The sequence below is a fragment of the Humulus lupulus genome, chromosome 3 (assembly GCF_963169125.1).
Source record: "Humulus lupulus chromosome 3, drHumLupu1.1, whole genome shotgun sequence".
Classification (NCBI taxonomy): Eukaryota; Viridiplantae; Streptophyta; class Magnoliopsida; order Rosales; family Cannabaceae; genus Humulus; species Humulus lupulus.
The window spans coordinates 233,198,010-233,342,188 of record NC_084795.1 but is presented as its reverse complement, the minus strand read 5'-3'; the positions used below and the strand labels follow the sequence as shown (position 1 = coordinate 233,342,188).

General features: G+C 39.5%; 1 non-coding gene across 1 annotated transcript; it reads right to left on the bottom strand.

The window, feature by feature from the left end:
- Positions 1–5,670: 5,670 nt before the first annotated feature.
- Positions 5,671–5,778, bottom strand: LOC133828238 (small nucleolar RNA R71). The gene has a single exon (XR_009890868.1). It is a non-coding gene; the product is annotated as a small nucleolar RNA R71 (small nucleolar RNA).
- Positions 5,779–144,179: the final 138,401 nt, after the last annotated feature.

The following is a 144,179-nucleotide window of genomic DNA, read 5'->3' as shown; positions in this document are numbered from 1 at the left end:
AATGTTTTATGTTTGTATGATTATTATTAATTGTTAAAGAAAGGTTATGTATAAAAGGATTGGCAAGGGTTTTAATTTGTCATCTACTAAAAATGATGATGGATATTATAAAAAAAAACATGAAACGATTTGATTATTTTGGGCTATGAGGATTTCGGCCTAGGGGTGGTCATTCAAGCATGTTAGTTCACCTTTATGTGTTCATGTCATTGTAATCTTAGAAACATGATAGATTTGTAAGATTTTTAAATGGGTCTATGATAATTTTGTTTTTCTTTTGGATTATTTGAATGATAGAAACATGCCAGGGTTCGTGTTAAATTTTGTTGATTTAACATGTATGAATAATGTATGAATTTTGTGAGACATGATGAAAATGATGAATTTCTTGACTTGTTAGGCTTGCTGAAGTTTGTGTTTAAATGGTGTAGGATATGATGAAAATCATGTTTTTGCATGCTTAAATGATTTTGCAAGTGTTATGACGTTTTTAAATAATTAAAGGGAATTTTAATATACATTAAAATGATACTTTTACTCAAATAATTACCTACAATTTTTTTTATATATTTTATAAGGAAAATATGAGTTTTTAATTCTATGATGGTGATTTTTGAGGGTTTAAATTGTTGCTGGAAGTTTTGGTAAAAATATGAAAAGTCTTTTAAATGAAAGAAAGTTTGCGTGTTGGTTGAAATAATATAACACCTAAACTATGTAAATATTAAAAATGCTATTTTTAAATGTAACCACGAGTGTTCATTTTAATGGATATGATTTTCTTTAATCTTAATTAAGAAAAATATTGAGATTAATTTACTTATGATTTTTAAATAAATTAAATGGTGGCTGAAAGTTTAGTTTAATAAATTAAAATTAATTATTTGATTGTCACATATGAATTTATTCTACTTAAAATTTAGTTTTAAAATAATACAAGCAAAATGTATTTTTTCCCACACCTAAAAATTATATTTTTATCACATCAATTTTTTTAATTTAAATAAGATTGTTATTTTATATGGAAACATGATAATTATAAGTATTTTAAATAAATTTAAGCCTTTATTATTTCAATGTAATTTAAAAATAATAAAAGGATTTATTATATTTTTAAATGGCTAAATAAATTTATTTTTATGAAATAAAAATATTGTTTTAAGACGTTTAATCAACTTAGTGATTTTAATGAGATAAATAATGGTAAGAAAGTATGTCGCTAAATCCTTATTTTGAAAATGATAGAAATAAGCGCGTATGAATTATCGTTTTTAACGTCACTTTTTAGCAACGTTCCCACGTATGCATGTCGCATGGAAATGCACTTTTACGTTAAAAAATATGTCTAATATTAAACCATATGATTTTTACTTAAAAACCATGCATGTAGATTATGTATAATTTGCATTATTCTTTTGGTGATTTTATGTGTAAATATGCATGGCTGGAAATATGTGTAGTTTTTACCATGTGTGCATGGCCCATGCACACATGGGGTATATGAGTTGGGCACAAGAAAGTCTTATGTGATGCTAAATAATGCTATTTGATTATGGTTATAGGCTTATTGTGAAGTTTGCCAATTCTTTCTTTGCTTGGACTTGAGGTAAGGAAGTTAGATAGAATTCTATTTGTTATGCTATGAACGACAAGATTGGCTTGTATGAATATAAATGATATATATGATGATGTGCCATGTATGAAATGCTATTTTGATATGATATGATGATTGTAATAAATTCATGAAGTTTTCCTTGGCTTTGATATGTCTGGATTGCATGTATTTCTGTATATTGTATGATATGTAATGGTTGTTAGCATGTTGAACGTGACACAACAAAGGGGTTACTAAGGATATGAAGACGTAACCCGAGTTACTAAGGATATGAAGACGTAACTCATATGGCGGACGTGCTGAGGTTATTCAAGGACCAGAGATCCTGTTTACCTCAAGATGTGACATGGACAAGTTAGCGGGCCATGTTCACAAAGATATGATGATAATGCTTATGATGATAATGTTTATGATGATGATGTTTATGATGATAGTGTTTATGATAATGATGTTTATGATGATGACATATGATTATAAAGTTAAGTATGATGTATAACGAAGTATGAGCGTGAATATGTTTGTTGTGTTTACTTGTGTGTTGTTTGTACTTCCTTATTGGGCTTTTAGCTCACCCCTTTACTTTCCCTTCCAGATAGCAAATAGGTTTTCTCTTTGGCATGCATCGTGATGTGGGGAGTTTCGACATTAGAGTGTGCATGGCGTGGGGATATCCTATGGGCGAACAAACGATCAGCTTAACACCAATTTCTAAAGAACAATGTTATGTTTTGTTTTCTTTTCAGAACTTATCAGTGGGACTTGAACTTTATTTATTTTTAAAATGTTGCATGAAAACTGTTATTTTTTATTTTAAACTATTGGGCCCTACTTGCATGTTTCAGCAAGGCCCTACTGGGATTTTCATATACTAAGTGGCTTTCTTCTATAAGTTATTGAGCATGTAAAAGTTTACAAAGTATTAGATTAGGGCATTTTACAAATGGTATTAGAGACGGTCGTCCATGTTTCTAAGGACCCTCCCCACACACGCTAAAGACGAGAAAATCTCACCTCACCGTGTCGTAAGTATTTGTTTTATGTGATATTACTTGTTTCTGTTTTATTTAATTTTATAGTTTCGTCTGTAGTATAGTAAGATGCCTTCCGTTTTGGAAACTACTAAGAAACAAATACTTAAGGAAAGTTGCGCAATACCCAAGGTCCAGCTTGAGGAGGATCCCTACGATTGGAAGATTGCGATGTTAAAAACAACAACGGTGGTTTGTGATCTTATTCAAGGGATCATGAACAAAAGAAGAGCTTTTCTATGGCCCAGAGAGCAATATTGGGTGTTGAGGGAAACACTGTCAATGTACTCTGAGGCCCTTCTCCAGTTGGACAGAGCATGTCACAACATCGTTCAAGATGACCTGGACTTTAGTACCATGGATTACGAATCTACAATCTTATAGACAATTATGATTTTAGTCGTGAGGAGCTGGTGTTGGTAAAGACGAATGACAGAGAGAAAGAGGAGCATTTGGAGACAGTACACGATTCAGAAGGAGCCTTAGCAAGTCAGGAGGTAACTCATGCCATACCATGAGTGGTCGCTAGGATGAGGGTGATGGCGAGTGCTCCCGGCTACTTTCATATCCCAAAGGACGTCTTTGATTATAGCTCATGAGATGAGTCCATAGTTGAGGACTAGAGTCCATCGCGTAGATTGTTCCATGAAACGTTTATGAATAAGATGGGATTTTTTTGGTTGAACCCTAAGGATTTATGTTTTTGGTTATTAAACACATTTTGAGTTGTTTGAATTCTTGGAATTTAGAACACTTTGAATGCTATGGTTTGATATTTTTCCTCTTGCAAACTCTAAATGATGTGGTTTTGAATGTATGATTTTCATGAATATCTATCAAACCATTATGCAAATTTTCCTTCCTTATGATTTTCTTTTGATGCCTTAGAATCTCATAATGTCAACTAGAGGAAGAGGAGGCAAGGGAAGAGGAGGAGGCTGAGGAAAGGGTGTCTCCTCAAGGTTTATGATAACTTCATTTTAGGGTCATTTTAGAAGGTGTTTTTATGGTAATCTTGAGTTTTTGTGTGTGTTTTGTGCAAGATTATGCTTTTGTTTGTCTTTGTTGTAGGTTGGCATGATGAATCATGAGAAAAATGCAAAAAGAAGCTAAAATGGTGGAAAACGAGGCTTTTGGCAGTTATTGGACTAAAAATGATACCAAGGATACTTAAAGGACGTGTTTTGATGAAGAGATGAGCTGAACGATCAAATCTGAGAATTTTTTTAATTAAAGTCGTGACTTGGACTTATGAGCCGCGACTCAAGGTGAAGTCAGAGGCGCATATGCTTGCTGGAAAGAATTAATGTCGCAACTTGGGCTTACAAATCGCGACTCAAGAGGGAAACAAAGGCTTAGCTAAGGGGAAATCCAGACACAGGCCGCGACTTGAGATTCGTGGGTCGCGACGCCTGAAGCTATTAAACGAGAAGAAAAAGGCCTAAAACAGACACGGGCCACGACCTAGAAAAGGCCAAGTCGCGGCTTGCACAAGAAAAACACTCATATTCTTTTAATTTTTACTATAAATTTTTGTTTAGGGTTTAATTAAGTTAGGAGGTCAGTTTTTAATTACGTTTTTAGAGACTAATTGTGGTTTTTAGGCTAAATATTCTACAATTTCATATTTTTACTTCTTCTTCAAGTTTATGAATCTTATGTTTTTGAATAATTATTTTGTTGATTTAGTCATGTCTGATATGAACTAAATAATTTTAATCTAGGGTTTAATGTAGCCACTTGGATTTCAATCTAATTGAATTATGATGTTCTTTTGATTTTTCTTCTCTATTCTAATCTATATAATGTGTGTTTAATGCTAGTCAATACTTGATCACTATATGCTTGATTTAATGATTTTGATTCAAAATTCGAAAGATGAGAATTGAATATGCTATCATCATATAGACATAGGTTGCATATTGGGCGAAAGTACCTGTATGACTTATGTAGTAATTAGGTTTCTGTGCTTAATGCCTTCTATATGTTTAAGTTTTTCACAAAGATGTAGAAAACTTGCATATAGGCTGAGATCTTATATCTTGAAAAATAATAAGAATCGATTTATGTTAACTTGCTATTAGAATAGAAAGAAAGAAATCTAGAATTGATTAATACAATTAGTAGAATGAAAAGTTGATGAAATTAACACCCTAGGCCTTTTTCATAGTGATTTAAATATTTTATTTAGTTGTTTTTGTTTAAAGTTATTTTTAAATTTAAAAATAAAAATTTTATTTGCCAAATAGAAATTTAAAGAACAATTAGTGGTACATGGAAGATAGTCTTCGAGGGAACGATACTTTACTTGAATCGATTGTGTGCACTTGCGTATATACATATTGTCATGATCAAGTTTTTGGCGCCGTTACCGGGACTTAAATTCCAATATCATAGTTCATTGTTATTTGTTCTAATTTGGTATTTTTAATTTTCTTTATTTTTTAATATTTATTTGGATCAAGGCTATATTGTGCTTCAGGAATTGTTGGTATAAGCGAGGAAGTAGAAACAAGGAAATCATACCAATAGATCTTGAAATTGAGAAAATGTGTAGAAAGAATTGCAAGATAAAGAAAAGGCTGGACTTTACAATGGTTGAGAGCACAAATAATGTTGTCAACAATAATGCAAATATGGGTAATGCAGCTGAAGTTGATCAACCATTAAGGAATTATGTATTCCCTACTATTACGGGGATACATTCAAGCATTCGTCCTCCAACTGTTGAGGCTAATAATTTTGAGATCAAACCCTCAATTATTCAGATGGTGCAAAACTGTGTACAATTTGGAGGGGTTACCGTATAAGGATCCAAATTTACATATCACAAACTTTTTGGAGTTATGTGCGACATTTAAAATGAATGGGGTGAGTAATGATGCTGTACGATTGAGACTATTCCTATTTTCACTAAGGGACAAAGCTAAGAGTTGGTTGAATTCGTTACAAGCCAATTCTATACTTACTTAGGAAGATTTGGCTAAGAAGTTTCTTGGTAAATATTTTCCTCCTGCTAAGTCAGCCATAATTAAAGGAGAGATTAACAACTTCTATCAAATGGATGGGGAGTCTTTGTATGAGGCATGGGGATGATTTAAAGGAATTGCAAAGGAGATGCCCACATCATGGAATAGAGAAGTGGCTGTTAGTTCATACTTTTTACAATGGTTTGGGAGGAAATACAAGAACGATAATAGATGCAGCATCAGGAGGGGCGTTAATGAGAAAAAGTGTGAATGAAGCGTACGAGCTGTTGGAAGAGATGGCTATGAATAATTATAATTAGCCTACTAAGCGAGATAATAAGAAAGTAGCTGGAGTTTTAGAAGTTGATCCAATAGCGCTATTGACCGCTCAAGTAGCATCTCTAACCAAGCAATTGCAGCAAACTAATCTCACCACACAAGCAATGCAAGTACAACATGTCATGAGTTGTGAAATTTGTGGAGGACCTCATTCTTATGAACAATGCTCGAGCACAGCTAGTTGCTCAACAGATGTAAACAATATTCCCTTGGAACAGGCTCAGGTTATAGGTAATTTTTCAAGACCTACACCCAATACTTACTCAAATTCATATACACCTGCCAGGAAAAATCATCCTAATCTGTCTTGGAAAATAATCAAGGGTTACAACCACAATATCTACAATACCCACCTCAACAACCACCTCATCAACGAACTTATGGATTACATGCTAGACCATATTATGATCCAAACCCATGCCCATCTCATCCACCACCTCCACAAATGAACCCACCAACAATTCAGCCATACCAATTAAATCAATTCATGACAGAGACAAGGTCTTCCATCAGAAGTTTGGAGACACAAATAGGTCAACTGGCTCAAATGTTCTCTAGTAGACAACAAGAAAATTTGCCTAGTTCCACAGAGGTAAATCCTAAAGAACAATGTCAAGCGGTCACTTTGAAGAGTGGGACTAAGTATGATGGACCTATAGTGGAAGAGAAAGGGAAGAATACAGAGAAACAACAAGTTACTAGTCCGATTCAAGAAGAGGTTACTGAAGACCTTCCAAAACCAGAAAAAACAAAATATTCTGAGTCTATACCAAAAATTCTATATCCTCAATGGTTTCGAAAGGCTAATCTTGACAAACAATTCTCCAAAATCCTTGAAGTATTTTAGAAACTTCATATTAACATCCCATTTGTAGAGGCTCTAGAACAAATGCCTAGTTATGTGAAGTTTATGAAGGAGATATTTTCTAATAAGAGAAAGATGGAGGATTATGAAACCGTTGCATTAACGAAAGAGTGTAGTCAATTATTCAAAAGAAGCTTCCTCAAAAGTTAAGAGATCCGGGTAATTTTACTATACCTTACACTATTGGAAACTTTCATTGTCAGAGAGCTTTATGTGATTTAGGTGCAAGTATAAATTTAATGCCGATGTTTGTATTTAAAAGACTTGGTTTGGGGGAAGCTAGACCAACTACTGTTACTCTTCAATTAGCTGATCGTTCTTTAACTCATCTCAGAGGTATTATAGAAGATGTTCTAGTAAAGGTAGATAAGTTCATTTTCCTACCAGACATTATTGTATTAGATATGGAGGAGGATGGGGATGTGCCTATTATATTAGGACAACCATTTTTTAGCCACTGGGGAAGCGCTAATAGATGTTCAGAAAGGAGAATTAAGGCTTAGGGTACAAGGAGATGAAGTCATTTTTAATGTTTTCAAAGCTTTGAAATATCCTACAGCTAGTGACAGTTGCTTTTGTGTTAATGTATTGGAAGAACCAATTAAAGGGTTGAGTCTATTAAAGATCCACTAGAGTTGAGTCTGATAGAAAGTCCTGAAGAGTGTGTTGGTACTGAAGCCAGTGAGTATGTTAAGTGGTTGAATTCATCAAGGCAAATATATAAAAAGAAATATGAGGAATTAGGGCAAGTGCATGAGAGACCTCTTCCATCCATTGAGAAGCCACCAGTTCTTGACTTAACCCGATCATCTTAAGTATGCTTATTTAGGTAAGAATGATACTCTCCCAGTTATTATTTCATCTTCGCTATCTGAGATTGAAGAAGAGAAAATTCTGAGGGTATTAAGGGCTCACAAATTAGCAATTGGATGGAATTTAGCGGATATTAAAGGTATTAGTTCTTCGACAGTACTGCATTGTATATTAATGGAGGAGGATATTAAAGGTATTAGTTCTTCCACTAGTATTGATGCTTAAAGAAGGCTAAATCCTTCAATGAAAGAAGTGGTAAGGAAAGAAATTTTTAAATGGTTAGACGTTGGAGTAATTTACCCAATATCTAACAGTGCTTGGGTTAGTCCTGTCCAAGTAGTTCCAAAGAAAGGTGGTATGACGGTGGTTAAAAATAATAATAACGAACTTATTCCAATTCGTATGGTGATGGGGTGTAGAATTTGTATTGATTACCATAAACTAAATAAAGCCACCAGGAAAGACCATTTTCCTTTACCTTTCGTTGATTAAATGTTAGATAGATTGGCCGACCATCCTTATTACTGTTTCTTGGATAGATATTCTGGATATCATCAAATTCCTATAACACTAGAGGATCAAGAAAAAACTACCTTCACATGCCCTTATGGAACATTTGCCTTTAGGAAGATGCCATTCGGGTTATGTAATGCTCCCGCCACCTTTCAAAGATGTATGATGTCAATTTTTTCAGACATGGTGGAAAAATGTATTGAAAGTTTTATGGATGACTTTTTCAGTTTTTGGACCCTCTTTTGATGGATGTTTACTTAATTTCGAAAGGGTTTTGAAAAGATGTGAGGGGTCCAATTTAATTTTAAACTGGGAGAAATGTCACTTCATGGTGAAAGAAGGAATAGTCTTGGGCCACAAAATTTCACGCCATGGAATTGAAGTAGATAGGGTCAAGATATAAACAATAGAAAATTTACCTCCCCTAGTGTCTGTTAAAGGGATTCGAAGCTTCTTGGGCCATGCTGGATTTTATAGGAGGTTTATAAAAGATTTTTCAAAATTTTCAAAGCCCTTATCTACCTTACTTATGAATGGTGTGGTATTCGATTTTGATTCTGAGTGTTTGAAGGCATTTAATACATTGAAGGAAAAACTAGTCTCCGCTCCAATTGTTCTATCACCGAATTGGGAAATTCCTTTTGAATTAATGTGTGATGCTAGTGATTATGCAGTAGGAACGGTTCTTGGACAGCGAGTTGACAAGGTATTTCAAACAATTTATTATGCTAGTCAAACCTTGAATGATGCTCAATTAAATTATGCAACTACTGAGAAGGAATTACTTGTAATAGTCTTAGCATTTGACAAGTTTAGGCCATATTTAATTGGTAATAAGGTGATAGTTTACACAAATCATTAAGCTATTAAGTATCTTATGACTAAAAAGGATGCTAAACCTCGTCTGATTCGATGGGTTTTATTATTGCAAGAGTTTGATATGGAAATTCGTGATAAGAAGGGGACCGAGAATCTAGTTGCTGATCATTTATCTAGATTGGAAAAAGAAGACGAGCATAGTGCGAAAGAAGAGTCAACTGATGAAATTTTTTCGTATGAACAATTATTTTCAATTGGTTGTGAATAGAAAATACCATGGTTTGCAGATTATGTTAACTATTTGGTAGCTAAGGTTGTGCCTCCTAACATGTCAAGGTAGCAACTAAAAAAGTTCTATTCGAAAGTTAAGCATTATTATTGGGATGAGCCCATTCTTTTTCGTCATTGTGCTGACCAAGTAATTAGAAGATGTGTCCCAGAAGAAGAAATGACTTCCATACTTACTCATTGCCATACTTTACATTGTGGTGGTCACTTTGGGGGAACAAGGACAGCAACAAAAGTGTTGCAATGTGGGTTTTATTGGCCTACATTATTTAGAGATGCTAATGCCTTTGTTACGAGTTGTGATTGTTGCCAAAGGACTAGTAATATATCCAGAAGAGATCAAATGCCAATGACTGGAATTCTGGAGGTTGAGCTATTTTGTAACAACCCCAAATTCGCTAATGAGGCTTAAGGGCCTTGATTAGTGTGCTGGGAGGGCATTATTGGGTTAAATATGATTTGCATGACTTTATTGACTTAAATACATGATTATATAGTTAATGATGCTTGTGTGATTATATTGGCTTTAATGTGATAAGTGTATATGGTAATTGTTAGAACCACATTATTATGTGGGTAGATCCGCAGAGCACGACTCAAGGCGATCCTAGAGCTAGTTAGCGGGGGAAAAAGTCACAACGGGGCTTAGCGGCTGACTTTGGATAAGTCAGGGGTATTTTAGGTATCGCGTAGCTATTTAGACTATCGGGTTATGAAAATAAATATATGGAGATATATTTGAGGTTAGGAAATATAGGCGGGAATATTAGGGGATTTTACCGTTTTGCCCTCGGGGATGTTTCCGGCACCCCGAGTCTCGGGATTGATTTAATGAGATAAGATTAGACTGAGGCTTTAGAAAGCAGTGGATAGAAAATTAAACCGACATCTATTATCAGCCCTTTTTCTCTATTCTCTCTCAAGGAAACACAAAGAGGAAACCATTGAGAATTTGGTGAATCAAGCTGGGAATTTCTGAGAATTGAGGTGGGAATTTGGAGGCTTAGCTCAAGTATTAATCAAGAACTAAATCAGGGCTAAGGAAAGCATTTAATTTCCTTTTCTGTGGTTAGAAATTCTGGGTTTTGAGTTAAATATGGTTTTGATGTTTAAAGACAGAATTAAGGAGGGAAGCTTGGGAATTAACTTGGTTTTGGCTTGGTGAAGTGGTCCAGCAGAAGAGGTAAGTCTCAATTCATGATTTAGAAGTTTTAATTTGGGTTTGAATGGCTAGTTTGAGTGTTTATAGCTCTTGAGTTTCATAAATTGAAAAGAGAATTCTAGTGTATGTTAGGTTGGGTTTTCTGTGGAATTATGTTGTTTAAGTCATGCTAAAAGTGTTGGGATTGTTGGGTGTTGAAGTAGGAAGCTTAAGGGTGGTTTTGGCTAAGGTTTCAAACCTAGAAATGGTGGGAATTCTAGGTTTGAAGGGAAGGGCCGCAGCTCTGTTCTAGAGCGCTGCGGCCCTAGGATGGAAATGAGCCAAGGGGGCTCGGCCAAGGGTGAGCGCCGCGGTGCCCAAGGCAAGGGCCGCGACGCGTGTCCTCTTTTAGGGGTGGTCCTTGGCTCTATTTTGAGGCTAGGGCCACGGCTAAGCTTCAAGGGCCACAGCCCGTAGTTGTACACTTGAACGTTTAGGGATTTTAGGCATGGGAATGTGGTCTAGAATGCTCGGGATCGTTTTCGCCACCATGCTTGGCGGGATTTGATTTCCCGGAAGTTAGTTTTGAACCTGAAAACCTATATTTGGATATTAATTCAACCTTATACTTTGGTTGTGGCTAGGTGATAAAAGCTTAGGCTCGGGAACAGATCGTGCCTGAGGAGTGTTGCTCGTAACTAATTACTGCAAAGATTAAAGGTAAGAAAACTGCACCTGGTTGAATATATGTGATGGGACTAAGGGTTCCCTATCGTGAATGCTTGAAAAGATGGTATTATGCCATGCAAGCCATTTAGTGAACCAACGGCCTAAGGGTGCCAAGGGTTACACTAGCGCACGGGGCGCGACTCGGCCACTGGTAGCCGAGGACAACTTAATATGCACTGAGCTCAGTTTAAGCGGGCCGGAGTCAGTGGGGTAAACAGAGGGTGCGGCCTAAATTATCGACCCTGATTATTATGTGATGTAAACATTATAAGTGTTTGATTGCATCCATAACTCTGAATATATGCTGAATGATATTATGTGGATTATTTGATAAAAGTTCATGCTTGGTGAATATAACTGTTTGATATCATTGATTGTGTTGCATTTCATGTTTTCTTGCTGGGCCTTGGCTCACGGGTGCTACGTGGTGCAGGTAAAGGCAAGGGCAAGTTGGATCAGCCTTGATTAGAGAGCTCAACGAGTGGAATGTACATAGCCAGCTGCTCAGCCACCACAGTTGAGGTTTAGGCAGGGACGCAGAACCCAGATTGTCTATTTTGCCTTAGTATGGCTAACCTTTGCTTATGTTCCTTTTTGGAGTCTATAGATCAACTTTTAACTCTGTTCCTTTTGGGATCACGTGTATATAACAGTTTAACTATATAAAATGAAACTTTTGAGACCAAAATCTTTTTAACCCTAGCACATGCATGTTTAGTGACACGTTTTAAAACTAATGACTTGATTAGCAAGTCTCGCACCTTTATAAGTACACAGTGTAGCGGTCTTGGCTATCCAGGGCGTTACATATTTGATGTGTGGGGCATAGATTATATGGGACCCTTCCCATCATCTTATAATAATAAGTACATTTTATTGGCAGTAGATTTTGTTTCTAAATGGGTAGAAGCTATAGCAACTCCTACTTGTGATGGTAAGGAGGTACTTAAATTTCTACATATGAATATTTTTACTTGGTTTGGTACTTCAAGAGCTATTATTAGTGACAGAGGTAGTTATTTCTGTAATAAATCATTCACATCTTTATGTGCTCGTTATGGAGTTCATCACAGAAAAGCTCTGTTTTATCATCCATTAGCTAATGGTCAAGTTGAGGTGTCAAACCGAGAAATTAAAAGTATTTGAGAGAAAACTATCAACACATCAAGGAAATATTGGTCGAAAAAGCTTGATGATTCACTATGGGCATATCGCACAACTTTTAAAACTCTGATTGGTATCTCTCCATATCAGTTGGTGTTCGGAAGGCATGTCATTTACCAGTTGAACTTGAGCATCGAGCTTATTGGGCGGTGAAAAAGTTGAATGTTGACTTATTTATGGCTGGGCAGAATAGGCATCTAGAATTGAATGAGCTTGATGAATTTAGAAATGAATCTTATGAAAATGAAAATATGTATAAAGAAAAGTCTAACGTTTTTCATGATAAACGAATAATAAGAAAGGATTTCTAACCGAGAGATAAAGTTCTATTATTTAATTCTAGATTGAAACTGTTTCCAGGAAAACTAAAGTCTAGATGGTCGGGAACGTTTATAGTTGTCGTATCATTACCTTATGGGGCAATACAAATTCATAGCGAGAGAACAAGACATTTTAAAGTAAATGGTTAGAGGTTAAAGCATTATTTGGACGGACCAGGGGAAAAGTGTAAATCAATAATGGTTTTGGAACCCCTCTAAATGGGGTGTTCAACGTCCGGCTAAATGACATTAACGACAGTGCTATAGGAGACATTCATATATTTTATTTTAGTTTTTGTTTTGAGTTTTAATTAGTGGACAATTTTATTTAATTTTATTTTTGGATTTTGTAAAGTTTAGTTATTTTAATTTTATTTATTTTTAGTATAAAGGTTGTAAAAATTGTGAAAAAAATGAGTTTTTCAATTAGTCATTGGGCCATGTCGCGACTTGAATTGGCAAGTCGTGACATTACACAAGTCAGAGAGCAATTCGAAAAATGAAGAAGAGGCGGGTCGCGACTTGGGCTAATGAGTCGCGACCCTAGGCTCAAACAGAGAGGACAACATTTCTGGAATTTGGGGCGGGCCGCGACTTGCCAAGCTGAGTCGCGGCGCTTGGACAATTAAATTTCTGAAGGAATTTGAGGCGGGCCGCGACTTGCCCAAGCTGGGTCGCAGCGCGCCTGTGTCAGACAGAATAAAGAAGGCTTCAACTCATTTTTTTAGAAACCTTGTCTCATTTTTTTTTTTCAAATTCTCTCATCTTAAATCATATTTCCTCAACAAAAACCTCTACATTTTTTCCCTCTTTTCTTCTATTTCAAATTCTCTTAATCTATTTTCTAAATTCCTACTTCATATTTCTTATTACTTTCTTCCATTATTTTTTTTCTAACCCTAATTGGTGTTCTATTGGTGCTTAGTAAGGGATTGAAGGAGGATTAAAGGGTGGTAGATTTTTCAACTTCAAGGCTTGTAAGTTTTATTTTTGAAGTTTTTCTTGAGTTGCATTTATATTAAGAGATTACCTTGGATGTTTGAACTGTTTGTTGGTATATTGGGTGAAATTTTTTGGGAGATTCAGTAAGGAAATTTCAAAATTTTAGGGGAAGTGCTGCAGAAATTTTTGTGTACCATTTTTGAAAAAAATTGTGAAGGTATGGGGCCAAGGAAACAACCCACTAGGGCAGCATCTTAAAAGAATACTAGTCGGCCTTCCTCATCCCATTCCCAACCACCCCAACCCCAGCCAAATTCGCCAGCACCTCAGCTCATTTTAGAATATGATCTCGCGTGTTTCATTAATAAGGATGCCCATGATCTTTATCAAAGGCTATCCCAAAGGCCAGTTATTCAAGAGCGTGGGATGGATGTAACGCTCTACTTCCTTAGAGCCGTTACTAAGTGAGTTTTAAACGTGAATTTAACTCGCTAAACGAGGTTTTAGGTTAAAAGTGTGGCTAAACTGTAATAAAAGTCATATAATTTGAAAATGTAGTCATTCATTGGAATTATAAAGCATTATACATTTGGGATCCCAAAATACTATTTAGAAACATTTACAACTCAAAAATACATTTAAAGTCGACGAAACGACAGAATTTGGTTTAGTACATAACATCTCCCAAAAATACCCCTGGCCGTGGCAGCCAGGCAGGCCAAACATGTACATGTCGCTTCACTATCTCCGTACTCATGGTTGGTCGTCTCATGGGTGCTCTATGGTGCAGGAAAGGGTAAGGGAAAGGGAAAGGTCGACCAACCATAATGCCATGGCCCGACCCCTTCGAACCCAGAAAACCCAAAACCATCCCAACAACATAGTTCAATCAGCACAACAATTCTATTATGTTCCCAACAACAATACCCAACAGAAACTAATCCCAAAACTCACCCAAATAATCAAGAATAATTCACAATTTAGCTCACATGCATAAACTTATATTTTAAACCAAAACTCAGCAAAATTCAATTGATCATCAAGTTTTACAGCTTACCTTTGAACCTAATTAAATCACTGAATTAATCTCATGAGTTCCAAGCTACTAGCCTCCCAAACTCAAGCCTTGAGTTCTGAATTCCTAGCTTAATTCCCTCAGAATTTTCTTCAGCCTTCAAGCACCCAAAGAGAAAGAGAAATCGAGTGATAGGGAGAGGGTCTTATGCTTTGTTCTAGTGATTTCCTAAGGCTTCTCTAAGCTGAGTATTACCCTTGCCAAATGACCAAACTGCCCCTTAAACTTATCCTTAACCCTTATGTAACCCAAGGGCATTTTGGTCATTTACCAAATCCCATGAAGTCCCCGAGTATTCCTATAAATCCTCGTTTAATCCCAACATGTCTCAATCATTACTAAATTACTACCTGCTACTCTATAAATTCCAAACACACATTATATACCCAAAATACCCCTAGGCTCCTCCCGAGCCGGGTATTTGACCTTGTTGTGACTTTCTAGCTAAACTGCTCCCTAGGACTATCTCGGAACGTGCATCACAAATATATCACCACTCACACGTGGTAAAGATCACAATCTTCACAAATATTGCATTTCTGCCCTTAACGGGCTAAAATTACAAACATGCCCCAAATAACCAAATGGGGCCCACATGCATATTTAATTCACCTAAACATGCATTTTTAATCACATATTCATCAAATTCACACATTAATATAATAAATCACCTATTTCCCTCTAGGCATGCTAATCAAGGCCCTAAGCCTTATTAGCAAATTTGGGACGCTATAACTATCCCCTCCTTACAGAAATTTTGTCCTCGAAATTACCTGAATAACTCGGGATACCGCTCCCACATATCAGACTCAATTTCCCACGTCGCCTCTTCAACTTTGCTGTTCCTCCACAACACTTTCACCAAGGCAATGGTCTTGCTTCGCAAGAATTTATCCTTCTGGTCGAGAATCTGAACCGACTTCTCCTCATATGACAAATCCTGGTCAAGCTCCATGTTCTCATAGCTCAGTATATGCGTAGAATCTGATACGTACTTCCGGAGCATGGACACATGAAATACATTATGAACCCCTGATGGAGTTGGAGGCATCGCCAATCTGTAAGCTACCTCTCTAACCCATTCCAGAATCTCAAAGGGGCCGACAAACCTAGGGCTCAGCTTGCCCCGAACACCAAACTATTTCACTCCTCTCAAGGGAGAAACCCTGAGAAACACATGATCACTGACTTGAAACTCTATGCTTCTGCGTTTCAAGTCCGAGTAACTCTTCTGGCGACTCTGGGAGGTGAGCATTCGAGCTCTAATCTTTTCAATCGCCTCATTGGTCCTCTAGACCATCTCAGGACCCAAGTATCTCCTCTCACTCGTCTCATCCCAATGGATAGGTGATCTGCACTTCCTCCCATATAACATCTCATACGGAGCCACTCCGACAGTTTCCTGGTAACTGTTGTTGTACAAAAACTTAATCAAAGGGAGATACTTACTCCAAGATCCCCCAAAATCCAGCATACAGTCTCGTAGCATATCTTATAGTATCTGAATCATCCTCTCAGATTGTCCATCCGTCTGAGGATGGTAAGGGGTACTAAACCGCAACTGCGTGCCCATAGCCTTCTACAGGCTCTCCCAAAACTTGGAGGTGAAGGTGGGGTCCTTATCGGATACTATCGACCTCGGAGCTCCATGAAGTCGAAAAATTTCCTTCACATACAACTCAGCATACTGGTCCATAGTATAAGTCATCCTAACAGGAAAAAAGTGGGTGTACTTGGTATATCTATCCACAATCACCCACACTGAATCATGTTGTTCCACAGTCTTCGGCAAACCAACCGCAAAGTCCATGGTGATATCCTCCCACTTCCACTCTGGAATCCCTAGAGGCTGCAATAACCCTGTTGGCCTCTGATGTTCAGCCTTTACCTGCTGAAAAATTAAGCACTTAGCTACATAGTCCACCACATCCCTCTTCATTCCCGACCACCAATACAAGGTTCTCAAATCTTGGTACATCTTTGTTGTACCTGGATGTAAAGAATATGGAGTGGTATGGGATTCATCCAAGATCTCTCGCCGGATATCAGAATCCATCAGAACATCGATCTGACCCTTGTACTTCAATAGTCCCATCTCCAAGATAGAGAAGTCCTTAGCCGCTCCGACTAAAACACTCTCTTTGTGCCCTCTTAACTGGGGATCCTCCCCCTGCACTTCCTTGATCCTCTCAAGGAGTGTAGACTGAAGAGTGATGTTGGCTAACTGACCAACCACCAACTCTATACCCACTCTAGTCATCTCCTCGGCTAACTTATCAGATATCTGCCTCGAACTAAACAATTGTCCTGGGCCCTTCTGACTCAATGCATCAGCCACTACATTAGCCTTCCCAGGATGGTATAGGATATCACAATCATAATCCTTTACCAATTCCAGCCACCATCTCTGGCGCATATTTAGATCACTCTGAGTAAAGAAGTACTTCAAAATTTTATGGTCAGTGTATATTTCGCACTTCTCACCATATAGATAATGTCTCCAAACCTTAAGTGCAAATACCACCACTGCCAACTCCAGGTCATGCGTGGGATATCTCTGCTTATATCCTTTTTGTTGGCTTGATGCACAGCCTATCACCTTTCCGGCCTGCATCAACACACACCCTAAACCCTGTCTGGAAGCATCACAATAAACCACAAACTTCTCATTGTCTGATGGCAAACTCAATACTGGAGCGGTGACCAGTCACCGCTTCAATTCCTTGAAATTGTTCTCACACCTGCCTGTCCACACATACTTAGTCTTCTTTCTCGTCAATTCAGTCAACGGTGTGGCTATCCTAGAGAACCCCTCAACAAACCGCCAATAATACCCTGCCAATCCCAGAAAGCTCCTAACTTCTGACACACTTCTTGGCCTAGGCCAATCTCTCACTGCCTCAATCTTACTTGGGTCAACCAGAATCCCCTCCTTACTGACAATATGGCCCAGAAACGTGACTTGCGGTAGGCAAAACTTGCACCTGCTGAACTTAGCATATAACCTATGCTCTCTCAACCGCTGCAATACCAGGCGTAAATGTTGCTCATGCTATGTATCTAACTAAGAGTACACCAATGTGTGGTCAATAAACACAATCACAAACATATCCAAATAGTCCTTGAAAACCCTATTCATCAAATCCATGAAAGCTGCTGGGGCGTTGGTTAATCCAAAGGGCATAACCAGAAATTCATAGTGTCCATATCTTGTGCGGAAAGCGGTCTTTGGTATGTCCTCCTCTTTAATCATTAACTGGTGATAACTTGACCAGAGGTCAATCTTAGAGAACACTGTCTTCCCCTGTAACTGGTCAAACAAGTCGTTGATCCTAGGTAGTGGGTACTTGTTCTTAATGGTCAACTTGTTCAGCTCCCTGTAGTCAATACATATCCTTAATGATCCATCCTTCTTCTTAACGAACAACACTGGAGCACCCCACGGCGAGAAACTCGGTTTGATGAACCCCAAATCCAGTAACTCCTGCAACTGAATCTTCAATTCCTTCAACTCTGCCGGAGCCATTCTATAAGGTGTTTTAGATACTGGCTTCGCCCCTAGCGCCAACTCTATAACAAACTCGATCTCCCGCTGTGGTGGCAACCCTGGTAAGTCTACTAGAAATAAATATAGAAACTCATGTACCAACCTGGTCTCACTCGCTCCAACCGACACAACCCTAGAGGTACCCACAATGTTTGCTAGGAATCCTATGCAACCTTCCTGCATCAGGTCTCTAGCCTTCAGTGCCAAAATCATAGGTACTCACGGTCCACTAACTGTCCCCACAAATATAAATGGTACCTCCCCTTCTGGTTCAAAAGTCACCATCCTGTGCTTGCACTCAATCGTTGCCCCATACTTCGATAACCAATCCATCCCTAGAATCATATCGAAGTCATCCATCGCTAACTCAATCAGATCAGCAGACAACTCTCTACCATCTATCTCTACTGGCAATGCTCTAATTCATCTCCTAGAGACTACTAGTTCCCCAGTTAGCAATAAAGTCTGAAATCCCCTAGCATACAAATCACTAGGTCTACATAGCTGATCTATCACTCTTGCAAATATAAATGAATGAGCAGCCCTCGAATGAATCAATGTAGTAAAGAAGAACCAGCACTAGAAATCTGACCTATCATGACCGAGGGGCTAGCCTCAGCCTCAGTCTGGGTCAAGGTGAATACTTTGGCAGGAGCGAGACTGTTGCTCTACTTCGGCTCCTCTTGCCTGGTTTGTGGGCAGTCTTTCTTAAAATGGTTAACACTCCCACAAATAAAGCAGGCCCTGATCCTACACTCTCCCTGATGCCGTCATCTACACCGAGAACACACTGGGAAACTCCTTCAGTTGTCACCCTTGCCCTGACGGCCACCAAAAGTACCCCGTGCCCTCCTATCCGAGCTAGGAGAGACGAAAGAATCTGGGGCCTTTTTCTTCTGTTCACTGGGGCCATTACCTTGACTGGATCCGGTAAAAGGAGGCATCGTCCTCCTAGCATCGCGCCTAGAATCACTCTCTCTCCATATCTGATCCTCAGCCCCCTCAGTTGTAAGGGCCTTGTCCACTACCTGAGCATACGTAGTAGTCTCTGGATCCAAGGTAATCTTGACATCACGGGCGATCATAACATTCAATCCCCGCATAAACTGATCCCTTCGTGCTGCATTAGTTGGCACCAAATCCGGTGCGAACTTCGCAAATCAGACAAATCTCAAGGCATACTCAGTAACTGTCATCCGCATCTGAGACAGATTGGTAAACTCGTCAACCTTTGTAGCTTGGACTGCAACACTGTAATATTTCTCACTAAAAATGTTTCTGAACTCTTTCAGGTTATAACTACAACATTTCTTCTCTGAGTCACTACATCCCACTAGATGCAGGCATCCTATCTGAACATGTAGCTAGCACAAGCTACCCTCTCGTTCCCTTCCACCCTCATGAAATCCAGGATGGAGGAAATCATATTCATCCACTGCTCTGCCCGCAGTGGGTCTGGTCCACCCTCGAAGGTGGGAGTATGCTGCTTCCTGAACCTCTCATACAAAGGTTCCCACCTATTCTCCATAACAGGTTGAACTGGCACTAGCGCCATAGCCTACTAAACCTGCAACCCAATGCCCTGAGGAGGGGCCTCTTGCCTCAGCTGTCGAAGTTCTTCTTCTATTTGGTGCAGTCTGGCTTCCATTTCGGCAAACAACTGTTGCCAATTCTGTGGGGCAGGTGGAGGGTCCTGACCCTGGTTGTCATCCTCGACCCTATTGACGCGGAGTCTAGTTGATTGTCGAGGTATCTCAACAATATGCCTGCAATCAACGATGCCGCTCATCAGGCATGATAACAACATTCAAAACCACCTCCCAATTCATGTCAACCAACCATAAACAGCAGTCCACATAACACAAATAACATACAACCCTCAAGGGAGCCATGCCCTAGCATCATGCATATGTTAACTCATTCATCATGCTCTATATAAAATAATCAAGAAAACATGGCACTCAAGCATATAATTCAATAATTACCAACCAACCCTGAGTCGAGCTTGTCATTGACAGCGAGTGTACATGTTTAGTCAATCTCCAGGAACCATATACCTTGGCTCGCTCTGATACCAAGTTGTAACGCTCTACTTCCTTAGAGCCATTACTAAGTGAGTTTTAAATGTGCAATTAACTCACTAATCGAGGTCTTAGGTTAAAAGTGTGGCTAAACTGTAATAAAAGTCATATAATTTGAAAATGTAGTCATTCATTGGAATTATAAAGCGTTATACATTTGGGATCCCAAAATACTGTTTAGAAACATTTACAACTTAAAAATACATTTAAAGTAGACTAAACGACAAAATTTGGTTTGGTACATAACATCTTTCGAAAATACCCCTGGCCGTGGCAGCCAGGTAGGCCGAACATGTACACGTCGCTTCACGCTCTCCATACTCATGGTTGGTCGACCTTTCCCTTACCCTTACCTGCACCATAGAGCACCCATGAGCCGAAGCCCAGCAAGAAAACTCCACACAAGCAATGAACATATGCATAACTATCAATCAGCATATAACAAGGCAGCCAACAAGCTAAACACATAGTGGTAATGCCGTCCCAGGCGCTTTACCAGGCCCTAGGTTCGCGGTCTACACTGTGAGGATGACTCAAGCATTCGAGAAGTGTCTCACCCTAGCGACCTGCACTCCGTGTGCTCGACGCCGCTCCTGGCCCTTTGCCATACTCGGCCTTGCAATCCACATGCTTAACACCATTCCCGGCCCCTGCCGTACTCGGCTTCTTACCATTCTCAGCCTTCGCCGTTCTCGGCCTTCACCGTTCTCGACCTTCGCCATTCATTCACAAATATGCAACACATAGCATATATTCAGCAAATATTTAAACAAATACAAACATAAACAAGAGGGCTACACCCTGCAACATAATCACATAGGGTCGTGCCCTGCAATACAACTATAGGGCCACGCCCTACTCTACGGGTACAACCGTTTTCTTACCTATGTCCCAAGCTTCCCAAGCACCGATATCCTAAGCACAGTCCCCTAGTCCGAGCCTCGCTGAAAACCTAGTCACAATGTATCGACAACATCCATCCATCAAGCTCTAATCCATTAAATAACTTTGGCTTATAATTCTAGTCCCCGGGACCTGGAGTTCTATCAATCCCGGTTATAAAATCCATCCTGAGCCTTAAAAATTGGGTTCCTAAGCCAAAAACCTTATCGGGGACCAAAATCACCCTAAGAGTCGCGACCCCATGGCCTTGTGCCGTGACCCGCCTTAGTTAGAGGCCCAACCTCCCCATTCTGCAACATGCGCCGCGACCCAACCAAAGGGGCACCGCGACTCGCCCTTCATCCTGGCCTCCCATCTGTTCTAGAGGGCTGCGACTCACTAAGAACAATGCCGCGACCCGATCCCTTCGAACCCAGAAAATCCCCCATTTTCAGTAGCCAAATCCTATCCCATTTAACCCAAACCCATCCCAACAACATAGTTCAATCAGCACAACAATACTATTATGTTCCCAACAACAATACCCAACAAAAACTAATCCCAAATAATCAAGAGTAATTCACAATTTAGCTCACATGCATAAACTTGTATTTTTAACCAAAACTCAGCAAAATTCAATGGATCGTCAGGTTTTACAACTTACCTTTGAACCTAATTAAATCTCTGAATTAATCTCCTGAGTTCCAAGCTACTAGCCTCCCAAACTCAAGCCTTGAGTTCTGAATTCTTAGCTTAATTCCCTCAGAATTTTCTTCAGCCTTCAAGCACCCAAAGAGAGAGAGAGAGAAACTGAGTGATATGGAGAGGGTCTTCTGCTTTGTTCCAGTGATTTCCTAAGGCTTCTCTAAGCTGAGTATTACCCCTGCCAAATGACCAAACTGCCCCTTAAACTTATCCTTAACCCTTAAGTAACCGAAGGGCATTTTGGTCATTTACCAAATCCTGTTAAGTCCCTGAATATTCCTATAAATCCCCGTTTAATCCCAACATGTCTCAATCATTACTAAATTACCACCCGTTACTATAAATTCCAAACACACGTTATATACCCAATTTACCCCTAGGCTCTTCCCGAGCCGGGTATTTGACCCCACTGTGACTTTCTAGCTAAACTGCTCCTTAGGACTGTCTCGGATCGTGCATCACAAATATATCACCACTTACACATGGTAAAGATCACAATATTCATAAATATTGCATTTATGCCCTCAACGGGCTACAATTACAAACATGCCCCTAATAACCAAATGGGGCCCACATGCATATTTAATTCACCTAAACATGCATTTCTAATCACATACTCATCAAATTCACACATTAATATAATAAATCACGTATTACCCTCCAAGCACGCTAATCAAGGCCCTAAGCCTTATTAGCAAATTTAGGACGCTACAATGGACATTAAAGAAGAATTATACTCTAATGACACTTATCATATTATTGGGAATGAAATTTTGCGCCGAGGTTGCGAATTGTTTGTGGACTAAAAGATGCCAAAAGCCAATTGCTGCTTGGTTTATGAATTTTATGCTAATTTTCCTGGGGCTGTAAATAGAAAGGTATTTGTTAGGGGCGTTTCAGTTGAATATGCCATTGATAATATTGATGCTTTATTTAATGTACCTAAGTTAACTCAGGAAGAGGATGAGTATTATCAATTGGCATATCATAGTGAGGTAAATTGGACTAAGGTGGCTGAGACCTTAGGAATTCATGGTGCTTCATTTGTTTTCTAGAATGGGGAGCCAAAACATTTAAGAAGATACCAAATGAATGTCGTAGCTAAAGCTTGGACTCTTTTTGTGAGTGCAAGGCTTATGCCAAACACCCACTTGTCTGAAGTGGGTACTTATAGGTGTCTTTTGGTATATGCCATTATTGCAGGGCTTTCCATTGCCATTGGGCGAGTTATTTTCGAAAGCATAAGGGATTTATGTGCATGACTACTACTACTGGGTTGGGGCATGATTCCATGATTACTGATCTGTGTGAGATTTGGGAGGTGTCAAAATATCCTAGTGATATTTTTAGGAAGGCTATGGGGGTTATTTCTCAGGCTACAGTAAATGAATTTAATGCCCCATCCTTAGAGACACTAGTACCGATACCTTGAAATGTAAGAGTTTGTAGGGAAAGACAAGTAGTTGAGGAGCCCATACCAGCCACTGATCAAATAGAGGGAGTGAGAGTAGCTGAGGAGGAGAGAAGAGAAGAATACCCTCAATATTTGGCACTGGAGGCTCCACCAGATCCACACTTGGCCAGACTCGATTACATCATTCGGCAGAACCAGCATACGCACAATTATTTGGGCGAGCTTCATGATTTCCATAGAGCTCAAATTGATAGGCAGAACGAGCTGGTTTACCAATGGTCGAACCAAGAGGCGGACCGCCAAAACTTCCCTTATCCACCGCCTTGGCATCCATTTCCAGACCCACCACCATTCTAAAGTGATTCACACCAGGTAAGTTTTCTTTTCTTTACTTATTTTTAAACATTAGGGACAATGTTTAGTTTAAGTTTGGGGGAGGGAGCTTATTTTTCTGTTAGTGATGTTTTGTGTGATTTGTTTATTTTAGTGTTTAAAGTTTTGTTTTAGTGTGTTCAGTTTGGTACCAACATGAATGAAAATTGACAACAATTGCCGATGAGAATAAAATGAATGTTATGAGTATAATTCAAAGAAAATGAAATTTGAAACAAAATATGTGTGCTTGATTAAACACTTCATTAGTTCATTTTAGTTTAGATAACATTTGTTGAATATTTTGTCGCAATGTTAAATTTATGTTTTTGATATTGATTATGCTTGTTGAAATTGGTTAGTGGAATGATTAATGGAAAGTGAAAATTATTTTCAACAATTCTAGAACTTGCTTACTTATTATTTGACGCGAAATAATATATCATGTATGCTTAGGAACATGATTTAGGCTATCATTTGGATCGTTTGAGCTTTACTTGCCAACCTTAAATTACTTAATCCTTTGGTTACCCTTTTTTAGCCTAATTTTGTATCCTTTTTGTTCTAAAACCATCATTTAAGCCTAATACTTGCCCATTGGTTATATCCGTCCCTAATATACTATGAACATATGATTGAGAAATAATTATGGGGATTGATGTGTAATGGGGTTTAATTGTGATTTGTGTGGGTTTAGAAAGTGAAAAATCTAGAGAGAATATATATTGAAAAAAAAAAGAAAAAAAATGATGAAAGATATTTCAATACACTCCCAATATGAGTACATAAGAAAAATCAAGTTTGGGGGAGTGTAGTTATTATTGAAAAAAAAACAAACAAAAAATAAATATATATATCTCTAATGAAAAAAAAGTAAGAGAGGGGATTATGGTATTGTATTCTTATGGAAATAAAGTTGGTGAGTTTTGGTCATGTGCTTATAGTAAAGTGAGCTTAAAAATTCATTTTTCATCTACCTGTACCTAAGCTATCGTTACAAGCCTATAAAATTCCTATTGATTCTTATACATATCATGATTTATATTAGTGGAGAATAGCAAGTAAGTGAGCTTATGGAATTATTTAGTTTGGATGGATCGATTGGAACGAAATTTGATGAGCATAATTGATTTCAAATTCATTTATTTAATGATCATGAGTTGATAATCCAAAATGTTAGTAGACTAAGGTGTGTTGATGAAGTGTTTTGATCAAAATTATAGATTGAACAAACTGTTGAGTAGTTTTATGAGAATTATATGATTAACATTCTTGATTATGAGGCATAATTGTTGCTGTTGGTATATTTCATGTTGTTAGAATTTAGGATTGTTTTGAGTCCTTTGTTCGAGGGTGAACAATAGTAAGTTTGGGGGGAGTTTGATAACTTCATTTTAGGGTCATTTTAGAAGGTGTTTTTGTGGTAATCTTGAGTTTTTATGTGTGTTTTGTGCAAGTTTATGCTTTTGTTTGTCTTTGTTGTAGGTTGGTGCAATGAATCACGAGAAAAATGCAAAAAGAAGCTAAAATGGTGGGAAAACAAGGCTTTTAGCGGTTATTGGACTAAAAATGATACCAAGGATGCTTAAAGGACGAGTTTTGATGAGGAGATGAGCTGAATGATCAAATATGAGATTTTTTACAATTAAAGTCATGACTTGGACTTATGAGTCGCGACTCAAGGTGAAGTCAAAAGCGCATATGCTTCCTAGAAAGAATTAATGTAGCGACTTAGGCTTACAAGTCGTGACTCGAGAGGGAAACAAAGGCTTAGCTAAGGGGAAGTTTAGACACGGGCTGCGACTTGAGATTCTTGAGTCACGGCGCCTTAAGCCATTAAATGAGAAGAAAAGGGCCTAAAACAGACATGGGTCGCGACCCAGAAAAGGCCAAGTCGTGGCCCGCACAAGAAAAAATTGCACATTCTTTTAATTTTTACTATAAATTTGTGTTTAGGGTTTAATTAAGTCACGAGGTCAGTTTTTAATTACATTTTTAGAGACTAATTGTGGTTTTTAGGCTAAATATTCTACATTTTCATATTTTTATTTCCTCTTCAAGTTTATGAATCTTATGTTTTTGAATAATTATTTTGTTGATTTAGTCATGTCTGATATGAACTAAACAATTTTTATCTAGGGTTTAATGTAGTCACTTGGATATCTATCTAATTGAATTATGATGTTCCTTTGATTTTTCTTCTCTATTCTAATCTATATAATGTGTGTTTAATGCTAGTCAATACTTGATCACTATTTGCTTGATTTAATGATTTTGATTCAAAATTCGAAAGATGAGAATTGAATATGCTATCATTATATAGACATAGGTTGCATATTGGACGAAAGTACCTATATGACTTGTGTAGTAATTAGTTTTCCGTGCTTAATGCCTTCTATATGTTTAAGTTTATCACAGAGATGTAGAAAACCTGCATATAGGCTGAGATCTTATATCTTGAAAAAGAATAGGAATCGATTTATGTTAACTTGCTATTAGAATAGAAAGAAAGAAATCTAGAGTTGATTAATACAATTAGTAGAATGAAAAGTTGATGAAATTAACACCCTAGGTCTTTTTCATAGTTATTTAATTCTTTTATTTAGTTGTTTTTGTTTAAAGTTATTTTTAAATTTAAAAATAAAATTCTTAGTTGCCAAATAGAAATTTAAAGAACAATTAATGGTACTTGGAAGATAGTCTTTGAGGGAACGATACTTTACTTATCATATATTACTTGAATCGATTGCGTGCACTTGTGTGTATACATATTTTCACGATCAGTCTAAAGCCACGACAACCCTTGACATAGGAATGCCATCAGTCCAACCTGCAGCTCCAGTAGCACCCTCTGTGGATCTGGCCGGAGAGGTAGCAAGGTTGAGAGAACAACTAAGACTGAGAGATGAGGAAATGGAACATGCCAGAAAAGTGCCCCAAAAGCCCCAAGTGCCTCAATGCCAGTGGCGCAGCCTCAACTGCCAACACCACCACCTGCACCACTGCCTGTAACTTATGGGTTTGAGCCAGTGTATGAACGTTTCAAGAAACAAGCCCCACCAACCTTTGAAGGGAAAGCTGATCCCATGGTGGCAAAGGATTGGTTAAGGTCAGTCGAGGCCATCTTCGATTATATGGAGTTAAATGATCACCAGAGAATCTCATGTGCAGTCTATTTACTCAAGATGGATGCATGAACATGGTGGGATGTAATTAAACAGACCCGTGATTTGAATACCATGACTTAGGCAGAATTCGTCCAGGCTTTTTGAAAGAAGTATTACAATGCGGCCGTGCTAGCAAACAAGGTAGATGAGTTTGTAACTTTGGTACAAGGAAACCTATATGTCACTAATTATGCACAGAAGTTCGATAGGTTGGCAAAATTTGCTCCTGAAGTTGTGCCAACTGAAACTTTGCGAGTCCAAAGGTTCGTGAAGGGACTCAAGCCGATGATCACTAGGGTTGTTATGATGACCAGTGCTGAAGTGGTCAGTTATGCAGAAGTACTTGATAGGGCACTTGAAGCAGAATATTTGGAAGATCAGATATGGAAGGATAATGCTGCCAGAAGAGAGAACTACCGAAACAAGGGCTTCAATGAGGGTAACAAAAGGAAAGCTAATGAAGGGCAGAAAAGTGACACTGATAAGAGACCAAGACCCCCAGCCACGAATAACAATAGTCATAGCACTCAGAACCACCATAATAACCGCAACAATCGCTACAATGACCAGAACCACGGGAATCACCAAGGCAACCGAGTAGAGCACCCCATTTGTCCTAAATGCTCGAAAAGACACCCGGGAGAATGCTAGGCCGACATAAATAAATGTTTTAAGTGTGATCAGGTAGGGAATCTGAGGAAGAATTGCCCACAATGGAAGGCGGGATAGAAAAGTAATAGCAATCTGGTGCCAGCACGGGTTTTTGCCTTAACTCACAATGAAGTAGCCAACAGCAACACCGTAGTCACAGGTCAGCTCCCTATATCTGGTATGATGTGTAGAGTCCTCATTGATTCTAGAGCGACTCACTCTTATGTTTCCATGAATGTGATTGATAAGTTGAGTATGCCTTATAATCTATTTGAGCATAGCTTTAGTACAATGTTACCGTCGGGAGACATGATGATGTCAACTAGGTGGTTACCGTCAATGCCTATAACGATAGAGGGCAAGGTGTAACGCCCTGGGTAACCAAGACCGTAACATTGTGTGTTTAAAATAGTGCAAGACTTGCTAATCAAGCCATTTAAACAAAATGTGAACCTAACATCATCAATGGATTAGGAATAAAAGATTTTGGTCATAAACAGAATGACAATTTAGTACATGGAATCTCAAAACAGGTTTTAGATGACATATTTACAAAAAATCCAGAAGTTATAAACAACTCAGGCCACTCTAATGGAAAAATACACATTTTAGGTTTCCGTCCCTGTACAAACCCTCGACTGTGGCGGCCGAGCAGCTGACTATGTACACCTCGCCCCCAGAGCTCTCCAACTCATGGTTGAATCTACATACCCTTGCCTTTACCTGCACCACGTAGCACTCGTGAGTCGAGGCCCAGCAAGAAAACATAGTAAAATAGCATGATCAACATCAATAACTAAATATTCATCAATTCATAACATTCACCTATTTAGTGATAACAATCAACAAATTAGCAATTTGTCATCCAGATAATTATCATTTCATATTTACCAAATTAACAACAATAATCACATTCATTACACAATATTCAAGGTCGGTGCCCTTAGGCCGCACCCTCTGTTTAACCCACTGTCTTTGGCTCACTTAGGCCACCCCTAGTGTTATACCCACTGACTGCGGCCAACTTAATCGAACTCAGTGATTAATAAGCTGTCCTCAACTACCAGTGGCTAAGCCGCGCCCTGTGCGCAAATATTGATACCGGCACTCTTAGGCCGTTTATCATATGTCCCCATGGCATAATACCATCTCATGACATCATATACAAATATAGGGAGCTCTTAGTCCCATCATATTCACACGGTTCATCACAATTACCTAACAATGTATACAGATATAGGGAACACTTAGTCCCGACCTAACCACATAACCGAGTGCGGTTTTCGTACCTCTTGTTCGAGCGAGAAATACGTTACGAACGACCCTTGAGAACGATCGATCCTTTGATCCCTTATCGGTCACCTATTCATAACCAAATATGGAATCAAATTAATGAAACAAGAATTAAAGGATCTTAACCTAAACCTCACTCCCGGGACCCCGTATTGTACCCATACGATGAGTAGATTCGATCCCGAGCCTTAGGAATTGAAACCTCGAGCCAAAAACCCTTAAAAATGCCCAAAACCAAAATCTAAAGGAGCAGGGTAGCACTACCCTCCTAGCGACCCAGCGCTCAAGTCAGCATAATCCACCCCTGAGTAGCGCTGTAGCGCCCACCTGTGGGCGCTAGAGCGCTACACACAGCCAGTTTTGCCCAGAAATTTCCCCCCTTCGACTCCTCCATTTCCAACCTGATTCAAAAGCTTCCAAACACCATTTAAACCCCCAATTGAACCCAAATACCATATATACCAGTCCTAGGCATCATAACCTAACAAAGCTTTGCCAAAAACCCCATTGTATTCTCAACTTTCAAACCCAAAATCTCAACTGAACATAATAAGAAAACAGAGAAGAAAACCAGAGTTCTAATGGTTAGAATCTTACCTCAAGCTCAGTATGAACTCCTCTTAAATGGTGGAGCAATACCCTAGATCCTCAAAACTTGATTCCCTAGCTTGGTTCCTCAAAAGAAGCTTCAAATCCAAAGAAAAAATGGAGAGGAGATGATGTACGGGAGAAGATGTGAAGTGCTCTGTTTTGCTTCCTATTTTCTACAGCCTTCCTTGATTCATATACATCCTTAAGGTAAAAAGACCTAACTGCCCTTAAGTCTAATTAAAATCCTTAACATCCACCAAGGGAAAAATCATCCTTTCGCACCTATCCCTTTAACCATAATTAACACCCTCCAATTCCCGTTATTCTCAAAATTCTTGAATAACAATAATTCATATCCCGTTATCCCTTAACTCCCGGCACTTAATCCCGTTATGACCAAACCGCTAACTTATACTCAAAGATCGTCTCATGCCGAATAGCTCGAACAAATCCACATTATAATGTGGCCTCAATAATAGTTTTCCAATATGCAAACAAATATACAATTACACCCTCAACGGGCCAAATTACTAGAATGCCCTCATAACAAAATATATACCCCTATGCATGCATTTATCATCATATAATAATATGATCCACATAATCATGCATATAATCATATAATGGCACAATAAATCAATTATGGCCCTCCCGACCTCCTAATCAAGGTCCCAAACCTTATTAGGAAATTTGGGTTGTTACACAAAGAGTGCCCAGCAGACCTTATAGAACTGAGTATACCAGATTATGATGTCATACTTGGCATGGATTGGTTATCTAAACATGGGGCGATGCTAGACTGCCGGAAGAAGACTGTGGAGTTCAGACCAGAAGAAGGAGAGATCTTTTCCTTTACAAGAGAAGTAGCGAGTTTTTGAACACCCATAATATCGACATTGGAAGCACAAAATATGATGCAACATGACTGTTCGACATTTCTGGCTAGTGTGGTGGATAAATCCAAGGAGTTATAGTTAAAACTAGAAAATGTGCATATTGTTTGTGAGTTCCCGGAGGTGTTTCCCGAGGAATTACCAGGATTACCCCCGGACAGAGAAATCAAATTTATGATCGAACTTGCACCAGAAACAACACCGATCTCTAAAGCACTCGATCGAATGGCACTTGCGGAGTTGAAGGAACTTAAGAACCAGCTACAAGAGTTGTTGGATAAAGGGTTCATAAGACCTAGTCATTTTCCATGGGGAGCACCAGTCCTGTTTGTGAAAAAGAAGGACGGGAGCATGAGAATGTGCATCGATTACCGAGAACTCAATAAGGTCACCATTAAGAACAAATATCCTTTCCCTAGGATAGATGGCCTTTTTGATCAACTGTAAGGGGCAGCAGTTTTCTCCAAGATTGATCTGCGATCTGGGTACCATCAGTTGAAAGTAAAGGAGGGAGACATTCCAAAATCTACTTTCAGAATTCGCTACAGGCACTATGAATTCCTAGTAATGTATTTTGGACTCACGAATGCCCCAACAACATTTATGGACATGATGAATAGGGTATTTAAGGACTATTTGGACAAGTTTGTGGTAGTGTTCATAGATGATATCCTTATTTACTCGAAGACCAAGGAGGAGTATGAGGAGCATTTGAGGTTGACCCTAAAAGACTACAAGAACATCAGCTATACGCTAAGTTCTCTAAGTGTGAGTTTTGGCTGGAGCAGGTAACTTTCATAGGGCATATAGTGTCCAAGAATGGGATAGCAGTAGATCCATCAAAGATCGAGGCCATTAGAAACTGGCCCCAGCTGAAGAATGCCTCAAAATTTCGAAGCTTCTTAGGATTGGGGGGTTACTATAGGAAGTTTGTCGAGGGTTTCTCAAAGATCGCCACACCCTTAACCAACTTAACCTGCAAACATCAGAAGTTTGCATGGATTGAGAAATGTGAATAAAGCTTTCAAACCATGAAGGATAAGTTGATTTCTGCGCCTATTCTGTGTTCCCACAGAGGGCGGGAAATTTGTGATGTATTGTGATGCATCAAAGAACAGCTTAGGGTGTGTGTGAATGCAAGATGGGAAGGTAGTAGCTTATTCTTCCAGACAACTCAAAGACTATGAACAATGATATCCCACTCATGATCTTGAGTTGGCAGCAGTGGTGTTCACATTAAAGACATGGAGACATCACCTATATGGGGACAAGTGTGAAATCTACACTGACCAAAAAAGTCTGAAATACTTCATCACACAAAAGGAACTGAATATGAGGCAACGAAGGTGGTTGGAATTAGTGAAGGACTGCGACTGTGAAATTCCATACCACCCAGACAAGGCCAATGTGGTTGCAGATGCATTGAGTAGGTGGGGACATGGGAGTGTCTCAACACTACATAAAATAGAGATGCCTCTTCAGAAGGAGATTATAAGTGCCGACATCGAACTTGTGACAGGAAGCCTAGCAAATCTCACGTTACAATCCTTCCTACTGGAACAAATTCAAGAAGGACAGAAAGGGGATGAAGCCCTAATGAAGCAAGAGGCTTTGGTACAGGAAAGTGGTAGCAGTGACTTCACAATGTCCAACGGTGGATTGCTGAGATACAATGTTAGGATTTATGTGCCTGATAATGTTGAGATAAAGGAAAGTATTATGAAAGAGGCGCATACAACCCCCTATTCCTTACACCCAAGGTCCACAAAGATGTACCAATACCTTAAAGCGCTATATTGGTGGCATGGAATGAAAAAGGATATTGCTGAGTTTGTTGCCAGATGTTTGACCCACCAGCAAGTCAAAGCAGAACACCAAAGGCCAGCATGGTTACTTCAACCGCTCTACGTTCCTGAATGAAAATGGGAGGATATAGCAATGGATTTTATGGTAGGGTTACCCAGAACCACCAAGCAGCATGATTATGTGTGGGTAATAGTGGATAGGCTCACTAAGTCCACCCATTTCATGCTAGGTAAGACCACATACTCGGCGGACCAATATGCATAATTGTATGTAAGTCAGATAGTGAGACTTCATGGGGTGCCAAAGTCGATAATTTCTTATCGAGGGTCAGTATTCACATCGAACTTTTGGAAAGGACTACAAAGAGCTATGGAATCAAGGCTAAAGTTTAGCACCGCGTTTCATCCTAAGACCGATGGGCAGTCGGAAAGAACTATACAAATTCTAGAGGACATGTTGAGATGCTGTGCTTTGGACTTTTCAGAGTCTTGGAACCGATACTTACCCCTAATGGAGTTATCTTATAATAACAGTTACCAATCTATTATTAGGATGGCTCCCTATGAGATGTTTTATGGGCGCAAGTGTAGATCTCCTTTACACTGGGATGAAGTTGGGGAGAAACAGATTCTAGGCCCTGAGGCAGTTAGAGACGCCAGTGAGGCGATCGAGAAGATTCGCTAAAGGATGCTTACAATGCAGAGTAGGCAAAATAGTTACGCGGACCTTAAGAGAAGGGACATCGAGTTTTCTGTGGGCGAGTTTTTTTTCTTGAAAGTCTCGCCGATGAAGGGTGTTATGCGTTTTGGAAAAAAGGGAAGTTAAGCCCTAGATATATAGGTTCATTTGAGATTTTGGACAGAGTAGAGCAAGTTGCTTACCGTTTAGCACTGCCCCCAGCACTAGCCGAAACACATAACGTCTTTCACATCTCGATGTTGCGTAAGTATGTGTCAGATCCCTCTCATGTTGTGAGTTACGATCCGTTACAGCTGAAGCAGGACCTGAGTTATAATGAACAACCAGAGCGCGTTATTGAAAAGGGAATCAAGGAACTGAGATCCAAAAGGATTCCACTAGTTAAGGTCCTGTGGAAGAATAGTACGGAACGAGAAGCAACATGGGACTTGGAGGAAGACATGAGAGAAAAATACCTTGAATTATTTGGTAAGAAAGAATTTCGAGACGAAATTCCTTTTAAGGATGGTATATTGTAGCGCACCAATTTTTTTTATTTATTTAAATTTTGTGCTTTATTTTTATTTAATTGTTAAGTGTTTTGAATTATTTTATTTATTTGTTTAAATTAATTGTTAGAACTGTTTGGTAGAATTTTTGTGAATTTAATTGTTAATTGTTTATTTATTTATTTATTTTAATATGTGAATAATTGAGTTTTGGTTGAATGCACCAAGGTGCATGGTAGGTAGTGATGCACCCCAGTTATTGAGTGTGTGCATGTGTATGGTTGCATGGTGCTCTTGTGTAGAATTTTCTACACACTTTATAGTTTCCTTTTATTAGATTTATTTAATTATTTAATTGAAAAAAAATAAAACAAGAAGAGGAAATGGCTTGGGCGTGTGAAGCATAGTGGGAAAGCGAGTGATTCTATTCCTATTTTATTTGGCAATTAAAATGAAGACAATAGCTATAAAGGGAATGGAGATTGTCATCTTTATTTTTCTACCAATTAAGATAAAATCAAATAAAATTAAAAGAAAAGAAAAATAGCAAGAAGAGGAAACTTACCCATTATGTTCATTAGGTTATTTCTGGCTAAGTTAGAATAAAAAGGGAAGAGAGAAAAGATGAGGCCATTTGGAGCTTGTGAGCCGTCAGCCTAGTGAGAGAAGGAGAGAGAGAGTGGGCGAGCTAGAGAGAAAGAAAAGAAGGAGGAGAAAAAGAAGAAGAAAAAGGTTCAATCCTAGGGTATGTTTCTTTGTACTTGTGGTTTTCTAGACTCTCTTCTTATGATTCTTGGTTTTGACAAGTTTTTCCTTTTGTTGTTGTTGTTGTTGTTGTTGGTTTCACATTTTCTTCATGTGGGATTTGAAACCCTAGGCTTGATCAAGGGGTGGTTATAGTTTGGTGTTGGTCAATTTGTGTTCTTGATTCTACAATCAAGGGAGGTAATAGATCTTTAGCCCTAATGTTTTTATGCTTTCTTGGGTTACATGGATTGATGGATATATATATTTTTATTTTGATGCATGAGGGAATTGACCTAGGCGTGGGCTTGGGTATTCATGGTGTTTTGGCTTGGGGTCAATATAGGTTGATGATGGGGGTTGTTGTCTTGATTAGTAGATGGTTTTGATAACGTTATTGTAACCTTGTTGATCTTGTAGGATTATTTGGTGGCTGAATGTTTTATGTTTTATGTTTGTATGATTATTATTAATTGTTAAAGAAAGGTTGTGTATAAAAGGGTTGGCAAGGGTTTTAATTTGAGATCTACTAAATATGACGATGGATATTTTTTTTTTTAAAAAAAACATGCAATGATTTGATTATTTTGGGCTATGAGGATTTCGACCTAGGGGTGGTCATTCAAGCATGTTAGTTCACCTTTATGTGCTCATATCATTGTAATCTTAGAAACATGATAGGTTTGTAAGATTTTTAAATGGGTCTATGATAATTTTGTTTTTCTTTTGAATTATTTGAATGATAGAAACATGCCAGGGTTTGTGTTAAATTTTGTTGATTTAACATGTATGAATAATGTATGAATTTTGTGAGACATGAAGAAAATGATGAATTTCTTGACTTGTTAGGCTTGCTGATTTTTGTGTTTAAATGGTGTAGGATATGATGAAAATCATGTTTTTGCATGCTTAAATGATTTTGCAAGTGCTATGATGTTTTTAAGAAATTAAAGGGAATTTTAATATTCATTAAAACGATATTTTTACTCAAATAAATACCTACAATTTTTTAAATTTTATAAGGAAAATATGAGTTTTTAATTCTATGATGGTGATTTTTGAGGGTTTAAATTGTTGCTGGAAGTTTTGGTAAAAATATGAAAAGTCTTTTAAATGAAAGAAAGTTTGCGTGTTGGTTGAAATAATATAACACCTAAACTATGTAAATATTAAAAATGCTATTTTTAAATGTAACCACGAGTGTTCATTTTAATGGATATGATTTTCTTTAATCTTAATTAAGAAAAATATTGAGATTAATTTACTTGTGATTTTTAAATAAATTAAATGGTGGCTGAAAGTTTAGTTTAATAAATTAAAATTAATTATTTGATTGTCACATATGAATTTATTCTACTTAAAATTTAGTTTTAAAATAATACAAGCAAAATGTATTTTTTCCCACACCTAAAAATTATATTTTTATCACATCAATTTTTTTAATTTAAATAAGATTGTTATTTTATATGGAAACATGATAATTATAAGTATTTTAAATAAATTTAAGCCTTTATTATTTCAATGTAATTTAAAAATAATAAATATATTTATTATATTTTTAAATGGTTAAATAAATTTATTTTTATGAAATAAAAATAATGTTTTAAGTGGAATAATCAACTTAATGATCTTAATGAGATAAATAGTGGTAAGAAAGTATGTTGCTAAATCCTTATTTGAAAACGATAGAAATAAGCGCGTATGAATTATTGTTTTTAATGTCAGTTTTTAAAAACGTTCTCACGTATGCATGTCGCATGCAAATTCACTTTTACGTAAAAAAATATGTCTAATATTCAATCATATGATTTTTACTTAAAAACCATGCATATAAAATAGGTATAATTTGCATTATTCTCTTGGTGATTTTATGTGTAAATATGCATGGTTGGAAATATGTGTAGTTTTCACCATGTCTGCATGACCTAGGCACACATGGGGTATATGAGTTGGGCACAAGAAAGTATTATGTAATGCTAAAGAATTCTATTTGATTATGGTTATAGGCTCATTGTGAAGTTTGTCAATTCTTGCTTTGCTTGGACCTGAGGTAATGAAGTTAGATATAATTTTATTTGTTATGCTATGAACGGTAAGATTGACTTATATGAATATATATGATATATATGATGATGTGCCATGTATGAAATGCTATTTTGATATGATATGATGATTGTAAGAAATTCATGAAGTTTTCCTTGGCTTTGATGTGTCTGGATTTCATGTATTTTTGTATGTTGTATGATATGTAATGGTTGTTAGCGTGTTGAACACGACACAACAAAGGGGTTACTAATGATATGAAGACGTAGCCCAAGTTACTAAGCATATGAAGACGTAACTCATAGGGCGGATGCACTGAGGTTATTCAAGGACCAGATATCTTGTATACCTCAAGATGTGACATGGACAAGTTAGCGGGCCATGTTCACAAAGATATGATGTTGATGCTTATGATGATGATGTTTATGATGATAATGTTTATGATATGATGTTTATGATGATGACATATGATGTTAAAGTTAAGTATGATTTATAACGATGTATGAATGTGAATATATTTGTTATGTTTACTTGTGTGTTGTTTGTACTTCCTGACTGGGCTTTTAGCTCACCCCCTTATTTTCCCTTCCAGGTAGAAAATAGGTTTTCTCTTTGGCACGCGTGGTGATGTGGGGAGTTCCGACGTCAGAGTGTGTATGGCATGGGGGTATCCTATGGGCGAACAAGTGATCAACTTAACGCCAATTTCTAAAGAACAATGTTATGTTTTTCTTTTCTTTTCAGAATTTATCAGTGGAACTTGAACTTTATTTATTTTTAAAACTTTGAATGAAAACTATTATTTTTTATTTTAAACTATTGGGGCCAACTTGCATGTTCTAGAAAGGTCCCACTGGGATTTTCATTTAATAAGTGGCTTTCTTCTATAAGTTATTGAGCATGTAAAAGTTTACAAAGTATTAGATTAGGGCATTTTACAGCTAGCGCCCTCACCAACCTCAAGACAATTGGATTCCATTTCTAAGGTGAGTATTTATGTTTGTTTTATTATTATTGTTCTTGAGGAGGTTTTGGGTTAAGGGTTAATTTTAAAATTTTTGAGTTCCAAGGTATTTGTTTAGGTGTTTTGATGTTAGAAATGGGTTTGCAACTATTTGGAAGGTTGGATTGTAGCTGTGAATTGTGTTTGATGGGTGATTTTCTAATTTTGAAAAAAAAAGAATTGGGTTTTGAAGCTCAAGTGGTGATTTTGGGAATTCATGGGTTTGGGTGTGTTTTAGAGGTTTTGGATTGCTGCTTATTTCTTTCCTGTGTTGCTGGGAGCATTTCTGTGGTCGGTTTGGGTTAAAACCGTGTTTTGGGTCGGTTATGGGAGATCTGCGATTTCTGAATATCTCAAGTTTTCTGGGTTTGCAGGTTAGTGTCGTGACACTGTTCTTAGAGCGCTGCGACTCACATGAACTCAGAGGTGCTAGGGTTCCTCTGAACTGCCTTGGCGCCTGGTAGGCTGTATCGCAACGCGTGTTATGTGTCTTTGTAGTTCGGGGCTCTCTGCCTAGAGGCGCACCCCAACCTCAATTGGGGAAATTGGCCGAATGAGGTTTTGAATTGCAGGGACTCAAACCTAAGGGCTTAGGAAGGATTCTACTACTCAGTTTAGTAGAATTCAAGGTCCCGGAGGTTAGGAATTAATCTTGAAGCTCTTAATTAGTTTAGTTCTTGAAGGATATCCTTTAATATGTTTTGACTAGCTAAGGGTACCGCAAGGCTCGAGAGGTAATGATCGTGCTCGTTGTCGCTTTACCCTATCACTTAGGACTTGAGGTAAGAAAACTGACACTTGCACCGAGTGTGGGCATGCACCCCAATTATAGGGTACGGGAATGACCTTGTCATGAATCTGTTTATAGTTAAATGTCTGCTTTGTATGAATCTATTTTGTTATATATGTTTGTACTGATCGCTTGGTCGGGAGGCCGTTATCGGCATTACATGCGTAATGTATGCTGTAGTGGCATGGCCATAATGCAGATGCGATATCCGCCATAGTTGCGGGGCCATTGTGAAGATGCAATATCCATCTACTCAGCAAGAATAGTATATATTTTTTGGAAAATCTATGTGAACCAGTTGTTGTTATAGAGTATGCAATACATGTTAATGTTTATTTGGATATTTGTATGATTTGTTTTGGTTTTCTTACTAAGCCTTGGTTCATGAGTGCTTCGTGGTGCATGTAAGGGCAATGGAAATTTGGACCAGCCATGAGTTGGAGAGCTGTGGGGGAGGCGTATACATACTCAGCTTGCTCGGCCACCACAGTCGAGATATTTTGAGGAACATGAGTCATTAGATGAAATTTTTCGCTTAGGTCAGCTAAGTCTGTAATTTTGATAAACTTGTATTTTATTTAGAAACTTTTTGGGATCCCTTGTAACTATTCAACCATTTTTAATGAAAAGCTCAACTTAGTGACCAAAAATTTTAATACCTAAACTGTCGTTTAACCCTAATTACACTCTTAAGTCCAAATGATTCACTTAACGAGTTAAGCACTATTTTTAACACATTGTGTAACAGTCTTGACTATTCAAGGCGTTACAAGTACGGACTAAGGTTGCTTTCCGAGGACATTGTGCCCCGAGGAGTAATGACCTAGTTCTATGATCTCGAGATGCGAATGAAAGCCCAAGTCATTGGAACTTGGGGCTAGACCTCGAGTGCTAAAACTTGAGTATCACGAAAAAGCCTAGTCTAAGGGATAGGTACTCGATTACCTTAACCTAGGATGATGAGTTCACAAATTCGACATGATTAGGACATGAGTTGTGCACTCGGAGGGAAAATTAAAACGCCCGAGCTGACTCACTGGTGACCACGTACCCAAGGGCTGGTAGCTTAGTGCGAATGACCTCCTAGGAGCCTGAGTCATTGGGACACGGGGATACAGGATGACATTAAAGTTACTTTCAAGGACATCGAGCATGGAAGACAACAGTAAATGTCCTAAGCGCCGAGCACTAAGGCAAAATCCTATAGTGCAATAGACCTCCTAAAATCCCGAGTCGTTGAAACTCAAAGGTGTAGGATAGCCAAGTACCCTCACTTGACACCGCATCAAAGTTACTCTTAGGACCACGAGCCTAAGAAGAAACAATAAATGCACAAGCGTCTAGACACTGGCAGGAAGATCCTCAAGCTCTAAGTATTGCAGGTTGGCCATGTTCTGAGTTGTTGGAACTCGAGGACGTAGGGCTGCGTCAAGTGTATCACTTTACCTTGCGTTAAAGTTCTCTCAAGGACCGCGAACCTATAGAGCAACACTAAATACCTAAAAATTGTCTAAGTACTAAGAGAAGTTGATAAAGACTCGAGTCTCCAAGACTCAAGCACAAGACCTAAGTCAACAACTTGGGACTCTCATGAGTTACGTTACGTTGAGTTGATTAAAAAAGTCCAAGTTGCCTATTTACTAAGTGTCAATTCGATGATAATAGTGCAATCATGGCAATAAATTAGTGAAAGTAGCATAAGTTTAAATGGGAAAATATTTACAACAGTGCTCGGGGGCTTGAGCATTAATTGTCTATACCCCAACAAACTATGGCATGCATGCCTACTTATCTATATATATATAGAAAAAAATTACTAGGGCCCTTGGCCTGCAGGAACCTCTACCACCAGCTCGATCACGAGATCGACCTCGGGGATGCGACTTGCCATCACAGCTTCCCTCTCCTTGGCCGCCTTGGACTCCTCCACCTAGAGGCATGCCTCAAGCATTGTCCTCATGTTGGGTTCCTCAGTGAATGAAAGATCCATATCTCTATTGCTCTGCCACACAACAAAGAGTGTATCATCCACTATCACATTGAGGTCCTTTTCTAGTTCTTCTGCTCAGATACGGAGGTCTTCGACCTCCTTGGTGGCGACTTCAGATCGAGTGGCTGCCCGTGCAGTGTCCTCTCTAGCCTTGGTCAACTCCTTGGTGCAGGACAAAGACTCCTGCTAGTTCAATCAGAGCTCTTTATGGGCCTTAGCCAGCTCCTCCTCCACTGCCCAGGTGCGACCCACGACGTTCTCTGACAATTTAGAGGAAGTGTCCTCCACAATGGACAAATTTTATCGCTCGGTGGCCAATAGAGGCTCTATCTCGCGGAGACAGGCCCTTGAGTCCTCCACCTCCTTCTGTAGTCGCGAGTGCTCCTCCAGTAGGACCGCAATTTCCTGGAACCACGCCAGCTCTTCTCGAGACTCCTTTAGCTCAAAGGACTACATTAGTACGATGTCCTAGAGCCATCGTAGTCTGTGCCAAGATAGAGTATGCGATCAGTAAAAAGAAGCTGATGAAATAAATAATTGACTGAGATAAACACTTGAAGACTTACCCTTACGGAGGAGTGGCGGCTGGCAGCTATCAGCAAAACCTCGTTGTCGCTACCACAACAAGCGAAGCTGTGGGAAGGCATCTCACATAGGGACCCCGCTATCCCTTGGAGGATCTCTGTGGTGAGCAGAGTAGTCTTCCCTCCTACTCTCCCCATGAGGAGAGGCTCTTGCTCCTCATGACTGAGAGGAACAACATGATCCTGCAGTCGATCCTTGCGCAGGAACTCAGCGAGGAGTCTGAAGTCCTCGCTGCCCTCATAAATACGGGCGTTGTAGTACTCAACAACCAGTTTATGCTTCTCGAAGTCTTCCCCGTCATAGTGCTCCGAGAAGACTATCAATCGAGGTGCTCTGACCGGAGGGGAGTCGGGAACCTTGGAAGGGATTTCCTTACCCTTCCTAGAGGATCCCCCATCTTGAGGGGGATGGGGGGGAGAACCTCGAGGTCAATGACCTCATCAAGAGCCACTGTCCTTGGGGTGAGGACCAGTGGAGCAGCGGCAGGAGCTACTGGGGCCACTGGGGATGGAGGCGCAGCAACCAGGGGCATGGACGCCATGGTAGATGCCGCCGGGAGGTCTATCTGAGAAGGTCCCGACACCCTATAACGCTTCAACCTGACCAATTTGGATAGTCCCATGCTTTCTGCACAAAGAAGACAAACTTGTTAAGTCATCGGAAGGAAAGGAAAGTCGTAAAAACAAGCAAAAAATGCATGCAAGACTAAAAATAAATCTCTTCGGGAGCCCTGGGTGAAGGATGAAATGGGAAAATTCATTGATGAATCGACCCATCTCCTGCGTCAGATTAGTCTCCTACTACCAAAACCAAATGGCGTGCATATACGACACCCTGTCCATAGGCACAAGACCTTGGCGATGTGTCCTCCTCCTCAGATTGTAACAGAATAGGTCGATGAGGTCATGGTAGTCTTGGTAATCCTCCTCGAACCAACGTCGTCCCGAGATTTTCCCAAACTAGAGAAGTGATGGCAAAAATAAAAATGGTCGGGACTAGTTCCTTTCCCTACGTGCTTGGCACATTGAAGAACGATTGGGGATTTAACTTGAGGCATGGAGGATGACTCAATGCCCGCCTCGAGCTCTTCATCTTCTGTAACGCCCTACTAATGAGGGAATGTTACAGTGTGTGTTTTAAATAGTATTTATCTCGCTAAACGAGTCATTTGGACTTAGAAAGTGTAATTAAACTAACTCAAAAGTTAGGTATTAAAATTTTGGCTAAAAGTGTTATACTTTTCATTCAAAGAATTTAACATAAGCATGGGATCCCAGAAAATAGTTTATAATGGACAAAAGACCAACAATTTACAAAATAGCCATCCTAGGCGACAAAACAGGGTTAACCCCTAGTTCCTCCCAAGTAATCCCTGTCGTGACGGTCAAGCAGGCTACATATGTACACGTCTCCCCTTAAGCTCTCCAACTCATGGCTGGTCTAACTTATCCTTTCCCTCACCTACACTACATAGCACTCGTGGGAAAAGGCTCAACAAAAAAACATAGACATGCTCATAAGCAGTTAATAACATATTACAGAGACATAATTAGCATGCCTAGCAGTAATAATCCTACTTGTGCATGCATTCAATCCAGATAAGTGACTATAGAATCACATCAGGGCTTGTTGCCCTAGAGAAGTGATTGTAGAGTTACCCTAGGCCCTGTTGCCCTAGATAAGTGGCTGTAGAATCACCCCAGGGCCCATTGCCCTATTCTCAATAACCAGCCTTAGGGCTGGCTAAGCGTACCTGGCGCTTTATTTTCCAAGCGACCGTAGGGTTGGTCAAGCGTATACCACGCTCTTGGATATGCCTGTTCTTTATATAAGTGGCTATAGAGTCACCTTAGGGCCCATTGCCCTAGATAAGTGACTGTAGAGTAACCTGGGGCCCATTTCTCTATTCTCTGTATAACTAGCCTTAAGGCAGGCCACACGTACTTGGTGCTATATTTTCCAAGCGACCATAGGCGGTCAAGCCTATACCACGTTCCTGGATAGGCCTACCAATACCGGTATGCGCTCAACGTGCTATTGCCACCCTTGACTCATAAGTCAAGCCTTTAAATACATTATATATTAAGGGTATGCACAACACAGTAAACATGTATAATAAAATAGTCCAAGCATGGTCATAATCAAGTTCAATAACTGGGCCAAGCCCTAATCACATACTGGGTGCATTTTTCTTTCCTTAGGCCCTTAACGAGACATGTATCATAACCCAGAGCATGACCATTTCCTTCTGAGCCAATCAGTGAACCCTAGTCACAACCATAATAACAAATAACCATCAATAGTGAGCAAATAAAGCCTTCCGAACCAAGTACTAGCCTCCAGGACCTCGAATTCTACTAAACTAGGTAGTAGAATCCTTCTCGAGCCCTTAAGTTTGAGTCCCCACAACTCGAAACCTCACTTGGCTATTCTTCCTAATTAGCGTTGTGGCGCACCCCAAGGCAGAGAACCCTGGTCCTGTTTTCACTGGATATGCGATGCGCCGCAGCCCACCAAGCGTTGTTGAGCTAAGGCAGTTCAGAAGAACCCCAACTCCTCTGAGTTCTTACGAGCCGTGGTCGAAGAACAACACCGTGGCACAACCTTGTGAACCCAAAATTCCAGCGTTTTCCAGATTTCTAAGCTCTCCAAAATCGACCAAAAACAGAATTTTAATACAATTCGACCACATAAATGGTCTCAGCAGCTCACAAACATCAAAACCCAGCCCTTAAACTTAACAAATCATCAACTAGACTCAAAATTCAAAGAAAACTCTAAAAACTCAAAAACAAAAACTCAGAATTTAAAACCTTAAATTACCTCTGATAAACTATTTCTCAGTTGAAAGTTATGCTTAAAAACTTCTAAACTTCTCCAGAATCACTATGATTCTTACCCTGCTTGAATCCGAGATCTAGAACTCAAGATGTCTTCAAAAATCGATGAGGAGTTTTGAGAGAAAGAGAGAGAGAGAGAGTGTGTGTGTGTGTGTTTGAGTTTTCTGAGTTAATGAACTCAGTCTAACTTATATACTCAAATGGTCTCAAATGACCGAAATATCCCCACTCAACTCGCTCTTCTCTCAACACCCCATAAGTGCAAAAATGTCAATTTGACTCTTTAATCCCGCTCTATATTCAAAATTCTCTAGATGATTCCGCTAAACTCGAAATCTCATTATTTTTCCCAAAATATGACTCATACTACATTAAGTCCCGTTGACTGACCAGATCACCCAAAATACCCCTTGGCTCACCCTGAGCTGGGTATTAATCCCAGTTGTGACTAAACTGCTATCTTCCTAAAAATGGTCGTCTCTTGTCGAATATCTCAAATATACCCACATAGTAGTGTGGGCTTAAGCACATAGCACATACAATCACAAATATAACCTCACCATGCTACAACTACAACAATGTCTTTTTACCAGAAACGGGCCTATAAGCACATTTAATGCACTTAACCATGCAAAATCAGTCATATAATAATACAACCCATGCAATTCAAATAATCACATAATTAATCAATTAAAATCACATAATAGTCCAATATTTCCTTTCTAGCCCACTAATCAAGGCACTAAGCCTTATTAGGAATTTTGGGACGTTACAACTATCATTTCCTTACATAAATTTCGTCCTCGAAATTTATCTGAATAGTCCGGAATACCAATCCTGTATATCTACCTCTAGCTTTCAGGTCGCTTACTCGACCTTACTATTTTTCCCATAGAATAAATATTTCTGTAGTCCCAAACCCTCTCAAGGATTTTTAAATGTTTCACAAACCCAAGGCTCAACTTGCTTTATTCCAAATCGCTTCACTTTCCTCAAAGGTGAAACTTGAAAGAAGACATAGTTCTCAACTTGGAACCTTATATCCCTACGCCTAAGACCAGCGTAGCTCTTTTATTTACTTTGAGCAGCGAGCATTCGAGCTCTAATCCTCTCATTGACCCTACTGGTCTGTTATACCATTTCGGGACCCATATATTTTCCCTCACCCACTTTATCCTGATAGAGGGGTGAGTCTAAATTTCTTACCATACAACATTCCATATAGAACCACTCCAACCATCCACTGATATAAACCCTTATTCTAGGACCCTTCAATGTCCAATACACATGCCCAAAGCATGTTTGAAAATACGTTAATCGTTCCATAAGATCATCCATCTGTCTGAGGATGCTAAGTAGCATTAAACTTTAACCAGATACCCATAACCTTCTATAAATCCTTCTCAAAACTGAGAAGTAAAGATGGAGTCTCTAATATGACATAATAGACTTTGGAGCCCCACAAAGTCATACAATCTCTTTCACTTACAATTCTACATATTAATCCACTGTAAAGTTTGGACTCATTGATAGAAGAAGAGCTGACTTAATACATTAATCCACAATCATTAAGGTGGAACCATACTGACCCACTGTCCTGGGCAGTCCAACAATGTAGTGCATTATAATGTACTCCCGTTTCCACCCAGGAACACCCAAAGGCTGTAATATCCCCGCTAGATTTATTACTCATTTTTCCCATGTTGACATGCTAGGTACTTAGCCACATAGTCAACCATATCCCTCTTCATTCCAAGCCACCAATACAAAGCCTTTAAATCCTAATACATCCTAATTGTGCCTGGAAATAGTGAATAAAGTGTAATATACAATTCATCCAGAATTTCTCATCTATAAACACATCCATCAGAACCTAGATCCGACCCTTCTACCTTAATCAATTTGTCTCTGTAACTGTATATTCCCTAGCCACTCCAGCTAGAACATCTTCTCTATGTCTCATCAACTGAAGATCACTTGTCCAACCTTCCCTTACTCTCTCCATAAGAATAGACTACAAGGTATTGCTGGTACTGGCCCCTGTCGACTCGATTCCCATTCTAATCATATTCTCTGTTAACTTTCTCGATATCGGTTCAAAATCGAATAACCGTTCCGGATCCCTCCGGCTTAAAACATCTGCCACTACATTGGCTTTCCTTGGATTACAGAGTATTCACAGTCATAACCCTTTACCAACTCTAATAAGAAGTTCTGTCTCACATTTAAACCCTTATGAGTAACAAGATACTTCAAATTCTTATAAGTAGCGTATCTCATACTTCTTTCCTTACCAGTAGTATCAGCACACCTTTAGTGCAAATACAACTGCCACTAATTTCATACCATGTGTAGGGTATTGTCATTTCTATCCTGTCAACTATTGTGACGTATAGGAAATCACCGTTTTATCTTGCATAAGGATACAGTCTAATCCTTGACTCAGTGCATCATAATACACCCCAAATGACTTTTGTTTTGATGGAAAACTCAACATTAGAGTATCAATCAATCATTGCTTCAACCCTTGGAAGTTATTCTCATATCTGTCTGACCATACATACCTAAAATTCTTACGTGTCAATTCTATTAATGGTGTAGCAATCCTTGAGAATTCTTCTATAAAACACTGGTAATACCCCATCACTCCAAGGAAACTTCTAATCCCAAAAACATTTCTAGGCTTAGCCCATTTCTAAATTCCTCAACTCTGGTTGGATCTACCTCAACCCTATTCTTGCTAACAATGTGACTAAAGAATGTCACCTGAAGTAACCGGAACTTGTGCTTCATAGAATTTACATACCATATGTGTTCCCTCTATCTCTGTACTGACTACTGAAGATGTTTCCCATACTCTGCCTCTGACTGAGAGTTAATCAGAATACCATAGGTGGAGATCATCGCAAATCTATCTGGATAAGTCTGGAAACACTTTGTTCATTAAATCCATAAAAGCCTGTACACAAAGTTGTCATTGATATGTCTTCTTTTTCTTCTTTGATCCCCAACTAGTACTAACCAGATTGAAGATCAATCTTCGGAACTCTTGTTTTTCCTTTCAACTAATCAGATAAATCATCATTCCCTGATAGCAATTACTCGTGCTTGATGACCAACTTGCTCAATTATCTATATTCAGAATACATCCTCAATGTCTCAACTTCTTTCTTCATCAACCTAAACCGGTATGTGCCATGGTGAGAAGCTAGATCTAGTAAACCCCAAATTGGTAGTTCTTATAACTATACTTCCAATTATGTCCAGTCTGCTAGAGCAATTCTATATGATACCTTGGATACCAGTTCTATCCTTGTGTCAGTAGATTCAATCTCCTAACATGATAACAATCTATGTTACTCCTCGGGAGCCCCATATGAAACCTCACTGGCCAATCCAGTCTATACTCAGAGTCATCTCAAAGTCTTTTATAAACCATTCTTATCAACTCCATTGCTGAATCTTTAACCGTAATAATCTGACCCATCTCATAGGAAGTTACTAGTTCCCCAATAAGCGATAGGGTTCCAAACCCTCATCACAACATAATCACATAATCTATACAATATATCTATCCCTCTGATAGATTCAAAGAAGTACATGGCACAAGAACCAATCAACATAATATAAAAATCAAAACTAGAAAACTGACCTATCACTACTGAGAGACTAGCCTCAGCCTCTAACTGCGTCAAAGCGAACACTTGAGCTGGAGTCAAGCTGTCCACCCCCTTTGGGTCTTTCTTTCTTAGCCTTGGGCAATCCCTCTTGAGGTGTCCAACCATCCCACATAAGAAACATGCCCTCGCTTGGCATTCTCCCAGATGACGCCGCCTGCATTGAGTACATTCCGGGTAGATTTTCCAATCCTTTCCCTTGCCTTGATGGCCTATCTGGTCATCATAGAATCTCTTTTCTAGTCCAGGGGTAATGAATATGTCTACAAACTTTCTTTTCTGATCATTGGGGCCTCTACCCTTGTCTGACCTAATAAACGAAGGTATCACCATTTGAGCTCCACGCCCTCCGGCACTCTCCCTCCATATCTCGTGTCTTGTGCCATCTACAACAAGGACCATCCCTACCACCTAAGCATAGGTAAAGATCTCATGTACTAGGCGACCCTGATGCTCTGAGCTATCCCAAAATTCATTCCTCAAATAAATCCCTCCTTCCAAGCCATGTCCATTGGTACCATATCAAAGGCGAATTTGGCAAACCCATCAAATTTATTAACATACTCTATCACTGTCATATTCCCCTGAACCATATTCATAAATTCATTCATCTTCGCAGTCCTAACTACGTTACTATAGTACCTCTCATTGAAAAACTTCTTGAATTCTTCCCAACCCATGGTAGCTGTATTTCGCATATGGGATACCACTTCCTACCAAGTCTGGGCATCCTCCCATAACACATACGTAGCATAGATCACTCTGTCGTTGCCTACCATCCCCATAAGGTCGAGGATGGAACTAATCATGCCTATCCATTTTTCAGCTCTGAACTGATCTAGGTCTCTCTAAAAAACTAGAGGGTAATGTTAATGAAATCTTTCAACCCTAGGCTGAGCCAAAACTGGTGCCACTCCTGGCATAACAAAGGAAAAAGTAATCTCTAGCAGAACCTGCTATCTCAACCACTCGATCTCTCCCTCTTGGCTCTGCAATCTTGCTTGCATATCTCCAAACACTTGTAGCCAATACTGAGGGGCAGGCAGAGAGCTCTGGCCTAGCTATCATTTCCGACCTCAATATAAACACCGTCCGGTCCCATTGACTGCCTTGGGTACATAATCTCTGAGTTCATTTGCAGTCAAAGACTTGACTTATCAAGCATGATGATCACATTCAGAAGCAATCCCATGGGCAAAACCAAACAAGACAACATTAACATACAACAATAGTACTAAAATACATGCCCATATAATTAAAGCATCAATTAATAAGCCCTGCTCTTAACAATATAAATATCAAGCTCTCTATTCTAGCATGAAAATAAGACATATATATGTCAACTAAGTAGTTAAACACATATCCACATCAATGATTACCAAACCCTAAGTCAGGCTTATCTTTAGCGGTGAATGTACATGCCCAACCAGGCTTAATTAGGGATCGTTACAATGTGTGTTTGAAATAGTGTTTATCTCGCTAAATGAGTCATTTAAGCTTAGAAAGTGTAATTAACTAACTCAAAAGTTAGGTATTAAAATTTTGGCTAAAAGAGTAATACGTTTCATTAAATAAGTTTAACATAAACAAGGGATCCCATAGAATAGTTTATAAACGGATAAAAGACCAATAATTTACAAAATAGTCATCCTAGGCGGCAAAACAGGGTTCAACCCGTAGTTCCTCCTAAGTAATCCCAACCATGGCGGTCGAGCAGGTTGCTTATGTACACGTCGCCCCTTAAGCTCTCCAACACATGGCTGGTCCAACTTACCCTTTCCTTTACCTGCACCACATAACACCCGTGAGCCAAGGCTTTGCAAGAAAACATAAACATGCTCATAAGCAGTTAATAACATATTACAGAGTCATAATTAGCATGTCTAGTAGTAATAACCCTACTCGTACATGCATTCAATCTAGATAAGTGACTATAGAGTCACACTAGGGCCCGTTGCCCTAGATAAGTGACTGTAGAGACACCCTGGGGCCTGTTGCCTGTTGCCTCAGATAAGTGATTGTAGAGTAACCCAGGGGCCCATAGCCCTATTCTCTGGATCATATACTGGGTGTAGTTTTCTTACCTTAGGTCCTTAACGAGACACATATCACGACCTCGAGCACAACCCTTTCCTCCTAAGCCAATCAACGAGCCATAGTCACAACCATAATAATGAATAACAAGCAAATAAAGGCTTTTAGATTGAGTCATAGCCTTCATGACCTCAAATTCTACTAAACCGGGTAGTAGAATCCTTCCCGAGCCCTTAGGTTTGAGTCCCCGCAACTCGAAACCTCACCTGACTATTCTTCCCAATTAGCATTGCAGCGCACCTCTTAAGTGCCATGGCGCGCCCAAAGGCAGAGAACCCTGGTCCTGTTTCCATTGGACACGCGCCGTGGTGTATCCCACCAGGCACCGTGGAGCTAAGGCGGTTCAGAAGAACCCCAACGCCCCTGAGTTCATATGAGCAGTGACGCTCCAAGAATAGCGCCGCGGCGCAACCCCGCGAACCCAGAATTCCAGCGTTTTCCAGATTTCTAAACTCCCCAAAATCATCAAGAAACACACAATTCGACCACATAAATGGTCTCAGCAGCTCACAAACATCAAAACCTAGCCCTTAAACTTAACAAAACTTCAACCAGACTCAAAATTCAAAGAGAACTCTAAAATAATCAAAAACCAGAAACTCAGAATTTAAAACCTTAAATTACCTCTGATAAAACTATTTCCCAGCTGAAAGTTATGCTTAAAAACTTCTAAACTTCTTCAGAATCACTATGATTCTTACCCTGCTTAAATCTGAGCTCTAGAACTCAAGATGTCTTCAAAAATCGATGAGGAGTTTAGAGAGAAAAAGAGAAAGAATGAGAGAGAAAGAGACAGAGAGAGAGAGAGAGAGAGAGAGAGAGTTTGTGTTTGCATTTTTAGAGTTAATGAACTAAGTCTAACTCATATATTTAAATGGTCCCAAATGACCAAAATACCCCCACTCAACCTGCTCCTCTCTCAACACCCCATAAGGGCATAAATGTCATTTCGAATATCTAATCCCACTCTATACTCAAAATTCTCCAGATAATTATGCTGAACCCGGAATCCCACTCTTTTCACAAAATATGATTCATACTACAATATGTCCCAGTGACTCACCAGATCACCCAGAATACCCCTTGGCTCACCCTGTGCCAGGTATTAATCCTAGTTGTGAGTAAACCGCTATCTTGCTCAAAAGGGTCGTATCTTGTTGAATATCTCAAATATACCCACATAATAGTGTGGCTCAAGCACATAACACATACAGTCACAGATATACCCTCAACTGGCTGAAACTACAACAATGCCATTTTTACCTGAAACGGGCCTATAAGCACATTTAATACACTTAAACATGCAAAATCAGTCATATAATAATACAACCCATGTAATTCAAATAATCACATAGTTAATCAATTAAAATCACATAATAGTCCAATATTGCCCTTCTGGCCCCCTAATCAAGGCACAAAGCCTTATTAGGAATTTTGGGACGTTAGATCTTCCTTCGCCTCCATGGTGGCCTTGACGGCGAGGACGCTCTCTGCATGATCCTCGGAAGGCGTTGCATATATTCGAATTGCACCTTAGCAGCCACATATTCTGTGTGGATCCTCGCCTCGTGGTGTGACTTCTTCGAGTCCCCAAACTTGGTGAGGACCACCGGGCTTATGCTCTGCCCCTCCCGTAGCAGCCCATACTGCCAGAGGTGGGCATCGGTGACGAGGAAGGTGATAGGAATTTCCTGTCAAAATGGAATAAAATAGTAGAGAAAAAATGGAATGGTGGAAGAAAATACTGAATTGTATTAATTACCATGATTTCGAGAGCTTGGTTCTCTCCAAACATGTATTAAAACCTTTACAAAAATACTTGACAACCCCCACTCTCTACAGACCAGCCTTTTTATTCTAATAGACTAGGAAAATACGGTGCACTCACCCACACTCTAATACAACTCAAATAACTAACTCTTAGTTTTTATCCCCTGCTGCAGCCCCACTGGTCTTCTTCTTGTGCTTCCTAGAATACACATAAGTGAGGGAAGGTCTATCAATACTCCCTGCCAAAAGTCTCACCTTGTCCTCAAGGTGGAAATGAGGGAATTGCTGCTGTATGACCTTAAAATCTTCCCAAGTGGCCTCAAATTCAGGAAGGTTGACCCATTTGATGAGGGCTTGCAGCTGAATCTTGTGTGCTCTAGGACAAAAATCAAGGGCAACTTCGGGTTCCAATGTCCATTCCAGTTCTGTTGTCAACCCAGGAGGAAGACTAGTAGCCTGCTGTTGTGGCCCGAGCGTTGCCCGTAGAAGAGAGACATGGAAAACAGGATGGATGACAGCCTCAGGTGGAAGCTTGAAGTGGTAGGCAGCTGCCCCAACTCATGCCAGCACTAGAAATGGGCCAAAAAAATGAGGAGACAACTTCTCATTGTGATGTTTGGCCACCAATCGTTGATGATACGGTCGAAGCTTCACATAAACCAAATCGCCAACTTTGAACTCAACATCTTGACGTTTACGATCAGCCTGAACTTTCATCCGCTGCAGAGCTCGCTGAAGGTTCTCTTTCAGCAAGGAAAGAATGTCATCACGCTCGTACATGTGCTGCTCTACTGCTGAGACCGGAGTTGTGGCTGCTTCAAAGAAAATCAGTGGAGGGGAGTCACGGTGATAAAGAGCTTGGAAAGAAGTCATGCCTGCTGAAGAATGAAATGAAGTATTGTACCAATACTCAGCCCATGAGAGCCATTTAGAACATTGACGAGGTTTAGACCCAACAAAGCAGCGGAGGTAAGTCTCTAAACCCTGGTTGACTACCTCAGTTTGCCCATCTGATTGTGGGTGGTAAGCGGTACTGTGCTTCAGCAGAGTGCCTTGCAAACGAAAGAGCTCCTTCCAAAAATTACTAAGGAAGATCTTGTCCCTATCCGAAATAATTGAGTGAGGCACACCATGTAATTTCACAATCTTACGAGTAAACACCTCAGCAACTGTAATGGTAGAATAAGGATGGCGAAGAGGGATAAAATGCCCATATTTGCTTAAACGATCCACCACCATGAGAATTGAATCAAAGCCATTCGAAGGTTGTAACCCCTCTATAAAATCCATGAAAATATCTTCCCAAACTTGGGCCGGAATAGGGAGTGGTTAGAGTAACCCTGCTGGAGATTGAGCCATATATTTATTCTATTTGCAAACTGAGCATTCAGAAACAAATTTCTGGACATCCTTCCTCATGCCAGGCCAATACAAGTTTGCAGCCACTCTCTGAAATGTCTTGAAAGTACCCGAATGTCCTCCCATATTACTGCTATGATATTCCTAAAGGAACAAAGGAATAAATGGTGAAGTAGAGAGCAAAACCAGCCGCCCTTTAAAATGAAGAACGCCATGATGCAATGAATACACCCCACCATCGCGACCTGAGTTTAAATCTTGGACCACCTTGCCAAGCATAGGATCTGAAGCAATATGAGCTTATGAATCCGGAATAGACACCACACTTGGAACATAAATGGCAGCAAGGGAAGGTTCGTGAGGAATCCGAGATAAGGCATTTGCTGCCTTGTTCTCTAATCCTGGCCTATATTGTATCTCAAAGTCATACCCCAGCAATTTTGTTAGCCACTTTTGATGTTTCGAAGCCACCAATTGTTGTTCCAGCAAGTACTTTAAACTATGCGGATCTGTACACACTAAAAACCTTCACCCCAAAAAATTTGGACACCACTTTTGAATTGCGAGAACAATGGCCATCAACTCTCTCTCATAAAATGACTTGGCGCTCGTTCGCGGAGATAGAGCCTTGCTGTAAGAGGCGATTGGGCGCTGATTTTGCATGAGAATAGCCCCTCAACCTGATTCTTAAGCATCAGCCTCCACCACAAATGGTGCTGAAAAATCAAAGAGAGCTAACACCGGCACTGAACACATGGAATCTTTGAGCTTGTCAAAAGCTTCTTGCGCTAGTGGGGACCAGCAGAAGGCATCCTTGCGTAGCTGATATGTCAAAGGTCTTGCTAACTCTCCATACCCATTAACAAACTTTCTATAATAACTAGTGAGACCGAGAAATCCCTAAAGCTCTTTGATGGATTTTGGGACTGGCCAACTAGTCATAGCTTGGAGCTTGCTTGGATCGGCCGAGACTCCTTGAGCTGAAATGATGTGACCCAAATATTCCACTTTAGATTGAGCGAACATACACTTTTTTTTATTGGCATAAAGGCTATGTTGCTGCAGCTTGGCCAGCACTTGCTCTAGGTGTTGCAAATGCTCCTCCAAGGACGCACTATACACTAGTATGTCCAAAGAACACCAGCACACATTTTCATAGAAAGTCCCGAAATACTTCGTTCATGAGACCTTGAAATGTCGCCGGAGCATTGGTGAGATTGAATGACATGACAAGGAACTCATAGTGTCCTTCATGAGTACGAAAAGCTGTTTTCTCTACGTCCCGAGCAGCTACACGAATTTGGTGGTAACCGGACTTCAACTCCAGCTTAGAAAACACTTGAGCTCCATGTAATTCATCTAAAAATTAATCAATGACAGGGATAGGGAATTTAGCAGCGATCATCTCTCTATTTAAGGCCGGGTAATCGATGCAAAATCTCCAACTCCCATTTTTCTTTTTCACCAAGAGAACCATAATAGAAAATGGACTTGTACTAGGTTGTACAATACCAAATTGAAAAATTTCATAGACCAACCACTCTATCTCATATTTATGTGCGTGAGCATATCGATAAGGACGAATCGAAATCGGACCAGCCCCTTCTCAAAGGGTAATCGAGTGCTCTCGGAAACGTGGCAGAGGTAACTCGGGAGGCATAGAAAAGACTGAGTTGTACCGATGGAGAAGGTCAACTATGGCCTGAGGTAGATGCTCGATTAGCTCTAGGGGTGCTGCTGCCAAAGCTCCAAGGTGCACCCAAAATCCATAACCCTCTTGCTCCACTGTGTGAAATATAGCCTTGAGAGTTATTGGCGACTTACACAAACTAGATCCCCTTGTAAAGTGACCCAAGCTCCTCCCATTTGAAACTTCATTACCATGGTTTTCCAATTAAATTGGATGTTCCCCAACATTTCCAACCATTTGACACCAAGAACCACATCCATATCGCCAAGTTCCAAGGGCAAAAAATCAGTAACCACCTTGAGGGGCCCCAAATCCAATGCAACCTGAGCACAAATTCCCTTCGTACGCACCTTATCACCTGTACCCAGCAAGATTCCATAACAAGAAGTGGTAGTGATTGGGATTTCAAAGGCCGAAACAACATCCATAGATATAAAATTATGAGAAGCCCAACTATCTATCAATACCGTGACTGATCGCTCTTCGATATGGCCAGCTAATTACATGGTATGAGAGGAGGAGAAACCAGCTAGTGAGTGAAGTGATAACATGGCCAGTGTTTCTTTAGTCGCCATTATTTCCTCTGGGTCCGGACTCACTGGCGGTGAATCGATAGGCGAATTTGGGTCTTCCTCATCAGTAATTAACATGACTTGTAAGGATTTTTTTTTCTCACATTGATGCCCACGATAATATTTCTTATCACACTTGAAGCAAATCCCATGGCCTCTCTTTTCATGGTACTCGACTTTAGACATCTGAAGGGAGGACGGCAAGGCTGGCATCGTTCTTGTGGTGACCGTGGTCGGAGAAGACGATGCGATTGATGAAGGTGATGTAACGGGGGAAAACAATTTATGGATAAATTGGTTAATCGTGGATCTGGAGGAGGTGAGGGGGCTAAGGTTGTTTAGTGTTTGGGCTTTTTGTGGGTTGGGCCGTAGCCTGAGTTGCAACAAAAAATTGTTGGCCCTCCTCTATTCGCTAGGCCCTTTCCATAATTTGGGCTAGGTCCGTGGGTTGCAGTATATGGATTAAGGTCTTAATTTCTTCTTTCAAACCCTTGATAAAACTCCCTTCCAAAATATGTTCGCGTACATCAGGGACCCAAGATGCCAACGCTTCCCACTTCACCATGTACTCCCTCACCGTCGCCTCTAGTTGCATTGACAGAAGTTCCTCCAATATCGAGCCCACCAGAATCACTCAGAACTGAGAAAGCAGCTGGTGTTTCATTGCTTCCCAAGAACCAATCGTTCGCCGTTTATTTTCCCACGAAAACCAAGTCAGAGCATCTCCTTCCAATCCAATAATGGCTGCCTCCAACATCTGAATCTCAGTTAAGTGACTCAGAAAAAAATATCTCTCCACTCTAAACACCCAACCATCGGGGTTGTCTCCTGAAAACAAGGGCAGCTCCATTCTCGGCGATCGATAATCTCGTCCATACGTCGGAGCAAACAGATTCGCTGTAGGTGTCGTTCTCGGCACCGATTGAGCAATGGGTGATGCTTGAGTCGACTTGGAATAAAACTCTCCACCCTCAGCCTGCTTCTCCCGATCTATACTCACAGCGGTGGTCTTCATTGATGGTTGAACCTGTGATTGAAGCAGCTGGAATATCTCAGACACCTGGCCAACCAACAAGTCAAGCTTCTTCTCCATGGATGGAATCTTTTGAACATCTTCTTTCATCAGGTTAATATCCTGGGAAGTTGCCAAAATTTTGATCGCACCTCTGTGATTTCTCGCCTGAGGTCTGCTTGAACCAGCTCAATTTTCTCCTCCGTCACGTCGACTTGAGCATCCTTCTTTGGCCCCATTGAATTCTACGGCTCTGATACCAATTTGATAGGAATTTCCTGTCAAAATGGAATAAAACAGTAGAGTAAAAATGGAATGGTAGAAGAAAATACTGAATTGTATTAATTACCAAGATTTTGAGAGCTTGGTTCTCCCCAAACATGTATTAAAACATTTACAAAAATACTTGACAACCCCCACTCTCTATAGACCAACCTTTTTATTCTAATAGACTAGGAAAATACGGTGCACTCACCCACACTCTAATACAACTCAAATAACTAACTCTTAGTTTTTATCCCCTGCTGCAGCCCCACTGGTCTTCTTCTTGTGCCTCCCTATAATACACATAAGTGAGGGAAGGTCTATTAGAAGGTAAGATCCAACTCCTCATCCCGAAGGGTGTTCATTGTCTTAAACCTTTCGTCGAAAGAATCAACGAAAAGTGTACGATAGAAGGGGCCTAAGATGAGACGTTTAAGACTATGATTCAATTACGAGTGGGCACTATTAGAAGAAATGACTCGAGGACAAAAGCACTTACCAACCCTATCAAACTCCAAGAGCAGGGTAGGATCAGTCCTCATCGAGAAACTACTTTCATAGAAGAAGTGGTCCTTGTAGTCTCGAGCATGGTTCTCGTTGCTGCTCGGATCCTTATATCTCATCCCTGATAATGTGTGATTCATCAGGGTGTAGTACCCATCCTAGTCCCCCTTCCTCAAACATTTTTGAAAGCTGTAGACATACAATATCTCAGCTGGGGAAGGTGCAACTCCTATACAGAAAGTAGGGTCTGGCCAACACTAGATATCCATTTGGGGACAGCTGGAAATGAGCTTTGCCGATGAACATGAGGAAGTTGACATAGTACTGGTGCAATGGTAGGGTTTTACCAGCCTAGAGATGAGAGGCACTTCAGGGCCCAAGCCTGCGGACGCTCTCATGCCCCCTCTCGTCCTCCTGATACAAGTGCACCCACATCTCACGGGTGTCCACCCTGTAGTTGGTAAGAATATTTTCAAAGGCCCCAAGTGTTGGAGCTTACTAGGGATCACCTCTGCCTCGAGTCCCACGATGGTGTAGGGTTTGTCTGTTGGCATCAAACCCTTGTTGGCTTCTTCCTTCGAGATGCAAACTCTATGGGGTCTTGTCGTCACCTGGGCAAAGTCCTCTTGTACTACGAGGGCTTGACTGCTACTAGCCACTCATTTCCCCTTCTCGGGGTGTTCCCAGCTTCTCGGTCTATCTGTAAGAACTGAGCGTTGAAGGCGTAGAACCCTTGTTTGTGTATGTAAAGACCCATAACTGACAAGACCAAAATAAAGAGGAAAATAACATTTAAAATTTTTTAATAGTCTCCAAAACCCCATGTAAAAAAAAACCTTTTAAAAAGTCGTGTGCGCACATTTAGACGATTACATTATTTTCATCAACTTAAATATTTGTTTTGAATAAAAAGAAATAGTGCCCCAAAAAAAAGTTTCCCAAAAGCCATTTCCAAAAAAGAACAAAACCCAAAGGTCATGCCACATATACACTTCAACAAGCAGACTCTAGTGCTCACTGCTGCACCTTGCCCTTACCTACAACATGAAAAACTAGGTAAGCAATTAAGCTTAGTAAGATTAATCTTTCAAACAAAAACATTCTACAACCCAAGGACGGGGTTCCACTAAGAGTAATCGAAGCATACGTCACTAGGGTATCAGATAACTTCTGAACCCTATCAAACAAGTTACAAAATTCAAACTAGATCATTAGCTTAGTTGTACCGAACAACCAACTAAATTCAAAATCAATCTGCACGCAAAAAATCCAAAAGCAAGCAGATATATGATATAAATGCATAACACCATAAAGAGGTGTTCGGGCACCTCTTAGATCACATCCAATAAATTTTATCAGGTGCATACTACCTATTTAAACATTTCATTAGCTAACCATACATCCTCTTACCACGGTCACCAACTCGAGTGCCAGTATTACCTAGTAATCACTAGATTTACAATAGCGCGGTCCAAGCACCCACATTGGATTTCACAATAATACAACAGTTAAACATCCCGGTAGCAAGCCAGATTAACATATCTATAATCAATTCACACACAAACTAAACTCCCCCCTGAGTACCCCAGTTATAAATCAACAGACATTCGACCGTGCTTCCCCTACCCCGGTCAACAGTCCACAGTCAATCGACCATGCTTCCCCTACCCCGGTCATTAGCTTGAATACCAGTATGATCTAGTAATCATTGGATTTCATTGGAACATTTTGTACACATAATAGTACCCCATAGCGCAATCTCAGTACACACACTAGATTTCACAATAATACAAAAGTTAAACATCCTCCTGGTAGCTAGCCAGATTCACATATCAATAATCAATTCACACACAAACTAGACTCCCCCCTGAGTACCCCAGTTACAAATAAACAAACATTCGACTGTGCTTCGCTCTACTCCAGTCATTAGTCCATAGTCAATCGACCGTGCTTCCCCCTACCCCAGTAACATATCAACACACATTTGGCCGAGTTTCCCCCTACCCCGGTCATCAGCTCGAATACCAGTATGATCTAGTAATCGTTGGATTTCATTGGAACATTATGTACACATAATGGTACCCCCTAGCCATCCCAAATTCAGTCCTTAATCAATCTAGTGTAAAACAAATATAACAGACAATACACTAGCATGTTTCAAGTTGTAGCCAACAAAGTGAAGATTAACTTACCTGAATTTCTTGGCATTTGTCTGCGGGATTTCTTTATCAAGATGTGAGCCTTCCCGCTTAGGTGACACTATAGTGAATCCATACAGTGACTTGGATTAATTATGGAAATTATTTTAGAAAGTTTGTTTAACAATTTGGGAATTGAAGATCTCACACTAAACTCTTGTTAAGTCATACCATATTTCTAACATGCATTTTATCATTTGAAAATACAACCTCTAAGTGTCGGGGAAAACTGGTTTCCAAAACCACTTTCGAAATTTGGTCCATAACTATCTTAGTCCTCAAGGTAAAATTCTTTAGTATTTGAATTCATTATTGAGTTCGCGAAGTCCTAATTCCAATGGTGATGGGGCCTGATTACAACGTTCTTACAAGTTTTTGTAAAAACTGCCATTAATTAATCTCTCTAAGAAATATCCCTTTTATTCTTTTAAAAAAATATCGCTTAATGATTATTTCTAAGAAACTAGTTACAACTTCCATTATATAAATTTTTCTTGGAGAGAATTTATTTTAATAAAAGTTGTGTTTACTTAGTTCGTTAAATTACCAAATACACCAATAAACTCTACTTAAAGCTTTTTGGGTAAAGAAATGTCAAAAATACCAATTTTTATTACCAATTAAGACTTATTTAAACTATTAAATTAGTTTTAGAAAAAATATTCTTTTAAGTTAATCATAGTCAAAATGGTTACCCTTTTTTAAAAATATGTTTGCTCATTATAAAGAAAACCAATTTTAAATATTATTTTCCAAAAGTGCGCAATTGGACCCCTTTACTTAATTCAAAGAAAATCTTAAGATAAAAAAATTAGAAAATATTTTTTTAATCATGTTTAAGAGTAAATTGAAAATCCACTTATAATGCAATTGTGAAAAAAAGTTTTATAACCAATTATTATTGCAAACCCTAATATTTTGTAAGTGTTGATAACTATTGTGAATGTGGAAAATTTTCCTTTGTGAATTTTATTTCACCAGTGAAGCTCTATGCTACGAGGTATCCTACATGCTACTTAGTGCACGTACAAGGGGATGAGGATATCACAGGGCATTGAAGGAGTTGGGCCAAGAGAGCCACCCTCACTATGCGAGGGCCCTTGACCACCCGCCAAACCAAACGCCACCCTCGCTATGCGAGAGTCCTCGGATGGCCATCAGCGTACGCCTTGACCCCTCAGGCATCGGACCTCACCTCGCCTGCACGCGGGAGAAGAAGACCAGCCTCACTATGCGAGGCACCCTCGCTATGTGAGGGTGTGGCCTTGTCGCGACGCCCATACCCCGAGCCATGCCCACACCCGAGGGAAGAAGGCCAGCCTCGCTATGCGAGGGTGTGGCCTTGTCACGGCACCCGTACCCCGAGACACGCCTACACCCGAGGGAAGAGGGCCAGCCTCGCTATGCGAGGGTGTGGCTTTGTTGCAGGGCCCATGCTGCGAGCCTCGTGTCCATGTGACCGACATAAGCCGGCCCCGACCCCTGGCGCCTTGACTTCTCAGAACACGCATAGGTTGAAGCCTCCTTGACATAGGCACAGGATCACTTGGAGGAACCTTGTTGATATGCCAAACGAACATGGAGCATTGAACGGGGATCGATGAGGATGACCGAGTATGGAACACATGTGCTGACATGGGGTGTACAGTTATGGAAAGAACAGAGGCACGACCTTATGATTTGCGTCTGAGGAGTAGTGGCAGTACGGACCTATACGAAGAGTAGTGGGACCACTTGGACACCCCCGACCATACGCCAGAGCCGACAGTACTATGTCCTAGGCCACGACTCTGACACCATCAGGGTAGACACCACTACGCCCTGAGCCACTACACTATCAGAGTACCTGTGTACGTCCCTGTGGTCTGGGACTTGTTTGTATCCAGGGCCAATAGAGCCCCCTTTATAAATAGGCTCCAACCCCTCAGGCTAAGGGGTTGGAAAACTGAATGTATGAAAGAGACTTAAGAAATATATGTTTCTGGTTTTCATTGTGGCCTGAGTTTCCTTCTATTGATTAGAGTTCTTCCTATCTAATTCAAAGCTTTCTATAGTATAGAGATTAAAGTATTCTAACCATCAATCGTTGACGAGTTCTTACCATCAACAGTTTGGCGCTGTCTGTGGAAACGTAAGCACCAAGCTACTGTTCTGCCATTACTTCCGGCAAAGAGAAATGCCAAGACGTTCGAAGCGACTCAGGGAGCCTCGAGAGGTGGAGGTCCACCTTACCGGAGTCCAGCTGAAGGCCTCCATGAAGGATCCACCTCCACCCCGAGACATAGAGCCCCCAAGGGACCCTGAGGTTTACGATAATGACAGGGAGGCCTCGTCACCGGCCATCCCGCCCGGTGAGAATCCTCCAAGGACAACTACTGTACCACCAGGGAATGCCAACGAGTTCCCTCCTCCCAAACCACCACAGGTACCGAACTCCGGCCGGCAAGACCCGGGCCCCTCGACGCGTAGACATGATAAGCAACCCCGGGTCCATTCCGTGAGCTCGAGTTCTAAGTCTCGTCTCTATGAAGAGGAGATTCGTGAGCTGCACCGTAAAAACCAAAGACTGGAGACTACCTTGGAGAACATGCAGGAGGTGTTGAATGGCCTGTTGCAAAGTAAGTCAAACGTGACCCTGCCCAAGAGGAAAGAGAAGGGTCGGGAAACCACTGTCCCAGTAGACGACGGGAGGACCAGACACTCCACCAGTAACACCCCTAGGAGAGAAAGGCCAAAGTTGGAGGATGAGCCAGTGATATCTAAGGCGCAAAGAGACGCTCCAGAGATTCGGGGAGAAGTGAGAACTATTTTCGGAGGTCCGGGGTTTGGAGGGGACTCCCGCAGAGGACGAGATCGGTATGCTAGAGAAGCCAGGCGAAGTCCACCACCCTGTGTCATGAGTTTGGAACAACGACCCCCGAAAAGCTTCAAGGGAGAAAACGATTCAATCACCTTCACTGAGGAGGACGCACGGGGGGTACACTTTCCCCACAATGATCCGTTGGTGTTGACAGTTCAATTGGAAAATATGTGTGTGCATCGAGTCTTAGTGGACAACGGGAGCTCGGTGGACATCCTATATCGCCCTGCTTTGGAAAAGATGGGACTGGGCATTCGTCATCTGAAGCCCTGCCAGTCGTCCCTATACGGATTCACAGGGGAGTCAGTACAACCCCTTGGAATGATCGAGTTGACACTTACCATGGGGGAGCGACCCCGGCAAACCACAGTCATGTCTAACTTTGTTGTAGTAGATTGTGCATCAGCTTTCAACGCGGTATTGGGGAGACCCTCCCTAAGAGAATTGAAAGCCATAACTTCAATATATCACTTGGTTGTCAAGTTCCCGACTCCAGGAGGGGTCGCTAGTATGAAGGGAGAACAGAAAGAGGCAAGGGAATGCTACAACACCTCACTCCGTGCGCCTGTGAAACTGCGTGAGCCAATGGCCATGGTGGTACACGAGGCGCTACGTATACCCACGGGGGGTCCGCAGGAACTGGACCCTCGGGTCGTGGATGAGTCAAGAGCAGAACCAGTAGAAGAAGTAGAGGAGGTTACGGTGACGGAGGAACCCCTAAGGAAATTAAAGATAGGGAGGAGCCTGCAAGGCGATGTGAAGGAGGAGCTGATGAAATTTTTGAAAGATAATCTAGACGTGTTCGCATGGAGTCATGAGGATATGGTGGGTATAGACCCCAGTGTGATGTGCCACCACCTGAACATCTCCCCAAAAGCAAGGCCCGTCAGGCAAAAGAGGCGGGCGCCAGACCCAACAAGATACGCAGCATTAAAGGAGGAGGTTGACAAGCTGAAGGCCAACGGGTTCATCCGTGAGTCTTTCTACCCCGTGTGGGTATCGAACCCAGTACTCGTGCCGAAGCCGAATGGGAAATGGAGAACTTGCGTCGATTTCACGAACTTGAATAAAGCTTGCCCTAAGGACAGCTTCTCACTTCCCAGGATAGATCAACTAGTAGATGCGACGGCAGGACATGAGTTACTGAGTTTCATGGACGCCTACTCAGGATACAACCAAATCCCAATGAATCCGGCAGATGAAGAGCACACGTCATTCATTACAGACAAAGGGCTCTACTATTACAAGGTGATGCCCTTCGGGCTCAAAAACGCAGGAGCCACCTATCAGAGGTTGGTGAATAAAATGTTCGCCAACCAGATAGGAAGGAATATGGAGGTGTATGTGGATGACATGCTAGTGAAGACCAAAGAAGCAGCAGAGCTCAACAAAGACCTTGGTGAGATGTTTGACACGCTCAGGAAATACCGGATGAAGTTGAATCCAGTCAAGTGCACCTTCGGGGTATCCTCAGGAAAATTCTTGGGCTTCATGGTCAATTCCAGAGGCATCGAAGCCAATCCTGACAAGATAAAGGCACTAATAGAGATGAGCCCGCCAAAGAATAAGAAGGAGGTGCAGTGCCTAACGGGAAGGGTGGCGGCCCTTAATAGGTTTATCTCGAGGTCCACCGACAAGTGCCTCCCATTCTTTGACATCCTCAAAGGGAGCAAAAAGTTCGCTTGGGATGAAAGATGTGAGGAAGCATTTGTCAAGCTGAAAGAGCACCTGGGGAAGCCACCCCTGTTGGCAAAGCCAGAGAAGGGTGAGAAGCTGTACCTGTACTTAGCGGTGTCTGAGCATGCCATCAGCGCAGCTTTGGCTAAGGGAGAGAAGAAGCAGCAGCAACCCGTATACTACATCAGCAAGCGTTTGGTGAACGCGGAGAACCGATATCCAGAGATCGAAAAATTGGCCTATGCACTAGTGGTGGCTTCGAGGAAGTTGAGGCCTTACTTCCATGCACATACAATTGAGGTCCTAACAGATAATCCATTGAGGCAGGTCTTACATAAGCCTGAGACTTCGGGGAGACTAATGAAATGGTCGATCGAGCTAAGTCAATTTGATATTGTATACACTCCACGGGCTTCCATCAATGGACAGGTGCTGGCAGATTTTATAGTAGAACTCACCCATCAGCCGAATAAAGGAAGGAATGAAGAAGGGGAGCAGCCTGTTATGGAGGAAGAGCTAGGAGGTTTGGAGGAGTGGAGTTTGCATGTTGACGGGGCGTCAAATGAAGGAGGATCAGGAGCGGGCATCATGATGACTGGGCCCGAGGGACACAGAATGTATTGCGCAATCCGATTTGGGTTTGAGGCCTCCAATAATGAGGCAGAGTACGAGGCGCTCCTAGCTGGCCTGCGTTTGGCCCAGGAACTAAGAGTGACGCACCTTCATATCTTCAGTGACTCTCAATTGGTAGTATGCCAAGTAAAGGGGGAGTACCAGGCAAGGGGACCCAAGATGGCAGCCTACTTGGAGAAGGTGAAGGGCTATCTAGGACGGTTGGTGGCATATAATATAGAGCAAATCCCCAGAGAAAAGAATACCCATGCCGATGCACTCGTAAAGCTAGCGTCTACCAAGGATGGTGATATCCTGGAGTCAATACCCGTGGAATACTTACCCAAGCCCAACATCAAAGGCGCGGACGTGCACATGATTGGTGTCCCAAGGGAATCATGGACCGAGCCAATCAAGAGGTACCTGGAAGAAGGAACCTTGCCTACAGATAAAAACGAGTCCCGGAGGTTGGTGTACAAGGCCGCAAGATACACCCTGGTAGATGGGGTCCTTTACAAAAGAGGATTCTCAATGCCACTCCTGCGGTGTGTGGAAGAGGAGGAGGCGTTGAAAGTGTTACATGAGATACATGAGGGAGAGTGCGGCAACCACGAGAGCAGACCCTCCACGGCTAGGAAGGCCATGAGACAAGGATACTACTGGCCCTCCATGGAGAAAGATGCGCATGACTTTGCCTCGAAATGCGACAAATGCCAGAGGCACGCCAACTACTCTCAGAAACCCCCAAGCGAACTGACCAGCATGACCAGCCCCTGGCCCTTCGCTATCTGGGGGATAGACTTAATTGGCGCTCTTCCTACAGGCAGGGGTGGAGCGAAGTATGCAGTGGTGGCAGTGGACTATTTCACTAAGTGGATAGAAGCAGAACCCCTTGTGAAGATAACCGCCAAGCACATCACCTCTTTCGTCAACAAGTTCATTGTTTATAGATATGGAATACCCTACAAGATTATTTCCGACAATGGTACCCAGTTCGAAGGAGGAGCTTTCGATGAATATTGTAGGGAAAGGGGCATAAGGAGGAGTTTCTCCGCGGTTGTGTACCCCCAGGCCAATGGGAAAATGGAGGCCATAAACAGGGTCCTTAAGAAGAACCTGAAGACAAAGCTAGAAAAGATGAAGGGAGCCTAGGTGGATGAGCTACCAAATGTGCTGTGGGCTTACAGAACCACCCCACGCACGACTACTGGGGAGTCCCCATTCTCCTTGGCCTATGGGTGCGAGGCCGTGCTCCCAATCGAGATGCAAGTCGAGTCCCACAGGGTACAGGCATATGGAAATGAAGCCAACCGCGTAGCCCTGACCGAAAGCTTAGACATGCTCGAAGAGAAGAGAGAAAAAGCACAAATGAGGGTGGCAGTATACCAGCAGCGCCCCGCAAGGAACTACAATTCGAGGGTGCGAGAGAGAACTTTCAGAATTGGCGACCTGGTGCTAAGGAAGGTACTCTCTAACACGCGAGACCCAGGCGCAGGAGTGCTGGGGGCGAATTGGGAAGGGCCCTACCAGGTGGCTCAGTGCATACCCCCGAACACTTACAAGCTGGCGCGCATGGACGACACCATCATACCCCGAGCATGGAACGCTGAGCACCTGAGGAAGTACTACCAATAAGACTTCCACTCCCAGCACAGGCAGTAGCTGTGTTTAGTTTGTCGCAGGATAGGCTATCTCAGTAGACGAGAATCAAAGAGGTTACCTACATAACCCCCAAGTAGATCCGAACTGCCTGCTGAATTAAATCTCACCAAGCACTTGGGGGGCAGGACAGGAGGCATGAGCAAAAAAAAAAAATCTCTCTTATATTCAAAAGGAGTAGCTACCCTTATGAATATCAAGGGAGCAGTTTAAAAGGATGACCTCCAACGAAAGGCCGACACCCCAAGAGGTGAGGCTGTAATGAGGGAATCACCCGATAAGTCTAGATCGGCCATTAAGCCGGCTAGCCCAAAAAGGGTCTTACAAGGGACCCTTAGAAAAAAAATAGTACTATGTATAAGGACGAGAAGGACGCTTCTCGCAAAAAAGTAATAAGCGCGCGCAATGAATATAAAAGGACCCCAATAGCCCAACGGGTTAATGTGTCCTTACAAGTATAATCAAGGTGCACCGGAAAGATTATCGTCATCAGATCAAAAAAAAAGAAAAAAAAGAAAGGGCACCTCAAGAATGCTTTGGAGGAGGATAGAACCCTTGAACTCGCGAAAATAAGTTGGAGAGCATGCCACTTGGCTAGGCAAGTCTTGGTGTGGACAAGTGGCTTCGAACCTTGGGATCCGCGATTGAGGATGATTAGCCCTTATGAAACCTTAGGAACTTTCATGGATCCCCCAAGTGTTAGGTGGCTGTCGTGTTCCTTTGGACACTAAACACAAAACCAAACCTCACCTCGTACTTCTTCGAGCGACGTTGAAAATTTTCCAAGGCTAAGCCCCCCAAGGGTGGTCGTACCTGTCAAGCAAGAGAAATAGAGAGAGTCTACAAGCACACTTAAAAGCATACTTATAGACTCGGGGGAAGTGTGAATGTGGAAAATTTTCCTTTGTGAATTTTATTTCACCAGTGAAGCTCTATGCTACGAGGTATCCTACATGCTACTTAGTGCACGTACAAGGGGACGAGGATATCACAGGGCATTGAAGGAGTTTGGCCAAGAGAGCCACCCTCACTATGCGAGGGCCCTTGACCACCCGCCAAACCAAACGCCACCCTCGCTATGCGAGAGTCCTCGGATGGCCATCAGCGTACACCTTGACCCCTCAGGCATCGGACCTCACCTCGCCTGCACGCGGGAGAAGAAGACCAGCCTCGCTATGCGAGGCACCCTCGCTATGCGAGGGTGTGGCCTTGTCGCAGCGCCCATACCCCGAGCCATGCCCACACCCGAGGGAAAAAGGCCAGCCTCGCTATGCGAGGGTGTGGCCTTGTTGCGGCACCCGTACCCCGAGACACGCCTACACCCGAGGGAAGAGGGCCAGCCTCGCTACGCGAGGAACCCTCGCTACGCGAGGAACCCTCGCTATGCGAGGGTGTGGATTTGTTGTAGGGCCCATGCTGCGAGCCTCGTGTCCATGTGACCGGCATAAGCCGGCCCCGACCCCTAGCGCCTTGACTTCTCAGAAAACGCATAGGTTGAAGCCTCCTTGACATAGGCACGGGATCACTTGGAGGAACCTTGTTGATATGCCAAATGAACATGGAGCATTGAACGGGGATCGATGAGGACGACCGAGTACGAAACATATGCGCTGACATGGGGTGTACGGTTATGGAAAGAATAGAGGCACAACCCTATGATCTGCGTCTGAGGAGAAGTGGCGGTACGGACCTGTACGAAGAGTAGTGGTACCACTTGGACACCCCCGACCATACGCCAGAGCCGACAGTACTATGTCCTAGGCCACGACTCTGACACCATCAGGGTAGACACCACTACGCCCTGAGCCACTACACTATCAGAGTACCTGTGTATGTCCCTGTGGTCTGGGACTTGTTTGTATCCAGGGACAATAGAGCCCCCCCCTATAAATAGGCTCCAACCCCTCAGGCTAAGGGGTTGGAAAACTGAATGTATGAAAGAGACTTAAGAAATATATGTTTCTGGTTTTCATTGTGGCATGAGTTTCCTTCTGTTGATTAGAGTTCTTCCTATCTAATTCAAAGCTTTCTATAGTATAGAGATTAAAGTTTTCTAACCATCAATCGTTGACGAGTTCTTACCATCAACAACTATCCATTCTACGAGGAATTCCCAACTTTGAACGCTGACATTCCCTAACTGATTACTGTTTTGCTATGAGACTATACGAGTCTAAAATTTGATATAACAAAAATGTTTACAAAAAATTTCAGCAAAAAACAGAGCTCTCCTTCAAGGTGAAACTCATTCTCAAAACTCTAGTTTAAGCTGTCCACATTTTACAGAAATTGCAGTTTTAATCTTCCAACTTAGAAAAATAAAAACTCCCAACCTATAGCTAGTTTTTACAAATTGTTTCATAGGGTTAATATTTAATATAATAAAAGTGTCCCATTAAAATTTCAGCCATATATAATTAGTTTACCCGTTCAAATCATTGCTGAAAGTCTCAGTGTTAAAACTGCAAGTCAACATTTCAAATTGCACATGAAATCCCAAAATGCTCATAACAAAAGTTATACAAAATGTTTTTCAGTGGTTAAAGATGCTAAAATCATGTAATCTTCCTACATAATGCATTAATGAAAACCTCATTTATAAACCAGGTCATTAAGGCACTATAAAACTAGTTGGAAGCTACTGTAATGTTTTTGGCAGCAAGCTATCTTAAACAAAGCCAATGGAAACTTTGGATTTCCACTACCAAACAACCACAACTTACAATAATGCAAACCAAACAGCCATAAAAGAAATAATAATAATAAACCCACTTGTTTTAACACCAAACATGACCCAAAAACTCTAATTGTAGGATCCTTTAAAAATATTTAAAATAAAGAGTCAAGATTTTACCTTTGTATTGAAGTTTTGAGTTTGGCTTCTATGGTTTGGCTCTAAGCTTCCCAAATGATTTCCAACTTCCAACCTCTCCCCAATGCCTCTTCAAGATAAGATTTGATTCAATAAAAAGAAGAAAAAGAGAAGAAACAACAAGATGTCGAAACCCTAACGAAAGCTTACCTTGTTAGTGTTCAATGCTCCAAGTATGCCCTAGAAGCTCTTGGATATTGCATGCAACAATCCTAGGTTCTATATCAAAGATCAAAGAGTGTTTTTAAGAGTGGATACTCAGAAATGAAGAGGAAAAAGAGAGCCCTAGGTTCGGCATAAGGGAGAAGAAAAGAAACTTTCCTGAACATTATCTCTTTTGTGACTTGTTTCTTCAAGATGAGTCTAGGAGCTTCAATGGAGGATCCTCCTTTCCTTAGAGAGAGAGGAAGCACGAAATTTTTAGAGGAAATGGAGAGAAAAGGGTCTGACTTTTGTTGTTGTTGTTGTGATTGGAGTGGAAGAGAGAGAGAGAGAGAAGAAGAAGAAGGGAAATGAGTAGAAGAGAGGTTTTTGAGTTTCTCAAGTTTAACATGGGGTTTAAGAAAATGTGTGTAGTGATTACACAATTAAATAAACAAAAAAATAACTACAAAAGAATCTTCAATTCCCTTGTGGTTGCCCCTTATAGAAAGACCAAAATGCCCTCTCTTTTTTTTTTTGAAATTTCCATCATATTTTTAATTTTTCCTACTATTACATAGTTTTTGGAAAAATTAATCCTAATAAAAATTGGTGACCGTATTTTAAAAATATTGTCATACAAATAGGAATTTTTTATATGCCCATTATTTAATTCAAAATTATTTTTTTTGTCCTAATCACATACTTAGGCGAAATTGAACATTTTACTCAAAATGCCACAGAAATTGGAAATTTCCATAAAATTTCATTTCCATTTTCATTTTCCAATATATAATAGTGTTTGCTCAATTTTCTTATTTTGCCATTATTGTTTTCTCATGGAATATTTATCTGAGATTTTGACCTGTTAAGGGTTTTTTTTACCTGGTATGAGACCGAAGGTCTTGGTTTAATCGAACAACATCTGATCACATAATGGCTAATACTTAACAACATAACATTCATACAAAACATACAATAGCCCTTACAAGTATTCACATACTTTGAAATATAAGATTTCTTGATAATTAAACTTCCCGCAATCAAAATTCTACCTGGTGCTCGAAACGCGAGGTGTTACAATACTTACAATTTGTACAAGTTTTGTCCCCGAAACTCAAAATAGGTGAGGATACAAATCCCTCATTTTGTCTTCAGGTTCCAGGTTGCTTCTCCAACCCATGCTTACACCACTACACCTTGTCTAATTGTATCACCTTATTGCGTAATACCATGTTTCTCCTTGTGGCATAATTTTGGATCCACGCTCAATTCTTCATAACTGAGTACGTGGTTGGTTTCTTTGATATACTTTCTCAGGATAGATACATGAAAAATGTCATGTACTAAGGATAAGGCCGGTGGAAGAGCAAGGAGGTAAGCTACTTCCCTGATCCTTTATGGAACCTCAAAAGGTCCAATGTACCTCGGACTAAGCTTTCCCATTCTATCGAATCTCATGGCTCCTCTCAGTGGAGCTATATTTGACCACACCTTGTCCCCAATTTCAAATGTAAGAGGTATCCTTTGTTGATCTGCATAGTTGCGTTAACGGCCTACTGAAGTTTTCAATCTTTGGCATATCTGCCTAATATCCTTAGTAACTTTATCTACCTCTTTTGTTCCCATGAATTTTTGCTCACCAGTCTCATGCCAGTGAATTAGGGATAGACACTTTCTCCCATAGAGTGCTTTGTATGGGGCCATCTTGATAGAATCATGGTAACTTTCATTGTAAGCAAACTCAATTAGTGGAAGTTTTGTATTCCATGAGCCTTGAAAATCTAACACACATGCTCTTAGCATATCCTCTAAAGTTTGAATTGTTCGCTCACTTTGGCCATCCATCTACGAGTGAAAGGTGGTACCCAATTTTAATTTGGTTCCCAATCTTATTTGCATTATGTTCGAGAATGCTGAAGTAAAATGTCCGTCCCGATCAGACACTATAGAAGTGGGAACTCCATGAAGCCACCTAATCTCTGCAATATAAAACTCTGCTAGTTTATCTGTGCCATCAGTTTTCTTGATTGGCAAGAAATGCGCAGATTTAGTTAGCCTATCCACAATAACCCAGATCGTGTCTTGCCCCTTCGGAGTGTTGGGTAAGCCTATGACAAAGTCCATGGTAATCATTTCCCATTTCCACTCCAGAATTTATGGTTGCAACACTCCAACATGTTGTTGATGTTTGGCCTTGATTTGGTAACAGGTTAAGCAATGTACCACGTTTTCCACCACTTCTCGTTTCATTCCCGGCCACCAAAAATACTTTTTAAGTCCTGTTACATCTTGGTATTTCCTAAGTGCATAGCATACGGAGTATTATGTGCCTCATATAAAATTTGTCTCCTTATCTCCTCATCCTAGGCACACAATTCTTGCCCGTATAACCCAATACTTCATCCTTGGAGATGTGAAATCTCGGGTGCATACCCTTCTTGGTTTCATGCACTGGTCGTTGTATCCATGGATCTGCAAGTTGCCATCCTTGAATCACTTCCATGATTGTTGGTTGTATAGAGAGATTCTCTAATCGCCCTAACACTATATCTAAGTCTAGCTTGGAGATATCAAATTGAAGCTCTTGAGGTATTTCCTTCACCATCATCACATATGCCATAGGTTGTCGGCTTAGCACATCGGCTACTTTGTTCGCCTTCCCATGGTGGTATAAAAGGTCATAGTCATAGTCATTGAACAATTCTAACCACCTTTGTTCTCTCATATTCAGTTCCTTTTGAGTGAAGAGATATTTAAGGCTTTTATGGTCAGTCAAGATGTCGCAGTGAACTCCATATACATAGTGGCGCCAGATCTTTAACGCGAATACCACTACTGCCAACTCCAAGTTATGTGTTCGGTAGTTCTTTTCATAATTTTTCAACTATCGAGAAGCGCAAGCGATCACCTTCCCATGTTGCATTAACAATTCCCCTAAGCCCTGACCTAAGGCATCACTATAAATGGAAAAACCTTCGGTGCCATTCAGAATAGTGAGTACAGGAGCCGTTGTCAGTCTGGTCTTTAGTTCTTGGAATCTTTGCTCACACTTGTTTGTCCACTCAAACTTGATGTTCTTACGGGTGAATGTAGTAATGGGGATGGCTATCTTGGAGAAACCCTCAACAATTTTCCTATAAGAACCCGCCAACCCTAAGAAACTACAGACTTCTTGTGCATTTTTTGGGGCCTTCCATTACTTTACCACCTCAATCTTGGTTGGGTCAACCACAATCTCGTTTCTTGACACCACGTGTCCTAGAAAACTCACTTGATTTAGCCAGAATTTGCACTTTGAGAATTTGGCATATAGCTTCTCATCTCATAATCATTGTAAGATTAGCTCTAAGTTGCTTGCATGCTCTTCTTCATTCTGTGAGTAGACGAGTATGTCGTCAATGAACATGATCACAAATTTTTCCAAATACTCACCCAATAACCTATGCATAAGATCCATGAATGCTCCAGGCACATTGGTGAGTCTGAATGACAATAACACAAACTCATAGTGACCATAGCGGGTTCGGAATGCTGTGTTTGGAGTATTCGACTCCATGACTTTGAGTTGATGATAGCCACACCGTAAATCGATCTTGGAGAACATTGAGGCTCTTGTAATTGATCGAACATGTCATCAATTCTGGATAATGGGTAACAACTTTTGATTGTCACTTTATTATGTTCCCGATAGTCTATGCACATTCTCATGGAACCACCTCTCTTTGTCACAAATAAGACAGGGGATCCCCATGGAGAATGGCTTGGTCTTATAAATTTCTTGTCCAAGTAATCTCGTAGTTGCGTTTGTCGTTCTTTAAGCTTTGCAGGTGCCATTCTATATGGTGCTTTAAATATTGGCGCGGTGCCCGAAATCACTTCAATCTCAAACTTCACTTCTCGGTCTGGGGGTATTACTGGAAGATCTTCAGAAAATACTTCGAGAAATTTTCACACCACTGCTACGTCTGCAGGTCATGACTTAGTCTATTTTTTCGTGTCTACCACACTTGCAAGATATCCGATGCATCATTCGTCTAACAACTTTCTTGACTTTAGGGTGGATATCACTGCAAATTTGTTTTCCCGTGACATGCCCTGAAACACAAACGGTTCTTCTTTGGGTGGATTGAAGTTTACCTTCCTTCATTTTCAGTTCACTACCGCTCCGTACTCTGTCAGCCAGTCCATACCAAATATAACATCGTACTCATGTAAATAAAGTACTAATAACTCCACTGCCAATTTGTGACCTCCTATACAGACTGGTACAACTCTAACCCACGACCATACCAACATATCCTCCCCCGAGGGTAAGGATACCCAACAGATATTTAACATTGGTTTAGGTTTCCTATCTATCTTTCCAGCAAAAGAGGCATAAATAAAAGAATGGGATGCACCAGTATCAATTAATGCATATGTTGAGGTATTAGCAATAGGAATTTGACCTGACACCATTTTCGAAGTTCCAGCTCCCTTGTCGCCCTGAGTAAGTGCATAGACACGCGGTGGTGCTCCAATCAATTTTTGCTGGCTGTCTCTACCCTTCTCACCATAGCTTGGGTAGTTTCGGGAGTAATGTCTGGTCTTGCCACAGTTGTAATAGACAGCACTATTACACTCGCCTGTATGGTGCTTGTTGCATTTGTTACAGTGTGGCCAAGACTCGAAGTCCCTCCTTGGTTGCTTGCTAAAATTTGGCCCTTGATTTGGTGAATCCATCATTCTCTTATTGTTTCCTCTGCTTGGGGACCTTAAGTTGTTATGGTGGTTGGCCCTTCCCATACTCTGATTGAGCTTGGGAGTGAACCTCCCAGTAGAATCGTGTTGGTTATTAGGGAACCTGCCTCGATTGTTAGAGCCATAGGGTCATCCCTCAATCCTTTGGGTTTCTTTCTTCTCTTTTGCTAACCAGGATTCCTGACGAATTTCCCTTTCCACTACTTCGTCATATGTATCAGGACTTGTCTTCTCGATATCCACAAATTGAGCTATCTCCCTCTTCAGTCCTTTCATGAACTTGCGTACTCGATTGGCTTCAATATTTACCAAATCTAGAGCAAATCTTGATAGTTGGTCAAACTTATGTACATACTCTTGCACACTCAAGGTACCTTGTACTAGATTCAAGAATTCAACTACCTTCCGGTCCATTACGGTCCTATTGTGGAACTTGGCATTGAACATGGTTAAGAATTCAGTCCATTCCATTTGTGCGACATTGCATCCCTTCTTAGAAATGTCCCATCATACACATGCATCTTTCCTCAACATGTACGCTGCACATATCACCCTTTCTTGTTCCATGGATTCAATGAAGTCAAATATTCTATCTAATACACTAAGCCACTCTTCCGCCATTAATGGATTAGATGTCCCCTCAAACACTGGTGGGTTCTGTCTTTCGAACCTTTCAGAGATCGGCTAGGGTGGGTTGATCCTTGGTACTTCTACTGGTGGTTCAACTCCCATTGGGGGATCAACTTACTCCACCTCTTCTGGAAACCCCCCGTTGTTTACCTGGGGGTACCTGATTGTATGGCCCTCCCGACAATCTCTGTAGCAGGGTTTGCAACATTTGGGCATGGACGACGTTCTATTTGCACATAGCGTGTCTCAAGTCATCCATCTGAGTCACTAGATCTAGCTCTATATGTGCCCCTGGCCTCGGCCTCTGCCCCGATTTCAGCCTCTTCCTCATCCTCGACCTCTTCCCCTACCCTGGTCATCGGCCACCACCCCAACTAGGTCTTGCGGGTTAGTAGCTCGGCCTCTCCTGGTTCAAGTGTTGGGAGCCATCTCAACATCCTATATATAGTCTTGTGAGTACAAAAGAAAATAGTGATACTGTCCTACTAATTGTGCCTAGTGTCGTGACCTATTCTATGTCCATATCGTCTTCTTGATCCTCTTCATCAGACTCGGTCTCATTATCAGAATCATAATGAATAAAGTGAGCCTTTAGAGGGTCATGACCACCTATAGTGTCTTCCACTGCTTGAAGCCACTTGTCCGCTCTGTACTGGCGTAACCATGCTAACCGAAAAAAAAGGTGGCCCAACCTTTACCTCCAGTGCCTCTTGAAGTGCGAGCCAGGTAGTGAAAGTCCGTGTCTGTCGCGTGTGCCTATGCCAAGTAGTCACCGCACCTGGGAATCTATTCACCGTAAACCTCACCCACATACACCTTGAAGCATCAACCCGTAGTAGATGATAGTTGATGTGACTAGTCAATCCGCACATTTCCCGTGGCTTATAGTCTGAGTCAAAAGGGTATGGGCCGTGAATTGTGAGAGGCTTCCTACTCATGAAATGTCAATAAAAATGCAGGGTCTGTAATTGAGTATACGACGTGGGTGGAACAGGTAAGCCAGGACAAATTCCCTCAATATGAATAAGCATACTAACCTACAATTTATAGAAACAAAGGTGAATGGAAGAGTACAACAGAAAGGATCTAAAGGAACAATACTTACAGTGAGTGTCGGTCTATCTTGAAGAATGTACATATGGATTTGTCTATAGAATCAACTCAACTCAAGCTCTGATACGACTTGTAAAGACCCACAACTTACAAGACCAAAATAAAGCGAAAAATAACATTTTAAAATTTTCAATAGTCTCCAAAAATCCACGTAAAAAAAACTTTTAAGAAGTCATGTGCACACACTTAGACAATTACATTATTTTCGTCAACTTAAACATTTATTATGAATAAAAAGAAATAGTGCCCAAAAAAAAGTTTCCAAAAAGAACCAAATCCCAAAGGTCAGGGCACATGTAGACTCCAGTGCTCACTGTTGCACCTTGCCCTTACCTACAACATGAACAGCTAGGTAAGAAATTAAGCTTATTAAGAGTAATCTTTCAAACAAAAATATACTACGACCCAAGGACGGGGTTCTAGTAAGAGTAACTGAAGCATAAGTCACTAGGGCATCAGATAACTTCCGAACCCTATCAAACAATATATAAAATTCATACCGGATCATTAGCTTAGTTGTAACAAACAACCAACTAAATTCAAAATCAATCTGCAAGCAGAAATTCCTAGAACAAGAAAATATAAGATATAAATTCATAACACCATAATGAGGTGTTCGAGCACCTCTTAGATCACAACCACTAAAATTCACCAGGTGCTTAATACTTGTTTAAACATTTCATTGGCCGATCCCACTTACCCTTACCACGGTCACCATCTCGAGTACAAGTATTACCTAGTAATCACTGGATTTACAATAGCGTGGTCCCAGTACACACACTGGATTTCACAATAATACAACAATTAAACATCCCGGTGGCTAGCCAGATTCACATATCTATAATCAATTCACACACAAACCAGACTCCCCCCTGAGTACCCCGATTATAAATCAATAGCCATTCGACCGTGCTTCCCCTACCCTGGTCATCAGTCCATTGTCAATTGACCATGCTTCCCTCTACCTCGGTCACAAATCAACAAACATTTGATCGTGTTTCCCCCCACCTCGGTCATCAGCTCGAATACCAGTATGATCTAGTAATCACTGGATTTCAATGGAACATTATGTACACTTAATAGTACCCCTAGCTATCTCTAATAAATCCATTAATCAATCCATTGTAAAAAAGCTATAAGAGACAATACTCTAGAATGTTTCATGTTGTAGCGAACAAAGTCAAGATTAACTTACCTGGATATCTTAGCATTTGTCTGCATGACTTCTTTATCAAGAGGTGAGCCTTCCTGCTTTGGTGGCACTGTAGTGAATCCATACAGTGACTTAGATTAATTATGGCAATTATCTTAGAAAGTTTGTTTAACAAACTGGGCATTAAAGATCTCACACTCAACTCTTTTTAAGTCATACCACATTTCTAACATGCATTTAAACATTTAAAAATACATCCTCTAAGTGTCAGGGAAAACTGGTTTCCAAATCCACTTCCAAAATCTGGTTCATAACTATCTTAGTCCTCAAGGTAAAATTCTTTAGTATTCTAAGTCATTAATGGTGACGGGGTCTAATTACAACGTTCTTACATGATTTTGTAAAAACTTCAATTAATTAATCTTTATAAGAAATATTCCTTTTATTCTCTTAAGAAAAATACTGCTTAATGATTATTTCTAAGAAACTAGTTACAAATTCCATTATATAAATTTTTCTTGCAGATAATTTATTTTTATAAAAGTTGTGTTTACTTAGTTAGTTAGATTACCGAATACACCAATAAACTTTACTTAAAGTTTTTTGTGTAAAGAAATGTCAAAATTACCAATTAAGACTTATTTAAATTATTAAATTATTTTTAGAAAAAATACTTTTAAGGTAAGCCTAATGAAAATAGTAACCCTTTTCGAAAAATAAGTTTGCTCATTATAAAGAAAACCGATTTTAAATGTTATTTTCAAAAAGTGGGCAAGTGGACCCCTTTACTTAATTAACAAAAAATCTTAAGAAAAACAATTTAGAAACACAATTTTTTTGAATCATGTCTAAGAGTAAATTGAAAATCCACTTATTATGAAATTGTGGAAAAAAGTTCTATAACCAATTATTGTGGCAAATCCTAATATTTTGTAAGTGTTGATAACTGTCAATTCTATGAGGAATTCCCAACTTTGAAATGTCGTCATTCCTAAACCGATTACTGTTTTGCTATGAGACTAAACAGGTCTAAACTTTGATACAACAAAAATGTTTACAAAAAATTTCAGCAAAAAACGGAGCTCTCCTTCAAGGTGAAATTCATTCTCAAAACTCCAGTTTCAGCTGTCAACATTTTACAGATTTTGCAGTTTTAATCTTCCAACTTAGAAAAATTATAACTCCAAAATATAGTGAATTTTTAGAAACTCTTTCATATGGTTTAAATATAATATAATAAAAGTATCCAGTCAAAATTTTAGCCACAAATAATTAGTTTAACCTATTCAATCGTTGCTCAAAGTCTCAGTGTTAAAACTACAAGTCAACATTTCAGATTGCACATGAAATCCCAAAATGCTCATAACTTCAGTTATACAGAACGTTTTTCAGTGGTTCAAGATGCTAAAATCATGTAATCTTCCTACATAATGCATTAGTGAAAACTCCATTTATAAACCATGTCATTTAGGGACTGTAAAACTAGTTGAAAGCTACTGTAATGTTTTTGGCAACAAGCTATCTTCAACATAGCCAATGGAAACTTTGGATTTCCACTACCAAACAACCACAACTTGCATGCATGCAAACCAAACAGCCATAAAAACAATAGTAATCATCAACCCACCTGTTTTAACACCAAACATGACCCAAAACTCAGATGGTATGATCCTTTAAAATGATTTAAGGTAAAGAGTCAAGATTTTACCTTTGTATTAAAGTTTTGAGTTTGCCTTCTATGGTTTGGCTCTAAGCTTCCCAAATGCTTTCCAACTTCCATCCTCTCCCCAATGCCTCTTCAAGATAAAATTTAATTCAATAAAAAGAATAAAAAGAGAAGAAACACCAAGATTTCAAAACCCTAACGAAAGCTTACCTTGTTAGTGTCCAATGCTCCAAGCATGCCCTAGATGCTCTTGGATCTTTCATGCAACACTCATAGGTTCTATATCAAAGATTAAAGAATGTTTTTAAGAGTTTATACTCATAAACGAAGAGAAAAAAGAGTGCCCTAGGTTTGGCATAAGGGAGAAGAAAAGAAACTTTCGTGAACATTACCTCTTTTGTGACTTTTCTTCAAGATGAGTCCATGAGCTTCAATGGAGGCTCCTCCTTTCCTTAGAGAGAGAGGGAGGACGAAATTTTAGGAGGAGATGGAGAGTGAAGGGTCTGAATTTTCTTTTTGTTGTGATTGGAGAAGAAGAAGAAGAAGAAGAAGGGAAATGAGTAGAGGAGTGGCTTTTAAGTTTCTCAAGTTTAACTTGAGGTTTAAGAAAATGTGTGTAGTGATTACACAATTAAATAAATAAATAAAAACTACAAAAGAATCTTCAATTCCCTTGTGGCCGCCTCCTATAGAAAGACCGAAATGCCCTCCCATGTTTTTTTTTTAAAATTTCCATCATATTTTTAATTTTCCTACTATTACATAGTTTTTGGAAAAAATTAATCCTAATAAAAATTGGTGAACATATTTTAAAAATATTTTCACACACATAGATATTTTTTTTATGCCCATTATTTAATTCAAAATTATTTATTTTGTCCAAATCACATACTTAGGCAAAATTGTGCATTTTACTCAAAATGCCACAGAAATTGGAAATTTTCATAAACTTTCATTTCCATTTTAATTTTCCAACATTATAATAGTGTTTGCTCAATTTTCTTAATTTTCCATAATTTTTTTCTCACTGAATATTTTATCTGAGATTTTTACCCGTTAAGGTTTTTTTTTTTTTTGACTCGGTCTGAGATTGAAGGTCTTGGTTTAATAAAAAAACCAATCTTATCATGTAATGGCTAATTCTTGACAACATAACATTCATGCAAAACATAAAATAGCCCTTACAAGTATTCACATACTTCGAAATATAAGATTTCTCGAGAATTAAAATTCTCGCAACCAAAATTCTACCTGGTGCCCAAAACGCGGGGCGTTACAGTGTAGTTGGTGGAGCTCCTCGGACATCTGAAACAACAAACCAAGCAGTTAGTGCCTTGGTCTGAAGAAAGATTGGTCAAAACGAGAACCCCTAAGACTACTGCTCGGGGAGAAGAGAGGAAAGAATGTCTAAGGACTTGGAGTGTCCTCGTGGCCTAAGTGTTGACACCGGAGAACACCACCGGAGATTATGAATATCGCCGAAATCTGAGAATTTTCCAGATTCTGGTCGAATGCCGAGAAAGGTAAAGTTGCATAAGGTGTGTATTAGGCCAATTTGACCACTTCTAACACCAAATATACATAAAAAGACCTATAACAGATCAAAATAGCCCCTCAAGTGCCATAAAAAGCACATTCCTAAGCTTGCACCTAAACTCTCAAACGAAACTTGACGCAAATGCGAAGCCGAACACAAAACCAGTAAATACTTACTCGAGATATGGTGTCGATAGGTGTTGTAACAAGTCCAAACTCTGAAGGATTGCTTGTCGTTCACCCAGAAATAAGATGATTCTCGCCAACTGTCCAGAATTGCAAAGAAAACTCAACAATGGTTGAAGGTTTGGGAAGCTTGAGAAAAAAGAGAGAGATTTTGAGTTTGGGGATTTTGAATCTTGAATGGTTAAGGTAAATACTGAGAGGTGGGTCTCGAGTTTTTACACTCATAGAACTTGGTGTGGAAGCAACCCCACCCCAACTATCGGATTACCTATGACGTAGGTACTCGAGAACAATCCAACGATCAGGATCCAAAAGGCATGGATCATGATCATTAGCATTGGAAAAGGACGCCTCAGGCACGGCACAAAGAAACGCCTAGGGTACGGAGTGGGTGTTTTGGGTCGTGGAGTACGGATTGATGGGCCCAACAATAAGGAGTCAACATGTAATGTCCCAAATTACCTAATAAGGCTTGGGGCCTTGATTAGGAGGCCAGTATGTCAATTTATGGAATTGTATGCTTATATGAGTTATATTTGTGTATAATTATGTGATTATGTGAGTTATATAATAATATGCCTAGATATGCATGTTTATGTATATTAAATATGCATGTGGGCCCGTTTCTTATTAGAAGGGCAATTTTCGTAATTTGGTCCGTTATGGGCATAATTGTATACATGTGCATATATGTGATATATGCGAGAGACCACATTATTATGTGGGTTTATTTGGGTTACTCGACATGAGACGATCCAAGGGAGCAAGTTAGCAGGAAAGTCACAACGGGACCCAATACCCAACTCGGGCCGAGTCAAGAGGTATTTTGGGTAACTAGTACATTACCAGGTTATTGAGTAATGGGAACAGATATTTGAGGATATACTTGGAGTCAGTGAGAATAGGAGGGAATATTGGGGATTTTGACAATTTTTCCCTCGGGGACGTTTTTGGTACCCCGAGCCTTGGGATAGCTTTTACTTGAACCTTAAGAAAACCACACAAAACAAAACACTCATTTTTCTCTCTCACTCCCAACCTACTCTCTCTCTCTCTCTCTCTCTCAACTTTGGTGTGAAATTCTTGAGGAATCTAAGGAATTGAAGGCTCGGGTTAGGATTTGGGATTTGTTGTGGCTAGGAGTGTTAGGGTTTTATGCCCTAATTAAAACCCAATTTCTTTGTAATCTCATTTATTATCAATAAAAGAATAGAAATCATTTTTTGACTTGGTCAATCACTTTGCCCACATGTTTTATTTTCATGACTATTTGTTTAATATAAACTTCTATTAAATCTCGAGCATATAGCTAATCGTATTTATAGTGACGTAATCACAGAGGAATATAAATATGATTATATGTTCAAAATAAGTTAGTCCTAAGATTAAATAGTGCACAGGATTTACACTGACTTGTCAATCTACGATATGATCTACTTACACATTGTAGTGTTATGTTCTTTCCAGAAAATTAGCAAAGTAGATAAGATCGGATGTATTTGTTACATCGAACTGGACCAATATTGACAGTTGTTAGGATAAGTAAACATACCGTTATTATCTATTCTAGTCATATTATATAGTTGACCATAGGTTAATTCAATCTCAATTCTAAGAGGTTAGTATTCTAACTGATTGTATTATTTGAGTTCTTTGACTTGTTCGTTACCAGCTTACCCTACGGACTAGCCCATACTTACATCTTGGGAACTCGGTAGTATGATTGCGCAGGAGTGTTAATCATAGATATGAGCATCTATAGCTTCTGATGAATAAGTGAAATGATGGTTTCCTTTTAGTTTGGTTCAAGGTGTTCAATGATAGAGATCTCATTTCAGTAATTAATATTAGTTTACTAATATCATTTACATGGAACTAAGTGTTTTAAGGATAAAATACAATGAGGGGTAAAACGATATTTTAGTCCCATCTCATTGTAGACTGTCTATAGAGGATTGAGTGACAATTATGGTTGTAACAATGGATAATTAATAACGTGTCTATATTTGTTATAGAGCGTTCTATGAATTCAAGAGTGCAATTCTGAGTCTTTAGTGGAGTAACGAGGAATTAATAAGTTAGTAAATTTATTTGTTAGATTTATGATAACTTATTGGAGCTTGATTTCATAGGCCCATGGTCCCCACTATACCTTGGATAAAATCATCTAGATAGAATCAATTAATTGATTTAATTATCAATTAGAATTATCAAAGTTGACCAGGCCAATTTTGGATAGTTTCACAGAGTTATGTAATTTTGAGAAGAAAATAGAAATTAAGGCAGGTTTATTAATTAAGATAAATTTCTATCTAAATTAATAAATAAGTTTGAATCAAGGTTCAAATTATGAATAATTAATTTGATAAATGATTTAAATAATTATTTAATTAATTAAATAAATAGAAAATAATACATGCCTTGATTTTAAGTCCAATGGGCTTATAATCAAATGAGAAATTTCGCGGGCCTAAAGTCCATGATAATTTCAACCTATGGTTGTTAATTGGCTATTATTTTATTAATTTTTTAATTAAATAAATAACCTAATTGAGTCTATAAAAAGAATGTTAAGAGAGAGTTGAAAACACAAGTCAAGTCACAAGATGACAGACACTGGTTTTTTGATAGGTTTTAGATTCTCTCTAAACATAAGTCATTTTCTAAGTTGTATTGTTCTTTTCTCTTTTCTCTGTATCTATCTCATGTGTTGAGAATTACCCACTCTAGTTTAGGTGATTCTAAGGATACTTTGGAAGGTTGTGAAGAAAATTGAAGATCGGTTTAGTTTTTTGGTAATACTCTGCGATAGAAATGATACAAGGATTAGAGAAACTGAAGGAATGACTCATTCATTCCGTTGCTTATAATGTAAGTATTATTATAATTATTTCTCTTTGAATTCAATTTTAGAAATATGTTCTAGGTTGTCTCATATTAATTTGTTTAATATTAGATCTACGTGAAAATAAATAAAGATCCTCTATAAGTTTTCCCAACAATTAGCCTCAGAGCCTTTAGTAATCTTTATTTTAATGCATGAACATGTTAAAAATTGAATTATTTGATGTGTTTGAATAATTGGATGGATTTTCATGTTTTTATGAAGCATATTGATTTTATGTGATTATTAGCAATTTTTAGGTTATTTTGTTGTGTTTTCTATGCCATTAACTTTTATATATTTCTATTTTGTGTAAAATATGTTAAAAATTGTTTTGGTTTGAAAAATTGCAACAAAATAAAAAAAATCAGAAAATTTTGGCCTGGCTGCCCATGCGCACACACCCACGCGTACACCGTGCGCACACACGCGCGTGCACATCTGCGCGCACCACTCTCCTGCGCGTGCGCACCACGCACATCACCCCTCTCTTCGTGCGCGCGTACCCCCAACTGTGCGCGCACACCACGACAGCCAACCCAGCCACCCGCGCACACACCAAGGCTTTAAATTAAATAAATAAAAATGTGAAATTGATTATTTATAATCAAAGCCAAAAATATATGATTTATTTTTACATTTAAAAATATTTTTTAAAATAAGATATTTTTGTTGGTTGAAATTTAAATAATTAGATATTTTAACAAAGATGCAAATTCAAATTTAAAAATAGACTAACAACTTAATTTTAAATATTTTAACATATTAAAATATTAGAATTAAGATATCAGATATTTAATATATTTTCTTTCAAATACCTATTATTCTTATTAAATCTATTTTTTTTAAATATAAATATATGTTTATTCTATAGTTTTTAATATTTAAATTATTTGAAATTTGAAATTTGTTAGTTAGATATTTTCATGGATATTTGAATTTGTTTAATTGTTTTAAGATATTTTAGGGTTGTTATAACTATTAATATATTTTTTAAAAGGTTTAAATATTAGCTTATTGTTGTAACAACACAACATATTTTTTTAAAAACAGTTAAGATTTTTTTTTTCAACCAATTAATAAAATATTATTTCTTAATAAATGGGATTTAAATAAACTTTGGGTAGTTGTTGATAAATCCTATTTAAATTAAATTGATATTTTTTTCAAATTAACCTAAAGCAAGTTGATTTTTTATAAATGAAATTTAAATTAACTATTGTTAATTGTTGATAAATTTCATTTAAATTGACTTACTTTTTGTAAAAATTTAATTAATTCAAATTTTTTGATAAATTCTAGAAAATTAATTGTGGTATTTTTGCAAATGAAATAAATTGTGGTTGTTTACCCAAAAAACAGCTATTGATGACGTGGCAAGAATTTTCGACACGTGGCCGACATGTGCCAGAGATGCTGATCGCCTATCGACCAGAGATATTTCCGTATGAGAAGTTCAAGTTTTATATTCGACCAGCCTGGTCGTATACTCCGTTTATTTATGAATAAATCTATACAGTCGTAGTGATATCCTAGAATATCTCCTCATTATGACCTGAAGATCCGTTCATTAAGGAAAGATATTATTAATTGATTCATGTAACCCTCCTTGAGTCTATAAATATACAAGAAATAGCTCAAGGAGGGATATTTTGACCTTTTTCTGAATTACACTACTATTATCCATCGTTTGTATTGTTTTCTCCTTCTAAGGTCTGTGAAACTCAGGAACCCTCTTTTATCACACCTTTGAAGCTCAATATTAATAATAGTATCAAGTAGAGGTAGGTCATTACCAATCACTGGGGCCAAACCACTATAATTCTTTGTGTTCTTTATTTCCCATTAGATTGTTTTCTCAAGCTTTGTACTATTTTTCTGTCGTTTTCTTGACTCCGTGTCGTTGACCAAAAGTTGGGTCAACATTCTGGTGCTTTCATTGAGAGCTTGACTCAAGAAGATCCAATGGATAAAACTACAAAGAAGACTGGACAGGCTGCCGCCACACCATCCCAGCCTCCTCCCCCAAATGTGGCTGAAGACGAACCTCATTTAGAGTTTGATGAGGAGGAGTTGGATTCTGAGACCCTGAAGACAACACTGGGGTGTTGCAAGACGAGTTGGCCAATCTGAGGGCCAATCAAGAGAATGCTGCCGAGATAATGGCGTCGCAGTAGAGGGAGATAGAGCGCCAGCGCTAGGAGCTGAGCGAGCGACAGACAGAGATGAACTGTCGACAGAGGGATGCCATTGAACCCCTTGAAGCAGCCATCCAGCTGGCTAGGAATCAGGCTACGCCAGCCTCCCAGCCAGATCAGCCACCAAACGGGCCACCTCAAATGTAACGCCCTGGATAGCCAAGACCGTTACACTGTGTGTTTATAAAGTGCCAGACTTGCTAATCAAGTCGTTTAATAAAAATCGTGTTGCAGAAGCTACAAAGGAACTAGGGTTAAAAGCGTTTCGGTCTCAAAAGCCACATTTTTCATTAAGAAACATTATCTGGTTACACGGGATCCCAAAAATACAAGTTTTAAGATCGTTTTTAGAAGTTGTAAGACTTAAATACATTAACCAGCCATACTAAGGCAAAATAAGCAGTTAGGTAGTCCCTGTCCTGGTCCACTCCTCGATCGTGGTGATCGAACAGCTGGCTATGTACATTTCACCTTGGAGCTCTCCACCTCAGACTTGGTCCAGCTTGCCCTTGCCTTTACCTGCACCACGTAGCACCCGTGAGCCAAGGCCTAGCAAGAAAACATAGTATCAACAGAGCATAAGCAATTATCAGACAGGTCAATATCTCACGTTGCATCACATAGCCTCAGTCAAATAACCATTCAGTATAGTCAAGTATTCCCCATACTAGGCATATCAACTCATAACATGTATAGTTTATAAACGATAACTAGGGCTAGCGCTCACAGGCTGCTCCCTCTGTTATCCCAGTGTTCATGGCTCCCAGTGGCCAAATCGCGCTCTGTGCGCTAATAGTATGTACGACACCCTTAGGCCGCTTTTACGTGTCCCATGGCGTAATACCAACATTGACACGATACAATTCTCGGGAGCACTTAGTCCCATCACAAACATATAACCGGGTGCAGTTTTCTTACCTTTAGCTTTCAAATGAATTAGTTACGGGCGATACTCCTTGAGCGCGATCCGATCCTCAAGCCTTAGCTTAACACCTAGTCACAACCATGATAAAGAATACCATTAACAATCTTAAATGAGTTCCCAAGCCAAGTTCTAGTACCCGGAACATTGAACTTCACCAAATATGGTAAAAGACTCAACCCCGAGCACCTTAGGTTAAATTCCCAAGCCTAAAATCTCAAAATCCCAAAATCCCTTAAGCGCCGCGGCATAGGCCACCCATGCCGCGGCATGGCCCCCAAACAGAACCTCCAAAGGCTCAAAAATAGGTAAGGGCCACGGCATTGCTTGGGCCATGCTGCGGCCCGCCCTTCTTCTTCAGCATGCAACATCTTCGAAGGGCCGCGGCTCACCAAGAACCATGCCGCGGCCCGACCCTTCGAACCCAGAAAAAACCACCATTTTCAAACTCTAAACCTCACCTTAAACCATCCCAAAGCCCCCAACTCAAAACCGATTAATAATAACAACATTAGAATGATTTAGACAACACAATCCAACCAAAAATCCAGCCTAAGACTCACCAAAACCCCAATTCCAACTTCTGAAATTTCAACCCATAGAACTCAAAACCAGCCATGAAAACTCTCAAATTCAACCATCAAACTGTAAATTAAACCTTAACTCAGCTGTAGAATCGATTCTCCAAGAGTCCCCTGACCTATCTTCAAAGTTTCAAGCCTCAATCCCACCTTAAATTCCAAAACCACAGATATTTAAAACTCAGCCATTTTCTTTAAATTCCTAACCTTAGAAACGAAAAATCAGAACTTACCTTAGCTCTATCTCAGACCTTGATCAGTTCCTGAGCTAACCCTCCAGATTATTCCCTTCAATTCCCCAAGACACAGCTTAAATCCAGCAATTCCCTCTCAAGTTTCAGAAGTTCTTCCTTAGCCAAGAGAAAAGAGAGAAAGAGAGAGAAGGAAAGTTAAGGTCGGTTTACACTTTTCTATCTAGCATTTTCCTAAGTCTTCCAAGTATACCCTTAGTTTATTAAACTAATCCCAAAGCTCGGGGTGCCGGAAACGTCCCCGAGGCCAAAACGATAAAATCCCCCAATAATCCCGCCTAGACACCCTAACCTCAAATATATCTCCAATTATTTATTTTCATCACCCGATAGTCTAAATCACTACCCGATACCTAAAATACCCCCTGACTTGCCCAAAGTCAATTATAATACCCCGTTGTGACTTTTCCTGCTATCTAGCCCTAGGATCGCCTCGAGTCGCCGGCTGCAGAATTATCCACATCATAATGTGGTTCTCACATATATCTCAAACATATATATCATATCATCATATAATATCACTAATTATCATAAACACACTATTAATCATACATTTACGCATTTAAATCAATAACATTCATTCTAATCCCAGTTATGCCCTCCCGGCACACCAATCAAGGCCCTTAAGCCTTAATAGCTAATTTGGGTCGTTACATCAAAGGGGCCCCAATCCTAGTCCTCTGCTCCAGCCAATAAGCCCTCAGAGGTCGGAGCAAACACCTATGCCTCACGATGATGTCCCACCTAGGGATCCTGAGACACAACCTCCGTCTCAGGCTGGTCGAGGAAATCCCCCGTGCCCGAGGCAGAATAGGGCCGGGCAACAACCCCGCAGCCCTAGATGCCTAGGGGGTGAAGAGTCGCATCCACCGAGCAGGGGCCAGCGTCCTTCTGCAAACAGGAGGAACTTAGAGACAGGCTCTGCGGTCAGGGTCCCCCCATAGCATGACAATGCACGGGGACCCACCGACCAACGCAGGCCTCCCCCTACGCTCGGGAAATGCCAGCCCAAGGAGGCAACAAAGGGAATAGTCGGTTTCATCATAGCCAGCCACGGTTCAGAGATGGCCACGGCTACAATGAAGCTGACTCAGGCAGGGGAAATGCTGGTCGGAGGGATGAAGAGAGAGGTGGAGGCAGAATCCCCCCACCTAGAGAAGACCGACCAGCAGGTCGTAACGCTGGGGGACAGCCCAGGAAAAATAACGTCTTTAGTCGGCTCGGAGCCAGGGAGCAGCGGCGAAGAGATGATGACTTGAGGGATGTACTCAACTACCACCGAGAAAGGCATGATGAGTACATTCCCCCGGCACCAGAGGCCCCGGCAATCCCAGAAGCCGTTCAGGCTCAAATTGATGCCCTGAACCAGGCTGTGCAACAGCTGGTCGGGGGGCGAACATCACACATTGAGTACGATCGGAGGAGAGGCACCCCTTTCGTACAGAGGATTGCTGTGGAAGAAACCCCCAGTAAGTTCAAGATGCTGACTCTGCCAAATTTCGACGGGTATGGAGACCCGGTATCTCATGTCAATAAGTTTGAGATACAAATGGACATTTAGAAAGTCTCTGAAGATGCTCGATGCAGGATCTTCCCAGGAGAGGTTCTTTAAGTTCCCTCCTGCAAGTATAGTCTCTTGGGAGATGTTCGTGAATGAGTTTTACGGACAGTTCTACGCAGGTCGTGTGCACCCCACCGAGGCGAACCAACTGGTCGAGATACGCCAAAAAGAAGGGGAGCCCTTGAAGGAATACGTTCAGTGCTTCATGCGAGCTGCAGCAGGAGCCAAGATTGTGGGCGATGAAGGCAAGATGATGGCCTTAACTGCTGGGGTTAGGCGCCATTCTCCCCTCTAGAGTAGCCTCAGAAAGCATGGGGTTAAAAGTACCCAGGAGTTTTTGGATCGAGCTGATCGGTACATCAAGCTCGAGGACGCAATTGCCAATGAAGGGAAATCGCCAGCAAAAGACAAGGGGCCCAAGGAAGAACCCGCCAAAGCCACCAACGGGTCTAAGCCCAATGGCAACGACAAAGGAAACGGGAATGGCAATGGTAAGAATGGTGAAAAACAGGTGAACAGCGAACCCTTGACCTCCGAGAGTAAGCGCCCCAAAGGTAATCGGTATGAACTAAAATTCACCAATTACACTGCCCTTGTTGAAAGCCGAGCCGAGGTTTACCAGCCGACCAGCTCGAGAGTGCCCTACAAACGACCCGCGCCAATAAGGAGAGATATCTCCAAGAGAGATTCAACAAAGTTCTGTCATTTTCATAACGATTACGGGCACGACACCAATGAGTGTAACCAGCTGAAGGACGAACTTGAGTTCCTGATAAGACAGGGACATTTAAGAAGATATGTGCGAGTCGCGGGAGGTTCTCAGCGAGAGGCTCAAGGTGGCAACGAGTCGGCGCCTGCACGCCAACGCTCACCACCTTTACAGCCAGTTCCCGTGGCAGGTACCCTACTCACCATCTGCGGAGGCCCACATCTTGCAAAAGATAGTGGGAAAGAGAGGGAACGATATGCTCGAGCCCTACGCTAGGACCAGGACATCGAGATGATGAGTGTCGAGGATCGTGCACCAAAAAAGGCTCAAACAGAGGAGGAATTGATTACCTCCTCTGACGACGACGCCCAGTACGTGCGATTCCCACACTCTAATCCGCTGGTCATGGACGTACATATCACGAACATGATGGTGAAAAGGGTGTTGGTCGATACAGGAAGTTCGGTCAACATCCTATATAAGTCCTCGTTGGAAAGGATGAAGTTGTTCGTGAAGGACATGGAGCTGTGCAACCAAACCATTTATGGTTTTCCGGAGAAGGGCTCGTCTCAGTAGGGTCGATTAGACTCCCAGTAATAGCAGGCACTGCACCTGCTAACAGGACATTACTCACTACTTTTATAGTAGTTTATTATCCTTCAGCGTACAATGCTATGATAGGGAGACCAATTCTGGTCGACCTGCGAGCCGTCACTTCTATATGGCACCTCACCATGAAATTCCCAATGGACCCAGGGATAGGATGTGTGTTAGGAAACCAGAGTGCAATATGGTAGTGTTACAACACCTCGATCACCAAGGCAAAGAAGAGTGTATCGAGGGATGCCACCGGGAAAGAGTTGCATATGACGGCTGAAGTTCAGGCCCGCTCAGGTGATAATCTCACCAAATAAGGCGTTGCCCAAAGTGAGGATAGAGACTTAGATCCTCGCTTTGGGGATTTTGAAGAAGAAGTGGGACCCATCGAGGACCTTGAGGAGGTCCAACTCGATGAGGAAAATCCGACCAAAGTTTTGAAAGTCAGTAAAAACTTAGAGACAACAACAAAACAAGCACTGGTGGAGTTCTTAAGGAGGAACCAGGATGTCTTCGCCTGGTTGCATAAAGACATGGTCGGGATAGATCCTGCAATCATCAGCCATGTCCTTAACATCGACTAAAGCTTTCCACCAGTGCAAAAAAAAAGAAGGCTACTCGATAAAGATAGATCAAAGGCCTTGAAAGAGGAAGTCGAGAAACTGAAGGAGAATGGGTTCATCAGGTTGGCGTTTTATCCATCGTGGGTCTCTAATCTCATACTCATGCCCAAGCCGAATGGCAAGTGGCGTACGTGCGTGGATTTTACAGACCTAAATAATGCCTGCCCCAAAGACTGTTTCCCACTCTCGAGGATCGACCAGCTGGTCGATGCCACTGCAGGGCACGAGATCCTCTCATTCATGGATGCATACTCTGGGTATAATAAAATCAGTATGAATCCCCCTAATGAGGATCACATTGGCTTTCGAATTGATACAGGTCTCTACTGTTACAAGGTGATGCCCTTCGGTTTGAAAAACGCTGGTGCGACTTACCAGAGACTCGCCAACCACATGATTAAGGAGCTGATCGGCACAAACATGGAGGTTTACGTCGAGGACATGCTAGTTAAGTCGAAGAAAGCAGAAGGGCATGTAAGAGATTCGCAAGAATGCTTCAACATCCTGAATAAATATAGGATGAAGTTAAATCCCCTTAAATGCTCCTTCAGAGTAGGATCAGGGAAGTTCTTGGGATTTATAGTTAACTCAAGAGGAATTGAAGCTAATCCCGAGAAAATAAAAGCCTTGATCGAGATGAAGTTGCCAGTGAAGATTAAAGATGTCCAAAGCCTGACCGGGAGGATTGCTGCTCTCAGTAGATTCATTTCGAAATCAACAGACAAGTGCGTCCCATTTTTCAATCTACTCAGAGGCAATAAGAAATTTGAATGGACAGATGAGTGCGAACAGGCCTTTCAAGCACTAAAAGCGCATATGGCGCAACCACCCATCCTGTCAAAGTCGATCGATAAATAGACTTTGTTCATCTACCTGGCAATCACTGACTATGATGCTAGTGCTGTTCTAGTAAGAGAAGAAGAAGGTGTGCAGAAGGTCATCTATTATGTAAGCAAAAGGCTGATCGGAGCAGAGTTGAGGTATCCCCCCATCGAAAGGTTAGCCTATTGTTTAGTTTTTGCCTCTAGAAAGCTGCGGCCTTACTTCCAAGCTCATCCAATTATGGTATTGACTGACCAGCCTCTTCGGCAAGTCCTGCAAAAGCCAGAAGCTGCAGGAAGATTACTAAAGTGGGAAGTCAAACTCGAGCAGTTCGACATATCTTACTTGTCGCGAGCAGTGATAAAAGGACAAGCCTTAGCTGACTTCATTGCCAAATTCACATAACTCGCGGGTGGTGAGTAGACTAAAGGGCCCAGTGAGCCTGAATGTCAAATCCAAGCACCCTCGTGGAAATTGTTTACAGACGGTTCATCCAACGAATCCCATGCACGAGCCGGAGTGATATTGATAACGTCGGAAGGGCATCGATTTCACTGTGCAATTAGATTTGACTTCACTGCTTCTAACAATGAGGCTGAATATGAAGCGTTACTCGCTGGACTGCGGTTAGCCAAGGATATGAACATAAAAGCACTTGAAATCTGTTGACGGTGAAATCTCATCAATGAAATTAGATCGGAAAACTCAAAGGTAAGTCAAGTGATGTTCAGATCAGAACTTAGAATGGACTTATGGAAGGATAAACACAGATCAACAATGGAGTAAAAATTGTATATTGCTTAATAGCTTCAGCTTACAATGAATTTTCCCACCCTTTACCCTGAGGGGTTAAGGTCTATTTATAGTTGGGCTCTAATGGCCCCTTATACATGGTGGTCCCTTGGGACAAAATAGTACATGAGTACACTGTCAGGGTAGCAGCACAGGTGGAGTAGTGCTGGAAGAGTGGTGGTCGGCTCCAGTACGTGTCAGAGGCCTGCAAAAGTGCTCACGTCTTGATGCCATGTTATGCCTCCACTACTTGTCGGGTACAGACCACATAAGCGTGCCGAGGGAGTCCATACTATGTACCATTCTTGTACGACCATTACTTGTCTGGCATGGACATCATGTCCGTACTCTAACTCAAGGACCTTACGAGATGGTTCCATGAGAAAGAGGTGAGAAGGGCCTCTCGACCCCACGTGTGTACTCTGGGCACAAGACGTATTTCTGTAGGTGTATGAGGCGAGGCCTTGGTGTGAGGTCCTGGTGCACGCAGACGTGAGGCCCCTGTGCGCGCGGGCGCGAGGCCCCTGTGCGTGCGGGCGTGAGGCCCTTGTGCACGCGGGCGCGAGGCCCCTGTGCACGCGAGCGCGAGGCACTATGCGTGCGGGCGCGAGGCACTGTGCACGCGGACATGAGGCCCATGTGTGCGCGGGTGCAAGGCCCCTGTGCGTGAGGGCGCGAGGCCCTGGTCTGCGCGAGGTAGGCGCGAGGCCCATGTGTGTGTGGGCGTGGGGCCCTGGTGCATGCGAGGTAGGCGCGAGGCCCATGCGTGCGCGGGCGCGAGGCCCCTGTACACACGGGTGCAAGGCCCATGTGTGCGCGAGCGCAAGGCCCCTGTGTGCGCGGGTTCAAGGCCCATGTGCACGCAGGCACCAGGCGAGGTCAGGTGCTTAGGGTCCATGAGGTGCATACTTTGGTGAGGCGTGGGACACATCCCAGGTGCGAGGTGTCTTCTTGGCATGAGGTCCATGGTGTGGGACATCTCGGGGCAAGGCTAGACGCGCCTCACTTGGCGCGAGACACATGGTGCGAGACCCTCTGGGCGAGGCTAGGCATGGTGCATGAGGTGTTAGCATGCGCGAGGTGCAGCTGGGTGTTGCCGGAGTGGTGTCCGCGAGGCCCATGCGCGAGGTGCAGCTGGGTGCTGCGCGAGATAGGGGCGTCTCGTTGGCTGGGGCCTTGACTCCGAGGGGCATGGCTAAGGGCCATGTGTGCATGACAGAGGCATCTTACGAGGTGATGCGGCTTGGAGGCCTGGAATGACCTCGTGAGGCCTAAAGCCTTGCGAATGTCTGACATTTTGATGGCCTGTAATAACCTTCTGCCTCCATCATGTACTTGGCGCCTTTGGTGCCCCTTAGCTGCTTACTTCATTAAGGGACTAGAAACTTCTTTTTTTATGGTGGATTTTTGGTATCCACAACATCTATAGTGATTCTCAGCTGGTGGTGAATCAAGTATTAGGAGAGTACCAGGCGCGAGGTTTAAAGATGGGCTCCTATCTGAACAAAGCAAAGGATCTGTTAGCCCAGTTCGACAGATACACTCTCTAGCAAGTACCTCAAGATCAGAATTCCAACGCGGACGCTTTGGCAAAGTTGGCAAGTGCAAAGGATGCTGATACTCTGAACATAGTACCAGTCAAGCGGCTATCAGTACCAAGCATCCAAGCAGCAGAAACCACTCTGGTCATCCAGATGGTGGATACATGGATGACACCATATGTAGAGTCTCTGTCAAGCGGCGTGCTACCAGCAGTTAGTGTAACGACCCAAAATCGCTAATAAGGCTTAAGGGCCTTGATTAGCATGCCTGGAGGGCATAATGGGATTTATGTGTGATTTTATGAGTTAAATGCATGGTTATGATTTAAAGCATGTTATTTGGCTATTTGTTTATCTGAGATGCATGACTACGTATATTAGTATGCATGTAGGCCCGGATCGTGTTAGAAAGGGCGTAATTGTAATTTTGGCCATGTTGGGCATAACTGTATTAGTATGTGATAATTGTATTCTGTGAGTTGTACCACGTGAGTGTGGTTTTATTATTGTGATGCACGTGCCGAGACGGTCCTAGAGAGCTAGTTAACTCAAGAGTCACAACGGGATTTCTATACCCGGCTCGGGAGGAGCCTAGGGGTACTTTGGGAGTTTTATGGTTAAGTTGAGATTTAGCGGGTAATGGTTATTGGAGATTTAGTAACCTGGGTAACCATTAGTTACTGCTGTGGGTAACAAGTTTTAAGGTAAAAAGTGATAGAATTGAAATGATGTGTAAAGACTTAAGTGCCCTTGAAGGTTTAGTTAGGAGGGATTAGTAGGAAAGGGTAATATGGTCTTTTGGCAAGGGTTATAGACATATTGCAGCTGGGATTTAGGGGTATTCAGTTTGGGCATTTATGTCACTTAAGGCTTGATAGAAATTGAAGAGAAGAAAGAGAAGGAGAAAGAAGGTTAGGGCAAGAAGAAGAAGAGAAGGAGAAGTGGGAGTCTAGGAGGAGATCAAGGACTTTGTGTGGGTTCTCCATTTGAGGTAAGGGTTTTATACACATCTAAGTTTTGATTTCTGTTTTGATTTGTAAAATCTAGAGCTTGAGTTGTGTGTTTGAGTTTTTGGTTTGAGTTGCTGAAAATAGGAATCAAGGGGTGGATTCTTGAGTGTGTTGATGTTTTGATCTTGTATCTAGTGCCTATAGGTTGTTATATTGTTCATATGAAGCTTGGAATTGAGTTTTGGGGTTTGGGTATTGGTTTGGTATGATTTGGGAAGGTTTAAGCTCGGAGAAAACGCAGGAGAAAACCCAGAATTCTGGGTCTGCGAAGGCGTGCCGCGGCACAGCTTTTTCGTGCCGCAGCGAGGAGCCCCTGTCTGATGGGTGCCGCGGCACAACTTTCTTGTGCCGCGGCACAAGGCCATTTTCAGGGCACCAAAAGTTGCATTTTTGAGCTTTTGCTCCAGGGGTTCGGGGGATGTTTCCGATGAATTGTTTTAGGGATTTGGGAGTCCTGAGAGTGTGGGATTGGTCCCGGGAAGCGGTTTTTGATTTGATTAGTATTGAGGGATGTTTCTTGTGTGTTGTGACAAGGATGTTGGTGAGGCTCGTGCTAGAGGACCGTTCTCGCGGCTTTAGTGCATCAGGAGGCTCGGAATACAAGTAAGAAAACTATAACACCCGTAGGATAGGGCGTGGGCCCATAGTGTGATTGCGGGGCACGGCCCTATATTGCATGATGAGATGATTGCCGGGCATGGCCCTATATTGCATTACATGTTAGGGTGTAGACTTACATGTATTGATAATTGTATGAATGTTGTTTGATTTATGCTATGTATGATTATAATGAAATGAACGGCAAGGGCCGAGTGCGGCGTAGGCCGGGTACGGCAGCGGAGCCGGAAGTAACACCTAGCACATGGGATGCTTATGGTGAGGGTAGGACCCAGGGGATACGTGTGATATCCCTGCGGTGAGGACCGAGACACCAGGCTTCGGTAAGGCTTCGGGGGCGGCATGGCCGTGTTTGCTTAGTCTAATGGTTGATTTGTTTGTATGTGGATTATCTGTTATGATAAACTGTATAAATTGCATATGTTATGTTCTTCATGAGTTTTCTTGCTGGGCTTCGGCTCACGTGTGCTCTGTGTTGCAGGTAAGGGCAATGTCTGAGTCAACCAACCATGAGTACGGAGAGCGTGAAGCGACGCGTACATGTTTGGCTTGCCCGGCTGCTTTGGCTGGGGGTTTATTCGAAAAATGGCTGTAATAATCTAGGATTTTTTATGATTGATCAACTGTAAACTCATTTTAAGATGTAAATAGTTTTCAAACCTTATTTTGGGATCCCAAATGTTTAATACTAGAAGTTTTCATTGAATCAACGCATTTTCAAAGATTACAGCCTTAAATTTTAATTAGTCACACTTTCGTAAGAAAACCTCGGTTAGCGAGTTCTTTGCACACTGGTTTGTCTTAAAACTCACTTAGTAACGACTCTAAGGAAGTAGGGCGTTACAGTTAGGAACAAAGCCAGGACCCTTCAGCGACAAGCTGCTAGGTATATCCTGGTCGATGGGATCCTATACCGAAGGGGATACTCACTGCCACTCCTCAGATGTATTACCAAGGAAAAATCCAAAGAATTGATGAAAGAGGTGCACGAAGGTTTTGGCGGGGACCATGCTGGGGGGCAAAGTCTGTGAAAAAAGATCCTAAGGTAGGGCTATTTCTGGCAAACCATGAATGAAGACTCAATGGAGTTCGTGCGGAGATGTGACAAGTGTCAGAGATTTTCTAAAATCCCACGAGCAGCTCCCAATGAGTTAAAGCCGATGCAGAGTCCATGGCCCTTCGCGGTTTAGGGAATAAATCTAATCGGATCTTTGCCTGCAGGAAAAGGTGGTGTAAAGTATGCAGTGGTTGCCATTGACTACTTCACCAAATGGGCCGAGGCTGAGCCACTCGCAACCATAACGACCAAGAAAGTGCTTGACTTCGTAGTCAAGAACATCATTTGTCGCTATGGATTACCAAGGAAGATAGTCTCGGACAATGGCACCCATATTGACAGTGATCTATTCGCAGACTTATGCAAACGGAATGATATTATCAAAATCTTTTCTTCAGTCGCTCATCCCCAAGCGAATGGGCAAGTCAAAGCAGTTAACAAAATGCTGAAGGATACCCTGAAGAAAAGACTTGAAGAAGCTAAGGGAGCATGGCCAGAGTAGTTGCCTGAAGTTCTTTGGTCGTACAGAACTTCCCACCAAACAGCAACAGGGCATACCCCATTTTCCTTGGTGTACGGGTATGAACCTATGTTACCTGTCGAGTTAAATCCACCCTCGCACCGCAGATTGACATACGACCAAGACTCTAACAGCCAGCTATTGATGGAATCCCTGGACTCAATTGATGAAAGGCGTGAACAAGCCCAACTCCGAGTAGCTGCGTACCAACAGAAGGTCGCCTGGTATTTCAACTCTAAAGTACGAGAAAGAAAATTCAATGTTGGAGATCTTGTACTTCGAAGATGTTTCCTTAACACCCGCGACCAAGCTGCTGGAGTACTCGAGCCAAATTGGGAAGGGCCTTACCAAATTGATGAGGTCCTTCACCTAGGCACTTATAAACTTGCACGCTTAAACGGATATCTCATTCCTCGCTATTAAAATGGAGAACACCTTTGCAAGTATTACCAATGAACAATTCTTCTTAAAGAATTGGCTTGTATAAATTTTACTTTTTACAAGTTTTGAAAAAGTGTAAGATCTTATTGATCACTCGTGCAGACATGTGTAGTCCATTTATTATGAGAAATAAAAGGGTCTGTGCTAAGCCAGTCATTTCTTGCCAACTATTGTATTTATTACAAGTATTTGCTCATTACGTGTGTTGTTTTGCTGTATTATAATACTAATCATATTGCTACGAGCAGAAATGTTCAAGCCGGTTCTAGTCAAGGCAAGTGACCAAGGACCTAAAGCTCCCCGATCACTTGGGGGGCATATAAGGTATAAGTAAGCAAAGCATATCGTTAAAAGGTATGTAAACACATGAGCAAAAATAAGTAAAAGCATGCTAAGGCACTTAGAGTATTTTTCAAAATTTTGTTATTTTGTTAAATCAAACCAAAGTGCTATGCTAAGTTCTGTCATGCGAACAGATGTTATAATAATATGCAAATATATTATAATATCAAAAGGAATCCTATTACACCGCGAGCAGTTGCTGCTCGGATGTAATTGTTTAAATAAAAGAAAAAGCTTCCCATGCAGCAACAAAAAATTATATTGTATTTACATCACGACCCGTAGGTCGTGTAGTTAAAAATATGAAATATAAGCAGAAAGAACTAAGGAGCTCAAGGATTTTGAGGTGCCGGAGGATCTAGGGGAAGGTTCTGATCGATGACGCCTGCAGCCTTGTCTGCCCCATCCATCCCAGTGGCCATCGAGATTTAAGGGGAAGAAGGAACCCTTGTACTTTCTTCCTCGGCCAGCTGGGCAGCGCAGCGAGCAAGCTCGGCGTCTCTCGCGCTCTCGGGAAGGTAGTCGAAGTTGGCACCCTGATTATGCTTCCAGAAATCATAGAAGCATCGAAGAGTGGCACTCTTGTACCTTTCCAAGTTGCCGGCATTGGCTTTCTCCAACTCCTCAATCCGGCCTCCAGGGTAGTAGTCTCCTGCCTGCTCGCAACCAGGTCCACCTCGAGCAGTTGGGCCGCGCGGAAGTTGAAGCGGTTGGACTCCTTAAATTAGTCCCTCTGCTCACGAACTTTCTCGAAAGACCTCTGTTTCTCCTCCAACTCCTTAGCCATTTTGGCCTTTTCCTCAACCACCACTGCCATCTGTTCAACATATTTTGCCTCGGCAGGTTTAAGTTCGACCTGGTGTCGTTGCTCCAAAGTTCTGGCCTGCTTGGTGATAGCACCTGAGTGGATACGACCATCAGTGAGGGTCAGCATGGCTTGCAGTCGGAGTAGAAGTTAGACCAACAATAAAATAAAGAAGACCTGTTTCCGCAGAAAAATTGAATTACACTGGTGAACTCGTTCAGGATTAGGTCAACACCCATCGCCTCTGTAGCAACCATTGCCTCTCAGCAGCGGTCGTGCTTCACAATCTTAGCGACCCTCTCCTTGACCAATTTAAAGGCGCGACCAGTTATGTCGCCCCCAGTTGAAGCAGGATCAACCTGCTAAGTTTGGTCGGTCGGGGCCGCGGGAGGTGGAGTTGATCCGGCTGGAGCAGAAGGAATTGGCTGCTCGCAGGGAGAGGATGGAGTTGCGGTGGTGGAGGGCCAATCCTCTGAAGGGCCTGCATTTCGAGCCTTCTTCGCCTGAGGCGCTTTGCTGCTCTCCCCGTGGTGTCTCTTGCTGGTCTTCTTCTTTCTCGGGGGAGCCGCAGCAGCCTCAGGAGTGTTGTAGATGTCGAACACATTGACGTATTCCATGTCTGAAAAAGAAGAAAAAAATCGAACAGTGAGATAGCATATGTAACGCCCTATTGCCTTAGAGCCATTACTAAGTGAGTTTAAAATGTGCAACTAACTCACTAATCGAGGTTTTAGGACAAAAGTGTAATTAAAACATAATCATAGTCATAAACTTGAAAATAAACCTTTCATTAGAAATTATAAGACATATAACGTTTGGGATCCCAAAATCACTGTTTACAAATATTTACAATTCAAAATCTAGTTAGAGTCGACTAAACGAAAAAATTCAGGTTTTTTTTGTACAAGCATCTTCCAAAACACCCCTGGCCGTGACAGCCAGATAGACCAGACATGTACGCGCCGCTCATCCCACTCACCATACTCAAGGTTGGTCGACTCTCCCTTTGCCTTTAACTGCACCATAGAGCACCCGTGAGCCGAAGCCCAGCAAGAAAACCCTCACAAACAGATGATAAACACATATCAAACACTTAATATAAACTCAAGCCAACACCAGGTCATACAAGTACGGCCATGCTGTCCCAGGCGCTTTACCAGGCCCTGGGTGCGCGGTCTACACCGTAAGGATATCCCAGGTATCCCTTGGGGTCTCACCCTGGCAACTCGCACTCCACGTGCTAAACGCTGCTCCTGGCCCCTTGCCGTTCTCAGCCTTCGCCGTTCCCGGCCTTCGCCATTTCCGGCCATCGCCGTTCCATCATTAATACATACACATAATATACTAAACAAGCATCATAACACACATAAATTCAATCAAAGGGCCATGCCCCGCAACACAGTTAAATAGGGCCGAACCCTGCAACACAAGCTCTATGGGAACAGTAGTTTTCTTACCTGTGTCCCGAGCTTTCTAAGCATCGATGTCCCGAGCATAGTTTCCTAGTCCGAGCCTCGCCGAAACCCTAGTCACAACACATTAACAATATCCACCCATCAAGCTCTAATCCATTAAATACTTCAAGCCACAATTCTAATCTTCGGGGCATTGAATTATTTCAATTCAGGTGATAAAATCCATCCCGAGCCTTAACTAGTGAATCCCCGAGCCTAAAACCTCTTAAAAACCCAAAATTGCCTTAAGCGTCGTGGCCCTAGGGACTCATGCCACGACCCCAGCTCAACCCGAGGCCTTGCCTCAAATTAGCCCACACGCGCCACGACCCTTCCTAAAGGGTGTCGCGGCGCGCCTACATTTCCAGGTGCCCCAAGTTCTATGGGGCCGCGGCTCAGCAAGAACAGCGTCACGACCCGACCCCTCGAGCCCAGAAAAACACACTATTTTCACCCCCAAAAACTAGTCCAATTATCCCCAGAGTTAAGCCAACATTCCAAACTAGTTATCACAAAGATTATACTATTGATTCAACAACCAAACCCAACAGAAACTCATGCCAAAACCCTTAGAATGATCGAGGTTGAATCTTCATCCCTCCAACATGCAAAAATCTAAAATTCAACCTAAAACCAGCTGCAAATTAACACAAATCAACATATTAAGAAGCTTACCTTGTACAAAATTGAATCCACATTTCAGTTTCCCTAAGCTCCAAGCTTCCAAGACTCTAGCTTGATTCCTAGCTTCAATTCCTTAGCTTTGCCTGGTTTTTCTCCAAGATGTTACTAGGCCTTTAAGAGTATAGGAAAAAACAAAGCAAATGAGAGGGAGTGGGTCAGTTTAGAGGAAGTCTAGGGGTTTCCTTTATTTTGTTTTATTTAACTTAAATCTATGTGGTTACCTCAAGGCTTGGGGTACCAAAAATGTCCCCGTGGGCAAAATGGTAAATTTTCCCCAATATTCCCTCTTAGACATTCTAACCTCAAATATATCTCCAAATATTTATTTCCGTAACCCGATAACCCCATTCACACATCTGATACCCGTAATACCACTCGACCTGCCCCGGGTCGGATTCTCAACCCCATTGTGACTTTCAGACCAACGGCTCCCTGGAACTATCTTGGATCGTGCTGCACAGATATATCTCAAACATATCACATTTATGCCCTCGACGGGCTAAAATCTCAAACATACCCCTAATATCCCAAACGGGGCCCACATGCGTATTTACTTCAACTAAACATGCATCACTATCACATATTCACATAAATTCACATATTATAACAATAGTTCACTTATTGCCCTCCAGGCACACTAGTCAAGGCCCTAAGCCTTATTAGCAAATTTAGGTCATTACAGCATAAATGACCAAGTATATTACATCAGAAAAAGAAGTCAAGAAAGATTGCAAAGTCAAATACCCGAGCTATTATTACTAGTCGCTATACTATAGACTCTACTAGTCTTATACTCACTCTCTGACATGAAGAAGTCTGGACCTAAATTTGGAGCATGTTTAAAATTGCCGTCACCGTCGAATAGGTGACAGGGAATTGGCAAGTTATCTAAAAGTGAAATATTAGTTCCATTGTCATCCGAAGACTCGTCCGAGTGTTCGACCGGCTCGGTGGCCTTCTTCTTTCCCTTCCCCAATGGGGCCGAGGGCCTCTCTACTGGAGGAGTGCCAACAGGTTCCCTGATCGTGACCCCAGTCGGTCTCCTTCGTGGAGGCGACGCTAGAGGTTGCTGCTCAGGTTCCTCCTCAGCTGTGGCACTCCCTGCAGTTGACTCCCTCGTGTCCTGATGAGGGGCCAGGAGGCCAACCAACCTAAGTTTAGCCTCAGTAACCAGATGCTTGACGCTCTTTTCTACGTCAGTCATGCTGGCTAGGAGCGCCGATCTTAACTCAATGTACGAAGTTGGGTCTGGTCGCAAACATGGGCCTGGAAGACATTAACAGTTTAAGAAAATATGGAGGGGAACACTAAGTGAAGAAGTAACAGCCAATGATATGAAAGTTTTACCTCCTTGTGCGAAGGCCAGGTTGTCTGCGATCATGTCAGTTGTGAGGAAGTACTCCTGGTAGTACCTCCCCACATTTGATATGTAAGTGGTGTCAGTCAGGAAGGTGCACCTGGTTTCCTGATGATAGAAGTGAAAAAACCCCGTGCCTTCTTGGTTGGGGTTAGATTTGAGGTCGAACAGGTAGTTGACCTCATGAGGTGTTGGCACGGGCCACTTCGTGTGGCTGTACAGGATATAGAGTATAGCGAGCATCCTATATCCGTTTGGGGTTATTTGAAAGGGGGCAACTCCAAAATAGTTGTCCACCCCCTGGAAAAATGAGTGAAGAGGCAAGGTAGCCCCTGCCTCAATGTGAAACCTCGACCAGGCGCTGAAGGCGCCTCCGGGCAGGTTCGCCCTCTGGTCTTGGTTAGGTCTGACTAGGGGTGCCCCCGTGAGACTGTACTTCCTTATATAATTGGCGATCATTCTGTTCGTCACTCTGCTCTCAGGAACTAAATGCCACTCAACATCTGGCTGAGCGGCATGTCGGGGTCGAGCGTGTCTTTGGATGTTGGGGTCAGGAGCATTTTCATCTCGATCATTGGTTGAGGGAACATCAGCCCTAGGAGCAGGCTGATGAGAAGGATCGGAGGTTCTCCTTTTCTGGGCTTTGGTTTTGGTGCGAGCCATATTTTGAGCAGAGGCAGGTGAAGTGTTTGGATTGGCACGAGAAAATGGAATTTCAAGAATCAGTGACGATGGTTGTTCTTCACTCTCGAGCAGTTGAGCCAATAAATCATCATCTATAGGTCTTTCTCCTCCCCACAGATCTTGCATGTAAACTGCAAACAGAGAAAGGAGGAGATAAGACGCACAGCCTGGGAGCTTATGTTGAAAGTTGGAATAACGTTGCTCGCATCTACGACCAGCAGCATTCTAATGGAAACACTAAGTTCTATGCGAGCAGTTTGAAAAACAGATCAAAAAGCGGAAATAAAAAGTTTTTGGAAAAAATCTTTTTCGACTCCAAAGGGGCGGGAAAAACCCAGTTTTTCAGCTAGCCTAAAAATCGAAGTTACTTCGATTTTACGCCCTAAACTTACGATCTTGACTATCAAACTGGCTCTTAACTCCTATAGAGAAAAAATACACTACCCTATCAAGCATCAATCAATATTCCCACAATCCTCATGCATTTCTACCCAAGACCACAAAAATTTTCAGAACTCAACATAGTCGTGTAGCAATATGCATGGCATGTCAAAGGGCTTAAAAGTTGAAGAAATTTACCTGGATGAAGGTTGGAGGTTCTGAAATGGAATGACTTTGGGTGTGCGAACAAAGGATCCGTAGAATAGCGACTGAAGACCTTCGAAGTTTTGAGCTCTGAGATGGAGTTCTTGAGGGTTCTTGGCAATAAAATGGCGAGTAAAAAGTTAAAAGGTAAATGTGAGGATTATTTATAAAGGCTGAGATATGTTGAAAATGGGTAATCATGAGTTACCTATTTCAAGGCATGGGGGAGTGTAATAGCCGTCAGAGGGATTACTCGAAAACCGAAAAGGTGTGATTAGACGTGATTAGGTCACAGTTTTCGAGAACGCACAAGGGGCTCTGACAGATTTCTTGGGGCATACGAAAGGTTAGTTTCCTAAGTTTACTTATTGCTGGTCGCAATAAATAAACTTGGGGGCAAATGTTTACCCAAAGAACAGCTATTGATGACGTGGCAAGAATTTTCAACGCATGGCAGAGATGCTGCTCGCCTATCGACCAGAGATATTTCCGTATGAGAAGTTCAAGTTTTATATACGACCAGCCTAGTTGTATACTCCGTTTATTTATGAATAAATCTGTACAGTCGTAGTGATATCCGAGAATATCTCCTCATTATGACCTGAAGATCCGTTCATTAAGGAAAGATATTATTAATTGATTCATGTAACCCTCCTTGAGTCTATAAATATACAAGAAATAGCTCAAGGAGGGATCTTTTGACCCTTTTCCAAATTACACTACTATTATCCATCGTTTGTATTATTTTCTCCTTCTAAGGTCTGTGAAACTCAGGAACCCTAGTTCTTTGATCACACCTTTGAAACTCAATATTAATAATAGTATCAAGTGGACGTAGGTCATTACCAATCACTGGGGCCGAACCACTATAACTCTTTGTGTTCTTTATTTCCCATTAGATTGTTTTCTCAAGCTTTGTACTATTTTTCTGTCGTTTTCTTGACTCCGCATCGTTGACCCTAGTCAAAAATGGTATTTTTGCATAAATTCATAGACTTGCTCATATAGTAACATGATTAGGCCCATCCAATTATAACATGTCTGTTTGCACTATATGTGGTATTTTTGCAATTGGGCTTAGATGCATATAGTGGCCCATTTGTTTGCTAGATATATGGATTTTGCCAAATAAAATATTCATAAAATGATAGATTTTATTTGGGCCCATTAGAAAATTTAGAGTTTAAATTCCTCTCTTGTGGGTGATTCCACTTGTGAAATCTCATTTGCTTTGCATGACTATAGTGGGTCTAATCAATTAATAACAATTAATAAAACGAAAGTTTAAATTCCTGTCTTTTGGACCTTGTATGGAAGTATGGAGGCCTTTGTAGTGGGAGCAACATACTGGACTCAACCCTCCTCGATACAAGCCCAATTGTTAAGGCCCATTTTCCTTAGTTGGACTTAATTGTATAGGTTCATTATATTAGTTAAACCTAAATATTATTAGCAACAAATTAATTCTAAATTAATTGAATTTTTTTCAATGTGACACTTTAGAATTAATAGGAAATTATAGGACTTCGATTTGAAAAATTATAATTTTTTCAATTTTTTGGTAAACCATAGTCATTCATTTTATAAAAATAAATAATAAAAATACTATTTTTAATTTTATAATGAGCTTATTTTAAGAATTATATTCGATCTCCACCGTTGGTTTAACAAAGTCAATAAATTAATGGGGCCTCAAGACGCTTTGATTCATCCCCCTACGGAATGTGTTAATTAGTTATTTTGACAATGTTAGATTTCGAAAGATAGATAATTATAGGTCAAATTCTACTAGACTCACCCCTACGGTGACTACTATGACTAAATCTATGATTATCGAAACCGTGGGTCTAGCTCATAAAATAAGAGATCTTATTTTCTTATTTTGATCGAATATTAGGTTGCTAATAATGATGTCCATTATTAAATGAGTTTAAAACACTATTTAACTAGTGGTATTTTTTACTCTCGTCAACTGGGACAAGGATATCATAAATTTGTTAAAAACCTAAAGAAATAGATATATGATTATTTTGGTTTTTTTTTCTCATATCTTACATATTTTTTTATATATGTTGTACTATTTCTTGAAATTTGTGTGAATAGGAGTTTTATTGAGCAAATGTGATTGATTTCTATTTTATTGATAATTTATAGTTTTAAGTATGGCTGTGTCTACTCCCGTCCTTTCTCAACTCTCGATGGAGAAACTCACTGGAGAAAAATTCCTTAAGTGGAAGCAGAACATCAGCAAAGTGTTGATTGGTGACAACTCCGAGTTCTTCATGACTGAGGAATCCCCATAACGAGCACTGTATCCGCACGTTCATGATGGCAACGTCAATGCTCGTGATGGCACTGTAAATGCTCGGATAGCACCATCTCCGCACATTCGTGATGGCACTGTAAATGCTTGGATGGCACCGTGTCCGCATGTTTGTGATCAACTCAACTATGGTCTGACGCAGCTCATGAACGAGCTTCAGATTTTTTAGCCTATCATGGGATGGTCCAAGTACTGTTGTTGCTACTGATCCAGCTAAGACTGAAGCTAACCTAGCTTCATCTTCGAAAGCTTGAAATAAGAGGAAAGGTGGACAAAACAACTACCCCAAGCCTGCAAAGGCTGCAAAGACGAGTGCACAACCAAATGCACAGACGCCTAAGGGGATAAATAAGAAAAACTAGAAAGGTAAAGATAAGTGCTTTCACTACAAAGAGAAGGGGCATTGGAAATAAGATTGCCCTAAGTTTCTAGCAGCGAAAAACAAAGGTAATGATTATAGTTCATTTATCATAGAAACATGTGTTTTAAAGAATGATAAATCCATTTGGATTATTGATTCTGGATCTACCAACCATGTTGCCACTCTTTACAACTTCTTGAATCATGGGAGGAAGTGAACAAAGGCGGCTTAAAGCTTAGTAGAAATTTAATTTCAGTTTCCATGTTGCAATTAGAACAATTTGTTATGATTTTCACAAATCTAATATATCGATTTCCTTCAATGGATCACAATTGTGTATTGCATGTTTGGAAAATGGGCTTTATATTTTGCGACCTAACGAACCCCTCGCTCTTAACAATGATTTATTCAAAGTAGCTAAACCTAGGACCAAAAAACGTCAAAAGACCGATAACGATAGTATGATGTATTTATGGTACTTGAGACTAGGTCACATTGGCTATGATAGGATTCAAAGACTTACAAAGGACGTGCCTTTGAGGGAACTCACCTTAGGTGAATTACTTGTCTGTTAATCATGTCTAGAAGGTAAACTGACCAAGCGTCCATTCTCTACAAAGGGTGATAAAGCCAAACAACCACTTGGACTTATGCATTCAGATGTTTGTGGACCTTTGAATGTACAAGTCAGGGGTGGTTTTGAGTATTTCGTCACTTTCATTGACGATTACTCTAGATACTCATGTCTTTACCTAATGCATAGGAAATCAGAAACATTTTCAAAGTTTCAGGAATTCCTAGCGATGGCTCAGAACCAAATAGGTAAAATGTTAAAGATCTTGCGATCTGATAGGGGTGGAATATTTGGATATGCAGTTCCAAGACATTTAATTGAGCTTGGGATTTTATCACAACTTACTACCCCAGGTACTCTACAACAAAATGGTGTAGCAGAATGCCAGAACAAAACTTTATTGGAAATAGTTTGATGCATGCTTAGTTACTCAACTCTACCAACTTCATTATGGGGACATGCAATTGAAACTGCGAACGACATTCTCAATGTTGTGCCATCTAAATCAATCCCCAAAACACATTTAGCATGCTGGAATGGACGTGAACCTAGTTTACGCTATTATAGAATCTGGGGGTGTCCCGCCCACGTCCCGAGGAAAAAGGAAGGAAAGCTAGAACCATGAATAGAAGTTTGCATGATTGTTGGCTATCCTAAAGATACTCGGGGTGGAATTTTCTATAGTCATTCAGAAAAGAAAGTGTTTACTTCTATGAATGCTACTTTTTCTGGAAAATGACTATGTCCAAAACTTCAAACCACGCAGCAAAGCAGTTTTAGAGGAGATGGTTAAAGAATTGACTCCAACCAATGTTCCATTGTCATCAATGCAAGTTGATGATGAAATTCCCACTCTTCATGTCCAATCGATGCAAGTCAATTTAAATATAGAAAGTACCACTGTTCCTGAGCAAACAGTCACGGAGCCTCGTCGTAGTGGGAGGGTTTCTAAGAACCCAGTTCGCTATGGTTTGGATAGTGAAACCAATATGGTTGTTGGTGACACTAGTGATGATGATATGTTGTCTTTCGAATAGGCAATGGCAAGCCCTAAAAAGGAACTAAGGCTCAAAGCCATGAAACAGAAAATGGAGTCCATGTACTCAAATTTCATCTGGGATCTTGTGGAAGCACCTAGTGACTTTATGGCCATTGATGCAAGTAGATCTACAAGATGAAACGAGGTGTTGATGGAAATATAGAGACTTATAAAGATCGATTAGTGGCAAAGGGTTATACCCAAAGAGAAGGCGTGGACTATGAAGAAACTTGTAGTCCGGTAGCCATGCTCAAGTCCATTCGCATCCTCCTATCCATAGTAGCCTCTCTCGACTATGAGATCTGGCAAATGGACGTCAAGACAGATTTTCTTAATGAAAAGCTTGACAAAGTCATTTATATGGATCAGCCAGAAGGATTTAAAGTAGCTGGACAAGAAGGAAAAGTTTGCAAGTTGAATAGGTCCATCTATGGACTTAAGCAAGCTTCTCGTTCCTAAAACCTTAGATTTTATGAAATAATCAAAACCTATGGCTTTGAACAAAATATTGATGAGCCTTGTGTTTACCAACTGAAGGCAAATCAAATAGTGGTATTCCTGGTTCTTTATGCAGATGATATCTTACTCATTAGAAACAATGTTAAGAAATTGGCAGATGTGAAGAATTGGCTGAGCACTCAATTCCAGATGAAGGAATTGGGTGAAGCAAGTTATGTTCTAGGTATCCAAATCATTAGGGATAGAAAGAACATACTCTTAGCTCATCTCAAGCAGCTTACATAGATAAAGTGCTTGAACGATTCTCAATGACAAATTCCAAGAAAGGACATTTACCGTCTCGCCATGGAATTCATCTTTCAAAGAAGCAGTCTCCCCAGACTCCAGAAGAGGAAGATGCAATGAGAAAAGTTCCCTACGCATCTGCAGTTGGAAGTCTGATGTGTGCCATGTTGTGTACTAGACCAGATATCTGCTATGTAGTGGGAGTAGTGAGCAGGTATCAGTCAAACCCAGGAATAGAACATTGGATAACAGTTAAGCATATCCTGAAGTAGTTAAGACGGACTAGGGATTATATGTTAGTCTACAAGGGTGATGTTCTGAACCCTGTAGGCTACACCAATTTAGATTTTCAAACTGATGTCGGTGACAGGAAGTCTACTTCTAGAATGGTGTTTACTCTTGGGGGTGGAGCTGTGATATGGAGAAGGGTAAAGTAGTGTGCAATCTCAAATTCCACCATGGAGGCTAAGTACATAGCTGTGTCAGAAGCCGCTAAGGAAATAGTCTGGCTAAAGAATTTCTATTCGAATCTTGGTGTTATTCCAGAAATGGATAAACCGCTTATGTTGTTTTGTGACAATACAGGAGCGATAACTAACTCGAAAGAACCTCGTAGTCACAAGGAGAGTAAGCATATAGAAAAGAAGTATCACATTATTCGAGAATATGTGCTCAGGGGAGATGTGAAGGTTATGAATATTGCATCTGAAGAAAATCTTGCAGATCCGTTTACAAAGACACTACCAGAAGCAACATTTGATAAGCATATCAAGGAAATGTGATTAGTAGAATTAAGGCATTAGTTTCAATTAGTGCAAGTGATAGTTTGTTAGGGTTTTATGCCCTAATTAAAACCCAATTTCTTTGAGATCTCATTTATTAAATTTTCTTCACGTGCCTAAAGCCTATGATAATTTCGACCTAGGGCTGTTAATTGGCAATTATTTTATCAAATTTTTAATTAAATAAATGACCTAATTGAGTCTATAAAATGAATGTTAAGAGAGAGTTGAAAACACAAGTCAAGTCACAAGATGACAGACATTGGTTTTCTAATAGGTTTTAGATTCTCTCTAAACATAAGTCCTTTTATAAGCCTGATTGTTCTTTTCTCTTATTCTCTCTGTATCTATCTCATGTGCTGAGAATTGCCCACTCTAGTCTAGGTGATTCTAAGGATATTTTGCAGTGCTGTGAAGAAAATTAAATATCGGTTCAGTTTCTTGGTAATACTCTGCTACATAAATGATACAAGGGTTAGAGAAATTGAAGGAATGACTCATTCATTTCGCTACGTATAATGTAAGTATTCTTATCATTATTTCTCTTTGAATTCAATTTAGAAACATGTTCTAGGTTGTCTCATATTAATTTGTTTAATATTAGATCTACATGAAAATAAATAAAGATCTTGTATAAGTTTTCCCAACAAGGAGAACATTATACACAGCTCAGGTAAAGCTTCAATCCCTTTTTTAGTTGAATTCTGTCATGTTTTCCTTGAGTTCTTGAGGTGTTCTTGAGCTTTGTGGCTCAAGTGATAGATTGTGAGTTTTGATGGGTTTTTAATCAAGTTTTAGGTTGGGTTTTATTGCTGATATTGTTCTGAGGATTTAATTATAGTGGGTTTTTCCCTGGAGAAAAAGATAGAATTCTGGGTTTGTGGGGTCGGGCTGCAACCTTGTTCTTAGGGCGCCGCGACTCATACAAAGCTTCTATTTCAGAGGCGTGCCATGGCACTATGGGGCAAATTGCGACCCGCGTCTTGCCCCCAAGGGGGGGGGGGGGCTCTCAGTTCTAAGGGGCACACCGCGGCCCTTAGGGGCAGGTCGCGGCCCGCCTAGGCAGTTTTGGCTACTATAGGGTTTTAATGACGGGAATTCAAACCTAAGGGCTCGGGATTGATTCTACTACCCGGTTTAGTAGAATTTGAGGTCCACGAGACTAGGACTCAGTCCAGAAGCCTTTATTTGCTCGTTATTGACATGATCCTATATTATGGTTGTGACTAGGTTATCGCTAGGGACTCGGAACCGGGATCATGATCGAGAGTCGTTCTTATTGTTACGCTATACTCAGACCTGAGGTAAGAAAACTACACCCAATACGTGATACATGTGATTAGGGCTCAGCCCGATTATTGATTATAACTGTGAATAGGACCCAACCCCTGGGAATGAACATGATTTAGGTTATGCTTAAATGCTATGTGCCTGGATAATTGTTTAATGAATGCTTGCTTTGTTTGCATAGGTAGGGCTCAACCCCATTAAGGAATATAGTTATTATTGTGTGTTGTGTTTGATTGGTTAAGATGCCATGATTTATACGTATGCATACTTGTATTATCTGAAGTATGCTTATCATTAGCTGGTTATCTTTTTATCTGGTTGTTTAATGTGATTATGAATAGGGCACGGGCCCCTGAGAAAGAAAGATTTTTTAAAACAACATACCACTACATTTACATGGACAATACAAGATATGCTAGGCATTGACCCCACCATCATGACATATCGTTTAAACTTCTCCTAAGATTTCCCAGCTGTCAAACAGAAGAAATGACGATTTGCCCCCGAAGTTAACTAAACAATCCATGAAGAAGTCGACCGATTACTGAAGATCGGCGCTAATGAGGAATATCTATATCTAAGTTGGATAGCCAACCCGGTGGAAGTCCTAAAGAAGAATGGCATAAAGAGAGTATGTATTGACCACAATAGTCTCAATAAAGAAGGTCCAAAAGACAGCTACCCACTGTCAAAAATCAATTAAATGATTGATGCTACGAGCGGATGAGTTTTTTAGACACGTATTTAGGTTACAATTAGATCCCCATGCATAAAGAAGACTGCTTACATACAACATTCACCACCGAAAAGGGCATGCCCTTCGAATTAAAGAATGCATGAGCCACCTATAAGAGACTCATGAATAAGATTTTCACTAATCATCTCGGTCGCATCATGGAAATTTACATTGACAGTATGGTGGTGAAGTCCAAACATCCATCAGACCACATCCAAGACTTAGTCAAATGTTTGGCTATTATGGATCATTTCCAAACGATGCTTAATCCAGCAAAATGTACATTTAGAGTCTCCTTGGGAAAATTCTTTGGATACATCATCAACAGAAGATGAATCGAAGCTTATGTAATTTCGTTGCTAATTTTTTATTTATTTACTTATATAAATTATGAAAAATAAAATATTTCAAATAAAATGTATAAATGTTAAAAATTGATTAGAAATTAAATTTAAAAAAATATATTTAAAGATCAAATATGGTAAATAGCACTCGAGGTCCCCATTTTATATTAATAGTATCACTTAGGTCCTTATCTTAAAATTTTGAGCACATAGGACCCTGTTTTGCACTAGATGCTACAATTTAGTCCTTACAACCTTTTTACCATTAAAAACCATTAAATTTAAATAGAAAACTATAACTATAGTATTTTTTATTATTTGTTTAATACATTGGTTGTTTGTTTCTGTTGACTCTTGATTTGGCCAACGACATGGAGTCAAAATAACGATAAAGAACAAAAAGGAAATCAAGAAGAGAATCAAACGGAAAGAAAGGGACATAAGCGATTTATAGTGGTTCGGCCCCAATTGGATGGTAATGACCTACGTCCACTTAGTGTTCTTATTGATATTGAATCCCAAGTATGTGATAAAAGAACTAGGGTTCTTAAGTTTCACAAGCCTTGGAAGAAATACAATTTCAGTGGATAATCACTCTCTGCTTTTCTCTCTGAATCCCAATAATTAAAAGTTCAAAAAAGTCCCTTCCTTGAACCCTCTCATTCTTATTTATAGGCTCAAGGAGGTTATATGGGCCTTAATTATAATTAAGATCAGCGTATCAAGGTAATAAAAAGAAATATAATGAATGTAATTATTAGAAGATTGCGTATCTCAAAGGAAGTAAATGGAAGTATACGACCAGGCTGGTCGCACTTAACCGCGAGGCTTGACGAATCAACAACTATCTGGTCGATGATCGAACAAGATCCCTTCACTCAGAACTGCCACGTGCCAGCCACGTGTAAGAAATTCTTGCCACATCATCAGGAGCTATTTTTGGGTAAAAAATTTCGTTGTGCATCATTTTATCACTGTAATTTGTTTTCTCAAAACTTAATAATTTGAGAAAATTCTCAAGTGTTACCATTGAAAAGGGACCCACTCGCTCCTTTTTGTTTCCAGCACGTGAAAAAGTTATAACCCCAATTTTTCTACGATAGTCTACATTGTATTTATAGGAAACTTCCCACAAGTTCTTGAGAAATTATGTTTTAACTCATAACATTTTTAAATTATAATTTACCAAATATACAACTAATCATACTTTACAACTAATAATTGCATAAGCTACAACTCCACTATTAATAGAAGACTTTAAGCTTTGGATTTTTTTTTTGTAAATGTTCATTTGGTACCCTGTGTTTTATTGAAATACAAACTTTGTACATTCTCTTTATGATAATTATCAACTGATACCCCATATTTGTAAAAATTACAGAGTTTGGTACCCTAGGTGTGTTTAAATTTTTAATATTCCCAAATTACTCATAATTTTAATAATTGAGCTAATATACTTTCTTAATTAAAACTCTAAAATAATTAAAATATAAATTTAATTAATTTTTTAAAAAAAAAATTGGAATAAAAATATTAATTAAAATCTTATTAATTATCCTTATATAAAACTAAATTTTAATTTAATAATTGAAAAAAAACCACATCTCACCCGTTCTAACCCTCATCATCCTCCCAATCTCACCTCGCTACTTGATCTCGCCCCGCCCGATCTCATACCATCTTAGCTTCACGCGATGGAGGCATCTTTGTTTTCTGCTCGACGTCCCACCCTATGCAGATTTGATCGGTGAAGAAAGCACAATGGACGGAAGTGACCCACCCTCCACAGAACTAGAGGTTCATGGAAGCTTGGTTGCCAGTGACCTAGGATGGATCTGAAACCCGCGACAATGGACGAACAATCCATGCTTCCTCCTTGACCCACCACTTCGATTCTTCAACCCCATAATCACCCAATTTGGTGCCTGCTCTAGCTCCAACCTTCTCTGTTGCCATCATTTCCAGCGAGATCTACATTTCACGACGATCCAAAGCTCCCTGTTGTTGGTTTGATTTATATTTTTGTTGATTTTATTCTCAAGTTTACGAGTTTAAATTAATAAATTTTTTGAATCTGGATCTGGTTTGGTTTCATGCTTCTAATCTTTGATATGAATTTGAATGTTAGATTTGTGATTTTGGGTCATTGTTTAGAAAATCATTCAAGCCTAATCTCGAATCTGAGTTTGAATGTTAGATATGTGCTTTTCACTTAAACTTCTTTGGTTGTATCAACTTGGATGAGCAAAAAAATTTAGGATTAATTACTTCGTTTGAGATTTTTTTGTTTGAAAGTTGGATTGATTTGTTCATTGTTATTTTGGTACATGTTATTTGGTGCAAGAAAATTTATGTTGAATGAATGAACATCATTTAATTTTTTTTTTGGAAGAGACCGAATTTGAATTGTTTAGTTCTTGAGTTTAGGACAATGATGAACACGGTCAAGAGGGAAAAAGGAAAGGGATGGAGGAACAAATGATTTAATTTTTTTATTTTGTTTTTTTAAAAAAATATTTTAATGTTTTTATTAAACATTTTATTTTATTTGATTAGTTTTAAAATATATATTTAAATTATTTAAAAATAATAAAACAATTAAAAATTAAATAGATAATTAAAATGAGGAGTAATATGTAAATATTAAAATTTAAACATACTTAGGATATCAAATTATGTAGTTTTTGAAAATAAAGAGTATTAATTAATAATTGTAAAAAATAAAGGATATTAAATTTATATTTCGATAAATCATAAACTACCGAATAAGCATTTACTGTTTTAAAATTACTCTAAACATGTTACATGTTAGTTGACTTAGCGTTAGGAATTTATTACCAAAAGTAATCATATTGGCTTTCCAAAGTAGATATGATCTTATATGACCAATGTTAGGAATAAAAAATATTTCACGTCAAATTTTCGACAACAAATTGTTGAATTTAATTTAACAATATGAGTTTCATTAAAATTTAATTAATAAATAGGCCATCAATCAAACAACTAATTTGAATAAAATAATCTTATTTATACTTAAAGTGTGTAAAGTAAATTAGTCATGAATTTATCTCTAAAGCTTAGCAAATTGCTTTAACAAATCCAATTGAGCTCAAACCTATTCACACACAAAAAACTGAAAATGCAAGAAGTGTCTATGGACACTACTCTTTCCATTAGGTATCTAAAACATCATACCACAAATCCTTTTATAAGAACTAAATAATTAGGCTTATTGGATTTTGTTAACCACAATTAAAAGTTAAATGTCTTGACCCAATGGACTCGCTGAAAGATTTACCCTATATTTGGTAAAGGAAAAAAGAGAGAGATAAGAAAAATTTAGAGAGGAAAGTGACGGGAATAGAAAATATAATAATTGCATGTTTGGTATGAGAAAAAGAGAGTGAAAGAGAAAAGAGAGTGGAAAAAAGTGTGTCCCACCATATATTTTCTTCTCCAATTTGGAGAGAAAACGAGGTGGAATGTTTTTTTTTCTTTTTCAAATTGGTGACAATAATAAATTACTATTACATCTTTACTTTTTCAATTTTAATATAATGATTTTAAAGTTATAGAAGTAATTATAAAATAATTCAATTTTCTTTCCTTCCTCTCTACCAAACATCTAGAGTAGAAAAATCTTTCTTTTTCCTATGTTTGATAGAGGAGAAAAAAAGGAAAGAATGAAAAGTTTGGAGTAAAAAGTGGAGAAAACAAAAAAAAATGTTTGTTTGGTTATAGAGGAAAGAGAGTGGAAAAGAAAAATTGGTGGAAAAAGAATAAGTGGGGCTCATCAATTTTTGTTCTTCCAAAGATGGAGAGAAAATTTTCTAATATATATGTGGATGCAGAACAATGGTAAGAGATGCCAAGCTTGGAACAAATGCCCAATAGGATCCCTGAAGGATCGGAAGAGTGACAAGGACGCAACTCACACCCCCTTGGAGCCCAGGAGGAGAGCTCACCCAGGGGGGCGACCTGGGGGGTTGGGGCAAGCTCACCTTGGGGGCGAGCTCAAGGCCTCCAGAAGGCCAGCATCAGAATCGGGACCTCCCGGAGAAGTAGGGTGTGTTTGGAACCCCTTGAGAGCTAAGAATGTGGTCTTAAAATCCCCACTAACCTTATAATACCAACTTAAGATCATCCAAAGGCCGGATGGGAGGTGAGCTCAAGGCAACCCTGCAGCCTGGGGGCAAGCTCAAGGTACCTCTATGACCTTGACCTATGAATGCCTTGAACTCAAGCCCCCAAGAGCATGTCAAGATACAGATAAGGGAAAGATACGAGGAGAGCCTAAGTACCACGGAATACGGGCCAGGTACACTCGTCAGAAGAGTGGTGGTCGTGCAACTATAAGAAGAGTTGTGGTCGTACTAGGTCAGAAGAGTGATGGTCGTGCAATGTCACAACAAGGTGGAACCACCCCTCCATGTTCCTGATAGGTAGAAGGCCAACATCTATTTTTCCAACACCACTATTGCCTGCTCCATGATCTTCTGATGTACCACGTAGTACCATTTCATTTCTTTCCCCTTGAGACCACTATGTATTTGGAGCCATTAGAGCTCTCCTATAAATAGACCATCACCCTTCATGTTGAGGAGGTTGGAAAATCATTGTAATATATGATAATAGAGAAATACACACATTTTTTTCCACTTTTTTTTTCTGCAAGTCTTCTTTCAGTTTTCTTCCCAAATTCTTCTATGTACATTAATTCCTTTCTAGAATTTTCATTTTTTGACCATAATGTAGGTGATGAGTTCTTACCCTCAACAGTTTGACGTCGTCTATGGGAAGAACAAGTGCCAAATCGTTGTTCTTCCATTAGTTCTATCAAGGAAGCATGCCAAGGCATTCAAAGTGCCTCCGAGATCACCAATGAGTGGAGGTCCACCTAGATGGAACCGAGCTGAGGGAATCTATGAAAGACCCTCCACCTCCAAAGAACAAAGTTGCACTGGAGGAGCATCAAGCCACTAACGAGGAGGAAGAAATATCATCCTCGATCGTCCTCCCGAGTGCAGACCCGTCGGTGTGCCCAACCGCTCTGATGGAAGGCCATGCAACCCCATTTTTACCAATTCCGCTTGTTGCTCCCTGGTCACACCATTGCGACCTCAATCCTTCCAGTCCTAGGCTTGGTAGAAGCCCGTAGGTACACTCGGTGAGCTTAAGCTGCCAAATCCATTTTTACAAGGATGAGATATGTGACTTACACCTGAAAAACCAAAGGCTAGAGACTACGATAGAAAATATGCAAGAAGTCCAGAACGCCTCGCTGTATGGAAGGTCAGGTGTGCCCTTTCCCAAGCACAAAGGAAATGAGCAAGACAAAAAAGAGACCACCATACCTATGGATGAGGGGAGAACCCGAATTTCCACAAGTAACGCCCCTTGCTCCAAACATCAAGAAGCCTCCACGCAAATGATGCAATCTGGGAGTAGGGGGTGACGAGCCGACGTGAATGATGCTTATGAGAGGTACTGCCCCAAGACCACTTTGAGGAAGGCACCACAAGACCTGGGGGAAAAGCTCAACCGAAATGGTGTGGAGACGAGAACACCACCCTCTGCAACGCCTCCAATGGACATAGAAAAGGCAAAGATTCATCCCGAGGACCTCTGAGACTCCTTGAACAAAAGGAGGCAACAAATCGACACAGATATTCAAAGCCTTTGAAGCAAGATAGTCACAGCGTCAAGTTGAGTGGCACCCTACTAATTTCATGGAGCCTCATGTGACCCCTTACGAGGGTACAATAGACCCTAAGTATTACTTGGATGCTTTCAATGATTTGATGAAGTTAACATGAGTAAATAGCAAGGAAATATGCCATTGTTTCACAGTCACACTAAAGGGAGCGATGTAAAAGTGGTTTAAACGGCTACGAACAGAAACTAGCAGGTCGTGGAAACAATTCTCTTATGAGTTTCTTCAGCAACACCATGTCGTCCACGATTACACCATACTAGGCACCGGCCTTGCTAACATAATGCAGGGCCGAAGTGAAAGCCTAAAAAGTTATATCCATCGATTCAACATGGAGGCAACTAAGGTGAAGAGCCTATCGAGAGGAGAGGTTAAGATGGCCATCACGGCCGGAGTGCATTCTGGGAGAAAATTGTGGGACAACACGCTTAAGAGGGAAGTTGTAGACTTAGATGAATGATAAGTGAGTTCTAGGCTTGTTTTAATGTGTTAGTTTAGGTTGTGTTTTAGTAGTTTAGGGTTGTTTTGTGTGGTTTTATGCTTTTATTTGTGTTGTTTTAGGTCTGGAAGGATTCATAATATATTGAACTGAAACAGGCTCAAAAACTCAAGAAAAAGACAAAAAAGATGAAAATAGGCATTTGGAGGAAGGTACCACGATCGCACCGGGTGAGCAGCACGACCACGCTCACATTCGGCCAGCCCAAACGAAGCGAGCAGTGCGACCGCGCCGGAGTAGTGGCGTGACCGCGCCAGGTGCCGAAAGATATGATTTTTGGCAATTAAGAAATGACAATTTTGGAATTTCACTATTTTAACCTAATTAACACTATTTAAACATCATTATATGTGAATTATGTCATGTTTTCATAGCGCTCAAAACTCAAAAACACTTTGGAGGCTATTGGGAAGAGTGAGATTGGATCTACAACTAGTTTTTCTTTATTTTCCTCTTTAGTTATATGCACTTTTTAATTATTTCATGGATGTTTTTGCTATGAATATGAACTAATTTTATTTTCTAGGGTTTTAATGTAGTCTTTGTTGGTATTAAATGAGAAAAATAAGAATAAGCAGCGGAATATGATCTTTTTTAATATTTATTAATACTAGTCATGATCATACATATATGGATATATTAAATAACACATAAATAGATAAGTGATTACCTCTAGTAGCTTATCAACTATCCTTGAATCTTTTCATATAAATCAACGATCTTCTTATTCTTTCTAAAAGCTCACACCTTAGCCTTCCAAGTCAATCCTTAAACAGTGTGTTAGCACGTAGGATTCAAAGGTTGATTTAGACTCTCTAAATGATTGAGAAGAGAGAGGCTATAGAAATTTTTAGAATTTAAGGTTTAGGAAATTCTATCGTTTCTTTTCTTAGAGAGAGTTTGACAGTCAAAATTAACAGCTTATATACTTATGAAAAGCATCGCTTATTTTCAGGTTTATAAAGATAATTAACTAATTTAATTAATCTTTATTTTATTTAAATAAAACTGATCGGTTACATCTATTTTAATTATTTAATTTAAATCATATTAAAAAAAAATTAAATTTAATAAAATAAGCAAATTAATTTGAAATTCAAAATTTAAATCCTAGGGATAGGATATCCCTGAAAGTGGTGCCACTCACTGTGCAACACAATGAATGGCGTATGCCACTATTTGGATATCCCTGATTTTCTCTTTTTTTTGTTTAATTAATATTTAAGATAATATATTTATCCCGAAATAAATATCAATTAATTCAAAATTAATTTTATCTTAAAGTATCAATTTTAAATAAATAAATATCTTATAATAGGATAATAAATAAACTCTCTTTATATTAATCCAAACATTATTAATATTTATTTCAACATAAAGTTTTTTCGAATAAAAACTATATAGTTAAATAATAAATTAATTCACAATTAACCAATTGCCCATAATCATCACATAATTATTTCCTTGCCCTGGAAAATTAATTCATTTGCAATTTGGTCATTCTCTCTACAAATCTTCCTTATGATATCCTTACCCTTGATAGTGTAGGTAGGACATAGGTGACTTGGGGACCATTGACCTATATTAAGAAGCTCCAATAAACTAGATTATTAATCAAACTCTTTCATCTAATAATCTTATTTATTAATTCCATGATTATTCCACTCTAAATATGGAATTGCACTTTAAGTATTTTATAGAATTATATTTACATATTGTTCTTTGTAGTTTATTGATATAATCAATACATGTAGTTCTGTCCTCCAATTATTGGTTCATTAATTAGAGTTGGTAAAAATTAATATTTTACCCTTCTAATGACCTCTTGTTCCTTAAGTACTATTCATTCACTAACGAATAATTAATCTATAATCAAATTATAGATTTGAGCTCAATAACTATTCTTCTCCGAAACTAACCCTTAAGTGAACCAATATTCGATCTGATAGGAAAGTATGGATTCCAATATTGTAAATCATGTTCCCAACCATTCATGATATTTAATCTCCAAAACAAAAGTCACTATCCTCATTATACTAAGAAACCTTAACGGTGAATCAATAGATCCAATAAGCAAAAACAGGAGTTCATGACTACTCAGGATTTAGACTGATCTACAAATTATCATCTATTATGATAAGAATTAAATATTTATGAAAAATTGTAAGTTTATAAAGATAGTTAATTCATATCAGTCTTGTCATATATAATCTCTATTATATATAGTACATTTACCAAGATGTCTATCCACATCAATAATACGAATCTAGATTACTTGCATCACGCATGCTTAGTATATCGTACTAGTAACCATTCATTAAAGATTCCTTATTTTAATATGTTACTGACTATTTCATTCATTATATATGATCTTAATTCTCTCATACTAATAAAAGATCATATCCTCATAAATGAATATGGACTTTTCTGGATATTCATATAAATTATTCAAACAATAATTATAACATTCAAATATAATAAAATTGTAATTTTATTTAAATCCATAAAATATATTTACTTACTTTTAGGGCATAAATCCTAACAGTCTTTTGACACTCTATTATAATTTAATGCAAGTTTTATAATTTCTTCTTCATAATTGTGATATATTCAATTTGTGTTTAATGTTTGTAATTGAGTGGACATTTATTGCATGATTCATATGTTTTTAATTCAAAATATGAGAAGTGAGATTTAAATATGCTATAATTGTTAGACACAAATTTTGATATTGGACGAGAGGACCTGTATGGTTTGTGTAGCTTTTAGGTTTTTGTTCTTAATGCGTGCTATATGTTGAAACTTATCTCAAAGATGTATAAAGTTTTCATATGAGTTAAGATTTATATACCTTGGTAAGAATATAGATTGCTTTTGTATACCTGCTATCACAATGAGAATAAGAATAGTAAAAAAAAAATGTACTGATGACATGATAGAGTGGATAAATGATGAAATTAAATACCCTAGGTATTTCATCCATTGAATTAATTTTTATTTACTTTTTTTTTCAATTGTTTGTTCTTGTTCTTGTTATATTTGAAATTCAATTTTTAGTAGCCAAATAGAAAGATAAATTAATTGTTGGTAATTAGTAATCAATATTTGTGGGAAAATACTCATATTTATCAATATATTACTTGTTAACGATTGCGTATACTTGCGTATTGAAATTCCACAACAACGACTTCTCTGAGAGAGCACAAAAATATATCCGAGTCAAAGATGGGCATGAGAATCTCCAAGCAGGAAAGAGTGAACCTTCGCCGAAGCCCTATCCTCATGATGGCCCAAATGATGCTTGGAAGAAGAGAGCATATGAAGGGAAGAAAGACGATCAACAAAGGAATAACAAATGCAAAGGTGAATCCAGACCTATGCTGTATACCTTCTATACAAACTTGACAGATACAAGGGAGTACATCTTCCTCACGATTGAGAATCAGATGCCATTCAAGAGACCCCTACCAATGAGAAAAGATCGATCCAAAAGAGATCCCATCAAGTATTTTAATACCACAAAGATATAGGTCATACCATTGTGGAGTGCACTCACCTAAAAGTGGATGTTGAATAGATTATACGCATGGGGCACCTGGGTAGGAATGTCACAAAAGAGAACCGAAGACTAGAGGACCAACTGGTCTCGCCACAAGCTCCAGAGCGAGTCTCGGAGGTCCAAGGAGAGATCAGAATTATCGTTACATTAGGGAAGCCAAGCAAAGCCCACCTCCTTGCACGATGAGCCTAGAGAAACGACCACCGAAGAACTTTAAAGGGGAAAATGATTCGATAAATTTCATAGAAGAAGACGCTCGGGGAGTACATTTCCCTTTTAGCGACCCTTTGATGCTGATTGTCCAGTTAGCCAATATGAGAGTACATCAGGTCTTAGTGGAAAATGACAATTCTATAGACATCCTATATCGCCCAACCCTAGAGAAGGTGGGCTTGGGCATCAGAAATATAAGACCATGTAGCAGCTCACTATATGGGTTCAGCACATACTCAATACAACCCCAGGCCAACTATAGTTATGTCAAATTTTGTTCTAGTTGAATGTGCTTCAGCTTTCAACGAGGATTAGGGAGGCCTTCCCTCAGATAATTGAAAGTTGTAACCTCAATCCATCACCTAACCACTAAATTCCCAACCCCATGAAGAGTGATAAGAAAAAAAGGAGAACAAAATGAGGCGAGGGAATGTTACAACACCTCCCTTCGCACAACTGCCAAGCCATGGGAAACCGTGGCAATGGTGATACATGGAAGGAAGACTGGGGGATCAAACTCACAAGAAATAGATCCTTAAATTACCGAGGAGGCCAGGGATGAACCTATAGAGGAATTGGAAGAAATTTTTGTGAAGGTGGAACCATTAAGGAAGTTAAAGGTTGGAAGAGATCTTCGAGAAGACTTCAAGCATAAACTAGTGGAGTTCTTGAAAAATAATCTTGATGTGTTTGCTTGGAGCTGTGAGTACATAGTTGGAATAAATCTACCAATTATGTGCCACAACGTGAACGTAGACCCCAAGGCGACACTCGTAAGGCAGAAAAGGTAGGCACTCAATCTCGAGAGACACGCAACTATAAAAGAGGAGGTAGAAAAGCTCAGAACAAACATATTCATCAGAGAAGCATTATACCCAGTGTGGATGTGAAACCCTATGCTAGAACAGAAGCTGAATGGGAAGTGGAGGACCTGTGTAGACTTCACCAACCTCTATAAGGTGTGCCCCAAAGAAAACTTTCCACTCCCAAGGATAGATTAGCTGGTTGACGTGACCACAAGTCATTAGCTTTTTAGCTTCATGGATGTAGGGTACAACTTGTTGGAAAAACTTATACATGATCTTATTTATTTTCATGTAAATCATATATCAAAAAACTTAATATAAGAAAATCTAGAACATGTTTCTATAATTGAAATTAAATAGAGATAATATTAAGAACACTTACATTATGTGCAGCAGAATGAATAAGTCATTCCTTCCGTTTCTCTAACTCTTGTATCTTTTCTGTCCCAGAGTATCACGAAGAAACTGAATCGATCTTCTAATTTCTTCACAGTCTTCCAGAGTATCCTTTGAATCACCTAGACTAGAGTGGACAATTCTCAACACATGAGATGGATACAGAGAGAAGAAGATAATATAGAGGTTTAGAAAAAGACTTTTGCTGTAGGGAGAATCTAAAAACATAGATCATCAAAACTAGATGTTCTGTTCATCTGTCAAATCATCGGATTTCAACTCTCACTTAGCATTCATTTTATAGACTCAATTAGGTCATTTATTTAATTAAAAAATCAATAAAATAATTGGTACTATCAGCCATTAGGTCGAAATTATCACGGGCTTTAGGCCCGGGAAATTTCCCATTTAATTATAAGCCCGTTGGATTTAAAATTAAGGCCCGTATTATTTTCTATTGGTTAATTAATTAAATAATTATTTAAATCCTCTATCAAATTAATTATTTATAATTTGAACATTGATTTAAACTTATTTATTAATTTAGACACAAATTTGTCTTAATTAATAAATCTTCCCTAAAATCTATTTTCTTCTCTAGAATATATAACTCTGTGAAACTATCCAAAATTAACCTAGTCAACTTTGATATTTCTAATTGATAATTAAATCAATTAATTGAGACTATCTAGATGATTTTATCCAAGGTACAGTGGGGACATGGGCCTATGAAATCAAGCTTCAATAAGTTATCATAAATTTAATAAATAAATTCATTAACTTATTAATTCCTCGTGACTTCACTAAAGACTCGAAATTGTACTCTTGAATTCATAAAATGCTCTATAAGCAATATAGGTACGTTATCAATTATCTATTGTTACAACAATAATTATCACTCAATCCTCTATAGACGGTCTACAATGAGATGAGACTAAAATACCATTTTACCCATCATTGAATTTTATCATTAAAACACTTAGTTCTTTGTAAATAATATTTCAGTAAACTAATATTAATTACTGAAATGAGGCCTCTATCATTTAGCACCTTGAACCAAAATAAAAGGAAACCATTGTTTTACTTCTTCATCAGAAGCTATAGATGTTCATATCTATGATTAACACTCCCACTCAATTATACCATCGAGTTCCCAAGATGTAAGTATGGGCTAGTCTGTAGGGTAAGATGATAACAAAGATGTCAAAGAACTCAAATAATACAATCAATTAGAATACTAACCACTTAGAATTGAGATTGAATTGACCTATGGCCAACTATATGATATGACTAGAATAGATCATAACAGTGTGTTTACTTATCCTATCTACTGTCAATATCGGTCCAGTCTGATGTAACAAATACATTCAATCTTATATACTTTACTAATATTCTGGAAAGAAAATAACACTACAATGTGTAAGTAGATTATATCGTAGATTGGCAAGTCAGTGTAAATCCTGTGTACTGACTAATCTTAGGACTAACTTATTTTGAACATATAATCATATTTATATTCCACTGTGATTACGTCACTATAAATATGATTAGCTATATGCTCAGGATTTAAAATAAGTTTATATTAAACAAATAATCATGAAAATAAACATATGTGAGCAAAGTGATTGACCAAGTCAAAATTTGATTTCTATTCTTTTATTGAGAATAAATGAGATTACAAAGAAATTGAGTTTTAATTAGGGCATAAAACCCCAATAAACACCCACTTCCACTAATTGAAGCTAATGCCTTAAGTCTACTAATCTCATTTCCTTGATATGCTTATTAAATGTAGCTTTTGTTAGTGTCTTTGTAAACTGATCCGCAAGATTGTCTTCAGATGCAATCTTCATAACCTTCATATCTCCCCTGGCCACAATTCTCGAATTATGTGATACTTCCTTTCTATATGCTAACTCCTCTTGTGACTTCGAGGTTCTTTTAAATTGGTTATCCCTCCTGTGTTATCACAAACAACACAAGCGGTTTATCCATATTTGAAATGACACCAAGAACTGAATAGAACTTCTTTAGCCAGACTATTTCCTTAGTTGCTTCAAATGCAGCTATGTATTCAGCCTCCATGGTAGAATTCGAGATTACAGACTGCTTTACGCTTCTACATATCACAGCTCCACCCCAAGAGTAAACACCATTCTATAAGTAGACTTCCTGTCATCGACATTAGTCTAAAAATCTGAATCAGTGTAGCCAACATGATTCAGAGCACCACCCTTGTAGACTAACATATAATCTCTAGTCTGCCTTAAATACTTCAGAATATGCTTAACTACTATCCAATGTTTGTCCTGGGTTTGAAAGATACCTGCTCACTGCTCCCACTGTATAATAAATATCTGGTCTAGTATAGAACATAGCATACATTAGACTTCCAACTGCAGATGCGTTAGAACCTTTTCTCATTGCATCTTCCTCTTCAGGAGTCTAGGGAGACTGCTACTTTGAAAGATGAATTCCATGGTGGGATGGCAGACATCCTTTCTTGGAATTTGTAATTGAGAAATGTTCAAGCACTTTATCAATGTAGGCTGCTTGAGATTAAGCTAAGATTTTTTTCTTTCTATCACTAATAATTTGGAAACCTAGAACATAACTTGTTTCACCCAAATCCTTCATCTAGAATTGAGTGTTCAACCAATTCTTCACATCTGACAATTTCTTAACATTGTTTCCAATGAGTAAGATATCATCTACATAAAGAACAAGGAATACCACTATTTGATTTGCCTTTAGTTGGTAAACACAAGACACATCAATATTTTATTCAAAGCCGTAGGTTTTGATTATTTCATCGAACCTAAGGTTCGAGGAACGAGAAGCTTGCTTAAGTCCATAAATGGACCTATTCAACTTGCAAACATTTCCTTCTTGCCCAACTACTTCAAATCCTTCTGGCTGATCCATAGAAATGACTTCGTCAGGCTTCCCATTTAGAAAAGTTGTCTTGACGTCCATATGCTAGATCTCATAGTCGAGAGCGACTGCTCTGGATAGGAGGATGCGAATGGACTTGAGCATGGTTACTGGACTAAAAGTTTCCTCATAGTCCACACCTTCTCTTTGGGTATAACCCTTTGCCACTAATCGAGCTTTATAAGTTTCGATCTTTCCATCAATACCTCATTTCTTCTTGCAGATCCAGTTGCACCCAATGGTCCTAAAGTGACTAGGTGCTTCCATAAGATCCCAGACGGAATTTGAGTACATGGACTCCATTTCCTGTTTCATGGCTTCAAGCCATAGTTCCTTTTCAGGGATAGCCATTGACTGTTTGAAAGACAACGAATCATCGTCATTAGTGTCACCAACAACCATATTGGTTTCACCATCCAAACCATAGCGAACTGGGTTCCTAGAAACCCTCCCACAACGACGAGGCTCCGTGACTGTTTGCTTAGGAACAATGGTACTTTCTTCATTTCAATCGACTTGTGTCGGTCGGACATGAAGAGCGGGAATTTCATCATCAACACGCGTTGAGGACGATGGAACATTGGTTGGAGTCAATTCTTCAACCATCTCCTCCAAAACTACTTTGTTGCGCAGTTTGAAGTTTGGGACATAGTCATTTTCCAGAAAAGTAGCATTCATTGAAGTAAACACTTTCTTTTCTGAATGAATATAGAAAATTCCACCCCAAGTGCCTTTACGATAGCCAACAAACATGAAAACTTCGGTTCGCAGTGCTAGCTTTCCTTCCTTTTTCCTCAAGACGTGAACATGACACCCCCAGATTCTATAACGACATAAACTAGGAACACGACCATTTCAGCATTCTAAACGTGTTTTGGGGATTGATTTCGATGGTACGACATTTAGAATGTCATTTGCAGTTTCAATTGTATGTCCCCAGAATGAAGTTGGCAAAGTTGAGTAACTAAGCATGCATCTAACCATTTCTAATAGAGTTCTACACCATTTTGTTGCGGAGTACCCGAAGCAGTAAGCTGTGATAAAATCTCATGTTCAGTTAAATGATCTTGGAACTGCATATCCAAATATTCTCCACCCCTATCAGATCGAAAAGATATTTAACGTTTTACCTAATTTGTTCTGAGCCATAGCTACGAATTTTTGAAACTTTGAAAATGTTTTCGATTTCCTATGCATTAGGTAAAGACATGAGAATATAGAGTAATCGTCAATGAAAGTGACGAAATACTCAAAACCACCCTTGGCTTGTACATTCAAAGGTCCACAAACATCTGAATGAACAAGTCCATGTGATTCTTTGGCCCTATCACCCTTTGCAGAGATTGGACACATGGCCAGTTTCCCTTCTAGACAATATTCACAGATAGGTAATTCACCTAAGGTGAGTTCCCTCAAAGGTCCATCCTTTGTAAGTCTTTGAGTTCTATCATAGCCAATGTGACCTAGTTTCAAATGTCATAAATACGTTATGTTATCATTATCAGTGTTTTGATGTTTATTGGTGCTAGGTTTTGCGACTTTGAATAAATTATTATTAAGAGTGACGGGTTCGTTAGGTCGCAGAATATAATGCTCGTTTTCCAAACATGCAATACACAATAGTGATCCATTGAAAGAAATAGATATATTAGAACTTTTGAAATTCATAAGAAATTGTTCTAATTGCAACATGAAAACTAAAATTAAATTTCTACTAAAATCTGGATTAAAAAATACATCTTTCAAAATTAAATATTTATTTCCAAACTTCAGGTGAGCTCTTCCTCTAGCTTGAACCGTAACGAACGCTTCATTCCCAACTCTAAGCTTTAAGCTGCCTTCATCCACTTCCACAATTCAAGAAGCTATAAATAGTTACAAACATGGTTAGTAGATCCAGAATCAATAATCCAAACGAATTTATCATTCTCTAAAACACATGTTTCTAAGATAAATGAACTATAATCATTACCTTTGTTTTTCGCTGCTAGAAACTTGGGGCAATCTTGTTTCCAATGCCCATTCTCATTGCAGTGAAAGCACTTATCTTTACCTTTCTTGTTCTTCTTTTTCTTCCCCTTAGGCGTTTGTGCACTAGGTTGTGTACTCGTCTTTGCAGCCTTTGGCCTGGGGTTGGTGTTTTGTCCACCTTTCTTCTTGTTTCCAGCTTTCGAAGATGAAGCTAGGTTAGCTTCAGTCGTGGCTGGATCAGCAGCAACATCAGTAGTCTTCTTTTCTCCTCCCGCACTTGGTCCACCCATGATTGACTCAAAAGTCTGAAGCTTGTTCATGAGCTGCACCAGACCATTGTTGAGTTGATCACGAACGTGCGGAGACGGTGCCATCACGAACTTGCGGAGATGGTGCTCGTTCTGGGGATTTCTCAGTCATGAAGAACTTGGCGTTGTCACCAATCAACACTGTATTGATATTTTTCTTTCAATGAAGGAAGTTTTCTCTAGTGAGTTTCTCCATAGAAAGTTGAGAAAGGATGGGAGTAGACTCAGACACAGCCCTACTTAAAACTACATATTATCAATAAAATAGAAATCAATCACATTTTCACAATAAAACTTCTATTCACTCTAATTTCAAGAAATAGCACAACATATATCATAAATATGTAAGATATGGAAAAAATATCAAAATAATCATATCTCTATTTCTTTAGGTTTTTAACTATTATATGATATCGTTGTCCCAGTTGGTGAGAGTAAAAAAAATATCATTAGTTGAATAGAGTTGTAAACTCATTTAATAATGGACACCATTATTAACAACCTACTATTTGATCAAAATAAGAATTTTTTTTCTTATTTTATGAGCTAGACCCACAATTTCGATAATCATAGATTTAGTACTAGTTGTCACTGTAGGGGTGGGTCTAGTAGAATTTGACCTATAATTTTTTATCTTTTCAAATCTAACCTTGTCAAAATAACTAATGAACACATTCCGTAGGTGGACGAATCAAAGCGTCTCGAGACCTCATTAAGCTATTGACCTTGTTAAACTAATGGTAGAGATCGAACATTATTCTTAAATTAAGCTCATTATTAAAATAGTATTTTTATTATTTTCCAAAAATTAATGACTATGGTTCCTCAAAAATTGTAAATTATTATTTTTTTAAAACCAAAGTCCTATAATTTTTTATTAATTCTAAAGTGTCACATTAAAACAAATTCCATTAAATTAGAATTAATTTGTTGCTAATCAATATTTCAGTTTAACTATTATAATTAACCTATACAATTAAGTCCAACTCAGGCAAATGGGCCTTAACAATTGGGCTTGTATAGAGGAGGGTTGGGTTCAGTATGTCGTTCCCACTACTAAGGTCCCCATACTTCCATACAAGTTCTAAAAGACAGGAATTTAAACATTTGTTTTATTAGTTATTATTAATTGATTAGGCCCACTATAGTAATGCAAATCAAATAGACATTCACAAGTGGAACCACCCACAAGAGAGGAATTTAAGCTTTACATTTTCTAATGGGCCCAAATAAAACCTATAATTTTATGAATGTTTTATTAAGCAAAAACCATACATTAAGCAAACATATGGGCCACTATATGCATCTAAGCCAAATCGCAAAAATACAAAATATAGTGCAAACAAACATGTCATAATTGGATGTGCCTACTCATGTTACTATATGAGCAAGACTATGAATTTATGCAAAAATACCACAATTAATTTTGTAGAATTTATTCAAAATTTGAATTAATTAAATTTTTTAAAAATAAATAAGTCAATTTAAATGAAATTTATCAACAATTCACATAAGTTAATTTAAATTTCATTTATCAACAATCAACATAGTTTGGGTCATTTTGAAAAATATTAGTTTAATTTAAATAGGATTTGTCAAAAATTAACAAAAGTTAATTTAAATCTCATTTATTCATAAAATATTTTATTAATTGGATTGAAAAATGTGATATTTTTCACAATTTAACCAATTTTAAATTTTAAAACAAATGTCTTAATTGTTTTTCAAAAAATATCTGTGTTGTTACAATTATGAGCAAATATTTTAACCATTTATTAAAAATAAAAAATATCAATAGTTATAACAATCCTAAAATATCTTAAAACAATTAAATAAATTCAAATATCCATAAAAATATCTAGTTAACAAATTTTCAATTTTCAAATAATTTAAATATTAAAATCCATAGAATATTCACATATTAATATTTTCAAATAAAAGATATAAAAAAATAACATGTATTTAAAAATATATTTAATTTCTGATAGATTAATTCTAATATTTTAATATATTAAAATATTTACAAATAATTAGTTAACCTATTTTTAAATTTGAATTTGAATCTTTGTAAAAAATATATAATTTTTAAATATCAAACAACAAAAATATCATCTTTTGAAAATCTTTTTTAAATGATAAAATAAATCTAATATTTTTGGGTTTGTTATAAAAAATCAATTTCATAATTTTGTTTTCTTTAATTTTTTTTTTTTGAAAAAATCTGAATGAACAGTACACGTGACAAGTACTGTTCATGCGTGCGACTGCTGGGGAGACGCGCGCAGGCTACGCGCAGAAAGGGTGACATACAGACGTTTTACAATGTTTTACACCAAATAAAGCATTTATAAAATTAATTGTCTAGAAAACACAACAAAATAAGCCAAATTTGCTAATAATCACATAAAAATCAATATGCTTCATAAAAAAACATGAAATCCATCCAATTACTCAACATATCAAATAATTCAATTTCTACCATGTTCATGCATGAAAATATAGATTACCAAAGGCTCTGAGGCTAGTTGTCGGACAAACTTGTATAGGATCGTCTTTATTTTCATGTAAATCATATATTAAACAAATTAATATAAGAAAACCTATAACATGTTTCTATAATTGAATTTAAACATAGATAATGATAAGAACACATACATTATGTGCAGCGGAATGAATACTGTAGAGTTCCAGAACTTTACTTAGCTAGTTAGATTATAGCAATAGTAGTAATAGCTAGCAGTAGTTATATTATGTTTATTACTGTGGATTTTGGTTCAACCCGGGATTTAGTTGAACACTCATAGCAACACTTATAGATTTTATAAGTTTAACCTATAGTTTAAGAATATTAATTATAACATAAGGTTTGATTAATATAGTTGATTATAAAGATGTCATTTATTATACTATAAGATTTAGATAGAACCAATAAGATCATGACACTTGTCGGGTGCATGTTTATTGAGAAATTAAGCATTTTTGATGAATAGTTTTATAAGAGAAATATTTAAAAACCCTAGAACCTGCCAGCAGCTTTAAAAACGTTACATGACGCAATCGATGTTGTTTACCCAATTAAAATTAAGCTGAAAAAATGCAATTACGTGTATAATATTTCAGTGTATGCCGATATATCGCAGCTATAGGGGCGATATATCGCCACACGGGGAATCCGAAAACACATGAACTTCGCACAAACGCATCGACGAACACTTGGGGCATAAGCCCAGGCGATATATCGCCTATAATGGGCGATATATTGGCCCTAGGGCAAGTTTTTCAAACGTTTTTGAAACCGAGCTCATTTTATTCTTTAACTTCTTAGCAAGCCTCTGAACGTTTTGACTGAGTCTTAAGCCTCTGCTGAACAAATATTCACATGTTTTTCAAGTAATATTCATTATTTTTATTCAAGCTAAAATAAGATCTTTTCACTCCTTGAACTCTATAAATAGGACCTAGTACCTAGCCATTTCTCTCATTCTTCAAGCTGTGTTCAGAGCCTTCAAGCTACTAGGTTTACTATTGAGTGATAAACACTTAGGTTGGATTATAAGCTTTATAAACACTTGGGAAGTAAGATAAATAGTGTGTTTCTATATCGAGGTATAGTTTAGTTCTAGTACATCCAAAGGTATTCCTAATCTCATGTTCATTTCTGTATGACTCTTTAGTTTCCATTAGTTTTCTTTACTCAAATCCTAACTTGCTGTTTTCCACTCTTGGGTAGATATTTAAGTTCTTTGAACTTAAGGTTTCTTTTGGTAGGTTTCATCTTGGTGGATTAGTTCATTTCTTGATCATCTTTTTCATTAGAAATACTCACATTTTTATTGTTGGTTTTAGGAGTGTTCTAAATCCCGTCCTTGTTCTCAAATCCCGGTATTGGTAAGGAAAATAGGATAGATTTTGTATTCTTTTATGTTTTGATATATGTTTATGTTATATGTATGATATGTTTTTAGTTGTTTTAATTTATGAATTGTTTGGATAATAATCACATAATTTGTTTAGATAACAAATATAGAACCTATTTAGATAACAAGTCCAAATAGTAGATTCCTTGGGCATATGATTGTTTAGATAACGAGCCCCATAAATTTATATGACTTGTTTAGATAATTAGCCCCGTAAATTTATGGGCATATGATTGCCTAGCTAGCAAGTCCCAAGAAGTATGATGGCCATTGTAATAGATTTTATTTTTATATAGTCATATGTTTTATAGTATACGTTTATGATATAGCCTCATGTTTATGATTTATGTTGTATGTGGTTAGATTTTCCTTACTGGGCATTAGGCTCATTCCTTTATTTTTTTTAGTGTGATGCAGGAAACTAGATATGGAGGTGGAAGGATTCTTGGAAGCTTGGCATGTGTGTTAGAAATAGTTGGGTCGTTACAGTTGGTATCAGAGCAACGGTCCATATCCATGAAGTTCTCCTTGATACACACGCTCAAGCTCCAAATCTAACTACCAATGTATGTGTTTATGTTATAGTTATTATGTTTTGGTTATAGTTATTGTGTTTATGTGTTATAGTTTATTTCTTGATTTATTATCTTTGCATTTATGGTTGTACTTAGTGAAAATCTTTTTCCAAATGAATATCATTGTTTTTTTTTTGAATGACATGTATGAGTTTGATTTTTTTTTCTGCAATCATAATAAATAATAAATTTAATAAATAATGACTAAGTTCGGTGATGGTGGATATAAATAAATGAACCAAGGTTCTTTATTGAGAGTTAGGGGCCATAGTAGTGGGAACAATTTTACTGATCCCAGCCCTCCCTCAGTATGGTTAACTTTGGAACAACGACGGGTTTCGAGCTTAAGAATTTAGTCATATAGGATGATTAGAAACAGACTTAGTAAATTATAAAGATGGATTATTTTTCTAAGTTTAGAAACACACCCTAATCATAAAGAAGGTTTACATAATTTTTCATAAGAAATCATAATTCATAGGTCTGAGTTATGTTTGCTTAGATTAAGTTTTGCCTTAAAGCCTATTAGGGTAAGTTCTAATATGTTTCCTCGACTATTAGAACTTTGCAGAAGATGTTGCTCAGAGGGTTTGCTCGCACCATTACCAATGCCGATGACTCCAACGCCGCTCATGAGACTAATGAAGCCCTTCCAGTTCGCAGAAGAGAAGCGCGTGCTACCAATACTGCTGCTACTCAAAGTGCACCACCGCCGCCACCGGTTAACATCACTGCAGAAATTGTCTGGCTACGACAACAAGTGGAAGAGCTGCTACACGACAACAGACTCAGCCGCAGCCGCAGCATAGCGACAATAATAGGCAGAAGAGAAAGCATCCCGATAGTAAGCAGGCCAAAGGTGACAAAAGAATGCGAGCAAGTGATAGGTCGGGGTATGTAGAATACCTCTAGTGCTCCAAATGCCAAAAGAAAAGGAATGTCGTGAAAATACCAAGGAATGCTACATTTGTGGCCAGGAAAGTCATCGAAAGAGGGAATGTCTACAACTCAAACAAAAGCACAAGAGGGATAATACGATGGTTCCAGACCAAAGTCTTTGCCTTGACCCAGGGAGAAGCCCATGATAGTAACAAAGCAGCTATAGGTCAGATCCCTATCCTCGATAGTTTATGTTCTAGTATTGTTTGATTCAGGAACAACATACTCGTATATCTCGTTAGGAATGATAGAGAAATTAGACAAACCTTGTAGAACTAGGTTTGTGACATAGTTGCCTTCGGGTGAAGTAGTCCTATCATCACAGATAGTACGGGGCGTACCGATCAAAATTGAGGATGTAGAACTAGAAGGAGACCTGATAGTGTTAGAGATCAAAGACTTTGACGTAATACTAGGCATGGACTGGCTAGCAAGGCATGGCGCAACCATCGACTGCAGACGTAAATAAGTGATGTTCGAGACTCTTGACGGTCAGAAACTATGCTATATGGGAAATTTTTTTAGGATTACGTGCGCTGCTTATTTTATCTCTCAAAGCTCAGAGGATGATAGAAAAAGGATGTCATGCATTCTTAGCCAACGTCATGGATGTGGTAAAGGAAACACCACTAAAGGTTGGAGACGTCCGCATTATAAAGGAATTCCCAGAGGTATTTCCTGACGACTACTAGGATTGTCGCCTTCATGGATTTAATGAATAGAGTCTTCAAGGATTATTTGGACAGATTTTTCGTAGTGTTCATTGACGATATCTTGGTGTACTCAAAGGACGAAGTCGAGCACAAGGAGCATTTAAGGATGACCTTGTTACGACTAAATGAGCATCAACTTTACGACAAGTTTACAAAATGCAAATTTTGGCTTTCGCAAGCAGCGTTCCTTGGGCACATAGTATCCAAGGAAGGAGTTGCTGTAGACCCATCTAAGGTAGAGGCAGGATTGGCCAAGACCAAAGAATGCGTCTAAGGTAAGAAGTTTTCTGGGATTAGCAGGTTATTATCGAAGGTTTGTAGAGGGATTTTCTAAGATAGCCACTCCGCTCACCAACCTGACTCGGAAACAGCAAAGGTTCAACTGGACGGATAAGTGTGAAGAGAGCTTCCAGTTGCTTAAGGATAAGCTATGCTCAGCACCAGTACTTTGTGTACCGGCACCCAATGACAAGTTTGTAGTCTAATGTGATGCGTCGAAGGAAGGATTGGGTTGTGTGCTGATGCAGAATGACAAGGTGATAACCTACGCCTCAAGGCAGCTGAAGTAGTACGAGCAACGCTATCCAACACACGATATGGAGTTGGCAGTGGTGGTCTTTGCGTTGAAAATCTGGTGCCATTATCTTTACGGAGAACGGTGTGAGATTTATATGGACCACAAAAGCTTAAAGTACGTCTTCACTTAGAAGGAGCTCAACATGAGGCAGTGCAGGTGGTTAGAGCTAGTGAAGGATTATGACTGCGAAATCCTATACCACTCAGGAAAGGAAAACGTAGTTGCTGATGCGCTAAGTAGGAAAATTTATGGAAGTCTAGCAGCACTAGTCGGAATAGAAAAGCCGCTACAGCAGAAGCTGATCAGTGCGGAATAGAAGTAGTCATCGGTAAGCTGGCTAACTTGTCTATCCATTCAAGTCTGTTAGAAGATATACGGATTGGGCAAGGGCATGATGATACATTAGTAGCACATATGGATGTAGTTATAGAATGGAAGGCCATAGATTTCTCGATCTCAGGACAAGGGTTTTTGAGATATAAGGATCGGGTATGCGTGTCGAATGATCATGCAATTAAGATGAAGATTTTAGAAGAAGCGTACAATACCCCATACTCAGTTCACCCAGGGTCGACCAAGATGACTCACGACCTCAAGGCATTGTATTGGTGGCCAGGAATGAAGAAAGATGTAGCGGAGTATGTGTCTAAATGTTTAGTATGCCAGCAAGTGAAAGCAGAACATCAGCAGCCTACAGGCTTATTACAAACACTTATCATTCCAGAATGGAAATGGGATGACATAGCCATGGATTTCGTGATGGGTTTGCCTCGAATGAATAAGCAGCATGACTCGACTTGGGTAGTAATAGATAGATTAACAAAGTCAGCTCATTTTCTGCCTGTCAAGACTTCATATACAACAAATCAGTAGGCAGACATTTATGTTCAGGAGATAGTACGGCTGCATGGAATCCCTAAGACTATAGTGTCCGATAGAGGATCATGGAGTAAGTATTTTCCATTGATAGAATTCTCTTACAACAATAGCTACCAGTCAACGATCAGGATGGCACCTTATGAGTTACTTATGGAAGAAGCTGCCGATCACCGCTACATTGGGACGAGGTAGGAGAAAGGTAGCTCCTTGGTCCCGAAGCTGTTAGAAAAGCTCAGGAAGTAGTAGCGCTGATTAGAAAGCATATGCTCACTGCTCAAAGCCGTCAGAAAAGTTATGTGGATGCCAAGCAATGGGATGTGGAATTCAAAGTCGGAGATCAAGTCTTCCTAAAGATATCTCCTATGAAAGGTGTGAAGCGGTTTGGGAAGAAAGGCAAGCTTAGTCCCTGTTTTATAGGTCCTTTTGAAATATTGGACAAAGTGGGAGCAGTTGCATATAGATTAGCCCTACCGCCAGCTCTAGCAGATAGCCACAATGTGTTCCACATCTCGATGCTGCATAGATATGCGTCAGACCCATCTCACGTCCTCAAGTATGATACGATAGCACTCCAGAAAGACTTAAGTTACAAGGAACAACCGGTTAGCATCCTAGATAGAGGGATGAAGGAATTACGGTCTAAGAGTATTCTGTTAGTTAAAGTCCTATGGAGCAATAGTTTTGAACGAGAGACGACGTGGGAGTTGGAGGAGGACATGCAAGCTCGGTATCCAGATTTGTTTGGTAAGTAAATTTCGGGCACGAAATTCTTTTTAGTAGGGGAGAATTGTAGAGTTCCAAAACTTTACTTAGCTAGTTAGATTATAACAATAGTAGTAATAGCTAGTAGTAGTTATAGTATGTTTATTACTGTGGATTTTGGTTCAAGCCGGGACTTAGTTGAATACTCGTAGCAACACTTATAGATTTTATAAGTTTAACCTATAGTTTAAGAATATTAATTATAACATAAGGTTTGATTAATATAGCAGATTATAAAGATGTCATTTATTATACTATAAGGTTTAGATAGAACCAATAAGATCATGACACTTGTCGGGTGCATGTTTATTGAGAAATTAAGCATTTTTGATGAATAATTTTATAAGAGAAATATTTAAAAACCCTAGAACCTACCAGCAACTTTAAAAACGTTACATGACTCAGTCACAGCTATTTACCCAATTAAAATTAAGCTGAAAAAGTGCAATTACGTGTATAATATTTCAGCGTATGCCGATATATCGCAGCTATAGGGGCGTTATATCGCCACACGGGGAATACGAAAATACGTGAACTTCGCACAAACGCATCGACGAACACTCGGGGCATAAGCCCAGGCGATATATCGCCTACAATGGGCGATATATCGTCCCTAGGGCAATTTTTTCAAACGTTTTTGAAACCGAGCTCATTTTATTCTTTAACCTCTTTGCAAGCCTCTGAACGTTTTGACCGAGTCTTAAGCCTCTGCTGAACGAATATTCAAATGTTTTTCATGTAATATTCATTATTTTTATTCAAGCTAAAAGAAGATCTTTTCACTCCTTGAACTCTATAAATAGAACCTAGTACCCAACCATTTCTCTCATTCTTCAAGCTGTGTTTAGAGCCTTCAAGCTGCTAGGTTTACTATTGAGTGATAAACACTTGGGTTGGGTTATAAGCTTTATCAATTTAAGCTTTATAAACACTTGGGAAGTAAGATAAATAGTGTGTTTTTCTATATCGAGGTATAGTTCGGTTCTAGTACATCCAAAGGTATTCCTAATCTTATGTTCATTTCTGTATGACTCTTTAGTTTCCATTAGTTTTCTTTACTCAAGTCCTAACTCGCTGTTTTCCACTCTTGGTTAGGTATTTAAGTTCTTTGAACTTAAGGTTTCTTTCGGTAAGTTTCATCTTGGTTGATTAGTTCATTTCTTGATCATCTTTTTCATTAGAAATACTCACATTTTTATTGTTGGTTTTAGGAGTGTTCCAAATCCTGTCCTTGTTCTCAAATCCCAGTATTGGTAAGGAAAATAGGATAGATTTTGTATTCTTTTATGTTTTGATATATGTTTATGTTATATGTATGATATGTTTTTAGTTGTTTTAATATATGAATTGTTTAGATAACAAATATAGAACTTGTTTAGATAACAAGTCCCAATAGTAGATTCATTGGGTATATGATTGTTTAGATAACGAGCCCCATAAATTTATATGACTTGTTTAGATAACTAGCTCCGTAAATTTATGGGCATATGATTGCCTAGCTAGCGAGTCCCAAGAAGTATGATGACCATTGTAATAAATGTTGTTTTTTATATAGTCATATGTTTTATAGTATACATTTATGATATAGCCTCATGTTTATGATTTATGTTGTATGTGGTTAGATTTTCCTTACTGGGTATTAGGCTCATTCCTTTACTTTTTTTTAGTGTGATGCAGGAAACTAGATATGGAGGCGGAAGGATTCTTGGAAGCTTAGCATGTGTGTTGAGGATGAACAGATTGAGTGGACTGCGTGTCGATCGAGGATGACGTTTATTTTAGTATTTAGAGTTTATGTTTTATGTTTATCAAACAATGTTTTTTTTTTGTTTTATGAAACAATGGGTACCCATACCACACTTTATATTTTACTTTATAATTTGCACAATATTTATGTTGGAGTTTTAATAAAGTTATTATTTTTTTATATTTGTTTTCCTCAAAGTAAGTAGTTATTTCTAGTAGTTTCAATGGTCCACGGTCTTAGAAATAGTTGGGTCGTTACAAATACGTCATTCCTTCAGTTTCTCTTACCCTTGTATCTTCTAATTTCTTCACAGTCTTCCAAAGTAACCTTAGAATCACATAGACTAGAGTGGGCAATTCTCAACACATGAGATAGATACAAAGAGAAGAAGAGAAGAAGATAATATAGAGGCTTAGAAAATGACTTTTGCTGTAGAGAGAATCTAAAACCCAAGAGCATCAAAACTAGATGTTCTTTTCTTTTGTTCATCTGTCAGATTGTCTGATTTCAACTCTCACTTAGCATTCCTTTTATAGGCTTAATTAGTTCACTTATTTATTTAAAAATAAATAAAATAATAGGTAATATCAGCCATTAGGTCGAAATTATCATGGGCTTTAGGGCCGTGAAATTTCCCATTTAATTATAAGTCCGTTGGACTTAAAATCAAGGCCCGTATTAATTTTAATTGATTAATTAAATAAATAATTTTTTAAATACTTTAACAAATTAATTATTTATAATTTGAACATTGATTTAAAATTATTTATTAATTTAGACACTAATTTGTCTTAATTAATATATCGGCCATAAAATCTTTTTTCTTCTCTAGGTTGTATAACTCTATGAAACTATCCAAAATTGACCTGATCAACTTTAATAATTCTAATTGATAATTAAATCAATTAATGGACATGATTTTATCCAAGGTACAATGGTGACCATGGGCCTATGAAATCAATCTCGAATAAGTTATCATAAATTTAACAAATAGATTTACTAACTTATTAATTCCTCGTGACCCACTAAAAACTTGAAATTGCACTATTGAATTCATATAACACTCTATAAGCAATATAGATATGTTATTAGTTATCCATTGTTACAACCATAATTATCACTCAATCCTCTATAGAAGGTTTACAATGAGATAAGACTAAAATACCGTTTTACCCCTCATTGTAATTTATCCTTAAAACATTTAGTTCTTTGTAAATGATATTTTAGTAAACTAATATTAATTACTGAAATGAGATCTCTATCACTTAGCACCTTGAACCAAACTAAAAGGAAACCATAGTTTTACTTCTTCATCAGAAGCTATAGATGTTCTTATCTAAGATTAACACTCCCACTCAATTACACTACCGAGTTCCCAAGAGGTAAGTATGGGCTAGTCCATAGGGTAAGCTGGTAACGAACAAGTCAAAGAACTCAAATAATACAATCAGTTAGAATACTAACTACTCAGAATTGAGATTGAATTGACAAATTGTCAACTATATGATATGACTAGAATAGAAAATAACAGTATGTTTACTTATCCTATCTAATGTCAACATCGATCCAGTCCGATGTAGCAAATATGTCCGATCTTATCTACTTTGCTAATGTTCTGGAAAGAACATAACACTACAATGTGTAAGTATATTATATCATAGATTGGCAAGTCAGTGTAAATCCTGTGCACTGACTAATCTTAGGACTAACTTATTTTGAACATATATTCATATTTATATTCCACTGTGATTATGTCACTGTAAATATGATTAGCTATATGCTTGTGATTTAATAGGAGTTTATATTAAACAAATATTCATTAAAATAAAACATGTGAGCAAAGTGGTTGACCAAGCCAAAAATTGATTTCTATTATTTTATTGATAATAAATGAGATTACGAAGAAATTGAGTTTTAATTAGGGCATAAACCCCCAACACAACCAGATACCCATCAACCCAGTCAATGATAATCACACTTGCTTCATAATAGACATGTGACTCCACTGTCACAAAGTGATTCCCTTTGGGTTAAAAAATATGTTATGATTGGTTAAATACAAAAGATAAGTGTTGTTATACAAGCTATGTATAAAACACTCTTGTATAACAACACTTAGTGAATTTCACATAGCGTAGATGTGAAAATTGAGTTTAAATTTTAGGCGCTTAAAAATTGTTTCTTTAGGTCCAAAGTGGTACATGGAGGTATCTAAGGATCTTGAAAAAGTTTGGTAGCATTTGGAGAAATTTTATTTCCATTGGAGGGGTCACAAGTTAAAGGAGTTGGCGATGCGCCGCCTCCTTTGAGGCGTAGCTTCACCTGGATGCAAAGGGGCTCAAAATCCCCAGTTGGCGACACATCACCTACTTACAGGTGACACGTGACTTGATGTGTCCGTATGGACACGTGTTTTAAGCTTCAAATGATGAGTTCTTTACCTCTATTCTTATTAGTGAGACCTAATGACGATTCCTATACTATAAAAGGGTCCTAATAAAGTTTTGAAAGACTTGATCACTCTCTCAAATCTCTCTTTAACCTCTCTCTCTACCTCTTATTTTCAAGAATCTCTAGTTTTCTCCAAGAAACTCATAAAGAAAGTGCTTGGCTTTGTGAGTTTAAGGCTTGTTGAATCCCATTTTCTCTTAGAAAAAGGCCTCAAGCATCAACAGTGGCTAGAAAATAGAGAATTAGGACATTGGAAAGAATTGTGTATAAGCCTTGGTTTAGTGTTTTTGTATTGAATAAGTAAAAGCTCAAAGTGGTGGTTCTCCAATGGTTTTGAAGGTTCATCAAAGTTGACGAATATTGTTCTACAACTAGGGTTCACATCATCCTTCTCAATCTTTCTTCGGTCTCTGTAAACAATTATTTTGTGTACATTATAGTTTTTTTGGTGGTGTAATCCCACTCTCCCCCAACATTATAATTCTCTATTATTTGAGATAGAACATCATGAAAGAACCTAACTCTTTTTCAGCTTTGATGTTCATGACTCACGACTTTGTAAGATTGGATAGGTTTGATGGGACTAACTTTGTTTGTTGGCAAGACAATATTAGATTCTTGTTAACCACTCTAAAAGGTCTTCTATGTCTTGGATAAAGACCTAAAACCATTGGAAGTAGCCAAGGAAGATGATACTCAAGAAGTAATCAAAGAAAGGAAGAAGCGCGAAGAAGATGAATTTATTTGTAGGGGTCACATCCTCAATGCTCTTCCGGATAAGCTCTATGATCTCTACACCAACACCAAGACCACCAAAGAGATATGGGAAGCCTTAGAAAATAAGTACAAGGTAGAAGAAGAAGGTTCAAAGAAATTCCTTATTACTCAATATATGGAATTTAAGTTATACGGTATGAAACCCCTTCTCCCCGAAATACATGAGTTGCAAATTACTGTGAATAAATTGTCTACGCTAAACATTGTATTCCGGAACAATTCCTAGTGGGTGCCATTATAGCTGAGTTGCCTCCATCTTGGAGGAGCTATAGGAAGAAGATCCTCCACAAGAACGAGGAGATTTCATTGGAGGAAATCATAAAGCACTTGAGGATTTAGAAGGAATCTTGTTATAGAGATAAGAATGAGGAGGAGTCTAATGGAGAGACTTCAAAGGCCAATGTGGTGGCTAATCCTCCTAAAGGCAAAGGAAATGGCAAGAATAAGGGCAAGTGTCAAAAACCCTTATAGCCTAAGAAGAATGAGGGACAATTCAAAAGTTCCAAGGGACCTTACTTTGTGTGTGGCAAGAATGGTCACTTTGCTAGAGATTGTAGGTTCAAGAAGAACCATAACAATGAAGCAAGAGACAAATAAACAGAAGAACAACAAGTGGCAACACTAAGCGAATTCAATATCATCTATGGAAAGGTGAACAAGTGGTGGTATGATACTTGTGCAACCATTCATGATACCTATGATAGATCTCTTTTCAAGACCTTTGAATCTTCAAAGGAAGGGCATGAGATACAAATGGGCAATGAGAAAAAGTCCAAGGATGAAGGAAAGGGGACTATTTATTTGTTCATCACATTCGTCAAGAAGGTTCCACTCACCAATGTTTTGTATGTACTGGAAATGAGTAGAAACCTTGTGAGTGGTAATTTGCTTGGAAAACTGGGAATCAAGGTTGTGATTGATTCCAGCAAGCTTACTTTGTTTAAAGGAAATGTATTTGTTGGAAATGGATATGCTTTTGGTGGCATGTTGCAACTTTGTACTTCTATAAATAACATGAGCAATAAAGCTTCATCTTCTTCTTGTTATATGTTTGACTCAAATTCAATTAATTTGTGGCATGATAGATTTGCACATACAAATTTTGCACAATTAAAAGACCAATTAAATGTGGATTGATTTATTGTGATAATGTTGAGCATGATAAATGTGAATTATGTGTTAAATCTAATGTAACGCCCTGCTAATTATGGTACGTTACCACGTGTGTTTAAATTTGTGTTGGACTTGCTAAATGAGTCATTTGGACTAAAACATGTGATTAAGCGACTAATGGTTCAGGTATAAAATTTTTTTGTCAAAGGAACAAACATTTCCATTGAAAATTTTAGTCTTTACATGGGATCCCAAAATACAAGTTTAAAAATTGTTTACAACCCAAGTATTACAAAATAAGCTAACCTAAGCGGCAAAACAGGGTCCAACCCTAGATCCCCTGCGATTTCTCAGCCATGGCAGTTGAGCGGACTGCATATGTACACATCACCTCTAACGCTCTCCAACTCATGTCTGGTCAAGCTTCTCTTTACTCTTACCTGCACCACAAAGCATCCATGAGCCAAAAGACTCAGGAAGAAAACATATTAATAGACTCAGATAATCAATAGAACATAACAACATGCTTAACAGTAATAATTAAAACAAAGCAAGAACATTGTACAAGTAAGCAACCACAAGGTCACATAAGTATGTATTGCACTTTTATTTATTCAAGTGGCATCTGAGCTATTCAAGTGCATAATACACTCCCAGGGTTTCCTAGCCATAACGGCCTATGCTCAGCGTGCATAGTGCCGACCATGACTTATAAGCCGAGCCTTACGAACCCTCGACTTATAAACCGAGCCCTTTAAACCAAATATTCCCTCGACTAGTAGGTCGAGCTTTTAGTTAGGTGTAATAGATAGATTAACGACTTATAAGCCGAGCTTCCTTGTCAGAAACAAACATAAATATAATACATTCATCATACATAGATACAACACATTACAATGTACTTAACAAATATTCACATGCATAATTATAATCCTGCTCATTAACTGGGCCCGAGGCCAAATCAAGTTTACATTTAATAGTTCAGCCAATCCCTAATCGTATTACATTTGATAGTTGGGCCAATCTTTAATCATATTACATTTAACAACCAAGCGCTATCCCTAACCCGAGCCTAGCGGAAACCCTAGTCACAACACAAGTATGTTCATTAGGAACTAACCCTAGAACCCGAGTTCCAAGTCGAACTCTAATTATTAAACCCTGACTTCCAGTTAACGGGCCACTAAAAATGGCCCCCGAGACCCCAAGCAGGCTCCCAAATTAGATTCCCCAGCCCCTGGGCCTAGCCCTTAAAACTCAGCATTTTGGGGCCCTTGGTGCGGTCGTGCCCACAAAAGTATTGGGACTTCTAGGCCATTGGTGTGGTCGTGCCAACCTCTGGCGTGGTCGCGCTAGGTTGCCAGAAACCAAAAATCTCCCCAGAACATAGGTGTTCTTCACCAAATTCAATCCTTGCTATTTCCAACAAATTTCAGACCTCAAATGCAATTACACCAGTATTTCTAACAAGATTCCAACCACAGAAAAATTACACTAGACCTAGACAACAAAACCCAATACTAAGTTGACCCTAAAACACAATACCCCACTCAAACTAGGAATCAAATCATAGAACTTAGGAACACCATCAAAACTCAAAACAGGGGTGTCTCACCTCTAAATTCGAATCCCTTGAGGTTGATGATGGCCCTAGCTGTAATGCCCCGAATTCTCCGGTATGGTTTAATGGCGGGATTAGTAGGCCGGGAGGGCCATATCTATTTAATTATGCCATTAAGTGATATTATGCATGTATATGTGAATTATTAAAATATGATGTTAAATGCATGCATGTGGGTCCACATTTTAATTACAGGGGTGTGATGGTAATTTGGCCCGTTGAGGGTATAATTGTATAATTGTATGCATGTCGATGATATGTGTTGAGACCACATTATAATGTGGGTTTGTTCGAGCTATTCGGCATGAGACGATCTTGGATTATTGATTAGCGGTCTGGTCACAACAGGTTTAAGTGCGGGGCTCGGGTTGAGTCTCAGAGTGATTTTAATGATTAGAGCGTTACCGGGCATTAGAGGGTAACAGGATGTGAATTATTGGTGTTTGAGATTATTGAGAATAGCAGGAATTGGAGAGCGTTAATTATGATTAACGAGACAGGAGGAAAGTACCAAATATGCCCTTGGGAGCCTTTAGAAACTATTAATTGACCTAGGGGTAAAATGGACATTTCACCCCTAGGATAGATATATTTAGTGTTGGCTGAAAGAAGGAAGTAAAAAAGAGTAAGTTTCTGAGTTCTCCTGTACCTTCTTTTCTTCACCTTTCTTTGTGATTTTTGAACCAATCTTGAGGATTCTAGCTTGGGAAGCAAGCCTTGGGAGTTTGGGAGTGTGTTCCACCATTGAAGAGAATCATAAGCTGAGCTTTGGGTAAGTTTCTAACCATAGAATTCTCTGGTTTGCCTTGTTTTAGTTTTGTTTTACAGCTGTGATTTCTAGGGTGAATACTTGGTTTTGTTGAGAGTTTTGGCTAGGGTTCTGTTGACGCGGTTCTTTGCCAATAGGTAATTAAGAAAAGAAGAGAAAGGGATTAGTGCTTAGGTTGAACCGAAACAGATATATGATCTTAGGAAATGAAATGGTGACTCAAAGTACGTTTTTTAAGTGGTTCAAAGGTTAAAATCCTTCTACTCCACTAGTCAGTATTATTGCTATATACTGGGTATTTGATTACAGGGTATTTCTTACAATCGAGAATCCAACCTCTATTAACTCCCAAGGTCTCCATATTTATAGGAGAAGGCACCTGGGAGTTGGTAAGAAGGTCATCCCGTGACCTTATTACCTATCATGTCAACTCTGTGACATTCATGATTAATTCCTAAACCTGACACATGAGTGTGGTCAAATCAATAGGTAAGGGGATAATGGGCCGCACGGCCCA